We start from the raw sequence: 144,179 nt of genomic DNA, 5'->3' as shown, positions 1-144,179 counted from the left end.
GGGTGGTAACTAAATACTTAAACAGGTTTTCAGCATTTTGTTTGTAATTAGCAAATGAAAGACTTGCCAGGTTCTAGACTCCGCCCACAAGAGGTGTTTACACTAGACAAAGAAATTAGCTTTGTTACTCCATGCTGGATTTCGGACTGATAGGTAATGTAGCTCCTAGGTGAACAGGCCTACTTAGGCCCTGACTAGTATGGAGTGTGCATGGCATGAAAGGTGAGTGTGAGCATGTTATAATGTTTTGTTGAATGGAGGACATAAGAATGAATGATTAGTTGTTGTAAGTGATATGAAAGTTTAAGTGAGAATGAAAGTTTGAATTGATTGGATTGATATGGACAGAGTTATATGGACAGAGTTACATAAATGCATGCCTGGTTGGGATAAATGAAAGCATTTGTGTTTATACATAGTTAATGCTGTGCTGTGACTTGTGGAGTGCTGTACTATACATAGTCTGGATCCTGGTTGGGATAAATGAAAGCATTTGTGTTTGAATTTGGATCGATTTGTTAGGCTTTGGTAATGGAGACGTTTGTGCTATGTGTGAAATATCAGGTGTTAAAATTGGCCAATGGACATTGTGCATTTACTGCTGAATATAGAGCTATTTGTGGTGGATTGGCTAAATACTGCTTGTAATGAGTAATGGGTCTGTACTGAGTTCACATTGTTTAGTAACTGTAATTGTTTAGTAGGCCTTGTGGGCCTACAAGCATGGCAAGTCAGCCATTTTGGATGGTGACTACATTGCATAGAAAGTGATGGATTAGGAAGTGATCAGATTGTGGTTAAGTGATCAGATTGTTAGATATGCATAGAAAGTGCAGGTTATGTTGGTTTATGCATAGAAAGTGTAGTCGTTTGAACTGGTTGAAACCATGTGCTTGAAAATGGCCGCTAGACTTTAAGTGAGGTATGTTTGTGGTCTGTATGGATTCTTCCCCTCCCCTGTCACTACACAATACATACATACACACACACACACCTTTAAACAATAGTTAGTCAAAATACACACAATTACATATATATCATCATCATCATCATTTATTTATATAGCGCCAACATATTCCGTAGCGCTTTACAATTGGGGACAAACGTAATAAACTAATAAACAAACTGGGTAAAACAGACAAAGAGGTGAGAAGGCCCTGCTCGCAAGCTTACAATCTATATCTATATCTTATATCTATATTACAGGCAATAAGTATGATATATATTGCACTAAATCTATATTGTGTGTATAATATTGTTACGCTGTTTATTGTTCTATAATATAATACAACACACTTTAAACAAATCCTATATCTTGTCGTGATTATTCTTGAAACTTGTTGATATAAAGAAATATAAAAATGATATTTCATGGGTTAATTCAGAAATACCTTTTGCGAGGAGTTGTTAACGGTATTAAATGGTCATACATATATTTGCCAGTATATTAAGGAGATTGTAACCCAAAAAGGAGAAAAGGAAAATACTTTTACACCTACATTAGTTAAAAGCAGGGTTGGATTAAGACAATGGAGGCTAAGGGTACTGTGAGCCCCTCCCCCCCCCCCTGATATATATACAGCACTTACCTGGTCCTCATCTCTCACTGCAGCCTGCAGGCTCCTCTTCTTTCCTCTTGTCCTGCTGTCCATGCGGGCGCGGTGGGCAGCGCGCTGCTTAGTGAGGAGATCTCGCTTGACTATGAGTCATAGTCTCATGAGACCTTCTCTCTAGCAGTATGATGTGCACCATGGTTGCACTAACAGTAGAGCAGCTAATAGCATCAGATTTGCTGTTAGCTGCGCCTGCCTAGAATGAGTGGGAGTCCGTCCCTGACCCGATCGCAAATGTATTAAAATAAAAATATTTATTACGTCCCCCCAGCTGCCGGAGGCCCGTGAGCTATAGCCCAGAAAGACCATTAGGTTAATCCAGGTCTGGTTAAAAGTATAAAATACATAGACCATTTTATCACCTGTAGCAAAATGTGTTTAAAATACTTATTTTTTCATGTAATATATATACATCATACCCTACATCTACCAATTTTCATTATGACTGCCTACCTAAAGCTTTTCTGGTATTCAACTTTTCTATTATTTAAAACACCTGACTCTTGCTATTAAGGATAAACCTGCCTACAAGTGACACTAGCAGTGATGGCTTTTGTAGCAGAAGTGTGGGGTAGTACTGAAATCTTCTTTACTATGCTTAATTTCTTAGTATTCTTGCATTTAGACATCAGGAATGTTCATCATTTTGTCTTTTTGGGCTAGTTTTGCCTCTATGTTTTTTGTACTATGCTCTGTTACAACAATGTAAGGTGTTGCCTAATATTGTGGAATCTTAGTTTGAAAAAAAGTAATTAAATAATAATGTAAAGCTCTCATTATTCACCACGTATTAAGTGCAACAGTGCTTAAAACATAGGGTTTGACATTTTCTTTCATTCTTTCATTTTCATAGATGCTGAACAAGAACCCAATGATGCTTGGCCAAGAACACCTAGCCAGGATGTGGTGGAGCCACCACTACTTCTAAGTCCATCATCTCTGCCACAACTTACCTCAACACTTCAACAACTCTTTGATGAACTTCAGACTGACATATTTCTCAGCTTGCTATTCAGAAGTTTTGGTAAAACATACAAAATTACACACTAATATACACATATGTTTTTAGCAATTTTGATTTAATAAAATGTTTGTTAAGCCTAAAAAGGTCTATTTCCATTTTTAAAATAGGTAAACATAGTTGTGATGATTATGTAGTATGTCTAATGACTGATTGTTATTTTCTGTTGAATTCATGTATGACAATGTATATTCTATGTAATCTAGTAATGTAATCTCAACATGTGCTTTGCTAGATGACATGAGTTTGAACTTATGCAAGTGTCATTAATCTGTTGAAAATAGCCAGACCAGGGAGAGATAGGATCTTGGAGGAGTATGAAGCCCAGAAGTTGTAAACCATCTAGCCAAGCATAACGAGCAAAGGTGGGAAATCAGGTCCTGTGAACATTCCGATCTCAGGACATCTCTAGCTCACTTCGAAAGCCCTGTGACATTTGGGAGATCACTCTGTCCTTATTGACAGCTATAGTCCAAAGATGGGGGGTGAAAGCTATCTGGGAAAAGGTTTAAAATCTTCTGACTTAGACAATTACGTGTGCATTTTCATGAGGGGTCTAACAAGACTGAAATGTCCCATTTTTCTCAATTGTGTTCCCTCACACATCAGGCCTTAACTAGTAAGTAGTAACTCTGATTTTAATTCCAATTTTATTTTCTGAAAATCATTTGTGTAACATATTGTATGTCTTGTTTTTTTTGTTTTTTTAATTAAGCATTAGAAACATTTTTCAGATTAAATAAATTTAATCTAGTGTATTGTCCATCATTCTTTGTGAACTTACAAAGCCCAGGGAGGCGCATGCTACATGTGTATGTGATTTAAGTGTGAAACATTAATAAGTGGTTCTGGTGAATGTAAGGACACTATAATAAATCCTTTGTGGTGGCAGAAAAGGTGTATTCATTGTTAAGTGACTAAGGTGACCCCAGTCACGGCCAGCTGTTCAGATGGGGACAGCCTGGCCATTCGTGAAAAACTGGTTGGCAGCTTGGTGGGATTGATAATATTTTTCTTTTTATCATAAGAACTTAAGAGAATTAGTGGTATGTGATTTTAGAAAGAGTCAGCTTCCTAATTGACCAGAGATTACGCTCAAGGCTTACAAAATTTTAAAAGACATACTGCGTAAATAGATTCTTTCTCCCCCATTCTTGTTTTCTTTCTATTTTTTATTTGGTGGAAGTGTGAGGCCCAGGATGGCCCCTGACTATAAATATGAGCTTTTGGCTTTGTGTGTTGAAAGAGGTATTGCTGTTGTCCCCGGCAGTACGCAAGAGCAACTGATTCAAGTGCTTGTGGAGGCTGATCAAAAACTAAGAGCTGGAAGAGACAGTGGTGACTCTCTCTGCTTCAGGAGAGCAGTCAGCACTGCTCATTACCACAAATACTTCTGTTCAATCAAGTGGGAAGTTTACCCTGGACAGTTACCTTTACACTGCTCTCAAACAGCTGAAGGATGCTGACCCTGCAACCTCAATGTGGCTGATCCAGCAACTCCAAGAGGTTGCAGAACACTGTGCAGACAGGGAGGGAGTTATTTTCATTTTTTTTTTTAAACAAGAGCTACATCTGTTCCATCCACTGCCTCTATGACAAGGAGAAAATGAGGAATGTTATAAAATTGCACTTTTATAGGCTGAAAGGAGTTTTCATTCTATGGAAAATTAATAAATTGGTTGATGCGCATCAGCAATGGCTATATGACCTGTTTCAGGACATAACTAACTGCATACTGTGACATTCCTGCTGCCACAGTTACCGTGGTCTGGAATGACCCAGACACATGGAAATGTAACACAGCCAAAAATGTAGTCAGCAGTGGAGTTGCTGTGCGAATGTCTGTTATAGGCTAATCGTCACTGAGTTTCCATGATGACCAGAGGTGGGAGCCTGGGACCGACTTCTATTCTCTTATTCAGGCATTCCAAAGTGGCTGTCACGATCTGCCTCCTGCAGCTCCTGTCTACCAAGAACTATTTTGGACTTTTGTCTTTATAGGTATCCAGCTTGCAGTTCCACCAAAGTGGCCACTGTGGCACTTGGAATGCTCTCCTATCTCCCAGAGCTATGCTTGTTACTCCAGGATGCTTATCACTTGTCCCTGGCCTATAAAAGCCTGCCTGTCCCAGCAGCCTTTGCCAGTTCATTTGTTGCTTTTGTGCTGCTGGTTTTCCTGTGTATGACTCCTGATTGATTTCCTGGTTTTGACCTCTGCTTGGCTCCTCGTTTTGCAACCCATCTTATGACCCAGACCCAGCTTTGTTGTGACTTCTCTTCTGCCCTCTCCTGGTTTCGTGGTGGACCATGTGGCTTTGACCTCTGGCTTGTTTGACCCTCCTGCTTTACTGTGTTTGTATTCCATTGCACCACTAGCAATCCTGCACCTACACTCAGTGGCATATCCAGCTCCTGTGTGTGTATTGCATTGCACCACTAGCAATACAGCACCTACAGTCTGTGGCATATCCAGATCTTGTGTCTGCAGTTGTTACACCTCTGTGTCTGATCCAGTCTCCTGGCTGTCTGCCTACCTGGACCCCCAAGTACTCTGCCCTGCAGACCACTACACTTTCTCGGTTTGCTGATCATATGGCGCCTCGTGCCTCCCGAGTTACTTGGAGCTCTGCTACCTGTGACTCATCTGGTGCCTCATGCCTCCAGAGTCCAAGTAACCTGCAGTCCTGACAACCATGACTCACCCACTGCCTCGTGCTTCCTGAGTAACCTGCTGTCCTGACATCTGTGACTCATCTAGTACCTCGTGCCTCCAGAGTAAACCAGGTATCTTGACACCCATGGTTTCTCCTGCTTCTCAGCACTGCCTCTTTGAATTATGTTACCATTGACCATCCTCGTCATCTGTGGCTTCCTGAGTAATCATTGCTATAACTTCCATACCTGCTGACTTGTATTTAATGCCTTACCATTTATTTCATCTCTAACCCGTGTAACCTGTGTAATAATAAACCACTTTGTTCCACTTACAATTTCTCAGTGGTTTTCATACTGGGAATCCTGACAACGGTTTACATGTGACTTGTAAATGGGCTTCCTGGGTCTAAGTATTTGCTGCTACTGCTGATGCAACTCCCAAATGTAGACAGATTCCTAATAAATAAGTATTTACCTAACAAGGACACAATCAACAGAGGAAGGATGTTATGTGTGAGAATTGTGTGAGACAATTAAAAAAAAAAAAAAAAGACAACATAAAGTTTAATGCAAGAAATTTAAAGACACATTCCATGCTTCTCATTGTTCAGCTAGTCGATAGTATTTGTAAGCAAGTGTATGTAAATAGTATATACATATACGACAACCCTGCAGCATAAAATTATATATGTGGATATGATTAATTAACTTCTGTTTCTAGTGAAGTCAGTCTAGTCAACTTATACAGAAGATTAAAATGATTAATATCACTTTGCTCTCTAATGCTGTAAATGTATCAGCTCTTCTGTAATGAACAACAAATAAACATCTTGCATGACGTATTGAACTTTTTCTCCAAAATGAATCACTGTAAAAAAAATCCTGGCAAATTAAACAAGTGTGATATAAACAAGGAAAAAAAAGGTATAAGAGCGCTGATAATTATATTAGTAACACATTTATTAAATAATAATAGTAAAAGAGAAAGTATAAAAACATTAATCCACGCAGTGTGAAAGATATGCGCCTTAACATGAAGCAAACAGAAGTTCAAATGAAATGTTTACTTATACTCAGCTGTTATGACACAATATCCACAGTTCTCAAGAAAATGTAATGAGTATTTTATCCAATAATTAGCCCCAAGGTACAGTTTAGTACAAGTTAGCATGCAATGTTATACACTCTATAGGGAATGGTTCCAGCGCTATTAAACTGTAGACACAGATATTAAGCACAGTTTTAACGTACCATACATCTGCTCCTCAACAAAAGAGTCCTTGCTGTACCTTACAGTTGTAGTTTCTAGGGTACACATACAGATTGTGGTATTAGTGTACAAATTTTAAATGAGCTATTTGGAAAATGGTGGAAAAAGGAAATCAGGAACTCCAAATGATCTGCAGGCAAAAAAAACTGTGTATTTGTTATGAATCCCAGTGCATTCACGAAGAGCAACGGTAGTGTAAAGCAATGTGTCTTTATTCAGGTAAATACACAAAGACAACTCAGATCCACTGATTAAAACAGGTTCCTAAGGAGACTGTATAGTAAAAATGCCAGGAACAGGTACAAGGCTGTCCAGGAAAGCAGAGTCCAGGGATCAAGCAGAGATCAGACACACAAATCCAAAAAGCCAGGCAGAGATCAAGCAAATAGGCGAGGTCCAGAAGTCAGGCCAAAAGGTCAGGGCAACAGGCAAAACAGCGTGGTCCAAGGTACAGGCAGGGGTCATACACAGAAGTTCAATCTAGAAGGTATATACCAAACAGGAGCAGGTTAGCAGCAGCCAGGAACAAACGGGATGAACTGCACAGAGCACAGCTTGAGGCAGGTATTTGAAGCAGTGTGACAGGTGCAGTTCTAATTAGCATCAGACAAGGAGATTAACTCTTTCAGGCATGTTGCAGAGTTCAGGAGCAGGACAGCAACACCTCTGATGGACTATAGGTACTGCTGCCAGATACAAAACAAATGCAGTCATAACATATCCCCCCCTTTAAGGAACGGATTCCAGACGCTCCATACATGCTCCCTTCAGGTTTTTCTCCTCTTCTTTTTCTTTTTATAAGATCTCCCTGAAGACACAATTGGGCTCTTCTCTAATGGAGTACAGAGAAGACCCAATTCTTCAGAAGCAGAAAAATTGGCAAGTTCGTCCACTAACTCTCTCGTAGCCTCCACAAATTCACTTTCAGAGTCTGAGTCCCAGCTTAGAGTCGGGAAAGGACCTTTTATTTTATCACCAGATGATGATATGCCCAAAAAGCCAGTCACCAAGGTTGGTGTTTGTTGTGACTGAAGTGGCAAAGCAAGGGTTTTTCTATTTTTGTTAACCTTCTCTCTAGGTGACCTAGACTGTCTGATGGAAGACACATTCATAGAGGTCTTATGGACAAGTACAGGAACTGACGCACAGGCTGGAACGGGCACAGAAAAATCGTGATCAGATGACTTGACTGTGGATGGAGTGTATTTCTGACAAACAGCATTAACAAAGTCCATGGTATTATGAATAATGAGGTCATCAGAATTTATTAATGAGAAGGCCCAGGTTTGTGGCTCCCCTCTAAAACACATAATAATTGAACCCATTTGGTTAAATTGGTCCACAAAATAATCCGGACATTCTTGAAACTGTTTAATGGAAAGTTCGAGCACCTTAACAAACTGTTTGATGTCTCCATCAAAGAAGACTGGAGGAGGATCTGATGACTCGGAAGAGGTTTTTGTGCGTTCAGGCTCAATAGCAGACTCTGGAGAGTACCCAGCTTGTGCAGCAGTCTCTGGAGAGTCCTCGGCTGGGACAGCAGAGCAGGAGTCCCTGTCTGGGACGGCAGAGCAGGAGTCCCCGTCTGGGATGGCAGAGCAGGAGTCCCTGGCTGGGACTGCAAGTTGGGCACACCTGACGGGAAGCCCGGACTGGGCACAGCACTCCGACTGGATAGCACTGTGAGTTGCCTCAGAGCAGACAGCACTGTGAGATGCCTCAGAGCAGACAGCACTGTGAGATGCCTCAGAGCAGACAGCACTGTGAGATGCCTCAGAGCAGACAGCACTGTGAGATGCCTCAGAGCAGACAGCACTGTGAGATGCCTCAGAGCAGACAGCACTGTGAGATGCCTCAGAGCAGACAGCACTGTGAGATGCCTCAGAGCAGACAGCACTGTGAGATGCCTCAGAGCAGACAGCACCAAGTGGCATCTCGGGCTGAATTGCTTGGACAGGCAATTCGGGCTGAACCGCATGGACAGGCAACTCGGGAGGGGACTGGAGGGATAGGGCCCTCTCTGGAGCAGACTGTAAGGGCAGCGCCCTCTCTGGAGCAGACTGTAAGGGCAGCACCCCCTCTGGAGCAGAATGTAAGGGCAGCGCTCCCTCTGGAGCAGACTGTAAGGGCATCGCCCTCTCTGGAGCTGAAGACTCGGGAGTAGAGGCAGCGGCTGAAGACTCGGAAGTAGAGGCATCGGCTGAAGACTCGGGAGTAGAGGCAGCGGCTGAAGACTCAGGAGTAGAGGCAGCGGACTCAGGACCGGACACAGCGGCAGGAGACTCAGGACCGGACACAGCGGCAGGAGACTCAGGACCGGACACAGCGGCAGGAGACTCAGTGCTGGCGGTAGCTGGAACTGGCACTGCAGGACAGGCGGCAACTGGAACTGGCACTGCAGGACAGGCGGCAACTGGAACTGGCAGCACAGGACAGGCGGCAACTGGAACTGGAACCGCAGGACAGGTGGCAACTGGAACTGGCAACGCAGGACAGGCGGCAACTGGAACTGGCACCGCAGGACAGGCAACAACTGGAACTGGCAGATTAGGCCCCATCCCAGGGAACGGGTTAGGTTGAAGTAAAGCAACAGTAGGTGACGTGCAGAACAATCCAGGGTCTGGAGAGATGCACACTGAAGGCTGCTCCATAGGATGTTGTGGTCTGAGGAGCGGACAGCCTTGTATGAAATGTTCGCCACTGGCGCAGTAGAGGCATAGTTTACCAATCCATCTGCGCCATCGTTCCTCCTCAGTGAGAGGGGGACACAGGTAGCTTGGTCGTTTAGAATCCCTAATGGTAGGGAACACTGGCATTACCATAGATGCAGCACCAATGTCAGAAAAAGTTCTGGGAGGATTCTCTGCAGTCTGCATGCTTCCATTAGAGGAGTTTGTTGCTTTAAAATCAGAATTAGTGTTGAAACTACTTAACACAGCAGCAAGAAGGGTTGTAAGCAGTTCTTGGAGTAAAGTGGAAACCTGTATGATTTGGTAACGGAGCTGAACAATGTCCATTTGCAGCATTTGTAATTGTGGATTTACTGACATGTCTAATAGCCAAACACAGAGTTCAATGCAAAAGCACTAGGAATTCCAGGACTAAGGCAGAGGGCGTGCAATCAGCAGGCCCAGATTGTATAGCAGTTCATCATGTTATGAATCCCTGTGCATTCACGAAGAGCAACGGAAGTGTAAAGCAATGTGTCTTTATTCAGGTAAATACACAAAGATAACTCAAATCCACTCATCATCATCATCACCATTTATTTATATAGCGCCACTGATTCCGCAGCGCTGTACAGAGAACTCATTCACATCAGTCCCTGCCCCATTGGAGCTTACAATCTAAATTCCCTAACATACACACTCAGACAGACAGAGAGAGAGAGAGAGACTAGGGTCAATTTTGATAGAAGCCAATTAACCTACTAGTATGTTTTTTTGGAGTGTGGGAGGAAACCGGAGCACCCGGAGGAAACCCACGCAAACACAGGGAGAACATACAAACTCCACACAGATAAGGTCATGGTTGGGAATTGAACTCATGACCTCAGCGCTGTGAGGCAGAAGTGCTAACCACTTAGCCACCGTGCTGCCCCACTGATTAGAACAGGTTCCTAAGGAGACTGTATAGTAAAAATGGCAGGAACAGGTATTATAAGTATTATCCCAGTCCAGAAGGTACAAGGCTGTCCAGGAAAGCAGAGTCCAGGGATCAAGCAGAGATCAGACACACAAATCCAAATAGCCAGGCAGAGATCAAGCGAATAGGCGAGGTCCAGAAGTCAGGCCAAAAGGTCAGGGCAACAGGCAAAACAGCATGGTCCAAGGTACAGGCAGGTGTCATACACAGAAGTTCAATCCAGATGGTATATACCATACAGCACAGAAGCAGGTTAGCAGCAGCCAGGAACAAACGGGATGAACTGCACAAAGCACAGCTTGAGGCAGGTATTTGAAACAGTGCGACAGGTGCAGTTCTAATTAGCATCAGACAAGGAGATTGACTCCTTCAGGCATGTTGCAGAGTTCAGGAGCAGGAAAGCAGCACCTCTGATGGATTATAGGTACTGCTGCCAGATACAAAACAAAGGCAGTCATAACAGTATTGAAGAAAAGTGTGACCCTGCATGCCGGCATCAGCAGACACGTTTCTCCACCCCTTCAGTGGGCAGTTCTTCAGAGGTGATATAAACAAGACAGAAATACGTCTTTTTCAGAGTTTGTTCCGAATGGCACAATTGCCAATGTTGTATTATCAATATAACATGTTATTAAAAACAAACACCCCCACACCTGCCATTTAATGGTTAAAAATGCAATAGGAATGTACTAATGCAAATTGATAAAAATAGAAATGTAAAATTAAAAATGCAAATATATGGGCACAACTTGATAAAGCCATGACTAATGCATAAAGTAGTATCAGTTGGAGAGGTGGATCTTCAAACATTCAATCAGAAGCAGATAGCTAGTGATCCTGATGGTTATCATCATCATCATCATCATCATTGCATCAGTCCTCTAGTATCAGCAAGAGACACGCATTTTAAAAGGCTTGTTTTGGGATGCATCGAGATATACTGGAGGCGCAATTACAGGAACACATCTTACTGTACTTGGCCTACAGTTGCCCGCCCATTCTATTACCTGTTTCTCTTCTCAAAGAGTAAGGAATAGTGTAAGATACACAAAATCTGGATACAGATGTATACGTATATGTTTTGGTACACATACGTAGTACAAAAATGCGTATCTTGCATGAAAAAGATGTTGGTCTACCTCTAAACAAGCCCCACTATATCTAAATATTGTATGTTTCTCATAATAAGTATTAAAAGCCTAGAAACTTGTTAATTGTTATTACCACTAGGAGGCTACATTTGTTAATCTAAGGTTTATAATAGAATAAATAGCTAAAAACCAATAACTCTGATATATCTAATATAGTAAAATTATCCCACGTACAATGATACAGTCTACGCATAGAGCATCTCTTAACCATTATAATAAATATAAAAAAAAAACAACTGATACTGTATTATCATGCTTTGTCTAAGACTGTGTTAACTTGTCCTAGCATTGCTTCAAGAGTCAATCTACATTATCTTTCCTTGCCTAAAGAATATATACATTGTTCCAGGATAACTCTTTGTTTTGTTATATTGTTTATTTCAGTGTTACACAATGACTTGTTATGATTTTAAATGATTCTTGTATTTCATTGTGGTAACTACACATCTCAGCATTCCTTCAGTACTTGTGCTTTTCCTGTCTGCTATTGACTTAAAAAAACTACATATTGCAGTCATTCTCAGCCAGGGGTTTGGGTACCCCTAGGGGTACTTAGTGTTCCCTGGGGATTCTTAAAATATCAGTAATGGCGGCACTACTGTCCTTATTGTCAAGCGGATGGATCTACTTGAGATGTGTCTCCTGTCAGGTGATCTATCAAGTTCGGAGGAGTTAGAATGATTAAAATGGCCTTTCATCATCTGTAGAGCTGCAGGTTGCCACAGATTTTCTGTAGCTAGCAAGGTACTTGTAGTTCTACACTATCTGATGATATATATATTAATATAAAAACAAAGAGAGATAATCACCTCTTTCTGGGTAGAATAGACAATGGATCATTGGTTAAACAAGGGAAGTAAAAATATAGGATTAGTATTAAATTACCACCACCACCCTCCCCCAAAACATCTCTATAACCAACAAACAGATAATCTCTGAAAATGCAAGAAAATAAAATATGACAATGATTACATTAAAATTGGTTTTACATATAATGTTCATCAAGAGTAACCAAAACCATAGCATGTTGTTTGTGCTGAAGTGCTTGCGAACAGTAGTCTAAATCCATTACTACTTCACCGCCACACAAAGACAAGCCTGTTTAATTTTTTGAACATAAATTGGATGACCTAAAAAGTAATGTTTGCATTAATTGTGGCAGTTGCCAGCAGGGCCAGATTAAGGGAATGGAGGCCCCTGGGCTAAGGTGGCCTCCATTCCCCTGTGAGGGCCCCCCCGTGATCCGAGGCGCCCCCCCCCCCCCCCAGCACTTACCTCCTTCTCCTCCTTACCCGGCGTGCTGTACGCTCTTTACTGAAGAGATCTCGCGAGAGTGAGACTCACAAGATCTCCTCAGTAAGAAGACTACAGCGCGCCGGGGAAGGACTGCAGTGAAAGTGCTCAGCAGCAGCACTGATCGCTCCGGGGGCGCCCCCGCCCCCGACTGATCAATACTGCTGCTGAGCACTTTCAAGGGCCCCCTGGATGCCCAAGGCCCCTGGGCTGTAGCCCAGTTAGCCCTAGGGTTAATCCGGCCCTGGTTGCCAGCCTTGACAATGTAAATGCACTTAAGGCTTCATATCGAGTGAGTTACCATGTGTCAAAATCTTCTGTAGCCCACACAATTGTAGACAATGCGAAATACTCCATGTGCAAAAGATATTGTCTGTTGCATGTTTTGGGCAAAAGAAGACGTAAAAGTTAATATGGTTTTTTTTTCTAATAATACAGTATCACGACAAATTCATGACATGTCTGATAATGTTTAAGGCACAGTCTTACAAAGAATTAAAAGAGTACATATTACGCATTCCTGGTAGATGAGTGGTGATATTTGTACGATGTATATATGAAGGTTTATAGAAGAAGATATAATATTCTGTCGACCTTTGATTGGACGTACAACAGGTGAAGACATTTTAGCCTGATTACAATGTATTTCGATGAAAAACACCTGGATTGGATTTACTGTGTTGGTATTTGCACGGATGCTGCCAAATCAATGACAGAAGCATATGCTGGGCTCGTTGCTCATATCCAGAAATTGGCAGTGAACATATCTTGGACTCACTTCAGTTTTCACAGACAAGCTCTTGTAGCAAAATGCATACCTGAGGAGTTAAAAGGAGTGCTGGACAAAGCAGTCAAAATTGTTAATTTTATAAAATCACGACCCTCCAGTTCAAGATTATTTACTTGAATTAGTGATAGAATTGGGCAGCCAGCATGTTACTCTGTTGGTGCATACGCTTGTGTTAAATAAAAACATTGCGATTTTGGGAGTAACGTTTAAAAAAAAAATTAGATTGAATACTTCAGTAACCTTCACAATTCTGTAACAGAAAACGATCTACAACACAAACAAGATGTAAAATGTAACACTACTGATCATTTCCAAAAGCTTGTATATCATTCAGGGGATATTTTCCAGCCATATCAGAAGATAATAATTGGATTTGAATAGCTCCTCCATGACAAATTGACTGCAAGGGAGCAAGAAACACCATTTGAAATTGCAGCTGATTTTAATCTTAAAACATCTCTCAAGAGTCAGCCATTGCTCAACTTTTGGGTACAAACTAAAAATGAATATCCTCTGCTTTCTAGAAAAGCTATTATGCATATGCTACCATTACCAACAACCTATTTATGTGCGAAAGTTTTTTCAGCATACGCTTATTTGAAAACTAAATACCGTACCACTCATACTATTAATGTTATTCGAGACTTCAAATCCCTCTGCACATCTAAGAAGCCCCAAAATGCCACTAGCGTCAGGGTCATAAAATGAACTTTTTTACTGTCAAACTGTTTCGTCTCCAGCATGGACCTTTGTTTTTACAGTTTTACTGTAATATATTGTGTGCTGGTGGTTCTTTGTTATTTCACTAATTCAATATAATGTCTGAAGTACAATTTCAAGTTTAGAAGAATAAATGCCAGCCCTCCTGTTTTGGAATTTTACCCTCAGTGTTTTTTCTCCCAGCTTTTGAACCACCCTGCAATCCTTTTTGTGGGATTTTCAACCCTTGCTCTATGCTGTACACCACTCTCTGTCTCTTGGAGGCATTCTGACATATATGTTTATAGGAGCAACCAATGGTAGTTTGAATCCTGAAGGGTCTGGTTGTAGACAGCATGGAACGCCAGCTGAAACTGCAGAATATTGAAGTGCCCAGCTCCATGTCGAGACCCAGTTTACAATGCAGGTTAGTGCCTCCTCTATGCTGGCTCCTCTCTTTTTGTGGCCATGCAGTTAAAAATATAAAGTTAACATTAGCTTCTAATAAAGTAATCAAAGGAATTAATTATTTTCATTGAAAACTGTCTTGTTAATACCCTTGAGGTTAAGTATTTACTGTCTTGTAAATCCAGTGAAGAGCTGCAAAATATTTGGGGGTTCCGAAGGGGAAAAAAAATCTGTAGTGGGTTCACAGTGTAAAAAAGACTGGGAACCACTGCCATATTGTTTGTCACTGCAACACAATCTCGTTACTCCTGTGATTTACCTAACAGGTGAAATAAGTGACTTGTGGAGTTTGAGTAAATGATAACAGATTGAAATAAAAGGATGCAAAATAAATAGAAATTGTCTTTCTTCCTTTGACATCACTCTATCAGACACTGCCATGTCTAGCAGGATATGCAGTTATTATTGGAATTTACTTGTTGTTGGGTCTTGTAAATTCTGAAGGAGATATACAAGACCATCAACAAAGCTGCACCAACATACATCTCCTCTCTTGTCTCAAAATATCTCCAACTCGGCAACTCCGTTCTGCACAAAATCTGCGTCTCTCATCCACCAACATTACATCCTCCCATTCCCGGTTACAGGACTTTTTCGGGCTGCACCCACTCTATGGAATTCTCTCCCTCATATAATAAGACTCTATCCTGGTCTACAAACTTTCAAGCGTTCTCTGAAAACTCACCTCTTCAGACAAGCTTATAATATTCCTCAACCTCACTACATTACCCTATTACCATCCGTAACACAATTTCACACAAGACAACTACCGCTTGACCAACATTGTTGTGTGACAGGATCATTTAGCTTATGAGTCACTTTTACCTTTGCAGTCTGGCTGGACCGAAATGCAAAATGTAGACTTAACCTCATGTATCAAACTCCCATTGTCCCATAGATTGTAAGCTTGTGAGTAGGGCCTTCTCACCTCTTTGTCTGTTTTACCCAGTTTGTTTATTAGTTTACTGTGTTTGTCCCCAATTGTAAAGCACTACGGAAAATGTTGACGCTATATAAATAAATGATGATGATGATGATGATATTGTAGATGGAATATCTTCCTGATTAATGTGTTTCATTGGACTGGTGAACTTCATTTAGTGGGAAATATATATTATATACATGCATTTTTAAATAGTTTTAGATAATTTTTATGGTATTTATATTGATTGTATGTATGCATGCTATACTGTTTTCAAAATATATGAGTCTACTCAGGTATTTTAATTGTACATCAGCATACATTTTCTGTTATTTTTTTAAGCAAGCCAATTAGGACTCCCTCCAGCCCCAACATTAAAATCACATTTGATAGATAGATCTATTTCCCTCCAACCAGCACTGACTATATATTGAATTTTATGGTATAATTTTTTTTACAGAAATCATTACCCTTAGTTTTGTGTAATATTTTGCTTTGCCTAATTCTTTTTATTTCTTCGCAAGAACTAATCAGCTACTGCTACTGAGACAACTACTCCTTTATACTATTTTAAAACAATAGTATACGCAAAATAAAGATACAATTATAATAACACATACCATATGCAAAAGTTAATGAGTCGCAATAGTTTGTCAAAGTTGGAAATTGTATCATGGATTCTGCTTTCTAGAATTTTACAAAACCTATTAAGTAATAATTTTGTGTGTTCCTTTTGAAGTCACAAACATACATTGTGTACTGTAGACACAGAATATTGAAGTCATACTATATTTTCCTATTTCAGGAAGTTAGAACACAGGAAATCTTGTAGTAAGTCTTAACACAATAGGAAGTATTTATTGAAAGTAAACTGTTTGGAAAGTGTTTCCTTTTTCACTAGATCGCAAAACAGATTTCTTGGAAACTGGTTAGCACATAATTAAAAAGTCCAACTGGAGAAGCACAGCACATTTTACTTTATATAAAAACAGAGTGCCTGGGGGTGAGTTGAGCTTATGCTAGTTTGTGTAGAGTAAATTGCGCACATTTGCACTGCGTATCCCCAAAAAGAGAATGATATTCCTCAGCAGCAGCACCGACCTTTGTAGTGTTTAAAACAGGTGCCAGCACCACTGCTCATAATTGGATGGTAACTGCAAAATTGGGGGAATAAACTTCATACAGTTCCCCCCAGAAAGCCACTAGGAGCACTAGGCTATTATAGACTGGCCTGGTAACACTATAACAGGGAAACTTGCAGCATGGGTCCCCCTCTTATAATGTTATCCAGCCCTAGCCTGTAACCACAGGGCTGAATTTCTTAGGGGATTTGGGTCTGCAAAAAATATGTCCCTACTGGCATACAGGGACCACTGGGACCAGTAGTGCATCAGCAAAAAATACAAATTTAACTATTTATACTTTATTACCCCACACCCACCATCACAATGTTGTTTCAGTAGAGCCCTAGGGGTGTATTTACTAAACTGTGGGTTTGAAAAAGTGGAGATGTTGCCTATAGCAACCAATCAGATTCTAGCTGTCATTATGTAGAATGTACTCAATAAATGACAGTTAGACTGTGATTGGTTGCTATAGGCAACATCTCCATGTTTTCAAACCCGCACTTTAGTAAATCTAGCCCCTAGTGTTTACAGGACAGAGCTATTTTCTTCTGGAGTGAGCGCTGGTACTGTCTGCACTTTTGGTGTGTGCATGACATTTTTGTTTTTAGTGTATATATTTTTTTTGTCATAGCGCCTTCAGAACTGCCAGATAAACATTAGTTTAGTAAATTTCCCCCTGTGGTGTGGAGTATGCCAGTCAGGTAATGTAAGTCAATTTTATAAGGCATCAAATATGCAGGCTACTGATGATGGTGAAATAATCATGTGGGAAATGCTTATGGAATATGGTGAGTCCTTATAACCAATATAGCCACGTAATTGCCAACTAAGGGCACTAGTTTGTTTCTAAAACTTAGTCATAAGGCAGTAGTCCTGGAATGATGCTGAACATCAGAGTGTGTGAGTCCACTGACCCTCTCTGTTACCAGATCACAACCCAATTTAGACTTTAAGTAATGAGGTAGAAAGTATATTTAACACTCTGGGGTAAATGTATGATACTCCATTTGCTTTTATAAGCCATCACAGCTTTTACATTTTCACTGCAAAGTCACGGATTTCCAGCGACATGCAGAATTCAGAGGATCATACATTTACCCCTATGAATCCATCGCTAACACCAACTAAATTAAAGTCTGATATAATAAATACGTAAGAAAGGAATAGTAAAGCTATCAATTTGTGGCAGCTGTCAGATTTGTGGCTGAATGATTATATCCAACCACTACAGTTGTGATGTGCGATCCAGTGCAGCTGCTTCAGTTTGCAACAAACCGCACATAATGTAGACAGGTTGTTGAACAAATGCACCGACATAGGGTCAGCAGAGGCATCCAGAGAAAAAAATATCTTATTCATAGCACCGTGGTATTGGCCAGCTATGATCTGGCCACAGTTTATTAAGACAAATCCCATTACATTTTATTTCACTACTGTGATTTTCCAGGATATACTATACCTACAGTATACTGACACTATTTCATGGCTGAGCTGTCACACTGTGACATAATATGATGATTTGATATAATGCTATACATTTTACTGTCCCCTATGTATATGAATGATATTCCAGAAAAACAATCTAGCATTTGCATCAGTTTTCAAATCTAATCTTTGCTGTACAGAACCAAGACAATGTAACACGACTGGCTGTGCTACAATAAAGAATGCTGTGCTGTTGTCTCACGCCAATTACAGCCCCACCAACAAATGAGCTCTAAAATCATAACCTGTCCTTACAAATATTCGTGAAGGGCCCTGAAAGTTCTCTTTTTTTTCTCGCCAGTTGACAACTACTTCTCATTGCATAAAAATAAAAATATGTATCACAAAAACATTTAGAAGGTACCAGATAAAACACAAACACTTAAAATTCTTCAGCTAAAATATAAAAAAAGAAGAAGAAAAGAAAGCCAAACGACTTTGCACATGTGTTTTTCATTTTGACACGTTAAATATAGACATTCAAAGTGCAGAGCACAGAGACACAATTTGGTTGTGTCACTTCTGAGTATTCCCGGCCCACTTTTTTCTGCTGCTCTGCACAGTTTTAACAGCACAGTCAGGAAAATGAAAGTGTCAAGTCAACGTACCCAGTCATGCATCTAACTAGAGATACATTATTAAACACAGTGTATCATTGCAGTGCTGGGTAGGAGCTTTCTTAAGAATATTGATCAATTAGAACATTAGGGGGAAATCTGGCTGGCTGACTAGCTAGGAATTATGGGATATGTAATCAAGCAAAGCATTAGAACACAAGCTCTCCATTTGTAGTACTGTGGAATCTAGCTTTTGTATACATTCTATTTACTGTACCTGGGCAACTTTCTAAAATGTCTATAATCTGCAGAGTTAAGCACAAAAAGATGGGATACATACGCCATATATGCCATGGAGACAATGCTTAATATTTAACGAGCCTTCCGTCAATAACCCTGGAATAGCTTAATGGAAATGTGTTAATCACTCTGGGATTTCTAAATAATTAATATTGCTACCTCCTACTTGTATCTTGCAATATCCACACAGTTAATATCATGTACACAATCCACCAGCAGCAATAAATATTTATATACGGAAATATTTATGTTTAGTGTATTTGTCTAAAAGGGATTTATTTTTCAACTTGAAATCAATGCTTTTGTGTTTTTGCTAAGTGTCATGAAGTTCTTTCATAAAACAGATAATTTGCTTAAGGCTGAGGATGACTCGTAATATGTTCCGGGAAAACTTGGACGGCTGGAAAAGTGAATCAAGGACAACACAAATGCATTTCAACCATACAAGGAGAAAAGATCACATATTAAAAGAGCAGCACAGGCAATAAAACCAACAAAATATTTTAGATAATCTGTGCATTTTCTTATGAGTGGGACTGAAAAATAAACATGTCTTAGAAAGATTTGTGGAACATTCAGGATATCCAAAAATGTACTATTTCAGTTTTATATCATATCTATTAATCGGTGCACCAGTTCATTTGTTTCTTCAATGCAGAAAAGGGCTGGTATTGTCCTATCTGAGCCCACCTCTTCGTCCTCAACATCTGCTCTTGTTTTTGCAGATAAGAGCTGGCACTTAGAGGATTTAAAGGGTTTTCTTTTTATGATTTAATCAGTACATTCTGCAGTGCACATTCACTGCATAGAGCACTTGTGCGGATACGCGGTTATTTACTGGTCTAATGAGCTCATACAAGCAGTAACAGCAGATTTACCAGCAAGGTTTTAGGAAAGGGAAATAGTTACAGCCATTATAATCCAGGAGGAACATGCCTGTTTGTTGTAATCTCTGTATTTATTTCATAATCGTACAAATTGTACAAATGCGGGGTGCTGTTGCTATTCATGAGTCATTTAATTGATTTTGATCCCATACCCAAATTTGTTCTCACATCTTCTCTGTTATGTAATATATTTATGTTCACTGAATTGTTTTAGCATTTCAGTTTTTTCACATATCTTTATATACCAATTATTTTGTGCAGCCCATGAGCCAGGCTCTTCCTTTATGTTCATCATGTTGCTAAAGACACTAAGGAAATAGGTGGTTACCCCACAAACAAATCCTATTCCAGTAAGCAGTGGGGGTTCCCTTCTAGTTTAAACTCTGCATTATCCACATAGCCTCTAGCAGGGACAGACTCGACTGGGGGACAGGAGGCATCTGAACCCCCCTTTCCCTCACACAGGCGCCGGTCCCATAGAGTGCACCTTGGGCTGGGTCACCGGAGTACTTGCATTTTTTTTTATTTAAAAAGTTCCTAATAATAATGCTGAGTATCATCCCTCAGCCTAAAATTTGCCAGCCAGCCCCTGGCCTCTTCTTATCCCCAATTTTGAGGACAAAACTGCAAATCCAAGGGCTGAAAGTAGGAACCCACATAAGCAATCGTAAAATCCCAGATCAGTATTACATTCTTTAAAACTATTAACATCACATTGGTGTGTACATTACACGGTACATTACCAGTTACAATACAAAAAGATGTTTTCACCAGTTGACTGTCCAGCAGATCTTAACACCAAACAGGTTTTGCGCCATTCCAAGTACTTTGTTGGGTGCACAGTGCACAACATCAGTGCAAGTACTTATAATCATTAAAGAACGTCTAATCCTATATTGTTATATAGTTATGGCTTGGCCACACACAACTACATTGCCATAGCAACTGCACTTAGAAGGTCGATGTGGTGAGTAGCAGTTATTAATGTAGGTAGTGGGTGACAAGCTGCGTCGCTGTCTTGGATGACATTGTGTGTGTCTGGTGTTAGCAAATCAGCAAGCTGCAGCACCTTTCCCATTTGTTATGAAACTGACTTGTCAGGGACTGCTGTGTAAACCAAAGATTAACCTTTGTCTGACTGCACCATGCAGGGCTGAGAAAACCTACACTGACAGTGTTGGGAACGCTGTTTAATTACCAAGGGGGAAATTATATTGACTATTATAAAGAAATGTGTCATCTAACAACTAACACTAAAAAGGAGTGAGACTACACAGCTTAATTACCAGTCTCGGTATAGAGTTGGGAATTCAGTTAATCCACTGAAGTGCTCTGAATTATCACTCAGTATATTGTTGTTGTTGGTTTTGCTCATCTTTGCTTAAGGATCTGTGATTAGTAAAATCTGTAATATATTTACCAATCGTAAGGTTGTTAAAAATAGAGCCTGTTTTTTGGATTACTTTCTGTGACGATGTGATGTGGGACCCTCAAATCTTTCATAAACACCATTCACCCAGACTGCTTGCGCATTTTTTTTTAGACAGACACCTTAACAGATTTCTGAAGTTATTGGTGCTAATAATTTCGGTGTAAAAAGGTTAGACAACACAGGAGGAGGCAAATTAACCGGGATCAGAAACCAGATCAGCAGTGACTGTAGAAAATCAGCAGGCAAAGAAAAGAGGCCTGATTCATTAAGGAACTTAAATTAAGAAGTTTCTTATTTAAGTCTCCTGGACAAAACCATGTTACAATGCAAGGGGTGAAAATTAGTTTTCTGTTTTGCACATAAGTTAAATACTGACTGTTTTATCATGTTGCACACAAATATCAACTTTAACTATCAGTGTACAAATAAGCTATCAAGTATTTGTGTGTTACATGAAAAAACAGTCAGTATTTAACGTATGTGCAAAACAGAAAACTGATTTTCACCCCTTGCATTGTAACATGGCTTTGTCCAGGAGACTTAAATAAGAAACTTCTTAATTTAAGTTCCTTAAAGAATCAGGCCCCAGATGAGGAACAGCAAGAGCAGGGAGGCATAGTTTAATTCAGGCCAAAGGTGCGACAAGAAATGCACTTGTGAGTAATTACTTATATTATTGTAAACCGGGGAGGGCTGGCAGATTTTAGCCCAGGGGGCAAAACTCAACTCAGCAGCCTATTAGGAACATTTTAAATGAAAAAAAATGCAGGTGGCCCAGTGACCCAGCCCAAGGTAGCCCACTATGGGACCAGCCCAGGAGTGCAGATGCCCACCTGCCCCCCAGCCCAGTTGTAACTGATGTAAACCTATCTAGTTTGTAAATAAATAGTGGTAGACATCACCATCTATCAAATCATGGACAGCCATGCAGACACAGTACCAGATGAGCTGCATAAATTACAGAAAAACGAGCATGTATATACCAAAACAGTCTATAAGTCCTGCATAGACAGTATAAAAATATTCTTATAGGACTTCACCCAGTGCTAATGAGGTTCCGGAACCACCAGTAAATTAGCTTTAAAAACATATTTATTATACCATATTTAAAAAAAATGTATATTACTGAAAAATGCTTTTCAAACAACACAATAAACTTAGTCATAGCTAATACAGAAGAACACTAATTGTAATAGAACACACACTCCTTGCAATTCATTGGTGCTGCGAATAAGACACATGTGAGAATTAAACAAACCAACAGGAGGGGCTACAAAAAAAAATGAAGCATTTAAAAACCAGGGACCAAATACTATTTATAAATATTTTAACAACACATTTGAGCATGGTCATAACAATTAAGCATGGAAACTAACATCCCAACATCTTGTATGCCTTTGTAATGCATCACAATCAATAAATTTATGTCTAAGATCACCTCCTCACAGGCTAAATGATACTATTTATATACCCTGAAGCAGCAGTTGAAGTGGGTAGGAATACAGTGGCATGCTATACCGCCACTTCTCCTATCACTTCGCCTTCATTGTAAAGCTATCAAATTCCGTTCACTTACATTCCGATTACATTTTTCATATTGCCACTTCTAAATGTCTATTTCGACTACTGCCCTGAAATGTAAAGATGCTAGTTTGCCAACATGTTGTAACACAAGTAAGGCTGTTTGCAGAGCTTGCCATTTAGAACAGTTCATTATTTGCTTTCTCTTTCTAATTGCATTAACTTCCATCAGGGAGCAGGCAAAGATGTAATAGACAAAATCACCTAAGTTTGCTCATAGCCTGCATAAAAAGATAATGTAGTATAGGAACATTAAGCAAAGAAAAGTGTTGAGGTTGGTATCACATTATTAAGCATAGAGAGGGGCATGAGGGAGATTATTCTTCATTTTTTAAAAATCCATCTATTTAACGACATAGTGCACTTTTCTTGAAACTAGAAGCTCCATTCTCTGATGCCAGGCACTTGGAACTCCTCTGGAACACATTGTACTGTGCATAAGCACAAATCACTACAAAGCACTCAATCACATTCTAATTTAAATGGTAGATGCTATTATAATTATTATAATGCAGGAAACAGACAGACACTTCTTGGATTCAGTGGAGGAATTTATTCATACTAAAGATATGCAGTCACTTCAGTAATTGCAAATGAATCACAATTTTAAATGGTCACTTTTGGAAACACACTGTCAACATGACATGACCTAAGAGAAAACTAAACATCCAAACATCGGGTTATGTTGAGCTGATACAAGATGTAAACTATTGTTTTTCATTCTCGCTATTTTCCTACAGAATGCTAAATGCTTTAATAGTCCAAGTAATCAAAATGTACAGTACAATCTCCTATACTCTGCCACCATTAAATATATATATATATATATATATATATATATATATATATATATATATTTATATCTCCATTCGCTTATATTCCCATTACATTTTCCATACTGCAGCTTCTAAATTTCCAGGAATTCAATGATGTTGATAGCAGCTGCTTACCAGTAGTTGGCGCTATTTAGCAAAGAGGAGTGAACCCCCACTGGTATTTACCAGGGAACCCCTTAAGGATGTGTAGGCTTTGCTGTGTGGGATGTACATGCCCCGACACTCAATGCCAGTCACCAGTGAAGCAGCAGGTGAAGATAATGGTCAGACAAGCTGGGTCAGTAACTGGAGGGTGAACAGGAGCAGAATCAGAATCCAGAAGGCTAGTCAGGAATTGCACAGTCAGAGCCAGGGAATCAAATGGAGCCAAATCGTATACAAGCAGAATAGTCAGGAGTAGCGAGGGTCAAACCAGTGTAATCAGAATAGCCAAAATCAGAATCCAAAAGAGTAGTCAGGAACGGCAGCAGGTGTCAAACCAGAAGTCAAATATATATATCACAGGAACAACACTGGAGCAGGAGAAAAGACCCAATATTCTGGCAGCCAAGGACTGGCAGAGTCAGCTATAAATAGGGGAGCTAATTGGCAAACAGACAAGAGAAATCGTGTCCCGTAGCCTAGCAACTGGTGAGCATCCACAGAGGACCACTGCAGAACGGCAAGAAGGAAGCCGGAATTTCACGTTCCATTGCTAGGCAACAGGCATGCCGGGCAGGAAGCAGGCGTCCGTCCCCGAACGGCTGAGTGAAAGTGCGGATGGCACCTGACAATAACATATGGTGGCTGACCAAACTAAACAGTGCATAAAGTGTCCATATATCCAAGTATATCAATATGATGAATCAATTATGTTCTTTTGTCGTCTTATGTAGAAAAAGGGGGATAAAAAAGACTTTCTTGTTCTTTTAGTTCCTAAATAGATGTAGTACCTGAAAACTTTGTTCTTGTTCTGTTGAGGTCCAGATTTCTATTCACTTCTCCAGAATGGTGTGTACAGGTATGAAAGTAAATCTGAGGTACAATAAAAATAACACTTTATCACGTAAAAAAAACACACTAACAGCTTTCCTAGTATTCAATTATACTAATCAGTCTACAGTGTGTAACAAAAGTCCTCCACATCTCAGTTCAGAGAGGCAGTGTGTGCACGCTATCCTTAGTTTGCATTCCAGCTTCAGATGCGCAGTACTTGACTACCTGTGTCCACGCTTAACTTCCGTGATGGTGTAAGTGGGCATGAACCTGACGCGTTTCGTCATATGAGTATGTAACTTCTTCAGCGGAGTGTGGTTGTACTTTATTACTTCTGCTGTAAGAATTTAAATAGCCACTGTGGGAGGGTTTTTTGGGGGGTACTCTGGCATTTCTTCTTGTGACCATGACCATTCTGTACAGCAATAGCATCCTTGATTGTTTCTGACATGAGAATGTTCCACTATTACTAACATTGTCATTATTCCATTGCATTTACTAATGTCAATCATGGTGTGTATATGAATTAACACTGGAAGGTGATTAGTACAAGCACAATACCAGATTCCTTGAATGCTATATACAGTGAAGGATAGTATAAATGAAAGGGAAATACTACTAAAGAAGTCTCTAGATGCAATATGTGGTGATAGGAAATGTTAGAAACATCTTGTGGCACAACAGTATGCACAGAAGATATGTGTACAGATAGTTGAATAGAATCCTACACTTTACAAATTAAGCAGACTACATATACATAGATAGTGAACAATTAGCATGAATTGCTGCAGGTACACATACATATGAATAATTAAAACATGAAGAAATTATGAAGAAAATACATGGTGATAAAAATACTCTATATCTGCTAATTGTCAGGTGTTGTGGAACTGTATCTCCAGATTACCTCAACCATATCTACTAAATTGTTTATGTGTGTGGTATTTGTGACTCAACTGCGTGGGTCATATTGAGAACTAAAGGGTTGGAACTTCTAAGTGGTTACAGTTGGATTAATATTTGAGGTGTTTATGCGGTTCATACCTCCTCTAAAATGGAAGTAGAACATTAACCAGTTATACAAACTAATTATGGTGACACAGATTACATGGTTCTATCAACTACACAAATCCTAGTGTATTTGCCTGGCCCAACTCTTTATCGCTTCCAAGTACGGATGTATTTTGGGCACATTAAGAGTGATGTGGTAGTAGGCATGAAGGACCTTGGATCTGCGTTAAAAGTGTGATAGGTAGTATCTGTTAATGGTATAGTCATATGTCAAAATCAATCATTTAGACCTTTATAAGCTAGGGTTTTTAGCTCATAGATTCATCTACCTTCTATTTTGTTGATCACTTTTATCCTACTCTTATCCTCAGGGGTCTTATGGTACGATCAACATATTGTAGATGACAGGGAAATTAAGTCAAATAAATAACTTTGTGGGTGTTGCTGGTTAATAAATCTTTAATTTTGTATATGGCTCCTGTTGTCTGTGAGGTAAATTCAATTATGGGTTTTGTGTCGGTATGATTAGTGTTACAGTTGATGCAGCGTACACAACAATATAAACAAGTTCTCTTTGAGATTGGTTGGAGTAGTGATTTGTTGCTTTCCCTTGATTTGTAGTGATCCCTAATCAATTTGTTCCTCAAATCTGATACCTGGTTTCTGTGGGAGAACCTTTTTTATCTCTTCATCTTGTAGAAGAATGTTCCAATGTTTGTTGATTATCTTTTTAACGTTATGGGATGAATTGTTATAATCAGTGATGAAGTATGTCTTAGTTACATGGCTAGGGTTTTTTTCCTTGTCTTGTAGGCGAGCAGGTGTTCCCTATTGGATCACTCTACTTTATTCGATATTTTTTAATTTGTTATCAGGTGCGAACTTAAGTCTCTTATTAAGTAGGAGTGTGCCTCCAATAAGGACAATGAGATAAGGTTGAATATGCCTATGGGCTTAGGTGGCTCTTTTGGTGTTGCTTCTGTTTAGTTTTTGTTGGCCTACCCTACAACCTCTTCTATGTCTTCTAATTTTCTTTTTGTCTTTGTTAAGGGTGTGTGTGGAGGTTGTGTTGGCTGTGATCCTAATGTAAGTATGCAAGAAAAATCGCATCTTGTGTCCAGGGCTAAATATAGTCTGGTTGTTTTGATATGTTGGTGTTTTATCTTGTCCTGTTGTACCTCACCAAACAAATGAGAGTCTCTATTCTCATGTATCTCTGTGGTTGATCTATTCATGGTTTGGATGGCTTCAGTGAGAGTATTTAGGGTTGTAAGGTCTAGGCCTATCCACCCTTGGCCAAATGATTCCCTTGCTTTATTGCTGTATGGGCTGTCTTCCTCTAACACATAAATTGAGAACGAGATCTCTGATCCTGTCACTAAATGATATATCTAATGGATGATTGGGCGGTGTCTGTGATCTTTTCTGTAGTTTATGTATTGTTCATTTAGGAATTTTTGTCATGTATTCCTGAAATGTTAAACTGTATTTGAGATAGTGAGGTGTTTGTTTTGCTGCTTCTGGAACCTCTAGTGGGTTTGGTCCTTGGATGTTTGTTTTTGGTACTGGTTTTTTTTGTGTGCTTCTTTGGTTGTTTTGATGCCAAAGTTATCTCTAAGAAGTTTAGATTTTACAGATAATTGACTCTAATGTCTAGTATTCCTTGTGTGCTTTGTACAGTTCCAATTTGCCATCAAGCTCTTTGATTTCTTTGTCTAGTTGTTTTAGTTCCTTCCGTCTTACTAAGGTGAAAAGTGAAAAGTTTCATCAAGCTATATGAACAGTTATCTAGAATTTGCTGCAATTTGAGCATGAATAACTCATTATCATTGTAATGTGAGGGTATCTTCTTTTTCTTGAGGCCTTTTGGGATGCTTTGCTCTTTTATGTATAATTCTTAAGTGTAATTATCACACCATATTTCAGTTTCATTAGGTCGCAGTTTTTCTAATCTGAGCAAGCTGTGACATAATTCTTCCCCATTCTTATTAATGTTGGCTGTTTCATCTAATTGTGTAAAGATATCTGAGGCTCTATCCCCTCTAGTATATATATTTACAATGGCACTTCTAAATTTTGATACCGAAACTATATTTTCACTTCGAACACTGTATATATAGTCAGGTGAGTCCCAGGTCTCCTATGGCTACTAGTGCTTGGAAAAGACTTGACTTCAAAAGCTGTGTGCAGGTAAGCCTTTAGCCCAGATAAAAAAAAACCATAGGATTTGATCATGGTAGGACTGACCAGAATGGGAAGACTTTGGCGTGAGTTGGTCAGTTTAGCATATATTGCAATATGTAAAACTAAGTTTCCCTGTTTTTAATATAGAAAGGTAGTTAGTATAGCATTAATGTGTTTGGAGAGTGCAGAGTATCCTTGTTTTTTGTCTATACAATGTGGACAACCCCCTCTTGCACCCCAGTCTGTACATGGAGAGTGCAGAGGATCTATGTTTTTTTTGTTTATACAATGAAAGTCTCATCTCTCTTGCACCCCATTCTTTACATTAATTAATTCCAACTTGTTTCAGGTGAGTCCCAGGTCTGAAATTATATTTTTGTAAATATATATATATATATTTCATTGAGGACTACAGATCCCATTCCTGCTTCTGGAAAACTAAATTCAAAGAGTACTCCATCAGGCAGAAGTGGAAATTGGCTTTGGATGGTACAAGTATGCCTTCCCCATTATCCAAGGGTAACTGTAGAGGGGGGTCAAGGGGAAGATTCAAAGCCTAAGGACTGTCTTAAAAAAGAACTTAATAAGATTTAGGCCTCCAAAAAATCAGGGAGGTGGGGGGGCTGAGGATGTTTATGCGCCCAAATTCTTGTACTTTGACCTTTCTACGTTTCACACATGATTAAGGAATAGCAAGACAGTCTACCTGCAACATGGAGATGGACAGTAATACCTCACCTGAAATTCTAGAAACAGACATACCGGCAAAATGGCACAGTAAGCAAAACCAACAATTTTGCTAATCCGTAAAATATTTATTACATTTTCCTGATAATTAAATTTACAATCAAACATTCAATGCAAACGCACATACCGTACAAAATATTATTCTGCCAGGACACAGCACCCTTATCATTAAAATATTGCAAATAAGGCTCTCTGTTTATCTTTGCCATGTTACTGAAATTTCTCACCTGGGAAGATTCCAGAGGTGTCAGCCTTACCTCTTCCTCAACGTCTACAGTGCTCTCCATATTGCTAAGTCCACCGCTCTTTTACGCCTAAGAAAGTTGTGTAGGACACAACAAGCCATCACCACCTTGTCTACTTTGTCTAGATTTATGGTGGAATGGTAAATTCTAAATCTGTTGCTCAATATACCAAAAGAATTTTCCACAACTCACCTCGCTCTTGACAATCTATAATAAATGGAGTCTGCTCCAATGCCCTGCCATCTGACACTTTTCCATTTTCCTCAATGTCCACGAATAGGAATTCATAGTTGCCATCCACTATCACCATCAGAATAAGGCTGAAGAATCCTGTATAGTTGTAGTAATAGGATCCACTTTTTGAGGATGGCATAGTCTGACATGTTTGCGATCTATGGTACCGCCACAATTGGGGAAATTCCAAAATGCTTTAAAATCTTGCGCAATAACTTTCCATTCCTCTACCGTCGCAAGAGAAAGTAAGAGAAAGATTGATGTAATGTTAAATCAATACATGCATGTACTGTCATACAAACCAGTCTACCTTCTGTTTTCATTTCTCAGCCAGCTGTTTTATCCGAAGAAGGATTTGTTGCTGTGGAAGAGCAATGTGGGACAATGCCACGTGTCACCCAGCTGACAGAAGACACCCAGAAAAGTACATTTCTACCCACACAATTAACCACAAACTGACCCACACAGGATATTGATAAAGCCACCCAGCCACAAGGGAATCAAAGTGGCAGAAGGGGAAAGAAAGGGGGCAAGTGAGCATGAACAAAACCACACTCTTACGTGAAAATGATAGAGTCTGTGAACCACTTAATGTCAAAGGAACCAAATGAATTTGACCTGCTTTGAGCAACACTAGCGAAAAAAAATTAGAAATGCAAATGGAGCGATGGATAGCTTAGTTTATCTATGGGTCACAGGGAGAGATCTCTCACAAGACACTATATTGACCCAATCTCCCCACACACAGGACCACTGCTGAACGTGGCAAAATCATGGTGTTTTGAGTGAAAAGAGGTTGGGCTTTCAGGCCAGCCCAATCGTATATCTTTCGCCCACTACCACTCCACAAGCAACATCCTTCCTGCCTACAGGACTTCAACATCAATGGGAAGCACAAGTATGCTGCAGTACACAGGGCGTCTGTCACATTAGAAAAGAGTGAACAATTACTTTATGAACAACTGTGACACCTGTGTTTTTTTCTAATAATGGTTTGAAAAAAAGTTGATATGCTTTTTGCGTACCCTGTTTAAGTTAAAATATTTGTTCTGCTTCCCCTTCTTCAGCCCATTTCTGGTCTGCACACCAGAGATGGGTCTGATACCCCTCTAAACCCAAATCAATGTTTGCCCTCAATTCTCAGAAATATTCGTTCTGCTTTCCCATCTTCAACCCCTCTCTGCAAATCTCTTATGTGCAGAGATGTGTCCCATATCCCGAGAGCATATAGACCAAAAGCATTGCTTATACGTATCTACAGGGTTTTGAACTGTATATTTTGTTTCTGTGGTTTTTAGTATCTTAATTAATATGTTTAATTTCAATTTTAAAAAAAAAACTACATTTTTTTTAAAACAGACTATTTCTTTGGATGGGGTACCTAATGCCGACAGTGCAAATGTTGGCACTTAACCCCGGACCTGCCGGCATTGCTCTTTTAATGTTGGCATTGTGATTAGCAACATTGTCAATGTCGTCAATCACACTGTCGACATGTCAGCACAATGAAAGTGTCAGCATTTAGCCTGCCAACATGAATCGGCAGGTTAAATGCCACCATTTACATTGCGGGAATTATGATCCTCACCTATTTCTTTTAACAATCCTTAATATATTATCCACACAGAACTTATACAATAGCCTCACAGGTCTCAGGTATGATCAAACCCAGAGCTTGAGGTGAAATTGCCATGCTGTATTTGAGATCAGCCAGTGTACTTCCGGTGGCCAAAAATCTCAGGGTAGCAACCAGTCTCTGCTCTTTAGATATGGGTCTCCTTAAGTGGGCGTTCTCCTTCTGGATGAGGGGGGTGACAAGCTGGAGCAGCACCTAGAATGTGGGGTCATTCATCCACAGGAAATTCCTGAAGTCATCAGGATTGTTGTCTTGTATATCCTGTAGCAGGGGCATATGAGAAAATGAGTTTCTAATCTAGAACAACTCCTTAGTACAACAAGCATGATTCTTCCTCCTTCTTTCCCCTCTGGGACTGTGTTTGCAGTGTTTTTACCGTAGTGACAAGCAAAAGACCACCAGCTTGCTGTTGATCAACTGTGGCCGTTATTTTAAAATTACACCGTAATCGAACAAACGCACACAAACATGCTATAGAATGAATGGCGATTACGTATTTCCTTTTTCGGAATCTTTGTTTGTGGGAGTTTTTTCGCGCTTAGGTTCAGCCCTTTATTTAAATTTATCAAGTATATTGCTGCTGGGAGGCCATATATTGGTTCAGTGTGTACGGAGTCACAATCTTTTGAGACGATGTTATGACAGACAAAAATCACTGTCCGGCTCTAAGTCCAGCAAAAATCTTTTAAAACGTGTATAGCGTATATGCATGAATCGGCCGACTGAACGGAACTTCAGTCGTTGGCAAAATCGTTGTAGATAACACATTGGTCGCAAATTTCTGTAGTTTGTACCTAGCCTAAGGCAAAGAAATGACCCAGTTAGAATGACATCAGTAGTTGTTTGAGGATGGAAAATAGCTGCACGTTATAACTTAATATTTATAAAAATAAATATTAACAATAAATATAACATTTAAGTTAAAATGAATGTGGCATAAACCATTTTAGATAAAGATGAAAACAAGTGAAAAACATACCTATTGAATGTTTAGTAACACCATAAATCGCAACTGTGCTGATTTCGGCATGACATTTTTAATGCACTGCTGGGCCCGTCAGGAATTTTGTCCCGCCTGCCTAAATGTTGGGAGGTATATCCAGCTTAATAATGCTGTGCATAGCACAGCAGCAGTGAGTGGGCACCACACATACCTCATACTTGCCAACTCTCCCAGAATGTCAGGGAGACATAGGGGGTGAAATAGGGATGATCTCCCTCACTTCCTGAAGTGTCTGGCATTCTCCCTGATGCTGAGCCAGTACAAGACGTGGTTGGCTTCGCCATCTGTGGCATGATGACACAGTTCAGAAATTGTGTTCTATGTCCATGTATTGATGCCCATGGAAGTTGCCATTTTCATGGAGGCCAAGATTTAATCAAAGACTGACAGGTTAGACAACATGACTTCAGTAATGGAGACAGAAATGTAAAAGACACTTCAGTCTCTAGAGATTAATTAGCTGCCTTTCTTTAACACATAGTTGCCTACTCTCCCGGAATGTCCAGGAGACTCCCACATTTCTGGGAGACCTCCCGGGAAAGCAGGGCAACCTCCCAGTTCTCACCCCCGCAATAGATAAGTGTCAGGAGGCTTAATGACGCAAATATTGCATCATCTTAGCTCTGCCCCCTCCTGTAATTGGCCAAAATTGTGACAATCATTTACGGGGCGGGGCCAAAATGATGCGATTCGTCAAGCCCAGCGCCCACACGCCCACCTCACCTGGGATCTCCCTGAAGCCAACAAGGAAAAGTTGGCAAGTATGACATACCTGCCACTAGTGAACATGGCAATGCATGGTGTTTTGAGGGAAAAGAGGTTGGGCTTCAGAAATTGTAGACATGCCCCCAATATAGCGTGCCCACTCCTTTTAGAGGGGACGTGTCTGTGTCCCAATACCCAAACACAGAGTGTTAGGAATTATCAAAACACATTAAAACACATTGACATCTATAAAATAAATATATTTATCATGCCATTCATTAACAGTAACTTGCAAAATGCAAGGGGATATGGGTGAAATAAATCATATGAGTATGTGAAAATGCAACGTTTCTTGCTTAGTTTGTAGGTTATTAGTTTCAAATATGAGAAAGTTTAGTTTGTCATATCAAAAACTTATATGAATGAAACCATTTATATCATATCTAAATGTAAAAATTCAATTATCAAGGCTTCATGCTTCTTAACACAACAAATGTCTCATTTTATGTACACTATATATTGTTTGATACATGGTTTCATCTTATAATGAAAATATCCAGTGTTGATCTGCAAATGAGTAGCAACTGTTGCAACATGCTGGAAAATTGAACTGTGGGAGGACCAGAAGCTAAAAGAGATTAAACAAACTGACCCTAATAAGTAATGAAATTTCTTCAACATGTATTTACTGTGACAAAATGTGCCAGGGTGCGATGTGAAATATTCAATATTCTCTGGAAATATGGTAGCGCTATACAAATAAATTATAAAAATAAATAAAAAAAATGTATTTGAAATTAAGAGAGATAAGTAAGGATAACAAAGTCTTAAACATAATACTACTAATACTGACCAACTGCAAAAGTACCTTTTCTATGGTACCTCTCTCCAACACCTCCTCTCCCCTATCTCTACTGTCGAAGTCAGCAAATTGGATAAAGTCATTTCAATTAAAGTCGAGGAAACTTGGTTTTCTTTGTCTGAAAAGATGCGTACGGTACGCATCTACGTACAAGGGCACGCTACGGCGTCAAAGAACGTACGCATCCACTGCACGTGGCAGCAACAGTAATTGGTCTTTTACCATACATTCGCACAAACACGCATACTTATAAAATAGTACACATTAACGGTAGTTGCAACACTTAGTCAGTTATGTCAAAATATAGTAGTATTTATATGTTATTATTAGAGTTACATGCATATTAGTGAAATACACGGAACAGGTTGAAGGAATCATATCATGAGTGGTTTCATAATAAACCTTTTTACATATCCTACTGTTTGGTTCACCCTGCGAGGGAATCGCAGAGTGCATACACAAGTTATGAATGATAGGGAATTATGAACTACTTAAGACTAAGGAATCTTGGCGGGAAGAGCCGAGCATACCCCCTGGAGAGGTAACCACCTCCTTTGGATTCCTTGGGATGAACTAGCCAATGATTGACAACCCCTTGGACCTTCCTGAGACCTGGACTAATAGATGCAATCTATACCATCTTCATTGTATTACTGTATTTGATTGTGTATATAAGCAGCAGCTTGTGATCCAGTGTGCAGACATCTTGTCCGCAGACTTCAGGATTGAATGACTGCACTGGATCCAGAGCGCCTGCGATAAGTAACGGCTGTATTTACTATTACTTCGCTTGAGCATATTTATTCTACTATTTGCGAATAAATCTTTGTGCTTTGGAAACACAACTCGAGGTTCGACAATCGTTATTGGTTAGCGACAATACGCACATAACAATTTGGGGACTCATGAGCTTTGGAGGTTTCGTTGCCGATGATACGCAAGACCAACGGATTTCGGTTCCGCAACAAAGGGTGGAAATGCGTCATATACGGGTAAGAACGCATTGTGTTCAAAACCTGAATTTTACTCTGTGTTGTGAAACCGAAAGTCCGTTTTGCATTATCTAGGGCACGCTAGCTAGAACCTAGGGACAAAAGAGAAAACTGTTTCTTGTTTCTTTTTACTGTCATTGTGCGTTTTAACTGTATTGCATTGCTTAGCGTATGTGTATTTCCTGCTGTGCGTACGCGAACTTCCGGTAGATTTGCCACGTGGTTAAACAATCATCTTGATAGTTATTATATGTGCATAATATAATTACTTGTGAAAACCTCTGGGACATTATTACTATTGTTGGGAATTCTTTTATTTTCTGCGCAGAAAAGGTGTATGTCGTGTGATTTGTTGACTTTAAATACACTAAGGTTTTATCTACTGCAAAATAGAGTGTCAGTTGCTGTTTGACGAGGCAGGTGCCCAACTGGCGTACGGTATACAAGGCAGGTATACCGGGGGGCGGAAACTGAATAAGTTTTCGCGACGTGCACCCAAGGGTAATCGCATCGCTTACGGATTAGCTTTAAGCGTTGCGATTGCACCGCACGGCAAGGAAAGCCGTGATTGTGACTTGGGAGTAACGGGGAGGAATTACGTTGGTAAGGCTGGTAATTGACTTTACCGGATGCTACCAGTTGTAATAAACTCAACAGATTTTGTTGGAGAGTCAGGGGTGATCAGGAAGCTGATAACCCTTTAGTCCACATTGATATTTCTGTATTAGGGGTCCTTGTTTAATGCAAGAGGAAGCGAGTGGACGCGGCTTGTAGCAAATACACAGTCCACAGGCCGGTAAAATATCTCTAGCGGTAGTGTTGAAAATTAGTGGCTGAATATTGTGTTATTTCTGGAACCCTATTTTGTGGCAGGATATTGTGATATTTCTGGGACCCTATTGTTCAATATGGGTGCTAAGCAAATGCTAGAGAAGGCCAAGGTACTGCCCAAGGAAAGTCCTATTGGTTCAGCGAGATTTCTCATGTGTAAGAAATATGGTGCATACGCAACTGCGTATTGCGACACGTGGGTCAAGATGACCAAAGGTTGTGATAGGCCTTTCCCAACAATAGGGAGTTTTAATGCAGAGGTACTAAATACTGTAAAAGATAAAGTATGGTTGATTACCTCAACGAAAGTGAGGAATAAACATAATGATTGTTTAAAATTGTGGCAAATGGAAGGTAACACGTGGCAGAGCAGCGAATGCAAAGCGGAAGTAGGCGCGGCTAAAAGCGCACGCACAACGGAAGTAACCGTCGAGAACGTTGGCGAACTCAGCGCAAGCGTGCCCCCACCACCTTATGTGGAGGGAGCGGTAAGTACAGCCGGTATTTAAACTGAAAAAAGAAAAATTGCTAAGTTGTATCCTGTTTTAAGCCAGTTTAAATCAAGTGTATCTGAAGATGAACCTGTGATCTCGGCCATTGCCCATGCTGTTAGTGTACTAGAGGCTCAGCGCAAGTATGAGAAAATGGCTGAGATAGGTGAGAGTAGCGTGATCACTAGGAGTGAAAGCGTTCTAAATCTAGAACCAGCAAATCCTGTAGTGTCCCCTGAAGTCAGTGTACCAGAGGGTGCGTACCCAGTCCGCACAATATCAGTTCCCAATGGGAAACCGGATAAGGATGGTGTAGTTACTTTAAGAAATGTTACAATGCATTGTCCCTGGACTAGATCAGAATTACGTTCCATTATGACTGAATTCCCAGATCCTAGAAAGAAGTTGTCACTCACCGGACTGTGAGTGCCATTTCTCAGTGATTACCTTGAAAATACCTATTACTGTGACTGCTATCGATGGATCACGCATTATTAATGGTCTCATCACCCATCACCATACTAACATACAAAAATGTATTGAAGATTGTTTGTTGGAGGAAGATGACACCTTGACTGATGAGATTAACCAAAAGAATATAGAAAGAATTGTCAAACACTTAGCCATACATTTTCCAGTAGTGGTAAATTGGAGTAAGATTTTCACCATAAAACAAAAAGACAGTGAAACTGCAGCAGATTATTTTGGTAGAGCTCTTGCATCAATGATACAGTTTACGGGGGTATCAGATATAAGGGAGAACCCACATCATAGGGAAGTAGCGGTAACAGTACTGATGGATGGTTTAAAGGAAAATCTAAAAATAAGAGTACAAACCTCAACCCCTGGTTGGAGAGGCAGCACAGTAGATTCTCTTAGAGAAGTTGCTGTGGAACATGACAAAAATATCTTTAGGAAAAGGGAAGAAAAGAGTGACAAGTTGATGACGGTGAGTATACAGGCATTAGGGGAAATGCATACACGACCACCAGCATATAACCCACCTAACGGGAAACACAGATTGTTCAGATGTTACAATTGCAAAGAAGAAGGACATATGAGAAAAGATTGTACAAAAGGGAAGGTATAATCCTAATGAAGGGTCACATAGATATCCTCCAAGGAGGGATTCACATAGACTAGAAGACTCACATTTACCCGCGCTTATTACAGCAGCAAACGCTGCGCGGGAAATCAATAGTCAGCGCTAGGGGTCAGGTCATACCTGTAGTCTACAGACAGTGAGGTTAACTGAGAGTCAGAGTGAAGAACCAAAAATGATAGTTGACATAGCTGGTAGAAAACAAACTTTTCTTGTAGATACAGGGGCGGCCCGATCTGTGATAACCTCTCCTTTCAATCTACAGGTGACCGGTAAAACTATTCCAGCTATGGGGGTAACGGGAAAAGTGTTACATTATCCTCTAACTAAACCCGCTGAAGTTACTATCGGGCCTCTGCATACTAAGCATTCGTTTCTCTTAGCTGCAGCGGCTCCTACTAACTTGCTAGGGAGAGACTTGTTATGTAAAATGGGATGTGTCATATACTGTACTTCTGATGGTGTGTTCTTAGATATACCGGAGAAGGTCGCACATGAGGTACAGGATATATTGGACACCCCTCAAAGGTTAATGTTACACTCTCCTGTTATAGAACACAGTCCATCTCAAGTAAAGGGGATGTTGCTGGAAATACCAGGTTCCCTATGGACCAGAGATGGACAGGACACTGGACTGATGGCAAATGTAGCCCCTGTCATGGTCAATCTAAAACGTGGTAGGATAGCTCCAAAAATCCCACAGTATCCATTAAAACCGGAGGTGGAACTAGGGGTATATCCTGTTATTGAGAGGCTGTTACAACAAGGGATTTTAATTCGTACAGCCAGTACAGCAAATAGTCCCATTTTCCCTGTGAAGAAGAATGGGGGGAGGGGCTATAGATTAGTCCAGGACTTAAGGGAATTAATAAAGTTGTTGAGAGACAATTTCCCGTAGTGCCGAATCCAGCTGTCATCCTCATGCAGATTCCACCGTCTGCCAGTCATTTTACTGTCATTGATCTATGTTCTGCTTTCTTCTCAGTCCCTCTTTACCCTGACTGCCAATACCTTTTTGCATTCTCCTACAGGGGAGTGCAATACACATGGACCAGACTACCCCAGGGGTTCATTGACAGCCCCAGTATTTTCTCCCAAGCCATACATGACTGTTTGCAATCCTTTCAACCCCACAATGGGTCTGTTCTAATTCAATATGTGGACTATTTGTTGTTGTGCTCTGATTCTTTTATGTCATGTTTACATGATACTAAATTATTGTTGCTTCATCTTTCACAAAGAGGGCACAAGGTGGCAAAGGATAAATTACAACCATGTCAGACTAAGGTCAAATACTTAGGACACTGCCTCACTAAGGGGTTAAGACACCTGACAACCGACAGAATTGAGGCCATACAACACATGACTCTGCTGCAGAGCCAGAAGCAGATTCGTACTTTTTTGGGGATGTGTGGATACTGTAGATCCTGGATCCCAGGTTTTTCTATTCTGGCATTACCATTGCAGGAGCTAGTCTCTTCCTCAAAACCAGAACGTGTTGTACACACAGAAGAGTCAGAGCAAGCGTCCTTTAATCTTAAAGATAGTCTGACTAGAGCACCTGCATTGGGAATACCTGATTATGAAAAGCCTTTTGAGCTATTCTGTACAGAAGCTGATGGTTGTGCAGCAGGCGTCCTCGCACAGAAACATGGTGACGCTAGCAGACCGGTAGCTTACTACAGTGCACAATTAGACAATATGGCAAGATCACTCCCAACATGTCTCAGAAGTGTAGCAGCAACGGCTCTTCTGGTAAGTAAGAGCGAGGACGTAGTATTAGGACATAATTCAACTATCTATACACCACATGCTGTATCAGCTCTGTTAAATTCAGCCCAAACCAGACATGTTTCTTCAGCTAGATTCACAAAGTGGGAACTAGCCCTGATGGCACCCTCAAACATCACCATCAAGCGATGTAGCACCTTAAATCCAGCTACATACCTTCCGTATGTGTCTCTAGAGACACAAAGGGTGGGAGGTGAGGAGACCCTGGTTGATGATGAGTTAGGCAAGAATATTGACACGCATGACTGTATGGAACACCTGAATCAGACCTTTACTGCAAGGCCCGACATACGGGACACCCCCTTAGAAAATGTAGATTTTACGTTTTATACAGACGAAAGTTGCCATAGACAGACAGAGACAGGAGAGCTATGTACTGGTTACGCTGTTGTAGACGATCAGGATGTGATAGAAGCTGAACCCCTTGGTCCACCTCACTCAGCCCAGGTGGCGGAACTAGTAGCACTAAGGAGAGCGTGTGAATTGGCAGAGGGTAAATCAGCCAATATATATACTGACTCTAGGTACGTCTTCGGGGTAGTGCACGATTTTGGGGCCCTTTGGCATCTTAGAAACTTTACGACAGCAGCAGGTACACCAGTGGCACACTCACAACACATAAAAGGACTTCTGACAGCGATACAGTTACCCAGAACAGTAGCCATCATAAAGTGCAAAGCCCATACCTTTGAAGAAGACCCAGTGTCATTGGGCAACAACAGGGCAGACGAAGCTGCTAAATGGGCAGCAGGGCAACCTATGACTGTATCGTCCGAGACAATGATGGTTTTTCAGACATTAGACATGCAGAAATTAATTGAAATGCAAGATTTGTGTTCCCTGCAGGAAAAGGCGGTCTGGAAGGCGAAGGGATGTGGTCAAGAGTCCTCAGGACTCTGGAGGGATGGACAAGGTAAGCCTGTAGCTCCCCGAACATACTATCCAAGCCTGGCTGAAGCAGCACACGGTCTGACTCACCTGGGTAAAGAAGGCATGTGCAAACTGGTGAGAGGATACTGGTGTGCTCCCGGATTTTCCTCTCAGGCTGGTAAGAAAGCAATATCATGTCTTACTTGTTTGAGGAAAAATGTTGGGAAAACTATTCCAACTGAGCCATCCCACATCCCTCCTACAGACGGACCTTTTCAGTTAATACAAATTGACTATATCCAATTACCACCGTGCAGGAATTTAAAGTATGTGTTAGTGTGTATTGATGTGTTTTCCGGTTGGGTAGAAGCATATCCGGCAGCCACTAATACTGCTGTGTTCACTGCAAAGAAAATTGTACAAGACTTTGTGTGTAGGTTCGGTATCCCTAGAATCATTGAAAGTGATAGGGGTACCCATTTTACTGGTGATATCTTCCAAAATATGTGTAAACTCATGGAAATCGGTAGCAGACTTCACACCCCTTACCGACCACAAGCCAGTGGTAAGGTGGAGAGAGCAAACGGTACTATAAAGAACAAGCTTAGTAAGATAATGGCTGAAACTGGGTTGGCATGGCCTGAGGCTTTGCCATTGGTCCTCCATAGCATTCGAAACACTCCTAGACCTCCTCTTAATCTGTCCCCCTTTGAGATACTGTTCGGACGACAACCTCATTTGATCGTGAGTCCACAAGACAACTTGAAGTGTAATAATGAAGTGACTGTACAATATCTTATAAGAATGAGTAGACAGCTAAAACAACAACAACAAAAACTAAAAATGCTGTCACCTGGTATGCCAGAAACGAACGGTCATGATATTGAACCTGGAGACTATGTTATGATTCGCAATTTCTTACGTTCAGGTTGTTTAACAGACCGTTAGAAAGGCCCGTACCAAGTGCTGCTGACCAGTACTACATCACTGAAGGTTGCAGAGAGAGACACTTGGGTCCATTCCACCCACTGCAGGAGAGTCCATAATCCGGAGAAAGTGCAAGATAAAACTAAGACCGACGACATAGAGCTGTCACTTGTGAGCCTGTTCCGGGAGACCTAAAGCCTGCAGTCGAGACACCTGAACCAGAGACGTTGCCTCAGAACTATCTTTCCAGCGATGGAGTGGCGGTTTTTGCTTTTCTTTTGTTCCAGGATTTTCCTTGTTTTTACTCTTTCTAGGACATTCTATTTTTGTGAAGGAGGATGGAGGACGGAGGAGAGTTCTGGGAGTGATACGGATGAAATGGAGGCCGAAGAAAAGTTAATAGGATACTCAGAGCAGCCCATTATCAAACTTGGTCCAGGGGTTATGAAAAGGTCTGCTAGCTCAGGAACTCAGAGGCAGTGTAAGGGGCTATTGTCTGATGAGTATTGTATCTGCAAGTTCTGCGACTCTCTAGTTGAAGAGAGATGCATCCAACGATGCCAGTCCCCCAGTACTCTGAATATAGGCGGGCATCCTTTGGAGGATTATCACTCCCTGGTGGGTAAGGTGCTAAACCAAACCGAGTGTTGGGTGTGCTCTCACGTGCCGCAAGGGCAGCATAATATAGGACTAGTGCTATTCCCTCTAAACATATCTGAAGTACTCGAATTGAGGGGTGGGAGGCCCATAGACGGGAGGTACAATAACACTAGGTCCCCTAGTCTGACGCTTCGACAATACTCCATAGGCAGATCTTTGCTGTGCCTAAACATATCTCATGCAAAGCGCCTGGAGAATTGGGAGGCTGACCTATCAGATCAGACAATGGCTCGCCACACTCATTTTAGAGGGAGACTCACAAGGTCACTACTAGGCAGGAATGTTGATGGAAGTCACAGATTAGGGTGTATAACCAAACATAAGAAGGTATCCATTGGAAAAGTCTCTACAGATAACTGTAAAAATGTCATTAATGCCGACACGTGTCTAGAACAAATGGTGATATAATTCATGGGCATACTGTTTCTTATGTTCTCCCTGATGATGTGTATTTTGTTTGTGGGAGGAAAGCTTATTCCTGGGTGACCCCGAGTTCCAAGGGCTTGTGTTTCTTAGCTAAACTGGTTCCTGAAATCATGACTATTACTCATGAAGAAATGGTTGGTATTCACAAGACTACATCACCACCATACATACACACACAGTATGAACACCGTGGCAAGAGAAATATGATTCCTGGTGAGGAACCCATAGCTACAAAATTGATTAGTGAAACTGCTGGTTTCCAAGTTATGGTTGCTCTAGAACTCACCAGAACCACTCGGGGAACATAAAACTTGAAATATATACAAGACCTAGCTAAATTAATAGATAATATCACCGAGATGTATGATGACACTTTCAGGTAAACTGGAAGGGAACTACAAGCATACAAGAAGGAGTTGGTGCAACATAGACTGGTACTAAATTATCTCACCTCTATTACTGGTGGGTACTGTGTGACACTGGCCACCCAGTTCGGTGTCAAATGTTGCACGTACATTACTAATAATACGGATGACCCTAAAGAGGTTATAGACCGGAAGGTGGATGAAATTTTGCAGCTGAAATGGGAATTTCGAAAGAGCCATAATTCTTCGTTATATGAGGTCGGGGAAAAGGTGGAGGGTTGGTTCTCGTGGTTGAACCCTGTGAAATGGTTCTCCGGTCTGGGGGAGTGGGTACAGGAAATGGTTGCTAGTGTAGGTAAGCTCCTTCTCCTTATACTGGGTGTCATCTTAGCAATTGGTTTAGTTGTCAAATGTGTTCCTACTGTGTTGAAGTGTGGAAAATGGTCTCATAGGAGTAACACTGAGAAAGAGACTGAAAGGGTGGTACCAGATACCGAGATCATGGTCTGTGAAGAAGTATTGTATAATCCTGAACTTGAAACAGTGATTGGGTGATAGTTTATTACACTATCAAAGGGTGGAGCTGTCGAAGTCAGCAAATTGGATAAAGTCATTTCAATTAAAGTCGAGCAAACTTGGTTGTCTTTGTCTGAAAAGATGCGTACGGTACGCATCGACGTACAATGACACGCTACGGTGTGACAGGGTGTACGCATCCACTACACGTGGCAGCAACAGTAATAGGTTTGTTACCATACATTGGCACAAACACGCATACTTATAAAATAGTACACATTAATGGTAGTTGCAACACTTAGTCAGTTATGTCGAAATATAGTAGTATTTATATGTTATTATTAGAGTTACATGCATATTAGTGAAATACACGGAACAGGTTGAAGGAATCATATCATGAGTGGTATCATAATAAACCTTTTTACATATCCTACTGTTTGGTTCACCCTGCGAGGGAATCGCAGGGTGCATACACAAGTTATGAATGATAGGGAATTATGAACTACTTAAGACTAAGGAATCTTGGCGGGAAGAGCCGAGCATACCCCCTGGAGAGGTGACCACCTCCTTTGGATTCCTTGGGATGAACTAGCCAATGATTGACAACCCCTTGGACCTTCCTGAGACCTGGACCAATAGATGCAAGCTATACCATCTTCATTGTATTACTGTATTTGATTGTGTATATAAGCAGCAGCTTGTGATCCAGTGTGCAGACATCTTGTCCCCAGACTTCAGGATTGAATGACTGCACTGGATCCAGAGCGCCTGCGATAAGTAACGGCTGTATTTACTATTACTTCGCTTGAGCATATTTATTCTACTATTTGCGAATAAATCTTTGTGCTTTGGAAACACAACTCGAGGTTCGACAATCGTTATTGGTTAGCGACAATACGCACATAACACTACATTCTCATCCCCTGAGATGACAGTACCCCATTTTCACCAAACCTTAGAAACGGCCCTTGATCAAGTGGCTCCAGCGACACTACATACTACACGTCGACTTCGATGTCAACCGTGGCACACTAAAGCAACACAAAATCTTCAAAAACTGTCCCGTAAAGCAGAACGTCACAGGCGTAAATCTCGCACCTCTAATGACTTCTTCACATATACTTCTGTCTACCACTCCTATCTAAATGCTCTGGACACGGCAAAACAAACATACTTCCAATCTCTTATCTATGCTCAGGCTTCTAACCCCAAACGCCTTTTCAATACATTTAAATATCTTCTCAATCCTCCCACCCCGAACCCTCCATCTACTATCAGTGCTCAGGATCTTGCTTCCTACTTCAAGGACAAGATTGACAAGATCAGACTAGAAATTGTATCCTCTTCCTTGACAAGCAATCAGCTCAATTCCTTCCCACTACCCTCTGACACCCTCTCTTCATTTGACCCCACAAATGAAGAGGAAATTTCTACGCTCTTCTTATCTTCCTACTCTACCTCCTGTCCTCTTGATCCTATTCCCTCAAAAATTGGTAGATCCCTGTCTTCTGTGCTCATTTCACCTCTAACTCAAATCTGTAATCTCTCGCTCTCTACTGGCATCTTTCCATCACTATACAAGCATGCAGTGATTACTCCTATTCTAAAAAAACAAGATTCCGACCCAAACTCTCTATCAAATTACCGTCCCATCTCTCAGCTGCCGTGCCCCTCCAAGCTTCGAGAGAGACTTGCCTACACTCGCCTCACACGCTTTCTTTCCGCAAACAACCTGTTGGATGCTCTTCAGTCTGGCTTTCGTTCTCAACACTCCACAGAGACTGCGTTGACCAAGGTTGTCAATGATCTGATCACTGCTAAAACTGAACGCCATTACTCTCTCCTAATTCTCCTGGATCTCTCGGCTGCATTTGACACCATTGACCACTCTCTTCTCCTGCAAATGCTGCAATCCCTAGGTCTTCAAGACACTGTTCTATCCTGGTTTTCATCCTACCTTTCTAATCGCTCTTTCACTGTTAATTTCTCTGGATCCACCTCTGCTCCGCTTCCCCTATAAGTTGGAGTACCACAAGGCTCAGTGCTAGATCCTCTGCTGTTCTCTATCTATACCGATTCTCTTGGAAATCTAATAAGTTCCTTTGGCTTTCAGTATCATCTCTATGCGGATGATACCCAAATCTATCTATCCTCTCCTGATCTCTCGACATCTGTGTTGTCCCGTGTAACTGACTGTCTTTCTGCCATATCATCTTGGATGTCCTCTCGCCAACTCAAACTTAATCTTTCTAAAACAGAGTTAATAATATTCCCACCCGCCAACAAGAGCATACCTGACATTTCTATCTCTGTTGATAACATGACCATAAATCCCACCCCACAAGCTCGCTGCCTAGGTGTAATCCTTGACTCACACCTATCCTTTGTTCCCCACATTGACTCTATATCTAAATCCTGCTACATGCATCTAAAGAACATTTCCAGAATTCGCACATATCTCACGCAAGACACTGCAAAAACCTTAATTCATGCACTCATCATCTCCCGCATTGACTATTGCAATTTCCTCCTTACTGGTCTTCCCAAAAACAGACTTAAACCTCTACAATCTATTTTGCACGCTGCGGCAAGACTGATTTTCCTTGCAAATCGTTCTTCCTCTATTGAATCACTCTGTATGTCTCTACACTGGCTGTCTGTTTTGTACCAAATCCAATATAAAATACTTTTACTAACCTACAAGGCCATCAACAAAGCTGCACCAACATACATCTCCTCTCTTGTCTCAAAATATCTCCCAACTCGGCAACTCCATTCTGCACAAGATCTGCGTCTCTCATCAACCCTCATTACATCCTCCCATTCCCGGTTACAGGACTTTTTTCGGGCTGCACCCACTCTATGGAATTCTCTGCCTCGCACAGTAAGACTCTCCTCTGGTCTACAAACTTTCAAGCGTTCTCTGAAAACCTACCTCTTCAGACAAGCTTATAATATTGCTCTGCCACCCTCTTAACCTCGCTACCATTAGCCTGTTACACAGTTTCACGCGGGACGGCTGCCCCCTGACCAACATTGTTGTGTGACGGGTTCATTTAGCTTATGAGTCACTTTTACCTTTGCAGTCTGGCTGGGCCAAAATGCAAAATGTAGACTTAACCTCATGTGTCAATCTCCCATTGTCCCATAGATTGTAAGCTTGCGAGCAGGGCCTTCTCACCTCTTTGTCTGTTTTACCCAGTTTGTTTATTAGTTTATTATGTTTGTCCCCAATTGTAAAGCGCTACGAAATATGTTGGCGCTATATAAATAAATGATGATGATGATGATGATGATGGTATAAGAAATTCTTAATATGTGTTCTGTTTACTGGCAGTGTTGCCTTGATGGAAGGACAAATATATAGGAGGTAATTGAAGAAGAATTCTCAATGTGCAGAAATAAACGCTTTTATTTTGTACCTGTCGGCCTTTAGTTATTGTATCCGTGTGCATGCCCAAAAACCTGAAGAGGCTCACTTTGCAAAAGTCCACATAAAAAAAATGTCACATCATATTTTCAGTCTGCTACCAAATTGCAATCTGGTTGGTTTTCACTGATAGACTGACACCTCCTGGCACGAACGTTGGTATCAACCTATAGGATTGACATATATTGTATGTTTTATATATATATGTTAGCATGCATAAAAACAATTAGCATACATACATATGCCGGTCTGGAACAAAACAGACTTGACTAATGCAACCTCCTGCTATCTGGCAATCCTGACACCCATATATCCACACTTCAATCCATCCTAAATGCTGCTGCAAAACTGATCTTCCTCTCCCGCTGCTCCACATCTGCTGCATCACTTTGCAAATCCCTACACTGGCTCCCTGTGTCCTCCATAATCAAATTCTAATTACTCGCCCTTACCTACAAAGCCCTCAACAACACCCCTGCATACATCTCTAATCTCATATCAAAATACTCTCCCTCCTGCCCTCTTAGATCTACCTCTGACCTGCGCCTTGTCTCGTCTCCAATAACCACATCTCACTCCCGCCTACAAGACGTCTCCCGTGCTGCTCCCCATTTATGGAATTCCCAACCACGCTCAATCAGACTTTCCCACAGCCTTCATATCTTTATTTGCTCTTTGAAAACTCATCTATTTTTGTTGTGACCTAATCCTATTCAGACTGATGTACCCTCACAACTATCCCAATCTCCACTCTGAGCCACACTCGCTCCTCTTGTTTCAGCTTTGCCCTTTCCCTTTGGAATGTAAGCTCTCTAATGAGCAGGGTCCTCCATACCCTTTGTATTCATGTCTCCATTAATTTTGTCTGCTTTGTCGGTTCTTGATTTACATATGTCCTGTCTTCCTACTATACGGCGCTGCGAAGCACTGTGGCGCCTTAGAAATCTATGATACTAATAATAAAACCGATTACATTATAATTCAACTGAGTATTGTTTGCAGCAAAAGTCACTGTCATACAATATGTACCAATTAATACAGTTGCAATATCACCTCTTGTTTTAATCATCTCAATTAAGTTCCAAAACAGGTTCTCTTCAGAATCCAAGTGCAAGATTCTTGCAACACCTAAGTTCACCTCTCAGTGTTTTTGTCTACTGATCCAATACGAATGTTCAATATTGTATAGGATATGGTTGCTTAAAGTTAGTAATTGAATAACTCACCACTTGTTGCCAGTGTCTATATGTTAATAGATGGAACTAGTTTCATTACATCCTGTGTGATAACGGAACATGGCATATTCTAAAGGATGTTAGTATAATTCTTGGAACGCCAGTCCTTTTTGCCCCTTCACAGGTCTAAGGGCCTGTGACTGCTACTGGCTTAATGAGAGAACAGTCCAATGTAATGCAGCCCCACTGTGGCTTCCAGTGTCCTTACCTCCCCAGCTGCTGTCACCTATAGTTGTTGCTACCGATCTTGTGACACCCCTCTCTGTGAGATGATGCGCTGGGGTGCTGCATTTTTTTGCGAGCTATTCAATGGCCTCCAAGTGTTTCATATATCCTTTAGGGCTCCGAGTACTTTTCTAAGGCTTTTGGGAAATGTGAGAAGCTCACATGCTGCTGGAGCTAGTGAGGTCAAAGAAAGGATGTGGCGCCCCAGCGCATCAAACATTATATGATTAGTAGCCAAGATTACAGTTTTATTGTGGCTGGGGGTCGGGTGTGAAAATCATTGTGTGTTGCCTGGGCCGATTCCTTGTTTATTGTTTTTATCTAAAATGTGTATTAAGGGGAAAAATGTACACCTACAGCTAATTATTATGAACTATAAAAAAATTACTCTGTCTCATGTTTTTATATAGTCATGGAATACTTTGGTGGCTGCTACAATCAGTTGCATTAATCTTGATGATAATCTAGCTTGCTCCTGCTTCTTCTGGCAATTTAATTAATCCATGCTCCATTACACATTTTAAATCATCCATCACCCACGCTCTCTCTGATTTCTTTAATAATAATAAATCCAATGATATCAGACCTGTGAGGGTTCATAAAGCAGTCCTTAGAGGACACCTTATTAGCATTATGAATCATGCTAAATAAGAAAGACAGCAAAAGATTCTGCTACACACACAGGCAGCTGGGATGTCACTTCTGGTGCTTCACATCCCAGTCATTACCAGGGTAACTGGGATGCCTTTCATGTTCCGTCCTGGCTGTTGACAGGCAGCCGAGGCATGCACGACTGCAATCACGTGATTGCTTTCACCAATGCTGGTGTGGGGGTTTGCGCTGTGATGGTTACTGGGAAAGCGTAACACTCCACAGCCATTTCATTTTGATTGGGTACCTTATGTCCAGTTTCAATAATTTTCATTTCCTAGCCATTTGAAAGCCCATAATCAGCATTAGCAAGCAGTTTAAATGGTAACCATTAAAAATTAGGTGACAGGAATTATGGTCTTTATATGACATATACTGATCGGTGAATTTCAATGGTAGGAACAGTCTTAGTGATAAAAGGTGTACATTATCTTTAAGTACAACGGTCCATTAAAGAGACAGGGGTCAAGAGCCTGAGAATGTTGACTAAAAGCAACGGGTTAAGAGCCAGAGAGGTAGTCAACTGAAAGCCAGGGGTCAAATACAGGAAGATACAGGATACAGAATGCTGGCAATGTGCTATTCACAGGAAGCTACTTATGTAGATCTGAAACTATGGTAACAAGGCTCTGGTTGCTGGCAACTCATTGCTATCAGAGTTTGCCGGTCAAGTCCAACATTCAAATGTTGCTAATTTTCATAAACTCTGTCATATGCAAACTACTTACAAGTCAAATAAAACAGCAAATGAGATTAAATTCACAATATTAGCTTAGTGTGACTCACAGGAACCCTGTGTCAAACCTTGAGGGGAGACTAAATTATTCTGTTAGCTTTTGATTGTCTCTAAATTTCTGTGCTCTACCTATGATGTATTTATGCTTATGCTTCATGTTCTTAGCTGCAGATGAGAGTATCTGATAACAATTTATGGCAGGGGTCGTAAATGCTAATACTTCTTGGAATATCTTTAAGCTTATATCAATAATATCCAAAAAACAGACCCCTCACATTCTATGATATCCCAGAACATCTCAACTGGGTGACAGGAGGCTGAGCAGCTGAGCTAAGTTTAAAGACAGAAAAATAAGATAGTTATCATCATTGTTTATTTATATAGTACCACCATATTAAGCAGCTCTCTACAAAGAATATTAATGCATTCACATCACTCTATGACTGACTGTGAACTTGCCCAGATATATGGAATTATTGTGAAAGTGTTTAATGGGGGAATAAGTAACAATCAATGGAGGAAAATACACCTAGATTTGAAGACCTCTTAACAGCTACTTGTTGTTAGTGCTTGGGAACAGTGATCCATCCTGGGATGTACATTTATAGGTATATATAGATGACATAGGGTGCTGGTTCTTGTACTTTTTTGGTCTCCTCCTTATCTTCTAGTCCAGCCAATAAAAAAGGATCAATTATGTCCCCCTAGGAAATAATCTTCTCGACACAAATCTTGTTAACGCAAATGAAGTATATGTCTCTGCCAATGTTTAAAGATGCCAATTTATTTATAAACAAACAAACATAATCATACTGCATAATCCTAAACAGAAAACTACTCTGCAATATGCAGAAGCAGTGTTAAATGCATCTCTGTTGAACCGATGTCTCCTATATGTTGTGTGTGGGCACCAGTTGGAGAAACAAATCGAAACTCTGGATCACTGTGATTGACATGTTCATGGCTGAAATTCAATGTCAGCTGAATAGTGCTGTAAGCAGCCCAGGATTCACTGCACACCGTCGAACCTGGGCGCCCCACACGTCGAATAATAGGAAGGAGGGTGTCAGCATTTCCAACAAAGGACAGCTTGATAACTCTCCCCCAATGTTATCTTCAATTGTTCAAACAGGGAGACATAATATTCACTTGATCCATAAAAAGTACTATGATCCAAGGTGCAGTTCAAACCTCTTTGGAGATAGTTGTAGGTTTACCAAGGGTGACTCACAGGTCCAATCCTTCCAGTGGTACTTTGATGGTATGGTTTAGGGTGCTCTGCTTCAAGCAGACAGTAATCCATTGTGAGAAGCTATCTCTCTGTAGTGATATTTTTATTTCAAACACGTTTCGCTGCAGTACTACCTTCCCCAGGGGCTAGAAAACAATTCTAACCACTGTTTTACAATCACAATTTAACAATACACATTATTTGATTAAAAGACTACCAAACACTCATTCACCACTTTATTAAATATATAACATATCCTGTGTCAAAATGGGGGGAAATTTCCTTATAAAAAATGACCCATGTGTACATTACTGACCACTGCAAAATCATAAAAGCAATTAAATACTTGTGATTGTTTGCCAGCAATGGGAAGTAATGGGGAATACCTGCATTGGTCATTTACAAGCAAACAGTACTAGTGTCTCATTTTTATATTGTATTATCTCTTGGTTTTTATCATTAAATACTACAAATCAATAAAGAAGAAAATAGTTAATTTGTATTTAATGAAGTGGTGAATAAGATTTATAAAATAAGCTTCCTTTAAAATTGTGTTTTTAATTTTGGTAAAAATATACTATGAGAATTTTGACACTTTAGGTAACCCAATCTTGCTAATTACCTAGAATTATTCACAACCCACAGGCAGGTGTATTGAGAAGAGGCCTCTGAGCTGTAGACCCACCCATAAAGGAACCTGGCCTGCACTAGCCCCATTCTCGAGGCCATTGTGACGACCCTGCCATACACCCCTTTTTGTGATTTATTTAACCCACACAGAGGTTTCGAGAAGCTAAGGAGCGATGCAGAAGGCTGTCCTACAGGCAGACCAGTTGGCTGGCAGGGCAAACAGGGATAAACATTACCCCGGTATCCTCACAGCCTTCTTTCTTGTAGATGACAACAGCCAAGGCAGTCTATCACTGGTGAAGGTAGATGGTTTGGTGAAGTGTTATGTGTGGTCATGTTTTTCAATTATTCATTTACTGTATTTTAATTAGTGTTGGTCTGTGAACTGGCACTGATATATTGGGCCAGGGCTATCTTAACAACATTATGGGCCCCCGGGCAAAGCAGTGCACCGGGGCCCATAGATATATACAGATATAGATATATAGAGAGATAGATAGATGTACTTGCTCAGTGACCCTTGTAGGTTTTTTTTGCAGGTTTTTTTCTTTTGCAGGATTATTTATTCTCATTAAGAGCAGTGCCTATGGGGCCTCCTTGCCTGTGGGGCCCCCGGGCAGCTGCCCATCGTGCCCAATGGAAAAGATGGCCCTGTATAGGGCTGGTTCCTTACTGCTGCAAGACTAACTTCCACAAGGAACAATGGTAGAGCAATGATGGTGTTCCAGGATAGACTATTGTTGCCCATCACTGCTTTCCAATTCTCCAGTGTGTTATTTCTTTGCCATGTTTTGGTGAGTCTGGAACGTTTTTCTAATTTTCCATCTGGGCAATCTCTGAAATCCAGCAACATATACAAATTGGCAGAATAGATTGGCCCATATCAAGTGACATCATGGCATTAGGTTTCCACATTGTTTAAAACATATAGGACACAGTGGTACACCTTTCTTATAATACTGTCTGTAAAGTGATAGGGGATGGGCATTTATATATACTATAAATACAAATGTTGTGGTCACAGCACATACTGACCTGTGCTTTCCTTTTGATAAATGAAGCCATTGCGTGACTTGTATAAGCTGTGCAAGCTTTACGTCGTATAAGGCATAGGTCAGAGAAATGTGAAAACATCGTATTACTGGTTTTAACACTTCTATTGTATATATAACAAGTGTAATTGTGAAACATAGGTCTGTGTCGTAAACACGTTGAAATGAGGGGTAGCTGTGCAGTGTGCACACCCTGTCAGTCCTGAGTCGGGATAAGCAGCAGTGCCGGTAGCTGTGTGCAGTGTGCAGCGCGGAAGCAGCAGCTCAGCAGGGTGGGGCGCGAGCCGGGCACCTTGCCTGCCTCGTGCGCAGGCGCGCTCTGACACTCCCCTCCCTCCCTTCTCCTCCTCTGAGCCCGGAGCCTGGGAGCGCGACTGCTCTCGCGGTGTCTCGAGGATTACAGCTGGGTGTCGGACAGTCGGGAGGCTCCAGGGTCCCCACCACTACCCTCATCACCAGCAGCAGCTGCATAGAGACCCGGCAGTCACGTGACCGGCAGCGGCTCAACTGCGAGAGATCGTATACAGACAGGGAGCCGCAGAGCGACCGGGGAAAGCATCAGCATGGGTAAGTGGAGGGACCTTGTACTGAGTGACACTCACACAGCGCTGAGTGTGTAGGCAGGTTCAGGCAGTGTGCATACATACATATATATATATATATATATATATATATATATATATATATATATATATTATATCGTGTGCATTGCTCATGACAGAGGGAGCTAGGGTGCAGGATGTGCCTGCGACATCCCTATTTAAGTGTATACTATAGCTGCCCTTTCATAATTCTCATTCATACACATAACACATGAACAGAGGGATGTGACAGGATGCCAGCCGCCTGACCTATTCTCTAATTATCTGTTTTCAGGATGTCAATACATTAATATGGGGCTTGATCGTTGTGTAGGATTAGTCTATTGTAAAAATGTGTGCAGGTCCGTATAAATGTCCGACATTCCGTTTTCACACTGACAGCAATCAGCTACATTTCACGTTGCTATCTCCTTTGCATAAGCAGTCTGTTGAGGAAGTTGGACAGGGCAAAAATCCCCTGCTTAGAGCTTGTGTTTAAAATGCTATGCACTGATATAGGTTTGCCCTATTTTGCAGTAATCTTCATTTTGTTTGGTTAGCTGATAAATTGTGTATACAGATGTGGACAAATTTGTTGGTACCCTTCCACGATTCATCATCAACATTTATTTATATAGTGCCAGCAAATTCCGTAGCGCTTTAAAGAAGAACCCATATTTTTCTCTGAAATAACTTGAAACTAACAAAAGTAATTTACATCCATTATTGTTTATCCCATAGTTAATAGAAATCAGACTTTGCATTTGAATTTTGATTCAACAAAATACTTAAAATAATAATTGCACAACCTTTTAGCAGCAATCAAGCAATTTCTGTAGCTCTCAATGAGACTTCTACGCCTGTCAACACATAGTTTGGCGCACCTGAGCAAATTGCTGCAGCTATCTCAGGTTTGATTGGCGCTTTCTCCAGACTGCTTGTCTCAGCTCTTTCCATAGATGTTCGATAGGATTTGGGTCAAGGCTCATAGAAGGCCACTTCAGAATAGTCCAATGTTTTGTTCTTTTTCCATTCTTGGGTGCTTCTAGCTGTATGTGTATTTGGGTCAATATTCTGTTGGAGGACCCATGACCTGCCACTGAGACAGAGCTTTCTGACACTGGAGAGAATGTCACTCCAGAATTCCTTGATGGTCTTGAGATTTCATTGCGTCCTGCACAGATTAAAGGCACCTCGTGCCAGATGCAGCCCCAAAACAGAATCAAGCTGACTCCATGTTTCACAGTAGGCATGGTGTTCTTTTCTTTGAAAGCTTCATTTTTTTATCTGTGGACATAGATTTGTTGTGACTTGCCAAAAGCTCCAGTTTTGACTCATCTGTTAAAAGGACATTCTCCCAGAAGCATTATGACTTGTCCATATGCATTTTAGCAAATTTCAATTTGGCTTTTTTATGTGGTTCCTTCAAAAGTGGAGTTCTCTTGGGTCTTCTCCCATGAAGCCCATTGTCGCTCAAAAAGCGAATGAATGGTGCAAACAGACATTGATGGATCTTGAAGTTCAGTGTGTATCTCTTTGGAAATTTCTCTTTGCCCTTTTTTGTACCATTCTCACTATCCTGTTTAATCGATCAATTTTCCAGATAGTCACAGGAACATCAAGCTGCTTGGAGATGGTCTTGTAGCCTTTACCTTTAATAAAGATTGTCTATAATGTTCTCTCTGATCTCCTCAGACAACTCTATCCTTTGCTGTCTCTAGTCCATGTTCAGTGTGGTGCATACAATGATACCAAACAGCAGAGTGGCTACTTTCACCAATTTATATAGACTGAATGACTGATTGGAAGATTGAAGACGTGATGCTAACCCAAGAAAGCAATTAGTTTGAAATATCACTATAATCCAATTATTTGTAATCTTTTTTTTTTTAAGGGGTACCAACAAATATGTCCAGCCCATTTTAGACTATCTTTGGAGAATAAGCAATAATTTATCTCCTTTCACTGGTTTTTTGCTTTATTCTATAACCTACCAAAAGACATGTAGGTATACATGAGACAATAGCTTTTAATTTCATGACTTTTCAGGAGGAATGAAGCAATGTTTCTATGATGGTAAGGGTACCAACAAATGTATCAATCTCTGCATAAATAGCTATTGTAGCTTTTCAATGATTAGAAATATACATGAAGTTACATTTTTTGGAGAATGAATGGTATTGGGATGACCAACGTCTTAGGCATCTTCATATTAGAGATGTGTTAAACAATGTTATGTTCGTTCAGTTGGGCATGCCATTTTTATGTTTCTTCTTACATATCTAAATGTACATGTATTGGAAGTGAATGTGTGTAAGGTGCCCAGCTTACAAGTGGCACTTCATTTATTTTAGCTCGTCTCAGGTAACTTCATTAGCAGTGGCAATGTGGAATTGTAGGAGATTATTTTTATGCCATACTTCCGTTCTGACTCTCAGGTTTCACAGCACTGTTTCCCATTAAAGCAAAATGAATTAAAGTTGTGCTTATTTTGAAGCAGACAAGGTATTCTGACATAACTCTGTTGCCATAAAGCACCATCTTCCTCATGGCCTCGGATGATGATGCTGTATAACATTCCCTGCTTGCTAATTCATTTAATTGACCAGTGAGCTTACTATAGTTGTCTTCCTGGGAACAAGTTATAACTTTCATAAATCAGTGGGTATGATTTGACTCCCCCCAGTTGCAAAATGTGGGGAATAGTAACGAAAGAGGACCTGAAGTGTACAACCTCTTTTGATGTATCTTATTTTATACATTTGTTACACTACTTAGATAAGCAGGTTTTTGAAGAATTCATGGTAGAAATAATTACGATTGTGGCATTAACAGCGCACATTGTTGTTGATGTTATGTAAAGTATTTGTACAAGTAAACATATGACAGTGACAACTACAGTAATGTCAACTGCTTTGAAACCATTCAGTTTATGGGGCAGATTCAATTGTCCGTGATGTTCCTCAGAACAACGCCGCCGCACGTTTTTGACCATTACTACAATATAAATGAAAGCTAATTTTTGCTCACACCTCTATGTGGCGCAAGCAAAAAGGAGGGAGATTTCTGTTTAAAAAAAAAATTAAAAATCCGTGCGAGGTGTCTCACTGCCGTCCTGAATGCACCTTGTGCAGACCTTACATGATACTAAACTGAGTCTGTATGTCACTTTATATCTGCGTTTATTAATATGCAATTAACCTATAAATCACTCTGGCTTGGTAAAATTAAATCTCATACACAGACAGTGAATAAACTTATTTAATGGCTAAATTGTCATAAGAAAAGCATTGCTCACACAATGGAAGTTATTCAAAGCATATGGTTTACAGAATAAGTCGCTTTACAGTAAAATGACTCAATTCATAAACATGTCTTGCTCAGATCAACCACAACAGCACTAACATCCTCTGATAAATGCAGGTTCTTTAAAAAAAAAAAAATAGAATTTGCAAGACACCTTTGGCATCAATCGGAGCTTTTGTGATTTATTGCCATTAGTATAAAGCTGTCTGTGATGCGAAACGCCAGTCTCCTAGGGGTATATTTACTAAACTGTGGGTTTGAAAAGGTGGAGATGTTGCCTATAGCAACCAATCAAATTCTAGCTGTCATTTTGTAGAATGAGATAAATAACTAGAATCTGATTGGTTGCTATAGGCAACATCACTTTTTCAAACCTGCAGTTTAGTAAATATACCCCTTAGAATGAACCTGTAGTACCAGGTTACTCCTATAGCAGGCCCGTTTCCCTAAAAGCAGAACGTGCCTGCCGGTACTTGGTTTCCCCCAGGTCTTGCACTAGTAGTCTTATTCTAGGGAGGGATTGGCACTGGCATTTGGGAGACACTTGAGCAGAAGCTAAGGCTATGCACACAGCCACAAGGTCTAATGTCCAGCCGAGGTCATGGCAGGTAGCAATTAGGAATGGTCAGTGTCCAGGCAGAGATCAGGGCAAGCAATCAATAAAATCCAGTCCAATATCCAGGAAGAGGTCAAGGCATTAGAAGGCAGAATGGCAATAATCTTGTAGGGTCCGGTGTATTTAGACCCTAACTTGCCCACAGGTTGCCACATTATTGTTTTGTGGAAGATAACATAGAAAATGAAAGTTGCTCCATCAGTTTCTAAGTTTACAGCAGGTCCTAGAAATGGGAGAGGTTATCGAGAAAATAAACACACATAGGAAATCCCCCAGCACCCCACTGTGATCCAGTAAAAAACAGCTGCTATTCCATTTGTACATAAAATGTGGGCTGCAAAAAATGGTCTTGTGGGTCGAGTGTTGTGCACCACCGAGCTGTCTGTTCTGTTTTGAGTGATTGTTCTAAAGGAAAGCACTCCCTTCATAAATCTGTATCATGGATTGGTAGGGCGAGTACACTACTTATATAGCCAACAAATATTCTACGGTTTTCCAAGACACCACGCAATTTTAATTTGTTGATCTGCCAGTTACCCATAGCATTGCCAAGCATGCACAAACTTTGAGCCTATGTACTAAATACATAGATTTGGAACAAAATCTAAATATTAATCACACAAATATTAAGGTGAAGTGTCCAGCCTTGTATTTAGACAATTTTACTCTGAGCTCTTTAATCTTTCTAGCTGTGGGATTTCACATAGTGTTCTATGGCAGGATAAACACCCCTTTGAACACTAACCTTGTGTAGTAAAATGAAGGGGCATATTACAGACAGGCTCAAATCCTATGCTAGTGCTGTGCAAATTGTAAAGAGGATCAGTGCGCATAGGGCATACTGGGGACCATCAAAAAACCCATTATACTCGACGGTAGTGCATTTGCAAGGGTTTGTATTTGTTTCACATTCCAAATGAACTTAAAGTTCATAAATTTGCATTGATGGGAGAATTGTATTCTCTTCTTTTTCAACTATGCTTTTTTCACCTTCAATTTTTATAATGTACCTTGGGAGCATTAATGCATTGACTTGAGTTGTCTATTAGGCTGTAAAAGAACATCTTAACCCAAACATTTTAAACAAAGGTGGAACCGTTTGGTAAAATATATAGGTCTAATGGCAGAGCAAGCATTTTAGTTGTGCTTGCTGTCCCAAGTGGCAAATTCAATGTGTTTGAATCCACTAATGGATAAAAAGAAATTCTGATATATAAAAGATGGACTAAATACCCATTGGTGTTTTGAAGTTTGCGTTTTAATGGGTTTTTAATGAAAATGAAATAAAAATATATTGCTGTGATATATTTACATGTATTTAACTTGGGATGCAGTGCGTTATTTTGAATGCTATTTGTTCTGTTTCAGTGTGTTTGATGTGTTTTCAATGCAGTTAAAAACTATAAATTCATCTCTAAAACGCACGGTAAACTTTATATGCATTTTAACATGCGTTAACAAAGATTCTGCCTCAAACACCTGTACATTGCTTATAACTGCTGCACCTCTCCAGTGTCTTGCAACATTGCGAAACTCCAATCTTTTAAGACCTGTCAGTAAAATATGAACCCTTCCATAAACCTTGATATATACTTATGCTCAATAGCAAATTTATTTTCAAAATATTTAGAAACATGCTTTTATAAAAAATAAAATTATCAATCCTATTTAAAACCTTGCGTAAACTTTTTCTTTGCCAGGGACCTCTAAAACATCTAAAGCATACTAACACAAAATAGCTAGCATTTTATATTACCCACTCTCCTGTGAGTGTCGGTGCATAAACTCCCTCAGCCAAATCACTGAACGCATCACTGCTCCTGGGTAGGGTAGACTACTTGAGAGAGCTGCATATTTGGGATATGCATATACATAGATTTCCCACAGGGCATGATCTGTGATCTTGCCAATCACAATTCATGCATTGCTCCTAAACAATATCACTTGTTCTGTGAATTGTTATCAATTATAGACTATGCAATTTGTCTAGAAGGCTGTCTTACCCTATAAATAATCTATATTTGAATAAACCTCTACTAGAGAGTGTTCCCTAAAATCAGTGTTTGCAGTCTTCTGCCTATACATTGCCCTCACTGTCATGTCATATAGCCACTGGTTTAAATTTACAATATCTCTTTTCTTCTCGTTAAAAAAAATATGAAATAAATAAAATCCTCTACTAAGATTAAACATGGGACTGGTCGATTTGTTGGAATTTTTGTTGTTATTATGTGGTGGTTATAAACATCATACATGAAATTTCCTTTCTAGTAATTCCAAATTGGTGTGTGTGAAACTTAGAAATACATTCCTTATACATCCACCAGTTGGTACAGGTATAAAAGTAATCAAATCCTGGAGGTTTAGCTGTCTTTCCCAGAATGTATTCAGCAATTCAAGAAACATGCACCACAATGTTTCAAGGTAATTGGCCCTTTCGTCAAGTACAAGTTGGCATTTATGCATTTACGGCAGGCCCATTAACCCACGCCATGCTTTAAAATCATAAACTCTGCTGAATAATGATGGTAAATCATATCTGCATACCATCCTCTCCAGTTTTACTTTATTATGCATATATTACCATCAGTGTTTCTATGTTCTCTATTAAGGACTCTGTACTTCCTGCTGATTGTCCAATCATGTCAGCCATCCCTCTGTATTGGAGCTGATGACTAAAAACATAACCTAATTCCTAACTCTCATCCTCTTTGAAATCATCTGTGAAGGATATAGGGCATCTACTAGAGATGGTAAAGAAATAGTATCTAAAGTGTTTATACAGTCAATATACAGCATACATAAAGTACTTGTCCAGTTTTCTTACTTCACGTTTATCTTATGTAATCTAGTAAAAATACAGTTACAGTGCATGATCAACGTGGGACAAATGTTGGATATTTTGTAAAATAACAACACAAACTTTTCAATGGGTTTGAATCTGATTAATACAAAATATTCTATAGGTAAGGGTTGGACTATGGATCAATGTAGCCATCTATATTTGGTTGTGTTATATTGTATTTTTTTGTTATTTAAATTAAATCAGACTTGTCATAGAAATCTGTCAAGCTTTGTACATATAGTTATGAAATTCTTTGAAAATTGGCATATATTTTTTTACAAATCCTTTTCAAACCTGTTATCTTGGCGTATGCACATTTGTAACACATTAGTGCTGTAGAGGAGCACAGAGGCTAGCCTAGAATCCCAAATTATAAATGGTGTTTTGTTGTTTACAAATCTTGATACCGTATGATCGGTGTGCTCTATATTTTTTTTTTTTTTAAAGTTTTATTGTGCAGGAAGGACGATATCCATTGAATTATGTTTTTTCCAAACCATACACATGTAATATTTTCCCTCACCATATGTTCTATTACAATCAGTACATTATAAATACTATTCCTGAAAGTCAATTATTTATTTAGTTTCAAACATATTTGCAATGAATCACCAGAGGCAGAGTATCATGTAGATGATATGGTACAAATATATGAATACAGAGGAAATTCTCAAAGTTTCTTCTGTAAAATGGATACGTTTGTTTTCCAGAAGAGGTATGGTATGCACTGGAAGGAAAAACATTACGTACACCACAAACCTAATATCTATTTCATTTTATCCCTAATTTTTGTACTGCTTCCAAATGCATTACTAAAGTCATTGAAGATAATTGGTACATTCTGAAAGATGGACCTGCGTTGCAGAAATATTTATTAGATGTTCCAAGGAGAGCCACAACTTTGGCAGACAGTATACAGCACACTAACCATTATAGGAGACACAATTTGACATTTTGAGATAGCTATCCATGTTAAATTGTTCCTAAAACTCTATATTTTACACCATCTTACAGGGAAAAATATATATACAATGTAATTTCATGTGCAATCATTACTTATATTACTTAGGGGAGAGATCTATCTTATCATTCATCATCATCATCATTAATTTATATAGCGCCAACATATTCCGTAGCACTTTACTATACAGCTCTGTACATAGATTATGTAATCATTGACATTAGCCCCCTGCCCAATTGGAATGTAGTCTAAATTCCCTACCACATATAAACACACTAGTGTCCGTTTTGTCAGCAGCTAGTTAACCAACCAGTATGTTTTGGAGTGTGGGAGGAAACCGAGCACGGGTAGAAAGACAAACACTGGGAGAACATACAACCCCCTCACAAATGGTGCCCAGGTTTCCCTTTTTTTATATGTAATTGTATTGAGACGGAAGACATTATACTTGATGTAGAATTTGTGCTGATGAGAATGAGCTTTCGATAGATACTCCATACATCTGTGCGTTTGCCTTTCTTGGAATATTGGAAACTTGGAGCACTGGCTGGGGTGAGTTCTCCCAAACTGCAGGGGTCTGTGGCATTGAAATCTAAGTACACAAGGGAAGTTTAAGCCACTTGTCCAACTTCTTGGTTTTATTCCTATAGACAGATGAGGCACCAATACACTAAGGATTTTTTTGATCCATATGAGAGAAAGTGCAGCCCTTGCACATCATTGAACCCTGGACCGGTATAGATGCGAAAGGAGGAACCCTTATGTGTGTCCTCTATCTACCTGAGGAAACAGAGAATGCAGCAGTATCACTGCACAGATGAGATGATTATATTGACGAAATTACCTTTTGTTATACAAATATTATTAGTAGCTCCATTTAAATATAATGAAGGTACTCTCCTAAACAACTGCATCTAACAAAGAGGGTTATCTGGAGACATTCAACTATATTTTTAACAAATTGAATAGATTTTTTTTAAATTACAGTAAGTGGCTCTTGGCCAACAGCCGTTTCATCAGGAACTGGCGCTTTCTCAAGGCATGTTTCTAATTTTTAATGTATTTTTTTATTACATCTTGTACTCAAAGCATTATAATATGACACAAGATTTAACAACTAGTGCATGTGCCAAATCAGGTCTTCATTAAAGCATGTTCTGAGGAAGCTCCAGCTGTGAAGCACTACACTATCCCGAGTCATTAGCTAGGTAGTTCTTTTTAGATGTTGTGTTTTTCATACTGGTTTGCAAAAAGTAACCTGCATTTATTTGTTCTTGTTTCATATCGTACCTATTGTATAAATGTCTGTTCACATTTTTGTGGGACAGTAAAATTTGCCATAGGACATGGTTCTGTGTGGGGAGCTATGGGGAACTACGCCTCCCTTTTTTTTTTTTTTTTTTTTTTTTATATATAACACAAGTCATTTCATACTAGATGTTAGTGCTTTTTGTGCGCCATTGGTTGGAGCTCGGGGGAATTGCTAAGCCTTAACTAGGCCTCTGAGTGTTGAGCATCGTTCTCTGGGTTGCTTTTGCCATGGCTTTTATACTCTTCTATTTCCCTCATTGCTAACTTTATACCATGTTTGTTTATTATAGACGTATCGGTGAGCCTGGCTGTAGGACTGAGGCTGTGTCTTTTGAGAACCTACTCTAGTACCATCTATGTTGTTGTGGTTTCATAATTTTGCATAAAGCTTCCAAGTGTAGGACTGTCTTAGTAGTGACTGCAAGCATGGCATGCTTCATAACCTGTTTATACACACAGGTGTAATCCTGGGTATCCAGATCATATTTTGATCTCAGAGCAGATATAGTTGTGTCAAATTATTGTGAATGATGTTATCTGTTGTTCTGTTAGGGGGCTGGGGGAGGGTAATTGTTGTTTTTAAAATAGTCACTCTCTGTGTTTGCAGTATTAGTTAGTAATCCTGGTCATACGCTGTGATATCAGCAATGTTGATAAATTGACCCAAATATTGCAGTGAGTGGTCTCAAAATGACATCTTATAATTTGGTAAAAATGTATGATCATTACTGGATATGTTGGTAAATGTCAGAATGTCACCACAGATGCCTAGTGTGTGTGTGTGTGTGTGATCATCTTCCTCCAGAAGAGATCCAGCACCAAACTTGTCTAATTTGGCCACTTATGTGTATGGCCAAATTGAGCTGACCTTGTTGCTCTGGCTACAGGTGATTGCAGAGGGGAAATTGTGTGTGAACAGATGCCATGGAAATCGCATGACAGTCAGCAAACTGTAGATGGTTAATAGCAGCTTGACTCACAACTGAAATGAAAAATGGACAAAACTTTCTGCCTTGTTGCAAATAAATAATTTATGTTAAGCAACAACTAACAAACACAATGGTTTTGTCTAATATACACTCATCATAATCATAATCTATTTATATAGCACCACTAATTCCGCAGCGCTGTACCAGAGAACTCTCATCAGTCTCTGCTCCATTGGAGCTTACAGTCTAGTAAATTCCCTAACACACACACAGACCGAGACAGACTAAGGAAAATTTAATAGCAGCCAATTAACCTACTAGTATGTTTTTGGAGTGTGGGAGGAAACCGGAGCATCATGGGAAAACATACAAATGCCACACAGATAAGGCCATAGTCGGGAATCGAACCCCAGTGCTGTCAGGCAGAAGTGGTAACCACTAAGCCACGGTGCTGCTCACATACTCATGCTTTTTTGCTAGTAGATTAAAGCTAATTTCCTTAAAAGTAAAATCTGCATGTCTAAATGAATGAATGTTAAAGGATTATTCAGTATTTACCATTACCTGGATTTCACAGGTTAAATTAGTAAGCTGATTATATAGGGGTAAATGTTGGGCATCCTTCTCTTGTAGTGTACTTTAGATTGTGTATAACTTGGGACCTGCAGGCCAATATTAAACTGATTAAAAATACAAATGCAAAAAATAAACCTCTCCCCTGCAATGCAGTGTGCATGCTATTTTTTTCTCTAGTGTGTGGCAATAGGGATTTCCTCAGGTATCTGGGTTTCTACCAGTGTTCCACCTTCTTTTTGAAATGCTGGGGGGAAAATGCAGCGAAAAGCCTTATTAAATGGAGTGACAGGACAGGCTCCAGTAAGAAGAAATGAAATAAAAACTGCAAAAAAACCCCAAAGTAATGTAAATACAAATAATTTTTTTTATTTGGGAGTGTATGTAATTTTAGTGTGTGTGTGTGCATATATATATATATATATATTTATTTATTTATTTAGAAGATGTAATGGACAAAATAACCTAGCAGCATCCAAGGCCTATACTTTCACATTAGCGTAAAGGTGTCCTGCAAATTGTATAGTCCAGGATGGGAAGATTTATAATATTAATCTAATAAGGATTTTACCTTAAAATTGTAATTCAATAAGGACTTCACCCCGCATGCATAATTCAGTTTGGTTTAATTTTTTAAAACTGACATTTCTAAATCACTTCTTTTAGAGAGAAGGGATTAGAGTATATATTCCATTGAAAATATATAATAATGAAACATTTAATACAAAGATACTAAAAGCAGCTTAGTGTTCACTATTTTTTGTGACTGTTATTTCAGACACTATGAAAGTATGTTTTTTTTTGTGTGTTACTACTACTTACTAGAGCTTTGTACATTCCTGATTATTTTTGTACAATATGTACCGTGCAGTAAAGCCTGTTTCCAGCTGTGATTATAGTGTTTTTTTTTTCTTTTAAGTCTTAAAAGCAACTAAAGATCAGTCTAGCTTCGTAAAATAGAACAGTGTTAGAGCTTTATACTCCAGATTTTTTTTTTTATGTCGGCAGCATTCTCATGCCATTAAGTAAAGTATTCATATTCTGATGTCAATTGAAAGCCAGCTTTCCAACCACAGGAGTATACTTATTTTTGATGGTTACTGTCTAATTGTATAAAAATGTAAGGAACAGGGAATGTGGGATGAGTTAACCCCGGGGAATCGATTTTCATGCTTCTAGCCTTGAGTTACCGGTAATTAAAAATTGTAATGGGGGAAAAACTCAATTTCAAAGCCAATTTAAAATGTATATATGTATGTATATATATTGTGGCAGAAACACTGGGCAAGTGGTTAATGGCAGTGGTTTATGTCCCAGGCTGTCGTGTATGCTTTTAAAACCCCACAGAGATTGTTTTTGTGTGGTATGGAGGTTCCTAAAGAGTGTGTTCGACTACAGGATAAGCTGGTTCTTGGGATATGAATGGAGATAGAAGGGTGAGCTCCATTCATAAGGCCCATTCCAGGTATTTCAATTTACCAGAGTATTTAGTAGTTCACTCTGCGAGTAATCAGGAGTTGCACCTGTGTGGTGCTGATGAAAGGCTGCAAGGGAGCTCAATCGGTCTCTCAGACCTGGGGAGGAGGTTGGATGCCTCCTGAGAGACACTGCAAATGGGGTCCAGTGAGTTCTGTATCTTGCAGGTGTGTGGGATACAAGGTCCCTCACAGGAGAGTGGGTGTTCCTGTGTGTTAAGTTAGAAGCTAGACAAGCTAGGACTTTTGTTTCTGTTTTATTGTTATGCCTGGAGAATAAATCTAGCTGAGGCTAGTTGAAACAAAGACTGTTGTGATTTATCTGGCTGAAGTGTGTGAAGTGCAGTTGTCTAACCCCAGGAGACTGTACCCCTAATCATATCTTGTGTGTGTGTGTGTATAATATATTGTGGCAAAAAGGATTATTAGTCATACCTCTCATTTAGGGAAATAGTAAAAAAAAAAAAACTAGTCTGGGTTAAATTTTCCCTGGGCTCTTCTTTCAGCACACACACAGGTGTTCCACATGGGTGTAATTGATTTGTTGTTTGCTATGGTTGATTTGTAGTGCTGGGGTGGATGATAAATACACTGTATTTGTGGACAGGGAAACCGACCGGCTGTATTTGTGGCCAGCTGGTAGTGAGCGAACTACTGTATATCCCGACGTAGGGTCTCGGGGGAAATTGTGATGAATTGCTGTATGCGCTATCCTGACACTTCCAAAATAAACAGCAAGATTGTTCAAACAGTGCACTGTTGATCGTACTTATCACAAAATATAAAGCGCTACGGAATTTGCTGGCGCTATATAAATAAATGTTGATGATGAAATATATATATATATTTATATGTGTTAAGTAAATCAGGCAAAATCTGTACAGATACGCTTCCTAATTGTTGAAATATGCCAAATAAGTGCTTGAGTTTCCAGCCCTTAAAGTGTTGGCCTCACATTTGAATGATCAGATTACACTGATCCTGGCAACTGCATTTGCAACCTGTTCTAATGGAAATTACATCCAATTGGGTAGAGTGATCTTTTCTTTTGGGGTAGGGGGGCATTAGAAATACCATGTCTTTGACCTCTATATGCCAAGGAGATGTTGAAGAGTGTTGTCTTCAGGAATGGGATGTCTATTTCAGTAGAGGCAGCAGAAAACTTGCACGTTTCAACAATAACTATAACTTTTTTTTTTTTTAAGGGCTGTGTATCTTTTCTTTCTACATAAAAATTGTATTTGCTTTACTAAAAACATAATGGACTTTTAGAACTCAGCTGCTCGCAACTGCAGTCGTTCTGAGTGATACAAGTACTGTTGATGGCTGTGTGGGTTTACCGAGGTACCTAAACAAATAGGATCCATGATTGTTCATATGGTCACTGGCTATATCTCGTTCTGGTAGAATGTTCCCTATAATTGCTCTCAGCTCACTCTCTTGTGGACATTGTATTTCAGAGAGGTTAGAAATGTTCCCCCTCTCTGACATTTGCAGGCTCCCGATTGTCATCATACACCACCCAAACTGATGTCCGACCTGCCTATAGCCGGTAATCTGTGCCGCCAATGCTGTACTATGAGAAGCTTATCAAAAATAAGGATGACAGGAGGGCTGTGAGAGGAAATTAGGGGATTATTTCTGTCTTGTTTACTTCACTTTGATACGCTAACTCTTATGTGAATGTTTTCTCTTGCTTTATTTGCAAGTACTTTCTCAATCTTTTAATTAAATGCCCTGTGGATTTAATTTGCTTAACAAGTTCCCAAGGGATAGCCATGTTAAACCTAAGCAGCCCTGGCTTGTCAAGATAGAAGTGTCAAATTTTAGTGCTATAGGAAATGGCCTAAAAAATTGTGTTCCAATTTACAACATACCCACAGATAAATATAGTAATTTGATTATTACAAAACCTGGATTACATGTGTAGCCTTAAAGTATACACATATCAACCACAACATTAAAACTACATTCCTAATATTGTGTAGGTCTCCCATGTGCCTCCAAAATAACTCTGACCCGTCAAGGCATGTACTCCACAAGACCTCTGAAGGTGTCCTGTGGTATCTGGCACCAAAGCGTTAGCAGCAGATCCTTTAATTCCTGTAAGTTGTGAGTTGGGGCCTCCATGGCTCAAACTTGTTTTTCCAGCACATCCCACAGATGCCCGATCGAATTGATATCTAGGAAATTTGGAGGCCAAGTCAACACCTTGTACTCTTTGCCATATTCTTCAATCCATTCCTGAACAATTTTTGCAGTGGGGCAGGGCGCATTATCCTACTGAAAGATGCCACTGCCATCAGGTAATACCGTTGCCATTAAGGTGTGTACTTCGTCTGTAACCATGTTTAGTTAGTTGGTACGTGTCAAAGTAACATCCACATGAATGCTAGGACCCAAGGTTTCCCAGCAGAAGGTTGCCCAGAGCATCACACTGACTCGGTAGGCTTGTCTTCATTCCATTCAATTTTAGTGCCATCTCTTCCTCCGGTAAATGATGCACATGCACCCAGATGTCCACATAATGTAAAAGAAAATTTGATTCATCAGACCAGGCCTCCTTCCATTGCTCCATGGTCCAGTTCTGGCGTTCATGTGCCCATTGTAGGCGCTTTTAGCAGTGGACAGGGGTCAACATGGTCACTCTGACTGGTCTGCAGCAAGCTACGATGCACTGTGTGTTCTGACACTTTCTATCATAGCCAGCATTAACTTTTTCAACAATTTGTGCTACAGTAGCTCTTCTGTGGGATTGGACCAGATGGGCTAACCTTTGCTCCCCACGCATATCAATAAGCCTTTGGTATATCCCACCCCTTGTGAGGTGCAATTGTAACGAGATGATCAATGTTATTCACTTTACCATGTCAGTGGTTTTAGTGTTGTGACTGATCCGTGTATATGATGAACAAACTGTAAGAGTAAGTTCTAAAATTGCAATACAGTAACAAAGCAGTCCCTGCCTTGAAGTGCTCACAAACTTAATATGTATTGAGACACAAATAAGTAAGTGCTAGAACTCTTTTCTTGACCATAGGTGAAAGTTCATAAAGTTCAGTCCTGATTGGACTATGAAATAATGCTAGCGAACCTTTAGTAGTAATTGGGAGCACTAATCAAGAAAAAATACATTGCCAGAGATGAGTCGAGAACACATCTAATTCATTTTCTTATAATGGTAATTGAGATCAAGGTCACCAGCATTTTAAATATGCGGAAGCACACAAATGAGTAAGATTCATCAGTATGGGCTTTATGAATCAGTATTTTAAAATGTTCCAACATAGGTATGTGGTTTCCATTGGAATAAATTGCAGCACTTTTAAAATGAGAATGTGAAGTCTTTATAAATCATAAGCATAATGTCTGCTTTAGATTTTGAAAATATTATTTTTCTTGCTTAATTGGACGTTGCCACTCTCACATTTAACTGGTAAACAGGGAAGGCTCATTTTGTAAGGCAATTTCAACATGCTGGTACTGATATATTGCTGTCGTATTTACTAGTCGATTGGACAGCAGTTTCTGACAGTATAAATAAGAAATACTCGTGCATGCCTTTTTTATGACTGTGTAATAGATTATCATAAAGATCAGTTTGGTTACTCACTTTAAATAATTGGGGATCTTATCTCCCCAGAGACAGGAATCTATTTTTTATTTTTTTTTCAATTAATATTTACATCCGCTGCAAAATACTGTTTGTTTATTTAATAAGATTTTTTTTTATATTTTTTTTTTAATTGTTTAACCAAGCTTGTGTATACATTGAAGAGTGTACTGCTTTTTTTATTAAAATGTATTTGTTTTTAATCCCTAAATCTAAGTAAAATATGGTTATTATTTTTTAAAAAATAACACACGGACTCCGTTTCCTTAACAGCAAAGGGATCCTAGATCATCTCGCAATTGTGGCTTAATCTCCAAAGCACATATCCATGGTAGTTTGCCATATCAAAACTCCCTGGAAATTTTGAGACTAGGCATTGCATTATCTCATACAGCCAATTCTTATGATGATTCTGTCTATCATGCAAAATAGAGAAAGAGCACAGGTACTGGAATGGCTGAGCATGGCCTACTCATCGTCCAACAACAGCCACCTTTTACTAGGGGGAGTGGGATGTATAGTGTTAAACAAAAAACAACTATTAAATGAGCACCAAGTGACAGTGACTTGATGTGTTCTGAAAACGAACATTCAAGCCAACAGATCTTCAATACGCATTTACAGGCATGCCCATTCCAATTTACTTCAGATGGATAATTGCTGACATTGCAGTCTTTTGAACTGGACACACAGCATTATCGGATCCAATATGCAGATATAAATCGGTGATCTTGGCATGTGTGTGGCCACCTTAAGTTTTGCAAGCCAGTAAGGCCACTAGTTGTAACAGGTAAACTGGGAAAAGCCATTGTAGTGATTTCAGAGGGATGGAGTATGTGACTGGGTCATTTATGGTATAAATTTATTGAAAGGAAATAATGCAGAGTGCTTAATTATATAATTGTAAATGCACTTTTTTGATATTGTGTATATTTTGGTAAGGGAAATCTTTATTTCTGAGACCAGGGAAGAAACTCGTTTATTTTAACCTTGCTAGAGGAAATGCATGATTTCTGAGGTATATATCTGATACAGTAAGCATTTGTGGATGAAGTCTTTTGTGTATTGTGATGTGGGGAAATCACTTGTTTGGGGTTTTGTGACTTTATTATTCTGCAGCTGTCTGAAGAAAGGACCCATGTTAATCTCATGTTAATTAGACCTTTTGATGTGTGAGGGGCCAGCACCTGAAGGCACAGTTAGGTTTAATTAAGACTTGCCACTAGGTTTCCTGTGTCTAAAAACAAGATGCAGGAAATCACAACAAGTTTTAGAATATCACAGATAAGTGTAAATATTTTTAGCTTTGCATTGCAAGTAAATCCATGTTTGGGCAAACAAATTGCATCCTGATTCCAAAAATAGCACAGACCTCAAAGGGGCTGGCTTACTCTGTGAAACTGTGTCCAAATCTGTGTAAAAAGCACTGACTTGTATTGAAAATGGTTCTTCTCGCTCCATCTAACCTGCTCCCCGGTACCTTCAACCAGGGTGAGTAAATAACATCACTTGCTTCAAAGACCTGCTTGGAAACTTCTCTATTCCTGTGATGACAGATTAGACCCGAAATCTAATCTGTTCCCGGCTGTTTCTGAGGTTTGGCACCAGCACCGCTCTGCCCGCTACCCAGCAGCTCTGGTTGGTGTGATAGGCCAGGGGGGATCCATCCACGATCCATAGGAAGAGGTCAGGAGTACCAGCCCAGGTACACCAGTAACGGGGTACACATGCAGCATCGGTTATCCAGAAGAAACCCGTTCTGGATGCCGGTAAAGAAGTCCAGTGGTGGCAGCATTTGTAAGCCCCTCCTACTGCAGTGAGAGGGCGCATTTGGGATAGCGAAAGGGAATGGTGTCAAAAGTAAGCCCAGCAACAACAGACAGGGTGGCATAGGCGGTGGTCCATCTTGTCACAGAGTGGTTTTCAGGAATGGATGATTTCCATCAGATAATCTAGCACAGTGCTGGGATTAATATTATAGTATTTGAAGCCAGCAGGGTCTTTTAAGAAGCCAGGGAACATGTGTATGCATTGACATTAGTAAAAATTGTTCCCTAAAGTTAGACACCAGCAGTCATTTTTAAAGGTTCATTGGCTGCCTGGGTCCTCAGATATGTTTAGCTCTAGCCTAGTTGATTTGAAAAATTAGGAAGGTTGCACACAAAAGATGAACTCTGTTCCAATACATTTTAACACCTACTCTTTAGAAGATGTCTGTGTATGACAGAGTGTACTTTACCATGTTGATAAAGTATTTTTTGAGTTTTCTGCACAATAATAATATTAGAAAAAACACTTTAACTCTCATTTAAATGTTATAGTGTCACTATCCAACGACATACTGTATCAGAGAAATTAATTCAGTTTTCATTGTGGTTTCTTATTATTATTCTTTTAAATTGCCTCTTCTCCAGTCCAGGGAGTCCCAGCATGAAGATAATGGGCTTTACATTTACACTGTGCAAATTCCATTACCTGCAGGAACTGTGTCTGCCTTTATTGCCATCATATAGCTTATATGCACAAAATAACAGCCTGACACCTCCCAGTGGCTGGTCAATTACTTTCATTTTCAGGGCGAACCTTTTACTGCTTGCCAGGAATGTCCACACACAGAACAAAAATGAAATCCCCCCCTTACCTCACCTTGTAATTCATTTTCTCACACCCCTCCACCCCCCCCCCCCCCCACACACACACACACACATTTTCTCATTTCCAAGCAACAGGTTTTGTGCTATCACACACCATGCTGCTGCTTGATGTCGCGGGTTGGCCGTGAGTAGGATACTCTGGTGACGTCATCACCCCATTGTGAGTTTAGTCTGACAATGACCCAGAGCAGCAACATGGTGTGTGATACTAGAGCAAATCTTGTGATAACTCATGTCATGCTGTATATTGCCATATAGTTATCTGTGCCACAAAATATCTTCCCTCTTAGCTTGTGGTCTCAAGTCCTTTCAATGTTAGGCCTGTTTTGTTGCCTCTCTAGTAAGAAAAATAAAACACTCTATCCTTCCTCAGAATTTATATGTTACAGAAGTGATGAGGCGCTTTTAAGAGAGGAGCTGCAGCAATGACCAATGCAGTGGGATAGAAGGTGAACTCTGCATTAGCAGCCTATATTAGTGATGGGGTCAATAGTCAATCAATGTTTCAAAGTAGACCTGTTCCTACACACATTTTCTAGGCTGTACAAATATTCCTGAGACTTTTATCTATTTACTAGGAACCAGTACGACATGAAAATGTTGGATCTCATGAATATTATTTGAGCAGTGTCTCAGTAATTTTGCTGAGTCTAACAAACGTATGCTTCATGCTGGTTTAGCCCATAGGATAAGTGTTTCCATTGTGTGTGGTAGGTCCCCTTTAAAGCTTTGATTTACTACTGACTCTATCACTATTCTAGGCTGGTGATGCAGAGTCCTACTGTTCAAGTGTATTGGTAATTGGTGCTTTAATCCCTTCAGCTATAAACTGCACATCTATGTGTGTATGCCTTGCTTGTAGAATGCAAGGAGGTCATTCATCTGGCTGTGGGGTTTCCTTGATTATCTGATGTGCAACATATTTTGTTTAAGACTCCCTCTTTTGGGGTTCCAAAACAATGGCACACTGACACTTGGGGCCCCAGATGAATAAAGGCTGACACCAATGATCTATTCTATAGTTGTGTTGCACCTCCCTAAATACAAGATATCTATGTAATGATTGCTAGTTTTTATTTGCATATTTATGTTTTAAGTCAAGCCTGTATAAAGCAAATGTATACCTGGTTATGAAATAATTTCCAAAGGTTGTTTGTTTTTTCCTTGTTCCTTACATTCGACCTATTCCACTGTACAGGCCCATATACAATCCAAAATGTCTACTAGCTGCTAATTGGCAAGTATGCTGTGTACTTGTTCTGTGACTGTCTCAGATTTTTGGACATATTGATTGCTTCTACTGTACAGTACTGCAGAAGTTGTTGGCACTCTATAAAGAAAAGAATAATGAAAAGCCGGTTATCTGCATTAAGACTCTGCACTTTAGCGTCTGCTTTAAAATGTGCTGTTTTCATCCCTTGTAATAAACCGTGGGATAAATGTATCAAGTTGCGATATTTATTTTCAGCTATTTCAAATCACTGCAAATAGCTCGATCACTCGCAATTTTAACATTACAAGATCCAATCTCAAGCGATGTGTGTCTATTTTACAACACATATACCGCCAGTGGTTTAGTCAAACTCACTGGAGATTCAACAGAAACAGAACTCGCCCGAGATTTAGCAGGGCGAAAAAAGCATGTTGTTAGAGCTATCTGGCCAATGTTAACATAACAGGAGACATTCTGCCACTTGTAGTGCCACAAGTATGTACTTTAAATGGTGTCCCCATTTAGAAATATTAAGTGTTGCCACATCGGAAACAAACATGATTTCCCTATTGGTAATGAAATAGTATGCCACTATAATAAATGTACAAAATCCCTTACGTATAATCATTAATGAGATTTGGCCCCTAATTTATTCATAAAATAATTTTGGCCCTCATAACATAGTAATAATTTTTGCCCCTCTAAACAAGAAATCAGGATTGCCATCATAATTAAAACTTGAATTGTGTCTCCTGTTATGTTTACATTGGCCAGCAGAAAAGGTGATGTGTTTGCTAATCTCGCCTATCCAAAGCAGCGTGTATAATGTGGCGATTTTCACAGCACACTCGTGCGAGTTTGCAAAGGTGCAGCTTCATACATATGGCGTCTTGTATTGCTAGAGTGGCAAAATGTTGGAACTGTGATTTGTAGCGAATTGGAAAAACATCACTTTACTGTCAGCTCACACTTTAATACATTGGCGAGTTTAAACTCACATGAGAAAATTGCAGAAAATCCCAAATTGCCCTTTGATACATTTACCCCCATGTGTCTCATAAAACAAATTACATGTGAAATTGTTTATTATATGTGTAAATCTATAGTTTCACCAGCAATGTGCAATTAAACCTGTAGCACATCAGGTTTCATTCAATGCATCCCATGGTGAAATGACTTATTGATGTGTATGACATATACACTGCATTGCACTGCATTGTACATTGTTTGAACACAATAAAAAATTGTACTTACTGTAGACCTGACTGCCTGCCAAGTTTTGACATAGTGTAAAAGAGGATTATGTGTGATTCAAGACTATATTTTTAAAATAAGTTTAAATGGGGACAACATGGTATACAGTTTGTGTAGCAGAAAAAAATGAAGGAATTGTACATTTGTTATAGGTTAGAAGCTACAATTATTCTATCGATGTCTAAGTATTTTCATATTTCATATTGATGATGTATATGACATTCATATAAAATTAATGGATCATTCTCAGAATTAATGAGAAAGTCTTGCCTGACTGCAAAGTGCACCTCCCATGCACACACTATACATAGCAATTTTCATGCCGGCATATCGCTAATATTGCTTGCCTACTATTTATGCTACCGCTGAACAGTGCCCGGTGGAGCATTGAGCTGCTGTGAACATGTGCTGTTATACTTGTGATATGTCTGCTTTTCATTCACTTTGCCTAATGTCAGCCCTGTGCTGTCATAGCCCCTGAAGTACACCACGATGGATCATTGATCATCCCTCACTGTCTAATTCTGGAATAGACTAAAGCATTACTAGTATATAAGTAGTATAGTATAGGATCATGTTGCAGTCAGCAATGGACAGGCCGTGATCTGCCGTAGTGGAAATGCAGTCAAATTTAGAGTGCCGAAAGGATTATTTTCCCAGATTAACATCTTGCTGCATTTTGTTTAGACAGGCTAGAAAATCTGGTCATCTGATAAATACTATCAGAATGCAGTTCAGTTGTTTTGTTCACATATAGATGTTCTGTTTGGCCATCTTATAATTCGTGTAGGAGTGACTTTTTCTAAGCAAGGCAAGATCACATGAGAAACACATTGTGCTGGAGGCCTCGCTTTTCTTAGACAGTCTATGGACCAGCATATTAATTAGATGGAAAGAGCCAACAAAGAAACAGGATTACCTTATCAATTCTCTGTTATTCAGTAAGTAAAGCAGCACAACATAGGTGCTGTTAACGTTCTGTTACATTATTTTAGAAGCTGGGTGTATATTCTAATCAAGCCACCTTTTGGTGTCAACAGAATGCAGTTGTGCACAAAACCATATACAAATACAAATAAATAATTCTCTATGGATATCTTGACTTTTTTTTTTTTTTTTTTTTATTGAATCCATTCAGCACTAATTTAGAGCGGTTGTTCTTAAGCATTTGATGGAAGCATATGCAGTAAAATAAATAGTAATTCCAAAGAATGGATAGGGTTTGTTGGTTTGGTCAGTATAAAGAACCTCATTATAATGGTCTATGTCGGCGCGGTTCCCAAACTTTGCACCGTTGCTCCCTGCGGTGTTGCTGTGATCTCACAAGGATGCTGCGGCCGCCATCCCCTGCTTGTCCACTGGCCAGGCCCAAAAAATTAAAAATACCAATATGGTGGCAGCGCCTGGAACCTTCCTCCCTCCACCCTTCGCACTGATTGTCGGGCGTGACGTCATAGCATCCGACATTGTCAGTGAGGAGCAGTGCAGAGAGGAAACAGAGCTTGAAGAAAGAAAAGAGAGGAAAGAAGGCCAAGTTAAAGGAAACTAAAGGAGCAAAGGGGCATTGTGATAAAGGCACAGTGTAATAAAAGGGAAACTGGTGAAGGGGCCCAGTGTGAGGGTGAAGGGGCACACATCCCATTAATAAGCTTGGTATTTTTATAAAAAAAAAATAATAATCGAGCACAGTTTTGTACATTTAGTGGTTTTATTTTGTTTGATGTTATTCCTGTTAATGAGTGCTGTAAATTGTTCTTTGAAATAAATATATTTTTTTAATAATTTTATAAATAAAAATATTCCTTTCCCCCAGATATATGTATATTACTTTTGCAAACAACTTAATAAGTATTTCTATCCTAACCTAAATACTTACTGTATTATATTGACCCAACTACTTAAAAAAGAGGGACTACTCCATAATAATTTTGGCTTAGGAGTGCCTTGAACTGAGAAAGTTTGGGAACCACTGGTCTATGTACAGCACATGCAGACCTATTCTGGTAACCCATATACTATGCACAGTGCTCTATCTAATGGCCATCATACTATGTATCTGTTTTGGTGGCCAGTATACCATGTACAGCACCATATTCTGGTGTCCAGTATAGAGTGTTCCAAGCCCCATTCTAGTGATTAATATACAGTGCACATCATTTTATTCACATGACCAATATACAGTGCACAGGGGTCCGTTGTGATGGCCAGTATTTTATTATGTGCCACATGGCAAAGTTCTCACTCTTTTCTATCAGGACAGGCTGGATTTGTACATAAATAATGCACAGGGATGCTGGACAATTCTGATGACTGATATACAGTGCTCAGAACCTCAGCATGCACTCTCACATAGGTGGTCTTCCTACTAGTTTAACTGCCAGTGTTTACTTTTTAGTTCAGTTTGTTTTGTTTTCAGTAAAACAATTAGTCCTTTTATTTGTATCAAACCTGCAGACCTCTATACAGAAATATGTGTGTAATGGTACTTTTGGTAAGTGAACACAAGCCTTCTGAATATTGGGACACTCCTATTGATGCAATGTATCTTGACACCAATATTATACTATATTATTATAAATAAAATGATAATCATTAATGCAAATCTTAGCTGAATCTCTTAAAAGCTTCAATTAAAAGTTATTTTTATTGTTTTTATCATACCTATGGCATATTTCAACTTCTATCAAGACCCATCTCCCAGAACGTGCGAACGTGTAGTAAGGTGCTTCCTGATAATAAATTGTAATATAAATATGAATAAAATATACATAAAACTGAGAGAACCAAGTGAGTACATGAATTGCTAATAAAGACCATGTATGCATAGTGTAAAAAAAAAAAAAGTACATTAAAATGTAAATTTATGTGTATCATTATTAAACAAAATTGAGTGTCAAATATCAGATAAAATGTGAGAGGTTTCACAAACACTAGTAGTAATAGGGATAAATACTATTTAGAGTATCATAATATAAGAAAATATTATACAATATGTAGTGTATAGATAATATACATTGTTCATTATATATAGTAATAGATCAGTGAAATTATTAGAAATATATATATATATATATCATAGTAGATATCTTTGTAAGGGGAAAACAACACCCAAATCCAGAAGTGAAGTCCATGAAGGGATAAAACTCAAAGTCTAGAATTAAGCTCAATAAGAGGGAGAGATCTAATCTAACTGGAATGCTTCTCTTGAATAGTGTGGCTGTTTGCAACACACAGTGCAGCTCCTGCAGCACCGATCTGCGCAAGTGGTTTAATAATTTGGGCTCCTTTTTTCTTTACAATCTCATGCAATTAACGTTTGCCATATAGAAAATCATACTAATTGAGACCTGCCATAAAGTCAGGTGCCAAATGCAGACTGTTGATTCAGAGCCAAGAGAGGAATTGACATCCTTGTGGAAGTACTCTGAAAAGGTGGTGACTGTGACAGAAAATGCAATTCAGAATATGCAATAACTTTACCAAAGCCCTAATAGAAATGCATAGGTCTCTATAGAAGTTATATAACACTGTATTACATATCTTTTAAAAGACCTGCTCAATACCAATTACCGAAAGAGAACTAAGATCTTTTGACAGTTTGTTAAAGAAGTTTCTCAACACACTGCAAATGATATTTGCAGATATGATGATATGCAAATTCTGAAGTGGATTTTCCATCACGAGCCAAAACCTCTTCAGAGTTCTTCCACGGAGACAATGTTTTCTCACTCTAGGCTGAGTGCAATGTGCGTTTGTTTTGAAACGCATGTAAATTGGGTATCGTACGCCAGAATTCAACAAGGAGCGGATGTGAAGATAAACATAGTGATGAATACGAGTTTCAGTCTGCTCTGCTCTACTAAACAGGACACTGCTGGTTCTGTCCAACATATATGTGAAATATAAAGTCACAAAAGAACAAACCGAAAATGAAAAAAATTATTCATTAATTAATCAATTAATGTACTATGTTAATAAGATGAATCTGACGCTGCTGCGTGCGGTCGAGATTGGCATGCACTGTACATTGACTACGGGCAAACGCCCCTTCTCCGGCCCTTTCTATCCCTGAAATCGTTTGCTGTTGTAAGTGTCCTTTGTGTCTGAAGATTAATTGGGGCATATTCAATTAGGATTCTTGGGCGCACGGGTCCCGGTACCGCAACATCGTGGATTTCTGTGTGCACCTCATACGGGGGAAATCCACAATCTTGAGGTACCGTAATAGCACTTTTCAAGCGCAGCCGCAAATTCTAATTGAATAACCACCATTGAATATTGCTGCATTCTGTGGTGTATGAGCCAGTTCTGGGCATGCGCAGAGTAATTTTGTGGATTGTACGCACAAAATCAGCATTTACGTCCCCTGTCTCTATGTCAGCGGTCTGCATTTCGAGCTTCACTATATGATACTTCTCCGCTCATGCTAGTAGCTCCTTGTTATAATGTAAGCCTCCATTTCTATGATTTTATATATTCTTTTTAAATAAAAGATTATTGCACTAGACTGCAATCCTGGTCTTTTTTTTTTTTTCCTTATGACATATCTCACCCAAATCCTTATGACATATCCAGCCTGTTTTGAGAATTGGTGCTGGAAAATGGGATTATTTATTGAAAGCGAAACTTCTCCAGTAGCTGCAGTTACATAAAGCACCGCCTTTAAACTGAACCTTACCTAAAAAAAAAAACTATGCACATGTTAATTATATAAATGGTAAAGTCCTATTATATTTAGTCATACAGGTCATATAACAATCATGTTTTCACAATTTCTCCCCACTAGGTTGCAATATGATTATTTACATAAACACAATGAATATAAAACAGAAGCAATGTACAGAAAGAGTAAAAGCAAAGGCTATATTTCTTCCAGCACTACACTACAATTACCGTTTCCTGCAGACAGGTTGATGTCTCATAGAGGTGCTTAAGTAAGAAGTTGGCATAACAATTGGACATTAAATAGCTCTCCAATGGACCAATATGAGTTCACTTTTCTTCATAATTGTAGTTCTCTGTGCAGAGGTGGTGTTAGGCCACAGATAGATAATCTATAGCTTCATAACGCTACATAACAATAACAGAAATTCTTGCCAGTTAACTCCAGATAGAGTAGTTGAACTTATCTATTTTTTTTTTTTTTTTTAAATTCTTTATTTTGGTTGGTCATATAAGCAAATACAGGGAATAAGAGTGTTATTATTGAACAGACGTACAAAAACAGTCAGAACAATTGAATCAACATGTACGTAGAAGCTTATAATGAGACAACCATTTTTACAATTTTATATGCGGTATCAAATTGTATATAACTGTAGTGAAAGTGTGAAATGTGGGAGTGGGGGGAAGGGAATCAGAAAGGAAGGGGGGGGGGGAAGACCACAAAGCAGGTATATGAAAGAGCTCAGGGGGTGGAGAGTGTGTAGACGACTCAAGAAGATAAGGGGGCAAAGCGTATAAGGGAGCTGGACTTACCCCACATGGGTCCTTATCACGGGGCTAATTGTTAGGGGGACGCGAGCTTTCCACAAACTGCCAAGGAGCCCAAACCTGGTTAAAAACATGGCCTCTATCATGGAGGTAATAGGTAATCTGTTCCATGGCTGCGACATGCCAGATTTGTTTTTTGAGGGCTGTTAGAGAGGGGGGGGACGTTTTTTTCCAGTTTAGCGCGATAAGGGATTTAGCCGCTGTCAGTATATGTGAGGCTAGTTTTTTGGAAAATTTGTCAAGTTCTGGAGGAGGATAGCATAGTAGAAAGACCCAGGGGTCCTTTGCGACGGGAGCCTCAAATAGAGAGTTTAGAATGCCACAAACCACATCCCAGAAGGAGGAGATAGTTGGGCAGGTCCACCATATATGGAGCATAGTTCCCCTGTGGCCACAACCCCTCCAACAGTAAGGTGAAGAAGAGGGAAACATGCTGTGGAGTCGAGTAGGGGTATAATACCAACGGTAATAGATTTTATAAGAGGTTTCTTTAAGTTTGGTGGATATGGAGCTTTTGGCTATCTCCAGTCTCATGTCGTCCCATGCCTCATCGTCCGGAGGGGGGCCTAGATCCTTTTCCCAATCAGCCTCATGTGCCCTCGGAGTAGGAAGGACAGCAGCAATAAATATACCATAAAGTTGGGATATCAAGCCTCTGTCCCTAGGGTGATTTTTACAAAGATCTTCAAAGGGGGTTAAATCTCGCAAAACATAGGTAGGTGGGAGGGATCGCAAAAAATGACTAATTTGGAAAAACTCAAACGGACTAAGTATGCGGGATGGGGAGTGACGTTGGAGTTCTGCCAGTGGGAGCCAGTGGTTTGCTTTAGAGAAGTCTATCGGGAATTTAAGGCCAGCTTTATTCCAAAGACGAGCTCTCGCGGCGGAGAGTCCAGGAGGGAATACAGGGTTGTGCCAAATGGGGGTTAAGGGGGATAATTGTGTGGTAAGCTTCAGTTTAAAGGAGTAAAAATCCCATAACTTGATGTCAAACTTGATAGTAGGGAGCATTTTAGATGCAGGAGGGCGATGTGCAGGGGAGAGACCCCATAAGGGTGTAAGATAGGGCAAGGTAGTATAAGCCGATTCTATATCGAGCCAGGAAGTGGAGCCTGGGGGGGCATATGAGGTAACAATTTGTGAAAAGTGGGAGGCCAGGTAATATAGTTTAATGTCGGGGAGACCTCTGCCGCCAGAAGAGATTGGTCGTTTGAGAATGCTGGCTGAGATCCGTGGGGGTCTGTGATTCCAAACAAAACGGATGAGGGATTTTTGTATGTTAGAAAGGAAGGAGGCAGGGACTGCGACCGGGAGTGTTTGGAAGAGGTATAACCATTTTGGTATAATAGACATTTTGATTGCTATGATCCTGCCCAGCCAGGAGATAATGAGGCGTTTCCAGGAGGTCAGGTCAGAGAGCATCTTAGCGAAAAGGGGAGGGAAGTTTTCAGGAAAGAGGAGGTCATAGCGTGAGGTGAGGAAAACTCCCAAATATTTGATCTTTCTTTTTTGCCACTTAAAATTGAAGGTTGTCTGGAGGAGATCCGTTTCCCGAGGGGAGACATGCAGCAGCATGGCCTCTGATTTTGCATAGTTTATTTTATAACCAGAGGTGATCCCATAGGCTTGGAGAATTTCATAGAGATTGGGGAGGGAGATCGCTGGTTGGGATAGAGAGAGGAGGACGTCATCCGCAAAAAGAGAAATTTTGGAGTTGATGCTACCCACCTGCACCCCCTGAATGTTGGGATTGGATCTAATTTGGGAAGCCAAGGGTTCGATCACCAGAGCGAATATAAGGGGTGATAGGGGGCAACCTTGCCTTGTGCCGTTTTGGATCAAGATCGGGTCTGAGGGTATACCATTAATCAAAACTTTGGCACGGGGAGTCGTATATAATGCCAGGACGCCAGTGAGGAAGCTGCCAGCAAATCCAAAGGCCTCAAGGGTGGCCCTCATAAAGTCCCAGGAGATCCTATCAAATGCTTTTTCAGCATCGAGAGAGAGCATAATAGTTGGGGAGCTCCTTGAGTTGACAACGTGGATAATGTCAATGGCTCTTCTGGTATTATCTCTCGCCTGGCGTCCCGGGATAAACCCCACCTGATCATAATGGATAAGGGAAGGGAGGATTTGGTTTAAACGATTCGCCAGAATTTTGGCATATATTTTCAAGTCAAGGTTAAGAAGGGAGATTGGTCTGTAACTTGCACAGTGGAGGGGGTCCTTCCCTTCTTTGGGGATTACTACAATTCTAGCTTCGAGCATTTCAGGGGGGAAGGAGTCTCCCTGAAGAACATTGTTGTAAAGGGAGCGCAGGTGGGGAGCAAGCAAGCCCGAAAACTTCTTATAATAAGCGGCCGTGAAGCCATCGGGGCCTGGGGCTTTGCCTTTTTTTTGCCCTTTAATGGTTTGCTGGATTTCCTCTATCGAGATCTCCTCATTGAGATGTTCAAGAGCTTGGTGGGGTAATTTCGGAAGTTTGGAGTTGGCTAGAAATTCTGAGATTAGAGTGGCATTGGATTGTTGTGTTGGGGAGGTGGGGGAGGGTGGGAGGTTATACAATTCTGTGTAATATTGTTGGAAGGATTTTCTGATGGCCGCAGGATCGTAGAGAAGCTGGTTGTGGGAGTTACGGATCGAGACAATATTATTATTCGTCCTAGCGGTGCGGAGACGAGATGCCAGAATTTTATCTGCTTTGTCTCCTTTCTCATAGAAAGTTTGGCGAAGCCATTTGAGTCGCTTGGCAACTTGTTTGGAGAGAAGGAGATCCAGTTGAGCTTTTGTTTTATGTAAGGCCACTAACGTGGCAGGGTCAAAGGTCATCTTATGTTGGATTTCTAAATCATGGAGTTGGAGTGAGAGTTTATTGATATTGGAGAGGGTTTCTTTTTTATTCCTGGAGGCCATGCTGAGCAGATGTCCCCTCATGACCGCTTTATGCGCCAGCCAGAGAGTAGACTTAGAGATCTCCTGTGAGTCATTTAATTCGAAGTAGGTCTCTAGGTGTGATCTAAGCTGGGATACTATGTCTACATTGTGGAGGAGAGATTCGTTAAGGCGCCATGTCATGGGGCGTGGACGAGGTGTGAGGCCAGAAAGATCAATGGAAATGGGGGAGTGGTCAGACCAAATCAGGGGATGGATCCGGGCCTCCTGGAGGTTTAAGGCAAGGTCATGGCTGAGCAGGATCATATCTATGCGGGAATAAGATTGGTGAGGTGAGGAGTAAAACGTGTAGTCTCGAGCTGTTGGGTCTTTTACTCTCCAGGAATCATAAAGAAGCTGGGACTTCATGAGACTGAGGAGAGATTTAGAGGAGAGTGGGTCTGAAATGGGTAGGGCTGCAGCCACAGGGGAAGAGCGGTCGAGAGAGCTATTTAGGACGGTGTTGAAGTCTCCCGCTACTATAAGGTCCCCCTGACGGAGTCGTGTCAACAAAGTATCCAGTTTTGAGAAAAAACGATGTTGGTTTTGGTTAGGGGCATAGATGTTAACCAGGGTACAGAGTTTATTGTTAAGTTTACCTACCAAGATGAGGAACCGACCCTCTTTATCAGCGAGTGAGTCAATGAGTTCAAATGTAAGGTGGCGCGAAAACATAATGGCCACTCCGCGTTTCTTGGCTGAGTGATCGCATGCATGATGGGTGTTAGGGTAAATTTTTGAGCGTAACTCAGGGTGGCAGTTGTGTAGAAAGTGCGTTTCTTGTAGGAAAATTAGATCGCCTGTATGAAGTTTGAGAGTAGCAAAGAGTTTACCGCGCTTCTGGGGGGTGTTAAGGCCCTTTACATTAAAGGAGAGAACTCTAAGACCCATGTGAGGTAAGAAGGAAAAAGATAGAGATAGAGCCCAATGTGTAGGGGGCCGTGGGAAGTCTCAAAAAAGTGACAGGAGGGCACTTGGGGGGTTGTGCAGTACACGGGGGGGTAGATGAGAAAGTCATATCTGAATGTTTCATGTGGTCGGTTTGAAAAAGGGGAAGGTTGGTGGTGGGAAAAGGAGGGGAAAGGGTAGGAAGTAAGTCACACGGCAAAGTAGGCCGGGACCAGTGGTGCCGACATCTGGAGGGGATACTATGTACTGGGGGAGTACATAGGTCAGCATAGGAGCTAACAGCTCCGGAGGAGCGTGGCGAGGCATCCAGCAGACGCATCGCGCTGGCCAAAGAGAACGGGTCAGAGGGGTGTATCCCTCTGGGTTACCTGAAATAGAGGCTTTGGTAGTGGATTAAATGTGGGTGTTGGGCGAAGCAACCTGGGAGGGGGGTGGGGATAATGAATTTATGCAATATTGTAAGGGGTGGGAGTTGAGGTGAAGTATAGGAGGGGGACGGTAGGGAGTGTAAGAGGAAGAGGGCAAAGGTATAGCGAGGAGTAGAAGTATGGAAGGTATAGCGAAGAGTAGAAATATGGAGCAAGACATATCAGTGTAACCAAACATTTTGAAATTAAACAGAGTAGAATAGCACTAAGTGGTATTGTAGTGAAATACTGGAACCATATAACCATATATTTAACAATTACTCATGGAAAAGAGGTATCAGTTGCTAGTGCAGTAAAACAAAGATTGATAACTGATCGGGTGATCTCATGTAACAGCCCTCATTCAAAACAGGTTAGGTGGATAAATAAAGCGGGAAGATTAGGCAGATGACAGCCTGGGCCATCAAGAGGCACCTGTAGTGAGGGTATGCGACACAAGAGCACCCAGCAAAGATGCTAATAAACAGTACTACTAGCGAGTATAATGCAGCACAGTACAGTGGAAAAAAGGTTAAAGATCTACCAGGAGCTAGGGTCCCCCAGACAATATTAAACAAGATGAACCTAACCATGTAATAATATAGCAAGTGGCATACAAAAACATAACGGGGTTTTAACATGTGAGACGTTACGGAATAAAGTAGTGTTCCTTTGCGAGCCCCTCAAAGTGAGGGGAGACCTCACTAGAGGTGTGGGCCCATTGGTAAGAGAAGAACACAAATTACAGGAAAAACAAAACCTGAGAATGGTAATCAAGTCACGGAAGCTTCATCAGGTGGTGGCGATGATGTCGGCACAGTGGTCCATTCAGCACTGGGAGCTTGACGTGACGGGGGTCTTGCTGTTTTCTGAGGGAGAACGGATGACTCAGAAGGGGTTGGAAGACCGGTAGTAATTCCAAGTTTCGGGAGTAGGGAGTGGGCTTCAGATAGAGTTCTGGCCATTAGCATTGAGCCCTGATGCCAAATCAGGATGCGAAAGGGGAATCCCCAACGGTATTTAATTTGTCGCTGTTGAAGAAGTGTGGTGATAGGCTTAAAGTCTCTCCTTTTGGCTAGGGTGATTGGGGAAAGATCCTGGAAAATTTGAAGGGTAACATTGTCGAAGGTGATGGATTGAAGGCGGCGGACTTCTCTCATGATTTCTTCCTTCGCTGTGAAGTAGTGCATTCTGAGTATGACGTCCCTGGGTTGGGACGGGTCCTGGGAGCGGGGTCTCAGCGCCCTGTGGGCTCTGTCCAGGAGAAGATGTTCCTCAGGAGTAGAAGGGGAGAGCTGAGAGAAAAGTTTCTTGAGGTAAAGGTCCAAGTGAGCTGGCTCGATCTGTTCCGGTATTCCGCGGATTCTCAGATTGTTGCGTCGCGCTCGATTGTCTTGGTCTTCTTGTCCTTCTTGCAGTTGGGTAATGTCTTGGCGAATTTGGTGAAGGTCTGTTTCGTATGATTGTTGATAGGTTACCACTTCTTCCACTCTGTGTTCCAGATGATCGGTTCTACCGCCTATTTCAGCAATATCTGCTTTAAGTGAGTGGAGGGCTTGGACCGATGTTTTGACTTCCTTCAGTTCTTTGAGGAGAGATAGAAAGTCTCGGCGAGTCAAAGGAGAACAGTCCTCACTTTCAGGATCTGAGTCAGAGTGATCACTAGATCTGGCCGGAGTTTTCTGTTTGGAGAGATAAGGAAGGAGATCTCCTCCTGGAGGTTTCTTTCCTCCTCTGGGCATCGTAGTAGAGTGGGAAGAAAACCCGTTGAGGAAGTGGTGAGGGAGGAGGATCGGTTGCTTCGCTATAAGTGGTTCAGGGCCGAGGGGGATAGAGAGACATGATTAGCATCTAGACATCTGTTGATCGTCTGGTGGGAAGTGTGGGAGCCCCCACATTATAAGGAATTTGTCGGTCAAGGCCCTTCTCAATAAATGGAATTGTATAAGCACTGAAAAGACCTATGGATATATAGGTATTATTTCTTAGAAAGTTATAGAGCGCAGTGCCCGGTATTGGCCACTGGATGGCAGCACTGGTGTTGAAGTGCAGATAGGAACAAGCAATTTCTATTGTATAGATCTGGTTGACCCAGGTGGGTTAATAACAATGAAGATTTATGTTCCTCCGAACTCCTATTCCCAGTAGGGGATCTTAGAAATTTGTGTGGCAGCCAGCCTCAAGGCAGAAGGAGGGTATTGTGACTCACCGCTTGGGAGAAGACAGGAGCAGGTCAGTGCAGCGTCAGCAGCTCCCAGGATGGACATGGGCTCCCAAGCCACACAGCGCAGCCAGCAGACTCCAGGGGGAGAGAGGCCAGATGAGATGGAGCTGCCCTGCAACTGGAGGTCCTGTGAGGAGAAGCGCCTTCGCGGCAAGATGGCGGCCGCGGGGTCAAAATCGAGGCCCCGGCTTTCCGGCGCGGGCTAGGCCTCACTACCGTCGGGAGGTCCAGGAGCACGGCGGAGATCCCGGGGGCGATCTGAAGTGCAGCAGAGACCTCCGGTAAGTCGCGGAAGCGCTATAGGCAGGGTCTTGACTATTTGGGGGCAGTGTGGAGTCCTTATTGATAGTGGACTTCCACGGAGCTCAGAGACAGCGCGACCGTCCGTTATGGCTGACAGGCCACGGCCCCGAACTTATCTATTTTTATATTCAAATATCAGATTGTTAATTTAAATTAATTCAATGGACATAAATTCACCTTTATGGCAGTCTGCATGGTGAGGTTTATTGTTTGTGAATCCATGTTGCAACATTATAAAGAGCGCTGAGGTTATGACTTGGTATATGAAACAAAGATAGATGCTGAAGACATAGAGCAAGAAAAACTGGCGCATTGGGGATTGTTGGCTACAGACTCTCTAAACAAGTTAACCATGCAGTGCTCTATATTATGGAGCCTTCTATAGCAATTTCATATCGTTTTTAGGAGAGAGATTAACATTTTCTTGAATCTGAGGTCCTAAAATTAAGATCCATGGTAAAATGAAATGAAGCCTGTGATGTCACACAGATAAGTAAAATGAACACTATCAAGTCTTTCTGTACTTTTAAATAAATATTAAGCAATGCTCTGTGATCAGTGGTGCAAAAATAAAATGTCTGGCTTAATGAATAAAATGGTGCTGTAACCCATAGTAATGAATGAGGTGTTTTGTTTTCACATTAAAAACAGCACTAGGAAATAGCTCAAATTTGGTCGATATGGGTTAGCTCATTTGTGCACATTGCACCATCTGTGTATTATTGATTTGTGTCTTTAGTGTCTCTACAAGAGCTTAGTGCAACAGCTTGGTCTCGTGGTGATATCTATTGCTCATTTGAAGCTCAACAAGTTTTGGGCTAATTACACTGAACCTTTCTGCACTATAAAAAGGTTATAAAAAAATTAGCAGCTGCTTCCAACAATAAGAAAGTTAAAATGTACACTTCCTTCTTTTTTTTTTTTGCAAAGCTTCATTTGTGAAAGACTAGTAAGACCAGTGTTTAAATATAAGTTTTTCACAGTTTATGTTACTGTCTCTTTAAACAGATGGTCCTTGTTGGATTTAGCTGTCCTTAATCTTCTAACCTATAATAACTGACTTGAAGAGCTGATCTTCTTGATATGAGCCTATTGTTTTGGTCAGTTAATGTACACAAGCTAATTCCGACCATTTTCCAATTGCATTTTTGCTGTACCTGACTATGATCAGATTGGTCTCGTTGATTTCATTATAATGCATTAATTTCTGTTGACCAGTACAGTATGTTACTGTGTTAGGCAGAATCCAATTTTGAAGACTATAACAAATATATATAACATGTATGTGATACCTTTTTAATTGCTAACTAATTCCATTGATATTACAAACATTGGTGACACACAGCCCCGTTCTGCATGGAATGTTTACAATCATGACCTGAAAAGGGTCATTCATTAAGCTACATACTAAAAAATGTATCCCACAGATTATATGCTATTTGTGATATTATACACCTAATGTTGTGTGCGACAACATATTTATAGGCACAATTTTACCCTTGTATTGTAAAATAGAAATTGTCACACATTAAATGAAGTTTCAATCTCCCTTTACTGCCATGACTGTATTTTATGGAAAAACATGATAGTAGGCAGGACAGGTGAGTGTCATTTTTTTTTTTTACTATGCACAGTCCCCCAAATGGTCATGCAGAGCACCTACATGATGGCGTTTCCCAAAAGCAGAAAGTGGATGAAAGTCTATGTATGTGTAGGACAGTCAAATGGGATAAACCGTTACAGTGCAAAATGAAAACAACAATTAGGAAAGGTAGTGATTGTAAGGGCAGTGAGATATGGGGTCTGGGTTAGATTAGTTTGCACTGAGATGAACCTTACAAAACACCTCCCTTTTCTCCATCCTTTTGATCAATTCCCTTATATGGTTATACTGTTTGGTAGCTATAGCACATCCTCTTGAGCCTTTTGAGACTGAATTCAGGCTGTGTGGTGCAGGTATATTTGCTTTGGTTGTCCACCAGTATAATACAAACCACATTGTGTCAATCCGTCCCTTTAACTGTAAATCTCCTATCATGCTGAATGATGATCAAATGGTGCATGATCCTTGAAAAGTTCTATTTGGTTCATACTTAGTGAGATTTGGTTATAATCTATTAATATGTCAGTGGTATTGATCTGTATATTTTGCTTGCTAGCTTTCTTTATTGGGCTAGTATTGCATTGCAGATGCTTGTTCTGTATCAAAAAAATCGTTAAGAACAGCATGCATGGATAGCCTGTTTATGGAGAATGTGTTGGTAAGTAAATATGCCAGCTTTGCATCAAGGAAACCTTCCAAGTGATTGTCCCAGCTCCCAGAACACATTTTATGTACTGGCTGAATAGTTAAATACAACGAGCATATAAGTCTTATTAAAGTTGCTTCTTGCTAGCTTTTGGGAATATTCCCATATTCCTTTTTCATCAGCTTGTGGAAAGACCTGAAGCTTCTGAAACAGTGTTGTTTCTCCGAGAAAGTAATATGAACTAACGAAATAAAAAAAATTACCGGAGAAAGACAAAATCACTGATCTTACAATATTGCATGTTCATTGAGATTTTTGTTAATTTTGTGTTTCTGCAGTGAATTAGTATTCACGCTGACGTTATTTTTTTCCTTCTCCTTTCTGCCTTTACCACACCATGCATGTTTTCCACCAGGTATTTTCCTGGCACAAAAGGTATTAAAATGTCACTCAAGAGCTGTAATTAGACATTTCAGTGGTCACGGCAAAAGAGGACACTGGCTCCCCCAGCATTGTGGAAGTAGATGTTGCCTCTCATGGGGACATGTGCCTAGCCCTCTACAAGCGCAAGTCCGTTCTTCAACCCTGTGCTGCTCCTTTATATTTGTTCTTGCAGCTTTAACTACATGGTGCTGATGCTGGTGTTTTAAGTTCACCTGCTGCTTGCCCAGATCCTGGGATGTTGGGGCCTCGTTTGGAAAAAAAAAGGTAATTACTATGCACCTCCTGGAAAGGCCGTGTAATGAGTGAACAATCTAGGCCTCCTTTCCCCCTTAATCTGCCAGACATTAAATAAGTAACTTTATTTATTCAATAAACAGGCCTCCTACCACCCAATCCACCCAATAACTTAATAGCATTCACATTTAATAAATATGCCTGTCGGGGATAGCCACATTTTGCCGGCTTCCTGATTTAATATCTTCTCAAACAGTCAAACAATATATCACCCTCTATTTTGTCATGAAACCGCTCCTGAACACCTTAACTTGTCACAAACCACACTTTATGCACTCGTGACTTGAAAGAGTTTACTGAATGGGGTTACACACAATTCCAGCACTCAAGCTTTCTCTTTCCTATCACACAGGTTGGCACTGCACACACCAGCAATCTAAGGGTTAACACCTCCAGACTCGGTTACACATATGTACATGCAGGCACACACTTAAACTTGTTAGTCAAAGTTATTAACAATTCACAAACCAGCATTCAAAGGGTTAGCATGGTCATTGTGACGAAACAAGTTTGATAACACTTTAACCAGCCTGTCCCTCGTTTCTCACATAATGTGGATTATAGCAAGTACTTTTTATAGCCCTTGCTTTTTTTACCCCAGCTCAACAGGGTACAACTGCAGTGTCTAATTACATGTGGATAAGGGGACATTGTAACTAATTGTAAATATGTGTATTGTTTATTGTATATTGTTGATGTGGCAGTGAGGTTGTTGTTCATTGTCCTTAAAGTGAAGCCAGGGGGGCTATGGGTAGGAACCAGGTTGCAAGATACTGGTGAGGGGAAGGCTGTTAAGTATCCATTGTTATCACAATACTACTCCAGATGTTTGGTCTACAATCTGGCAGGGGGGGAGGTTCTGTGGAAGTACAGCTCATCTCCACGCCCCTCTCCAACCCCACTAGTCCAGGACTCACCAATGTTTAACAAGGAGAGGCCCAAGGGATTACCCAGAGAGAGGAAAGGACTGTGGAAATGTGACCCTAGATATAAGGAGCCACTCTGGGGGGGAGGGGAGATTCATTCTGGGATTTCATTCATGGAAGGAGCAGTGTAGCTGATTTTAAATTTTCGTTCTCTTCCAATAGAGTACAGCTGCAGCTAAGAGAAGAACATCATGAGTTTAAGTCAGAACTGTAGATCCTTAAGCTAGTGGGGTAAGACATATGATGTGGTAAACCTGCCTGGCATTTATTTATGGTGTACAAAATAATCTAGTGATTTGTTTTTATTACAATAGATGTATTGCTTTATTTTCTAACTGCATTTAGCTGAGTGACTAATAAGAACCTTAGAAGCTACTGGGTAGGCTTCCCTAGTCTAGGAAGGCACCCGTGAGTGGCCAGCCAGAGTGAAGTGGGGAGAATTTCGCCAGTTAACCCAGTAACTTCACAACTCTTCATAAAAGGCTAATGAATTTGCTTAGAGCAATAAGGACAGCACTTAATAAATGTTAGATTTAATATACAAAAGAGTACAATGCTTACAGGTTATAAAACCATAAAAATGACAAAATATATGGCAAAACAGTTAAAATAACAAGGACAAAGTTTCATAGTATAAACTTGCATAAGAGTTTTTTAATCTGCGCCAAGGGAAATTGGCTTGGAAGATGGACAAAAGTCCATCTTCTTGATTGCCCAAAAGTCTGACAATTTCTTGTATGTGGTATCATCTTTTTAAAGAAACTTTGTCACATTTCCTCTCCTCCAGGAGTTGTGGTCTCCAGGGGAGGGCCTGTGACATTTTGCAACCATAATTACATTCCCTGTTTAATACCCAATGCTAAAATGTAGCATAACTTTCCTGAATAAGGTCACACAGACCCAATTTTATTATCAATAAATCCAATACAAATTTACCAATTTATAAATACCAAATATAGATAGGTCCAGGGAATTAATTGAGCTGATACTCATTTTCACATCTTCCCTGCATGACAGACAGCTTTATTTGACGTATGGGCTGCCCTTCATCATGCCATTTATGAATATGTGGTTGATCACTAATTTGATTTAAGTGGCATTTTAGAAACTGAATTAGATTTGCCTCTATAAAATATAGCAAGCCATCCTGTGGTCTCCTGCAAGGAGTGGCTCCCAAGCGTCTCTCTAGGTGTCAAAATAAACTCCTGTGCCAGGATGTAGATCACCCCAGGGGGCCTTTAAAGCTGCTTAGCTTCCCCTAAACGTGACACTGTTATCTTGTAATAGGCGTGTGGAGAGCCACAGCATAAACAGATACTGGCCTCACATTTTACACCTTAGTTTACAGAGAAGCTCAAATTATTAATTCATTTGATATACACTATTTTCAATACAGTTGTGATTATGCTTTGTTCCCCACAATTATGTTATTTGTTAAACCGTATAACTGTAATTAATCCCTGTTCATTACAATGCCTATCCCCCCCCCCCTACAGCAACATTAAATTAATAGCACCCAGTTTAATAATTAGGCCTTATTCACCCTTTCCAGCCCTGACATTAAATGAACAGTAGTCCAATTTAATAAAAAGGCTTATATCCCCCACCAACCCCAAAATCAAATATATTGATTACAAATTTCCCCCAGATATAATAGATATTGGACAAATAACAGATGGCCGTTGCTCCCCCTCTGACTTCCCACCCTGTTACGGACCTGATTAATACTATATAAATACATCTATGTGAAAGAGAGGGGATGCTTCATAGTTTAGAACTTTCTATTGTAAATCAGCCTTTAAAAGCAAGAATTGCGCACCGGTGGTAGATTAAAACTTTCTTTTCAGAGAAGCCTTGTCCAGACAGTGTGGCACAGTTTTTTCAGAATACAGCTACAGAAGTCTGAGATCTAAGTAAAGCTCAACTGTTGGTCTTTGGTTAGAGTTGAATGGGGCTACTAAAGAGAAAGTTTCCCCAGTGCTGAGGGGGGATCCTGATCATCAGGTTTCACCCGTCCATTACTTTACATTAGTGTATAAAAAGTCAAATAAAATACATCTTTATAATGAATAATACATGTTCATTTTGATCTCCCCTGGCACCTTGTCCCCTCTGCCATGAGATACTGTCCCCTGACACCTTCCCTCCTGGCACTTTATCCCTCCCCTGAGATCGTGTACTCAGCACCTTCTCTCTCTCCTGGCACCCTGTCCACTCTCACCAGATATTGTCGCTTAAAACTCCCCTGTTTAAAATTAAAAGTGTATAAAACCAAATTATATTATAGGAGTCTTTTCATGGTGCAGTATATTTATTTATGAACACTAAAAAACTGGAATACTAAGTCAAGTTCATCAAGAAATATATAAAACTGAAAACCCTAAATAGCTTTATGTTGTTCTAGCCCTACGCATATCCTGCTTGCCTGTGTGTGAAGAATTAATACAACAGATGTACAACGCACCTAAAATGCATCCTTAATATGCAAATTAAAATTATATATGTCTCTATAAAGGATGTTATGTTTTGAACATGCATTAAAAATAGCAATAAACTTGATATGTAAAAATAGAAATAAATTACACCGCAATACAAGCAAATGAAAGTACCATAAGTACAGTATCAACGTCAATATGGAACACTTATAAGCAGAGTAAATATCTAAGTCGTATATTGGACTTCTAAGAGACGGGTGATGGTTGTACTTTCTAATATATGATTTTCAATGTCTGTTCTCTTCAGATCCATCTCCCTCCTCCCTACTTTTCCCGTCCTCTCTGTCAGAAGTAAATTAATTACCTTATTATCTTCTTTTTTCTTTTGCTCACTTCTCTGCTTCTACTTTCTTCTTAGCATTCTTCCTAGCTCCTCTTCAGCTTGGGTAAATTGCGTGCTGGTATTGCACCCCCCTCGAACTTGTGTCCTGGGTGATCGCACCGCCCTTGTTACGGCCCTGTGCGTTGGGCTGCCATTGTAAACACAACCGTACAGTAGTAGATGCTTTTCTTAAACTGGTATATCAGTTGCATAATGTGGTTAAATGGAAAGATTGATGGGAAAAGTAAAGGGGATTGCCTGACTGTGTAAATAGTGATTATTAGCCTAGGTAGAATTATTACTGATTTGTCCAAGTACTGTTGAATATTTTGTCTACACACTAATGAATTGATACTAATGTCTAATAATATCTAATTGGGGTTTGGATTGGCACTAATGGTTAGTGGTATGGGCAAGCGATGACTGCAGAAAACTCATGTTTATGCTATCTACTTTCACAAAGAAAAATATCATTGCAGGGCAATCCGGACCACTATAATCCTATTTTAGCAATCTGATTTGCCAGGAAGAGACTGATCACCTTAAACACAACTGTTATGTTTGTAGAATGTGCAGAGTGGAAGAGGTTGAACTGATTTGAACAACTAAAAGACATGCTTTTGTGTACAGATGAAAACTTTTCAACCAGGATGGTCTGTCTAATTTCTGATTGATTTGATTATCTACCTTTTGATTGTATGTGGTCTTTTAGTGCCAGGGTAAAACCATTTGTGTAAGTGAACATACTGCGGTACAGAAAATGCATGGCAGGGAAGTAATCTAAGGGCTAGATTTACTAAGCTGCGGGTCTGAATAAGTGGGGATGTTGCCTATAGCAACCAATCAGATTCTAGCTTTAATTTATTTAGTACTTTTTACAAAATGATAGCTAGAATCTGATTGGTTGCTATAGGCAACATCCCCACTTTTTCAAACCCGCAGCTTAGTAAATCTAGCCCTAAGTGTGCATGGTTTGATTTGTAGGCTGGTCTCGTGTAATAATGTAGAACATATTCAGTTTAAATAGCATTAGCTTATAAACCAGAATTGTTAATATATAGTAATGTCACATATACCCAAGATGAATAGCACTATGCATTTTTGCAATACACAAAGGGGGGTATTCAATTGTTCGTCCGGACCTCAGGAAAAACTTGCGCTCTAAAACTATTACCGTTAATACGGTAATTACTCGCTGAATTTCAGCAAGTAAATTACTGTATGAACGGTATTTACACGCAATATTACCGTATTAACGGTAATAGTTTTAGAGAGCGAGTTTTTATGAGGTCCGGACGAACGATTGAATACCCCCCCAAAGAATAAGAATTAGGGCAAGTCGAGCAAAATATAGCTTCTTTGCTTACTTTAATGATTCACTCTGGCAACAAAAGAGTACCAGAACTTTGTCCTAAATCTCCTCTGCCACTGATTACATGAACAAATTGATGCACCTTTCATTAGCTTGAGATGGAGTCCTGATGTGAGGAACTGATATTTCCTCTGTCCAGCACTTCAACATGGTGAGAGATAGGGCGAATGTCATAGCATAGTCCATGCTAGCTGATAATTTTGTTTGTTGTGGCAAACTTGACTTGCTGTCAGACCCTGATGGATCCTGATCACACACCTGTATTTGAGGTAAAAATACATCCATTCTTTTTATTTCAGTATTTTGTATTGGATGAGACTTCATGTATTCAGTTAATAAGGAAGTATGATTATTCAAACTTAATGGATTTAAGCATTTTTTTAACACTTGTATTGCAGATAACTTAAGTGACACTTTGGAGAAATTGAAGATAACTGGATCTGACTGTGCATCTGACAAGTTAGATGGATGTTTGGATTGTCTGCTTCAGGCACTTGGTCAAAACAGTAAGTTCCCATTTTCCCACTTATTACATGGTAACAAATGTGTTGTACGTATATCCTTGACAGACACCTAGTATGTGCAGTTTGCAGGAGAGATAGAAGAGTTGTGTGTGATGGAAATCTCTAGAGAAGATATACTGTATGGTACATTCGTAGATCATATCTTGGTAGCAAAATCTGATCTGGTACAAAGCAGCCATTTGCATTAAGCCTGCTAGGTCAGTGGCATCTCCAGTGTTCAATTGAAACCACTTAAATGTTTAACTTTGCCCCTGTGCTGAACTTGTGGGCTCTGAAAGAATTTAATAGTGATCTATTTTCACTTGCTTATGGGTAGCAAATTGTTAAAGAAATACCTATTGTTTTAGGGCTGGAACAGTGTTCCATAGAAATTTGAATTCATTGGGGCATATTCAATTCTTGCCGTTTTCTGCGGCGTTAAAACTACTACCGTTATTACGGTAATAGTAAGCTGGATTTCAGCTCGCGGCTCAGGGAGCTGCGAGCTGAAATCCAGCGAGAAAACTACCGTAATAACTGTTTTTACGCGCACTATTATCGTAATAGCGGTAATAGTGCACGTGCCACGAGATTTTTGCCGACAATTGAATATGCCCCTAAATAGGCAGATGATCAAATGGAGCCACATGGATATAAGCTGAAATTGGCTCTGTAGCACGTTAACAAAAGGGGCATATTCAATTAGCTTTTCGGTCCACGTTTACACGCGGCTGCACAAGTCCCGATATCGCAACATTGCGGATTTCCGTGCGCTCCCCATAAGGTTGCGAAGGGTAATCCGCGATGTTGCGGTACCCTATTGTCACTTTACATGTGCAGCCGCAGACCGAAAAGCTAATAGAAAATGCCCCTTTAAATCAATTGCACCCAACGAACTACATATATATTATGTTTAGTTATTTGTTCCAGAGAACAGAGTAATTTCAAAAATAAGAATGTCCAATTACTGGTTTTGTGTCGTAGCCACTTCCTACCACTGTGCCATGCCCCGAGCAATTGTATTGTGTTAGGATTACCACACATCAATAATGCTGGCCACACACACAGCAAGATTTGGCAGTAGGCTGATATTACACATTATATGGCAACAAAATGCCTCCATGTCTTACACTAATCCAATTGAAAACGATTAGTTATTTGACATATACATATTTCCATTTCGTACATACAAAGGGAGGGGTAAAAATAGAATATAACGACTTCAATTTTTACTGTAAAATCCAATATGCTAAAATACCAGAAACAGAATTCAAAACACTAATTATATGTCTGTGTGTCAACCATATGAAAATGATTTCAAAAGCTAGAAGTCATTGTCAAATGTTAGGATCTCGAAAATTTGCAAAATAAAATGTGTGTTGTGTAAAGGAAAACAAATAGTGGTTAATTCTGTGTACTGTGTATACACACAAGATTGTAAGCTGTGCCATATATACGCACACAAGTTACGACCCCGTAACTTACATGTCCACAGAAGGTATACCCTAGTATCTTCCCTGTCTGCCACTGTGACGTGCCTGTGAACCAAACTATAAACCTAAACAATGCAGCTTCGAGCAGTATGCCCCACAGTATATGCAGTATAAGTAACATTGACCTTAGCACTGAGTGGCTGGGGGCCTTTTACAACTTGTTCATGCATTCCTTGCACAACGTTCTACAGTGTTGGGCTATTACAGTGGCAGGAGTTATACTTCAACACCCAAACTCCAGTTATGACATCACTGGCAGGGGCAAACAGGATTTTTAGAAGGGGGTTCCAAATGGTTGATTTCCGAATGAGGACGGACCTGTTTCTTACCTCACCTCCAAGTACAAGTACATTACAGTTTACTTTTCATTAAATCTTGGGATATAGCAGGAAACCTTTTGAAAAAATAAGGGTTGGCACATTGCATCACAAGCCTGGGAACAATAACTCTGTGTGAAGCTAGAATGCATTTTCATCTTTGACAGGCTGCTTTTGTCTACAGCAGGCCTGGCCAACCTGTGGCTCTCCAGGTATTGTGAAACCACAAGGTACAGCATACCCTGCCTGCAATTGGCTGGTTTTCAGCTGGCAAAGCATGCTGGGAGTGTAGTTTCACAACACATGGAGAGCCACATGTTGGTCAGGCTTGGTCTATAGCATACTGTTTTAACTTGTCCAAATAAAGACATGGGGTAAATTTATCAAGCGGAGGGTTTTAAAAAAAAATTTAGTTGTTATTTTGTAGAATGTACTAAATAAATGATAACTAGAATCTGATTGCTATAGGCAACAGCTCCACTTTTTCAAACCTGCAGCTTGATAAATTTACCTCATGATCTTTTAAAGAAAATGTATATGGAAGCAAAGTCAATATAGATTTATTTTATCTATATGATATAAGTGTTCAACAGGACTGAGATGTTCAAATAATCTTCAGCCGCATTATGTATTTGTAGCTTTTTTTAAATCTTGGGTTTACAGAAGTATTCTTCCCAATATGGATGTTAAACCAGACACCTTACACATCACAACACACAGCAGAGACTATAGCCTGGCAACCCGCAAATAATTTGACAGTGGAGGAGATTTATCAAGAGTTTGATTTTGACCAATTTAGTGATTTTAAATGGTGGTTTGCAATTCACCTTAACTACTAAATCTCCACTGTTTTCAACCCTCCAATTTATTTCAAAATCACAGAAATGATTGTAGAGCAGGGGAAATGTATTAAAGGATTATTTGCAAAATAACCATGGAAATCTCCAAAACGAATCGCTCTGGTTTCATTGGACAATACATTTCTATGGGTGCAGAAAGCCCATAGAAATACATTGCTGATTAAAACACATGGAAAATCCCTCCATTAAGTAAGTAAATAAACATGTTTCCTTTAAAAAAAGAAAAGATTAAATTGTGGGAACGTTTCAGAACCCTATTGTTTTCAATTGAGGGAAGATCAGTACCAGCTTTACCAATCGCAAGCAGCCAACATGTAAATATTGATTTCCCCATTCATTTGTATGCCCATTAAAATGCATTGCCTATTCAAGTGAATCGATTAAATTGAATATAAATTGATGTTTAATTGATTGGCGCATTTGAGGGATGAATTAACAATTTATTTCTGGCGATTTCAGGCAACTTTAACTTGTGAACAAAATCGAAATTTGATAAATTTTCTCTGCATTTGTTTGACCTCTCCAAAAGATCTGAGGTATTTTAACTGTATTATACATTGTCCCTTTCTGCTGTATATTATGTAATTAAATGCTCTGTTCTGTTATCTATCAATATATAAACACAGCCCCTTCTGATGTATAGTATAAAATCTATAGCCTCCCTCGTATGTCTATTTTAAAACAGCCCCACATTATTCAGTGCACAGCCCCTCACAGGTGTGAATTATCCATTCATTTATTTAAGGTGAGACTCTTTTAATCCGCTCCTCTAATATTGACTGTGTTTAATCTTATCATGGTTGTCCTCTCTCCCAACCTAGCTATACTGTAGAACCTTCAGCTGTTCTACTGTATTATCTTCATATATGATTGGCCTTACACAGGGCTGTCTGGAGAAAAGGATTTCCCTGTATGTCCTCAACCTATTGCTATATGTGGCAGATGTTGAACCACCCCCACCCCCCGGTTATTTTGTATGCTCCTCAGTGGCCGGAAGAGGAGTCCAGGATAAAGCTAATTGGCACTTCCCCCCCCTGCCTAGTTCCTTCTGGCGGAAATGAAACCTGATTTGAGCTCTGGGTGACGTGTGTGTGGGGGGGGGGTTCTTGGAAACTGGAGATTGCCCTTAAGTGCGCTTTTGACTGGGATTCCTGTGAGTGTAGTATTACAACTAGGTTGCTGCAATAGAAAAGCAATACCAGGAGTGGGGAATCTTGTGGTAGGGCATTGAGGACATGGTTCATTCACAATTATTAGGTGCAGTGGGGACCTGGCAATCCTGGGATTTGCCCAGCCCTGTTATTTGTCTGAACACCGAGTATGGGCAGAATAAAGACCTTCTCCACAAGAATTTAGCCTAACATACAGGATGTCCTGTACATCTTCGTTTCATGCCAGACCACTGAAACAGAGTGATTTGACAGACTGTCTAGCTTTCTAGACATTTTTTGTATAAGCCTGTCTGAGTTACTCTTTCACACATGTATCTGCTTATACAATGATAAAAACCAGATACCCCTGCACTTTTTTTTATTTTTATTATGATAGATTAATGAAAGGAAAAAGTAATACTTGTTTAGTTGAAATTGTGCCAAGTTCTATTTTTAACCATCGATATGTCCTTAGTTGACTCTGACAAAATTAATTTGCAAATTGAGCCATTAGTAAGCAGCTTATTGTGTATCCAGTTTATGCACAGCTAAATGATGTCAAGTTTATAGATAGAAATTTGAGGTGTGGACATCAATATACTTATCACTGTTTCATGACAAAAGATCAATCCGTACAGTTTTCAATAAAATTAATGGGTAAATTACTTCCCCTTTTTGTAAAGACAAATTGTTAAAAAAATAAAAAGCAGCTACTGTTTACAGATGTTACTTTTGTAAATATTTTGCTTTGTTTCAGGTTAGGTTGAATAAATTGATATCATTGTGTTGGAATGACTCAAGTTTCTTTTATGAGATCATGTCCTATTTAGGTGGTAGTGCTATTGGTGAAATATTGCCTCTGAGCTGCTAATCGGGGGATCAGTGGTTACAAATAAACGTTGTTATATGACCCTTCCTATATAAAGTTCTGATTTTTGTTTCCTAAAAAAGAAAAAAAGATGATTATTACTTTAGTACATTATTATGTAATGCACTTTTTTTTTTTCTTTAGCTAGGGCCCGCCTTCAAGCCCCATTAATGAATAGACTGCAAGTAAACACAGATGTAGATAGTCCCATGAAATATTGCTAGGACAGAGTTTACTCCTATGAAAGCTAAATAAGAAAACTATAGAATATTGTTTAATGTATTTGAATGTCTTTGACTGTTGCCAGCAGTATAATACAGACTCAATCTTTCAAAAACAGAATTAATAATATTCCCATCCAACAATAGAAGCTTCCTGCCTGACATTTCTATTTCTGTTGACAACATGAACATAAATCTCACCCCGCAAGCCCACTGCCTAGGTAATCCTTGACTCGCAACTATCCTTTGTTCCCCTCATCAACTCTATATTTACATAATGCTACATCTAAAATACATTTCCAGAATACGTACATATCTCACACAAGACACTGCAAAAACTTTAATTCATGCACTCCTCATCTCCCACATCGACTTTTGCACTTCCCTCCTTACTGGTCTTCCCAACATCAGACTCAAGCCCCTACAATCTATTTTTCACGCAGCGGCTAGATTGATTTTCCTTGCAAATTGTTTTTGGTCTGCTGAGCCCGCTCTGTCAGTCTCTACATTGGTTGCCTGTTTTTCAATGAATCTGAAATAAAAGTCTTCTACTAACATACAAGGCCGTCAACAAAATTCCACCAACATACATTTTCTCACTTGTCTCAAAATATCTCCCAACTTGACACCTCTGTTTTGCACAAGATCTGTGTCTCTCTTCCATCACTTCCTCCCATTCTCGGTAACAGGACTTTTTTTTGGGCTGCACGCACTTTATGGAATTCACTCCCTTGCACCACAAGACTTTCTTCTAGTCTTCAAACTTTCAAGTGTTCTCTGAAAACCCAACTCTTCAGACAAGCTTATAATATTCCTCTACCACCCTCATAATCTCCCTAGGTTACCCTATTACCATCCTCTACAGAGCTAACACAATACAACAACCCTCTGACCAATATAGTTGTGTGCCTGAGCATACAGCCCACTAAATACTTTGTAACTTTTGCATTCTAGCTGGACAAATATTCAATATGATGTAGCACTTACTCTTATGTATCAAACCATTGTCCCATAGATTGTAAGCTTGCGAGCAGGGCCTTCTTACCTGTCTCTATGTATGTATTACCCAGTATTGTTATATTACGGTTTGTTCCCAATTGTAAAGTTCTATGGAATCTGCTGGCACTATATAAATAGATGATGTGTTCCTGTAAATAATTTTGCATTTTATTGTAATATTATCCCTAACAGTCCCCTTATTTTTAGGCTAATTTATATGAATTTTCGTACAGTAGGATACAAATCTCAGCGTATATACTTACTGTATATGGAACAGCTTATGGCTTAGATGAGTAACAGAAACAATCAGGAGCATGAGTCTACAAATGTGAATGTTTCTGCGTATTTAAAGATTGATGTTTCCTTTCAGATATAGAGAGCAGTGAAAAAATCCAACAGAGCGGGATCCTTCAAGTCTTTGCAAGTCTTTTGAATACACAATCCTCCTGCGCAGCAAAAATAGCTCACATCATAGCAGAAATAGCAAAAAATGGTGAGGTTTTCCAAGAGAACTTTTACTGATGGAACATCTTCAGTTATTCACCTCATTTGTCAGTATGTTTTAATTCATTTTCATTTCATTTTCTTATGTAGCACTAGTTTATCATTTCATTTTAGTTTCCTTTTCTAGTTTAATTTTGTGCTTATTGCCTTTTTGATATACATTTATTTTTGTTTGTTGTTTAGCTATCCTAGTAAATTACTTTAAACATGAAAAACAGTATATTTATCTTAATGTGTAATCTGGCATTATACTACATTGTATAACTATATATACACACATATTAATCTTCTAGTTGCTGAAACCCATTTTATCTTATCAGTTTGGGAGGTTTATCTTGTACTCTACCTAGTCAGATTTTAATGTAAATAGCACAACTCTAAAAGCAATGGTAAACACATAATGGACAGAGTTTTGGCCTGCAAGCTAAATCCCCACTTATTTGTCAGTTTATCAGGCCTGCAGTATCTACTAATTTATAGCCTGAAAACAATTCATGTACATTTTCTTTTGGTACATCAACTTCAGAGGGATTATACTAGACATTTTAATCCTAATATTTATTTATTTTCAGTAGCTGCTTGGCAGGGGTGGGAACCTTTCATAAAATAACATTTGTGTGTTCACTAGCTATATAACGTGGCTATTGCAGGCACATTATATGTGCTTTATAGTATTTATTATTTGAGTAATTACATCATGATAGATTTTTTTTACATGGCTAAAGCTTTTTCACACAGGTGTAATATGTGTGTGGGATATATTAATGTCTAATGCGTTATAACCAAAATACATTTTACGCTTGTCGAACAGCCAATAAGCTGTTTGCACCTGCTGACAATGTATTTCTTTCCATGTTATATTGCCTAAAGTTATAAAAATATGCTTGAAGTCTAGAATTTTTTTTAAAATATATAATGATTAGAGAAGTATAAATTAAAAAATTCTCCTTTAGTGGGATGTATCTGTTCCTTTGTTTTTCCACAGATGGAGTAACTCTCCATTTTTAAGAGCATTGGCTTGATCTATCTGTTTTTTCATATGTCCTCCATGTAGAACATAACTTGGCTAAAAAGTGTTTCATGGTGGAAATTAAATTCGGAAAAATTAGAACAAAAAGTACCTAAATAAGTGAACCATCGCATATAAACAAGTTGTCTGTGCATTCTGTAAATACTTGGACCCTACATGAAAACATCATTAAAGGGTTTATCCACTTTTTGCCAATGTCTCCCTTTCTAGCCTTCCCTTTACCTGTAGCAAATACAACTTGTCTCGTTACCTGTAGCAAACAGCCATATCATACTGTGGGCTCAATCTGTTCACTCCTTTGCAATAAATGGGAGTGTTTCTGGGAAGCTCTATTGAGTATGATTGGATGGATTAAGAATTCCCGGCTGCACGTTACCAGAGACATCCTGGGAGAGGGGCTCCTTCTACTTTCTACATGTGGGGGGGCATAAAGGAAAAGTGTCCATGAGTGGATACTATATTTTATTATGTTGGCATTTAGTACTTGTTAGCATCTCCAATAGAACAAGTTCCCATCTAAACACGAATTTGGCAACAGAACCATGTAATACATAACTGACTTCACATCTGTCATTTCAGAGCAAATGCGCATCCCATGTGTGGACTCGGGTCTGATTCCACCTCTGGTGCAGCTTCTAAATTGTAAAGATCAGGAGGTGTTGCTACAAACAGGACGTGCTCTTGGGAATATTTGCTATGATAGCCGTAAGTACTGTATGATTGAGTTGTGTAGTCATTTTTTTTTGTCTCTTTAGTCTTTTATGCAGCAAATCCAAATACATATTTGAACGCCAAACGTTTTGTCATTCAGTTGTGACCTCATTATTTTGCACTGTTGCACCTGGGTTTGTCAAACGTTTTATAACATGTTCTAATGATTACTTGATAATTCTTTGCTTAATGAGATATTGGCAATTATAATATGTTAACTAATATTTATGTACAGCATTAAAAAGGTAAAATGGTTCCCTTTCATTTAAAGCTGAAAAACTTATGACTGTTTAACGGTTTATGATTTAACACACTTTAATAACCATTGCATGGAATCTAATCTTCTGTTTCTCTTCACACGTTTGCCTCCAAATCTTTCTCCTTTACACAGCTGAATCTCTGCTGATGAATCTCCATTCGTCTACATAGACCTGGACTCCACCACTTCTAATTTCTCTCTTCTTTTCCCTGCTGAGACAAATCCGTTAATTCACGTAGTTGGGTGTTCATCAGTTTCTTAGCTACAAAGCTGAAACAATGCGCTGTCAGACCGAAATGTGCTATTTTACCCTGCAGGGTACAGTCACTGTAAATGTTTCTTTGTTTAAAACGGAGCTCAGAGGCAGGTGTACAACACCCACTAAGCCGCATACTAATGTGACTATTTTTCTCTTATGCACGATTATTTTTGTTACCGTATTTACGGTTGTCTCTCTGTCACTTGCCAGTTCTTCCTTGCACCTTCTTTTGTATATTTAAAGCGATGTTTACCAAATAATTCACCCAGAGGCTGAAGCTTTCACCAGCATTTTAAATTCCTTTAACATCCCCTACTTACATATATACAGGGGATAACGTATATTTTCAGTACTCTGATTATCGTTCGTTTTGTACATCATGTGGTTTAGTCATTATTTTTTAAGTGCCTGGATAACACAACTCTGTGTTGCACAGTGTAGTTTTCAATTTTCTTTAAATGCCACTAAAAATACAGATTATTTCATTTAAAATGGCTAATGTGTTAACAGACAAGGTAATAAGATAAGGATGTGTGTGTGGAGAACACATTTCTCTCCATGCACACCTGATTTTCTGTTCGTATAATGGAGGATAGTGCAGCGAGCATTTCAGAACCTGTCATTATAAAGTGCACAAAACACTAGCTGCTTGTTAGGCTGGGTACACACTACAGAAAATCTATCCCGATGCAATATTGTTAAAGATTTAGCGACTGCATATTTCAAGGTTTGTGAGGGTGTAAAAATAATTGCATCTTCATATTTTATCAACTTATGTTTAGGTTTAGTGGCAGCATTGCAAACAAATAAGAAGAAAGCAAATTAGTATTTTAAACATTCCTTTATTTTACTGCCAACTGATAGTACACAAGAGTACACTATTGGATATGTAAATGGATGACTAGACAAGTCTGTGTATTAAACTGTATTGCAGGCCTGGCCAACCTGTGGCTCTCCAGGTGTTGTGAAACTACAAGTCTAAACATACCTTGCCAGCTATTGGCTGTTTATCTACAGGCAAAGCATGCTGGGACTTGTAGTTCCAAAACACCTGGAGAGCCACAGGTTGGCCAGACTTGCTGTATTGTGTGCAATCTATGCTTGGAGTCTATGCCGCTAGTGCTTGGCTGCCCCTTCATCCTATAGCAGCCCTTGAAAGATGACCCTTTTTCCTATACAAATTATTGTTCACAGAGAAAAGCGCAAAAGTGTAAATAATATATAATGTATGAAACTGTTATTTGTTTTACCACTGCTTATTTCTCTTAAACCAGCTGAAACTACATGCAAGATCATCTCTTATTTTTGGCATTACTTGAACACTGAAAGTTCCAAGCATGTGGATTGAAGTATATAGGTGACTCAAGATCAGAACACCCTCTGTCTATTAGATACCTGGCTTTCACTAAGGTAGTTAGTGGAAGGCCTCAAGATTGAGGGTTCGCTGCATTGAGTACTAGCATTTGCTATTTTCTTGTGATCTAGAATCCACTGCTAGACGTCGGTTGATTGTACCTGTGAGAATTGCTCCAGGATCAAGAATTCCACTTATTGACTTCCAGCCACAAGTAAACTGCTTAAAATTGGTCCTGATTTGCCCTACATACTCAGAGCAGCTGTCAGCAGACAAGGGATTTTCTGATGTAATCCTTAGTAGTCAATTGAAATCTCTTAAGAAAGGCATTCTTTACAGCATGGTAACTTTTTATCCAGTCATGGTTAGACACGCTTGCTGGTGCTCTGCTATGTAAATAGGAAGACTATTAATTGAGACCAGAGTATCTACAAGATTAACGCTACTGAAATCAGAGTATACCACTCCTTGATCTGTATGTCCTTCTGCAGTGCTGGTGCTTTAATCAGAGTCTGTAGCATGATTCTCAACACTAACCTTTCTGAAGGTTATAATCAGTATTTCTCTGCTCGTTTGAAAAGTTTTATGCCTCTCTATTGGCACAGTCTCTCAAAACTTTTCTTGGCACGACTTTAATAAGTGGCCCTATACACAAAATAAAGATTTAGCAAGTATTAAATTAATAATTAACACAACATGACTTAATTCATACAGCATGGATTGTCTCTTTAAGAAATTATCATCAGTTGTGTTTCCCAAAGAGTAATATTGAAATTCCCTGCAGTACATTTTTCTGCCGTTGGATAGCTCTATAACAGAATCGTACTGATTATTTCCATGCTTAAATTAGCATCTGTGATCTGTCCATTATTCCAGAAGAGTAAAAATATATCACATGCACAACTTTAATTGATTAAACACTCCTAAAAACCTTTGTTCACCACTGTATTAAATATAACATGAATTCTTCTTTCTTGATGCGATATAGTCCTATCAGGGGAAAAACTGGAAAAAGCTTTGTAAAAAGTGACCAATCTGCTCAACAGATGCAAAATGACTATGAAAGAGTGTACCATGACTATTCTTCACTACCAGAAGATTAGTAACCGTTTCCTATGATGGCTGTTTGTTACTGTATTAAGGGAAGGGAGTAGTTTATTAATGTAGTACAAATCAGGTAAAAAAAAAAAAAAAACAGGAAAAATTCCAATAAAGTGGAAGCAAAGGGATTGGGAATTTGTTTATTCATTTAAATTTTATTTTAAATTTGTGTGTTAGTTTTACTTGTTATAATAGATGGGTGTCTTACAGAGCCCTGTCTGTTATACTGGGACCACTTGGGTGCCAAAGTTGCCTTTCCAGGGGTCTTGATCGTGTTAATTACCATAGCCACCACAGCCTGTAGGGGGGTCGGGATGAACCAAACACTCTTCAGTTCGGGACTGGTAGCCTATAGGAGGGGGTCCATTTTGTTTTTTGCAACCTCTCTCTATCCATAGAGGCCAGCACTGTGTTGACCAGCCTGTGGTTGGCTTTCACTCTAGCAGAGAGATCCCATGCACATGGTTTCCCAATTACAGTAAAAAATGGCCCAGGTGTCTAAAACTGAGCTGGGTTTTTGGAGGGATATGCTGCCTATTTTTTTTTTATTACACAGTGCAGTGGGCTGAGTGGGGAGAAGTGTCAGTCACTTGCAGTTTTCAGCCATGTGTCTTTTTATTTTTTCCTGCAGGTGACTGACCGTTACCTTTGCTCAGACTGCCAATGCTGCCAAGTCATTAAAATTTAGTGTGTTTTAATTGTTTATTATCGCCAGCAAGTTATTCACATTGCGGTTCTGCAGACTTATATATTTACAGTGATTCAACAACAAACCATGCAGTTGCTTGTAAAATTTACCAATTGGTGCTTAATGTTAAAATTGTGCATGAACAAATCATTCTGCATGGGCTACATGATAGCAGCAGAAACGCCCAGTGTTAAGAAAGTTTGTAGAATAAAATGATTACAATATTGACTTCTAGCAAACATAAACAAATGGAGGAATTATAAACTTTCTAAATAAAACCAGCAGTTAAGCTTAATGTGAGATGGGCAGGAAAATGAATCTCGCAGCAGATCTTCTCTTCTATGATGAGAGTTAAGTAAAGAATCATTTTGGACCAGGCTTTATGGGAGAAATTAATTTGTAGTGCAGACGAACCACCTCCTGGTTTTAGGCACAGCGGGTAAATGCTTTCTGAGCAGTTAGCAGTTAATTGCTTTGCTGGTGCTGTTAACAAGTGTTCAGGTCTTTACTAATGTAGTGCAACCACATGATCTGTTATATCTCCTGGAGACTGACCAGTGGCTGTTCCTCATTGGTTCTTGCTACCTATGTCAGTGAGTAATTGCCGGTTATAATGTTTGCGCACTAGCTTTTCCGTGCTCCTGATGCTGTGCTGTGCTGTGTTGTGTCTACCTGTATGTTTCTTCAGTTTTCTGACTCATAACTCACACTACACTGAATCACTGCCTGGACGAAATCTTTTCCTGTGTACCTGATTGCCTTGTTTGCTGTCTGGATTGAGTCACCCCGATGATTCTGTACTGCTGCCTGGACTTTAGTCTGCTTGTGTACCGGTTACTCTGCTTGCTGCTTGTACATTGTCTATGTCTGCAACATGACTCTGTCAGTTGGAATGTCCAATGATCCTATCGCCCCTACAGTGCATATAACTGTGTGCCCTGTATTGCAATATCGTTATAGCTATACTGCACTTACACTTCGTTGTATATCACTGCTTCTGCTCCACATCGGTGATCTGCCAGCATAGAATCCGCTCTATACTACCACTACTGGTACTGCACTTGTGGAAGTGCACTGTCATTACTACTTGGTGAAGACTACTAGTGCTCTCTATTGCCAAAGGTTCCTTGGTGGACCTGGGGTACAACATCCTGCTGCTGTGGACTTGGGGTGACTGTCTTGTGGTCCTCTCACATCCTGCATTCCTTTTTGCCTTGGTAACCTATGGAGTGTTTTATGTCACACTGAGCTATCATGTGTTGTGCCTAACATTTCTCTGTTAAGTAACCACTATTAGAGAGTAAGTAAATAGGGACAACAAAGTACCAGCACATATATCTAGTTCTATGGGAAGTGGAGTTGCTTTAGGCAAAGCTCTCGTCAACACTGCTTCTGGTAACATAACAATTAAGGTGATTTATGACACTTAGATGTGAAAACATTTTTTCAGGAAGTTGTTTTTCAGAAGCTCAGCCTGACAAGATATATTATAACTGATATAATGATTTATTTATTTTTTGCAGTCGGCAATTAAAGAGCTTATTCAATGTTAGTGGTATGTCTTCATAATATAACCAATACTGTCATAGAAATTAACAAAAAGGAGGATAACCATAAGAGAAACAAAGATTGAATAAGAAGGGGATAAATGGTAGGTTGTGACTGCAATAAAGGGGATGGTGAAATGTTATGTTTGCAGGTTGCAGTCTGTGTAGTTGTAGGGTCTTTACATGTTCAGGATAGAAATCTTAACCTCAGTGAAGATTACTACGCATAAATAGTGAATTCTGTGTTTATCGCTGCCGTTATTATGACAGGTGGTTGGAGGATAGATTCATTGGGAGTTCCAAATAAGCTTTATATCTTGCTGTCCCCTTAAATTCTATAATTGTAACCAGGTGGAGACAAAACTCGGCATGTCGATCCATGTCGGCTAATGCGATATAGTCCATTACCAAGTAAAAATCAATTCTTCTAAACCACACTTGAATGGATGGTGGGGGGATGGGAGACTTCCATTATACCAGAGTAACTATGTTGGCTGCATTATTATTATTATTATTTTATCTAAAGATGGGGATGTTTGTTTGAATAGAAAGTTAGTCATAACCCACTATCTCTGATCTTACATGGATGACAAACCGCCAGAATAAAGACAACTTTGAGAATGACTGATCTGGTGCGACCTGGAGTGATCAGTGTTTCAGGTAGTGTGGAGAAATTCCTGTAGGGAAACTTGTTTTAACAGTAGTGATTGTACTGGTGACACGTGAGAAGAAATGGGTTTTAATACTATATGCTTTTAGCAGCTGTGCAGAGTAGGACTAATCATGGTAATCCAGTTACATTTGCCGGTATATAAAGGAAGCTTTCTTCACTTCCAACCCACCACTTTGCTTCACTCGATTGGGTCTACTCCATTGCTCTGCTAAGTATATCTGCATTGTAGTGGCTTCTGTATAGTATATTATGTCTAAATTGCAGTCTTCCCTCCCCAAACATAGTCTCTGACATATATCTGAAGCTCTGTTGAATGTGGGATCTGGATGGGATGTGTATCTGTATAGTTTGGAGTAAATGTAGTATTTTATGATTAAGAGTGATAGAATTGATATTATCAATTTTAAAATTGGAGAGTTGTCCAAATTTTGGAAATTCTGCAGTCAGGTTGGGGAGAGAAGCCACTGGGTGGGTTACTATAGCAAACAGGTGGTCAGCGAATAATTCTACTTTGTGCTTTCTATTCCCAATCCGAATTCCAGATATATGTGGATTAGCTCTAGATACGTCCTCCAAACACAGCACAAATATCAGAGGTGGTAGTAAGAATCCATGTCTGATCTTGTTTGATGTGGCAAGGACCCATTTATTCTAATCCTGGCAGTGGGATTTCTGTGTGAAAGAATTCTTTGGAGGCATAAGTGGTCCAATCCCAAGTGCTTCAGTAACAGTGACACGTAAAAGATGCTAATATTTGGTAGATATTAGAAATATGTATCTCTCAAGTAGTGTGGGGAAGAAATTAAAATATAGCATTTATCTAGTTATTACCCTTATCTGAGTCTTTCAGGTTTCTGTCTTGTTAGAACCCAAATTTGTTTTAAGCCTGTGCCTACTTCATCGGGCTGTCAGTCTTTCTTTTCTCTCATTGTGGGCATGTTGGTAGATCTAGTTGATAAAGGCAAGTTGCCATTCAGTTCAGGTCTTTGTATCCTGGTTCCTAAATCACCTTCTGTAATTCATGTTATCCATTTTGGAGATTGTGTATGAGCGGATTCAGAAATCTGTGTTGCTGAAGGGTGTGCCATTATGTCTTTATGTATGTCATTACCCATTGCTCATTGAAAGCTATGCCAACAAGTCATCCTTTAACTGTGCCTACATATTATCTGGGTTATCTGTTTGTGGGACTCAAGGGCGAAGAGGTGTGTGTGACCAGTCAAATAAAATATGGGTGTCTGGGTCTTGTTTCAGAATTATGTTAAACATTTTGATTCATGACTGTGATTCCTTGTGGAGGGCTTTTCTCTAGCATCTCACTTTCTACAAAATTATTACAACACCCCCATGGTTTTCTAGGCATTTTTTCATGACTTTTAGTTCTAAGGCTTGTTGGCTCGTAGTTTCTTGTAGCTTTACGTTCTCTGAGCATCGTGAGTGTAGTTGCTATGTGAGATATGTTAGCTTGTAGTGTTGACACCTGAACTCTGACCTCTTGAATTGTTCCAAGGTTTAAATCTTGTTTAGTAGGACAGGATCACCTTTTTCAGCTATTGCCGGACAAAACTATGTCCCCATTGAGAGTGTCTGTACGGTTGCTTGGTTTGATCTGTTTCGGCAAGTTAGCTACGCAAACATTGCTCTGCTTCCATGAAGACCTATTGCCAGCCACATCCCCCTATTTTTGTATTACTTTGTCATTAGAGCTGGCAGGCAGGCAATGCCACAGTTAATCTAATCTAACAATTCAAGGGTTTTGATTGTTAGATTAGAAGTAGGGTGACCGTTATATAGCAAAGAGGCTGAGTAGCGTAGCGTACTTCAGCACCTTAGATTTATAAGATGTTGACAGGTCAACAGGAAAACATGTTTCTTCATTTTCATGATTTTATGACTTTGAAGGCTGATGGTAGTAAATGTGCCGCATGAATCTTGGTAACTTTAGGTTGGAACCATTGGCCACGTTGTCGACAGATGTAGTGGTAGGCCCCAAAGCCTGTATTTTGACAATCAACTATGGCAGTTTTTCCTTTCATATATCTGTTTGAGCTGGTAACAGTTGTGCCAACCACAGGCAATATGTGTACTGGATCAGGCTGCGGGCCAAATGAGGCCTTTCAGATGAGGCCACAGGTTGTAGGAGAATATGGGTTCTGAGGGGTGATGACTTGATAGGCAGATGAGCTTTCCATGGATGGTGGTTGCCCTTGGTGTTTGCAGCGGGTATAGAGCAGGAGCAATGGTTTGCTACCCTGTCATTGAAGGGAGTGAGAGTTCAATTTAGGTAGATTTGATGTTGGTGTGGTAAATTCTTGGGGATAATGGGGTTCACCAAATCTCTGTAATGGCTGTAAGGTCTAGTGTTGGGAGAATTTGGCTTGTTGTTGAAAATGGTGGCCTGGATTTGGAGGCTGCTTGTGGGCACCAGAATCGAGTAAATTCCTGATATGCGATTTCATGGTTGCCAGATGGTTAGACATTTCCTTTGTGGCACAATTGTTCAGGTGGTGTAACCAGAAAATACAATTTATTAGATTAGACACAGATTAGACATATATGATTTAATAGATTAGATTCAGATTTGACAAATACAAAACTAACTGATATCACTTTTAACTGATATTTGTTATAGTAATATTTCTCATACCATTGAATGCAGGAGGTTAGGAGGATTGGAATGGCACAAAACATTTAGAAGCCATGATGGGGTAAGTTTGTAACCAGAACCATTTAGCTGAGGTTAACTGATCTGATAATATTTCCAACACTTCCAATCACATATTTGTCATTTATATATTGAAACTCCTCATAAAAACTCTGTGCTGTATGAGATCAATCTGCAGAATTTATAATAGATAACCGTGAAATGTTCTTGGTGATCATCCAATATCTTTGAAAAAACAAGGCACATATTTGAAGTCTTTAACATCACTACCACAACATATATTTGCCCCAGTTATGACTGTCATAGTACTTTTATTAACCATTTAAGTGGACCATTATTTAGTCATTTTTAGAAAATTATTATAATTTTTGTTATTTAAAATGTTGCAGGTACCGTTTTCTCTGTGCAGTCCATCTTACAGTCTATTTGTAGTGCATGGGACAGAGGTAGACAAAGTGAGTTGTCCAAGGTCACAACCTTATTAACATAAGGTTTTCTTGGAATAAACATAAGGATGTAACTTTGAAGGTTAAGTGATCGGCTATGTCATAATGCTTCCTCACCAAGTAACTGGAATTGAGTAATCACAAGGAAAATGTCCTAGTGTATTCAATGAGTGCAGGGTTTACTTATACTATTGGCAAGAACCACAAAGTGAGGCAAGATAAAATGTATGTGGCAACTTGTAAGGATTACTTCTACTGTATTAATAAAAGGTGCTTACTGACACTTACCGGTTGGTGGGGTCCCTTTCACTTTCCTGGACAAATCTGTTCCCCAGTCCACAGCCTAACAATCCCCTCATTCTGGGACTTTCCTATGTCATAAAATCCTCCACAGTGCAATGAAATGGAGATACTCCACCAAACTGCAAAGGGATTGATGGCTATTATTTTTTTATTAAAAGACGTTCTAAACAGTGAAATTATAATATCAGTACAGAGCAACAAAATAATATATAGATATTTATCACTTTTACTTGTTGCATGAAATACTTACATAAGTTTTATTTTTATACTAGTGCCAGGTGTTACTTTTATGTTAAGCACAAATAGAGATATGTGTCTTCTCTGAATAACTAGATGGCAAACGAGTGAATTTTTTTTTTTTGTTTTTAAATGGAAGTCTCAAGGAGAGTATTTTTTAAATAGTAAATAAGTAACATTTAAATGTCCCTCTGTTAAATGTTTTTTGCCAATTTAAATACATATATATATATATATATATATATATATATATATATATATATATATATGTAAATATATATATGTAAATTATCTGTTTAAATTAAAAACAACAATTATTGGCAATTTTTTTTTTTTTTTTACATACTTTTTTATTTTTCCCAAGACAAAAAAGTAAGAGAAAAAGCAGGACACTATTTCGTTCAGAAAGTGCTTTACGTATTTTCCCACATATAATGTGCCCTTTTTGTGTACTACTGTGGTTTTTTTAAAAAACGTATTAATTATTACTATACATTTTAACATGCCAATAATACTGATTAATGGCAATTTTGTAATAAAGTAATAATTTTTTTATTGGATTTTTTTCTGCCTACATTTAAGTTTATGAAATAGTAAAGAGATAGTGGTTTTCTGTCTGGAGACAGACAGTAGTTTATTATCCTCCTATAATATTGTATAATATGTGATATTAAGTGAGGGTGCTAATGGAATTCCTGCAATTATTTTAATGTGCCTTTTTGTTTGTTTCCAGATGAGGGCAGGCATGCAGTTGACCAAGCGGGTGGTGCACAAATTGTAGTTGACCATTTACGGTCAATATGCACTTTAACAGATCCAGCAAATGAGAAGCTCATGACTGTCTTTTGTGGCATGCTGATGAACTATAGCAATGAGAATGGTAAACGAACTGCTTTATCCAGATCACACACAATAAAGGCAGCTCAGCCAATGAGATCCTGTAGAAAATCTCTCTCTATTACATACGTAGATCGTTACTTCAATATAGATTACACTGCATTACCCTGGTGAATTGGGTTTACAGAATAAATATAATTGGTTCTTCAAAACATGTTTTTATTTCATTTCAAGGTCTTAAAATGGTGTCAAATATCTAGAAGAAATGTGAAGTGTTAACTGCAAAATAAATTCCCTTTTTACTATGCTTTTAATTCAAGTCTGAAAATTGTTCTAGCAGATGGATGTGCACTAAATCTCAGAAGCAATCTGTTCCGTGCCCTGCTGTTCTGTAGGGAATTTCATGTGGTTATTCAAATATATTTTTCCTCCAATTGTTCACTCACCCAATAACATACCATCATTGTTTTCCTGTAGGTGGAGTAAGTGTGCAATTAGACTGTGTGCATAGTAGGACTTCAGACGTATGATGTTTGTATTGTTCCAGTATATGTCGGATAAAGTGAAATAAAAAGTTCTGCTCTTTGTTGAAATGGCAATAAAAATGACTGATAGGTTACTGTACTAGAGTAAAGCACATAACCTTGATTGCTTGCTTAGTTGAATGCTATACATATAGTTATAACTTCTGCATCCCATTGATGCTTCAATGGCTTGTTACTTCTTGCTGACCTTCATCATAATGCAGATTCCAAAGCTTACTTACTATCTTAATACAATGCAAATGCAATATGTTATCTAAAAAGTTTTGGGAAATTAAAGGGGATAAAATTCTCAATCCAGTAAAGTGTCCTGTCTAGATGCTGCAATTTCACAGTGCAATGTTTTTTTTTTCCATGTTTTCCTAGTTTAACTTTTTTTTTTTTGGAAGTCTATTAAATGGTAAAATATATATAATTTTGTATTGATCTGTATATAGGGACATGTACTCATATGAAGACCGAAAAGCAGGCCTGCATATCAACATAGGTGTGCTGATCAGTTTCTGTGTTGGATACAAGTTGCATGACGTTATACATAATTGTACATGCAGACTTAGGACACAATACAAAGAAATTATATATATATATATACTAGCAAACAATACTTGCTGGTTCAGTGAAGGAAAAAAAGAAGAGAGAGTGAGGTGCACGTCTAAGGCAAGCTTATTACCTATAATGGTGCACCTGCTTATTACCTCGTCATGGTGTACCTAGTTAAGCAGGACCCTGTGTGTCTGAGATGTTATCATGTGTAATATGGGGTGTGTTTGTGTATAGTATAGCAGATGGTATATAGAGTTGTGTATGTGTCTGATTGAAAAAAGATGCAAAGCATAATCCAGTGTCCAATGGTGATCGCTATATATAATACAATTTGAAACAAAGTGCAGACTAAAGCAAAGATATATCAAAACGCATCACGTAGAAAATCTGTTTAGATAATCAAGTAAATATTAGTTAGTGGGCTGTTAACAGTGAAGACTGCTATTAGTTGTAAAGTATGTCCTAGTAAATCCTGAATATGAGTGAAATAACCAGGTAATATTGCTGTGAAAAGCAGGTTCACCACCTGGGCAGTACATTTTGCCTACCAGTGTGGATGTGGCTTTGTCAGGGGTGGTGGTACATATATAGGAAGTCTTTTGTGTGAGAGCAATGTGTTAAGTGACCGTGTGGACCGATACTTGCTATGCTGCAGCCAGACTTAAATTGCCTTCATCTGCTGCCTCTTCACTCCAACATCAGATGCCACATTAGATGGCAGCTGCAAATTCTACTTTTGTAACCTCTTAATGGCCCTAATGAGTATTAAAGACCATGAGATGGTCAAATGGCATCACTGTGCCTCCCATAATAAGATAACACAAGTAACTGAGAGAGAGAGACAGAACATAGCTCAACAGTTCAAGCCCAAGTAACCATTTTGGCAAGCCTTAGATAATGATCAAGAGTAGCAGGTCTCGAGGCGTGTTAATTTGCTGCTCGTATTCACTTCTGGTGACTTCTAGTAGTGTTCTTATTTCCAGTATTTCTTATAACTAGCAAATTTAAAACAAGTAATATGGTGGTCCTAATATTTAGATGTGCTTTACCTTTAATGACACATTCCACCATCAAACACTGTTAAGAGTTAGATTTGCTAAAACAGAAAAGGGGAAGTTTTGCATTTTGCAATCAGTCAGAGTTTAGCTCTCATTTATATAGTGCATTCTAGGAATTAGCTAGAATCTGATTGGTTGCTGTGGGCAATACCTCTTTTTTAAAGAAGTTTTAGTAAATCTACATCCTAAATGTTAAACATCACTTGCTTTGATGCAAACTACAAATGGACTTGCCTCCATGATCATGTCAATACTGAAAAGGGCTAATTTTACATATTTTTGGGAAATCCCTATCTGTAGTTCCAATGTCAATACGCGTATATGCTTGATAGTACTACAGGACCTGGCCTCTGGAACACAGCAGTACTGGATCATCACTGCGACAGGAACTGCCCAGGAACCTCTCAGCAGGGAAAAGATTGAGAATGGACACAGACAACATATAATGGACCTAAAATGATATATGATTACCGAGCAAGAGTAATGAGAATCAAATGTTTATTTTTCAGGATTATCAAAATATTTAGTGTCTCTTGTTTTTATGTTTAGATGGAATCCCTTATTTAACTTGTAAAGAATATGTATTCTACCAGCAGTTACATGAATGTTTCCTCTTCTGTACACTTTAATCTTCTTTTCTTCTATTGAACATCACTGGGAAAACATTACGTTATTTTTTTATTGGTTTATGTAGATTTTAAATATTAGAGGCACTTGGGAAATGTAAACATTTTAGGCAAATTTTATATTCTTCAGGTAATGTTACTAATGAATAGATATGATACATTCACATGAATATTACTTCAGCCCACAATATGGATTCCTCCACTAAAGGTGACAGGTCCTCTTTAAGTTACCAGAAAAGTACAACGATCTAAAAGTACTCTCAAAAATACATAACTTTGCATTAATCAAAATGAATAAAGTAAAACCTCAAATAAGTAATGACAATATGTAGTAGGTATAATAGGTGAACTGTATTGTAACTTCTGTCATCATTTTCCCTTTTCAAATCAACATTCTTGTGACGCATTCTTCTTCAGGAATCTCCGCTCTTGTTAGAACAATATTGTTAGCTCTATGGATGCAGAGATATAATATCCGCTGCAGAATCGTACACTAAAGTTCCCTCATTCCTTTGTTCATAACTGACCTTCTTAATTTATTTTTCTTCTAATTTTTAAGATTGATCACTGAATTGAAATGTCTTCTCAGTTTTAGCAATGTGCAGTGTTGATATTACATATATTATTGCTTGAATAATTGAATTTAAATTAATCAAATGTATATTAAGGCTGTTCTTGATTTACTATTGTAATCTGTGGGTGAATAGTTTATATTTTAGGCTTTTGGGGTACTTTAATATAGTATGTAGTGTGCAGCTGGATGCAAGTGACATGCTCTATAGAAAAGAATGTAAACCGTGACAATGTCCTAATTTATTTACCCTTTTGTTTTTACTGTTTGTTATTAACATTTATTTATATAGCACCGGGATATTCCATAGCGCTTTGTTATGGACTTGTTTTAATTTGGTTGGTTGCTGCTGGGTCTTGAGACCTTTAATTCCAAAGATCTTATCCCAATGTTTTTTTTACGTATGGGTTAGAGCTCAAAACCTAAATCTCTGTGTGATTTAGAGAGGTGTCCAACTCCCTCTCTTTGGAAACCTATTGTGTACTAGACATACTATCTGTATGCAGGTGGAAATGCCCAGTGATCATGTTTATGTGTATGAAATTATCACAGGGAATTCTAAATTATTTACCTTTTACCTTTCTGGTTTTGAGAAACTTATGTATATTATGTTTCCAGATCAGAGCTGTACCTTCTGTGCAGACAACATTAGTAGAAAGTGTTTCTTAATTTCTGAACCATGTTTCTTCATGCTGATACGCAGACATTGTTTAGGTCCCAAATAAGTTAAGAGCCTTGTATTGCCTCTTTATTATATACCTTCATTATCCTTTCCTGTCTATTGTATTATATATTAATATTTTGTCCTTTTCAAAAAACGGTTAACCTTGTTTACATTTGCCTTTTTGGTGCTCATTTGGTGAATGTTTATTGAACTGCTATGTTAATCAATGTTAAATTACCATATACAATCAATGCATTTGGGCAATCTTAAACAATTCATCACACTTTGTGGAGTCTAATATGCCATTGTTTGCTTAGGATATAATAATCAATTTTAAACCATTTATCTGTTTGTTTTTATAGTTGCTAAATCAATAACAATAGTTACCTGCTTGGAATTTTATCCTTTTCCATCTATTATATAAATGTATTTTCAGCTCTTTGAAAACAAGTACTATAAGTCAGACTGTCTGGTTTTCTTTCTGTGTCTAGATTCTCTGCAAGCTCAGCTCATAAACATTGGAGTTATTCCTACATTAGTGAAGCTCCTTGGCGTTCATTCTCAGAACACTGCTTTGACAGAGATGTGCCTTGTTGCGTTTGGTAATTTAGCAGAACTTGGTAAGTATGCTAAACTCTAAATTAAAATAAAAATCTTTCTTAGATGAGTAATTTATTTTAGACCACCACTTCCTTCTCATCCTAACTAAAATAATAGGACAAGCCACCTCCTGCAATTTTGCAGCATTGTGTCACTGTTGGACTAGATGTAATTTCCATTCAGCTTCCATGTAATGCCATCTATTCATGTATGTGAAAGTTGGGGCTAACCGGAATAGTGCAGTGTGCAGTTTATATCCTCTGGCTTTCTTAGTGAGCAGAACTCACTATATCTTGTATACAATTTCTAATTTATCCGTGTTTCCTTTTATAATTGAAATATATGTGCAGTTCTGCACAAGATGAAGAGATATGGCCATTCGGCACGCAGACCTTGTGGGTCCGATTTTGTGCCGTCAACCGATGACATCACACTAGCAAAACTCAGATATTCCGGTAGTCCTGATTGACAACTAACCAATCAGAGGTTGCTCAGGAATACTGATCATTTTGTGTCCATGTAATGCCAGTTTGGTCACTTTCAAGTTTTATTGATTTTAGTTTTGAATAATAATACAAAAACTGGAGAAAAAAAAGAATTATGGAAAACAGAATGTGAGAATTAGGATCCTGCTACCTCACCTGTAAATCACCTGTTTATAACTATTTATAGATCTAAAACTATTCTATAAGTATACAATTCTTATTTATCATATGGGTTTCAATGTGTGTCTTTATTATAAAGCCCAGTGAATGCAATTTTAGGTGGACACATTTTATTTTGAAACAGTACACTGAGTTTTTTTGTGTTCTTTTTTTTTTTTGTTTTTTTTCTTGTATTTGTATATATTTAGAATCCAGTAAAGAACAGTTTGCTTCCACAAATGTTGCGGATGAACTTGTAAAACTTTTTAAAAAGCAAAAGGAGCATGAAAAGAGAGAGATGATTTTTGAGGTTCTGGCTCCTTTGGCAGAAAATGGTAAGACTAATTGATTTTAAATGATTGCTTGTAGGTAACTGTTTTAATAATACTGTGTGTGGTTGATCACTTTCATGACCGAGACGGTTTTTAAGGTTTGAGGGCCATCCGTTTCATTGGGAATAACTTTATTTTGTTTAGTTTAGATAGTAATGGTACATTTTATATTAATATGGTCTTAATTAACATATAGCATGTTATACGCCAAGGATTCCCTGCAAAATAACAAATGCATTACAAAGAATAAAACTACAGAATAAATAGAAGGAGCATTTTTCTATATTTAAAGACCTTACAATTTGCTTGTGATATATTAGAGGGGCTGTAGAATACAATTACAGACTTTAGGAGATACATGGGATAAATTAACCAACATTAGGGGCAAGTTGGTAAACATTTGTCATTATAAGGCCGCACCTGACAGAGAAATGTTGAGAAGTTATGGTTCAAATAATATATTTTCTGCATCATCCTGCTTTACTTGATAAATGATCAATACTGACAATCTCTTAAATATACTTGTACCGATATAACTTTGATAATTAATTAATTTTAAACAAGTTGGTAAAATATGAGTGAACATTTAGGTGAACATATTTCCTGTTTTATTTTCCTTACAGCGCACTACCTATTCAGTGCAATTACTTGTAACACATAATAAATAACATGGTACCAACTACTGTGTTGTGACTTGTCTGAAAAGCCAAACTGACCTTTCTGTAGGAAGCAAAGTGCTGTGTTCCTGCTGACACCTCTCCAACTGTGACAGTATCTGACAGAGGCTGTTAACACAATAACAGAAATGCAATTTGCAACCAAGCAAACTATGATGTGTTAAGCATTAAAACCCCTGTCTATCCTTCATCTGCCCGCATTTCTATGATGTTGGCTACAAATTAAATTCATAGATGTATGTGTTATATAATATCATACATGACTGGGAGTGACTTTATCCTGGATATGCTATTATCCTTTTAAATAACTGTTGGAGCAGTATTGATATGTTTTTGAAGAACCTGGTGGTTCATTTGGACAATCCCTATTGCTACAAAAATGATGTGAAGTTAACTCTGACATTGCTGATTCCAAGACACACAGTGAGGTGCGGGTTTTGAATACCGAGGTGAAGCGATGACCTGTGCGTTATACCACAGCTAACAGTCGTGTTATGCATGAGAGAGCCTGCTGCTCCAAGCTGATGGTCATGGTCCTCAGATCTGGCCATAATACAGGAAACTTGTGATGTTCAATAAGATTCACAAAGTATTCTAAACTGATGGAGTCTTAGACAAGTACTAAAGATGTTACTACCATATTAAAGATGAAGAAGTTAGTCATTGATTAACGATTGGGGAAAATTCTATGGGTTCCTATCACATGGAAACTCTGGTGGTTCTGGGTAAAAAAAGGTCTTTTGATAAATCTTTGCCTCATCCCAACTCTCCATGATGAGCAAAAGGTCAAAGATGCTATTAACACAGTGTTCAAAACTCAGGGTTATTCAAAGTAAGGCATTATTATTATTATCATTTATTTGTTAGGCGCCACAAGGTTTCCGCAGCGCTGTACACAGTACAAACAGTAGACCATACAGGGTGACATAGTATAGAACAATAAACACAAAGTACCAATACTTCAGAAACTCCGGGCAGACATATGGGTAAAGACGGAGCAGAAGAACGGGTATGGAGACAGGAGGGGAGAGGGGCCCTGCTCATACGAGCCACATCCTAAGGGAGGGTGAACAAACAGGCACAAAATGGAGCCATATAGTAAGGGAGAGAAAGGCGGGGCGAGGGGAGAGCGAGAGAAGGAGGTTAGCGAAGGAGCAAGAAGGTTAGGGGTTAAGTGGATGATTGGTAGGCTTTGAGGAACAGATGAGTTTTAAGTGCCCGTTTGAAGGAGCACAGACTGGGTGAGAGACGGATGGAGCCAGGGAGTTTGTTCCATGTGCAGGGGAGCAGCCCGGGAGAAGTCTTGGATTCTGGAGTGGGAAGAGGTAATCAGAGTGGAGGAGAGGCGACTGTCATTGGCCGAGCGCAGGGAGCGGGCAGGGGTGTGAATGGTGAGGAGGTTAGGGATATAGGGGGCAGTAGACTGGGAGAGAGCTTTGTAATTGGTGATAATGAGTTTTTAAAGTATCCTGTAGGGGAAGGGGAGCCGGTGTAAGGCATGGCAGAGAGGTGAGGCAGAGGAGGCATATTTCCAGATGAAAATATTTTTGTGAATAAGAGTCTAAGGAACAAAACCAATGCGATGCAGCTTTTCTCTCATAATGACTTGTTAACCGCCCAATACTAATGTAAAATAGTAACTAAACTCAACGCATTAACTCTTGTACATCTATAGAATTTCAATTATTCCCATTGTGGATAACTGACACTTTGCGAAAGGAAATGACTGTAAAATTACAAATTATGCATAGGGAAGTTGTTTTTTTTATATAGGTCATTCTGTTTATGCTAATTACATTTCCGAGTTACCATGGCTACTGAAAGTCGAATACTTTTCCTACCTCTGATTGCTGAAAAATGCATGAACGTTTCAGTATGATAGCAGGTTGTGCTGTTTAAATTGAGTCAATCATACAGAAATGAGTTGGGAAAGTGTTTACACAGAGCACATCTATAACCATTGTAACGGCAATAAAAATGTGGTAAAGAATCGTAATATATGCAATTAAATGTATTACTACAACAGAATAATACAAAAAATGCCAAAGTATAATAAAGTAACTTGAAGTACTACAGCCTATTTTATTAGGGCAAATGCAGAAAATTCCTTTGTAAGATCATAGAGGGCCATCATTACTTGGCATATAATATATTTTATACAAAATACAAAAAAAATGGTGGACTAAAATGGAAACACCAGGATAATGATGGACACCAGGCATTGGATGCTTAGGGCAGCCAAACAGGCGTGACTCATGTTAATTATACAAATAGTCTCATTCCTGTTCTCGTTTGCTCCTGTTCTCGTTTGCTGCTGACCCATATCCTCGTCCTAACATATATACTATTTACTTGAATATACACTAAGTAAAAAAAACTTTGTTTATTCACTTAAATGTAAAAATTGTTCTGGGCATGATGGTAAATGAAGGAGGTTCAGCTATTTTTTCCCCTTTAACTCCACCTTCTCTCTACTCAACTTCATGCCACAAAATGTACTTTGAAGATATGTTTTTTTCATATTTTCCTTAATTAACTCCATCAATTATGCTTTACTTTTGACTGTAGATTTCTTCTAAATCTATCCTCTGCTATCATAGTACAATGCTTGTTGTTAAAATGAGCTAACAATGTGTACCTCAAATTGAAGGGTCATTTATCAAATGTGCACCTCTTTCATTGAAAATGAGAACATTTGATGGCTTGAAGTGTTTATGAATATTATCATTATAAATAAATAAGGCTTTTCTGCAGGGAGTTACGTCTGAAATTCCTGAGGCACATTTGGCATCAGACGGGAGAATTGTGTGCATGTCAGCTGTTCCATTTTGGAAAAGCTTAGCAATTTAATATGCACTTAAAGCAACATCTGTTACACAAAATAATCATCCTGACAAGTGACTGCCGCTGGAAGGTTTCTATTTATTTAAGGCAGCGTGTGGGTGTTGCATTGAAATGCATATTGGTAATCTAAATAATATTAACATTTGATGCTATGTTGTATGTAGAGACTTGGCATTCATTATCAGTGTATAATCTAGTATAAAACTTGTATTAATAAAAATATTTAGTCCAATTAAGTAAGCAGCCAAGATAAAGTACAAGTGAACATGACACCTAAGTAGTAAAGATATAACTCATTGTACACTAGATCAGAGAGCACTGGAATGCTTTGTGAGCAGGTTTGTATCTTTTTCACGTATGACATAAATGGTAATTGCGTCATGTAGTAATTGCTGTCCACAATAGTGCTGCCCCTGTGTGGGCCTCATGGGTTCTCATTTAATCCAATTTCTGGTCGAAATTGTTGCATCATTTTAAAATCTGGTGCAATAGTAACCGAAACTGAGAAACTAGATTATAATGAAAATAGAATAAAATACAAAGTAAAATGCATTCATGACAGGGGACAAGCAAGTGTCATGATGCTCTCTCATAAAGTGTGTAGATCATTGCTGACTGGGAGCAAATATACTTTCATTGTAGAACTTTGATATCTTATTTGTAACAAACTAAACTACCAACAAGATAGGCTATAAAATGATCAAGCCAGAGGGGCAGATTCAGTTAGCTGTGAGATGCCGTCGGACATGGGCGCACATATGCACTTTGCTGGCTAATATGCTACAGACATCTCCGCCTGTGTTCCTACTTATCTCTATGGGATGCGAGGGAATATGAACTGAGTTTTCTGTAAAAACTCTGACGCAGTGTCTCTGTGGACTGTTCAGGAGACACGTTGCGTCTCCTCACACCAAATTGAATCTGCCCCAGAGAGTTCAGTTGGATGGACCCTTCCAGAAACTAAACTATTAATATAGAACTGGCTTCTTAAAAAAATAAAGGGATTAAAAAGTAAAAGTTGAGTACACCACTGAAATGTGAAATCATGAATTGCTTCATTATTGGTAGAAATGTAAACAATTACGTTGTATGTTTTCCCTGTTAATATCCATAGCTGTTTGTCCCTGCCTCCCCACTGCATTATCCTTCTATATCAATCCATGAGTCAGAGTGTCAGGGCGTTATCTGTAACTGGAAACATGCTGATTAGTTCCCTGTGGGTCGCATCTATAGCTTAATTGCTTGGTGAAAGACTGGATCGTGAAATATGGAGTTTTAATTTGAAACCTTGAAGTATAACTGAATATATCTTCTAGATGTGTGCTTCAACATTTGTTATAAAGCCTATACAATCGTATGTAGGGATTTGCAATTGTTTTTGCATTGAAGCAAGATGTATTCATGAATATTTGCATAGACTACTTGTTTACCATTTTTCACATGCTGTGTTTAATGGCACCAAAGTGTTGTGTTGTGCAGAAGCAGTGAGTGCATAGGCTTATTACACTGCTGAATAAATATGGAATTGTGAATTGTACGGAGTTCTGTATTTCTGATCAAATAATCATGGGAACAGCCAGTAGGGAAAAATGTTTCCTCTCACCAAATACTTGTTTTCGCTCACAACTGTACAAGGACAGACAAATCCAGCGCAGATTATGTCTCCAAAAAAAAAATAGAACCAACCGGCATGTAGAAATATATAGAACAATTTAATTAAAAGGATATATGAAAATATCACACATTGGCATATTAATATTCACATATAAAATAACTATATAATCATTATAGATAATATAGGTAATTTATAGAAACATAAGTTAATCTTGAAGGAACAATTGATCAAACATGTAAGATGCAGAACTTCCAATGTAATGGTTATGTATATAGATGGAACAAAATCCCTATTAATAAAACACATGGGAAGATATTCACCCAGGTAATAGAGTACTCAATGCAATAAGCCACATATAAAGGCTAAGAGTAGCTGGATCCAATGGTCGGAAGATAGTGTTAATAATCCCTAAGGCATATATATCATCAAAAGCTGTTATATGTACGAGGAATTCCGTCACACTATAAAATGAACTTGTTGTATATAGCGCAACATGAAAAACAAATTTCACATCGGAGAAATTCCGCAATGTCCTTGATCACAATTGAACATTTGCACTGCTGGGTACAAGTCCATGGAATAAACTTGAAATACAGTAACAGGTATATAAAATAACTGAAAAGTCTGAGAGTCTTATTTATCCAACGGAATAGTCTACTGCCAAATAGTAATATTAGCAGTTGTACCCTACAATGGAAAAAAACATTAGATAGGGTTCCTTGTAAGCATGAGTATCTTTTGATGTCGGTGTCTTGTGGAATAATGGTGTGTGTTGGTGGGCTGTGTTTTGTAGATGCTATTAAACTCCAGCTAGTAGAGGCTGGCCTGGTGGAATGCTTACTCGACATAGTCCATTTAACTGTGAACAGTGAAAAGGATGATGATGTTGCAGAACTGAAAACTGCCTCTGATCTCATGGTGCTTCTACTTTTAGGAGGTAAGTATTATCTGATCATTTTTATTTTTTGGGTCACACCAATGTGATATTCTTTACATGACTATCCTTCAATTACTGGGTTTTTAGCAGGACACAGACTTGCACAGAACATACCCAAGACCTGTGTTGGCGTTCTTGGGCCTCCTCAGTGAAGGGCAGGTTGTAGAGCTACGGAATAATTTGTACCTGACTGTCCCATACATCACTGATCACTAGTAAATGAAAGGAAATATATTTATTGGTGCAGAGTAACGTTTAACAACGAAGCCTACTTTACAAAGGTCTATGTCACCTTTGTTTGTGATGATTCTTAGTAATAACGTTTACTAACAAAATCTCTAGCAGAAATCCGGACGAATTGTGTTCAGGAATAATATTTGGTTTGGCCATAAATTTAAATTTTTCATAAATGCAATTATAGTGCGTGTTTATTATATAACATGTTTTTTCTTTGATTATTTAAAGTTGAGTTTTAATAAAACACAGTTTGTGATGTCAGTTTAAGGTTTGTTTTTGTTTCTTTACACAGATGAGTCCATGCAGAAGCTGTTTGAAGGTGGAAAAGGCAGCGTCTTTCAGAGGGTCCTGTCCTGGCTTCCGTCTCACAACCACCAACTACAACTAGCTGGTGCCCTGGCGATTGCCAACTTTGCTAGAAATGGTAATGGGTAGCTGAGTTGCTGCTGATAACTTTTAGTGACTCAACTTCAAATAATGTCAAGTATTTGACATTATTATGTAGCAGTGCATGTGTATCACTGAGCCGAATACTTATCATCAAATAACTGCAGTGTTACACTAAACATGCCCACTGTGTCACTCCTCTGCAGCAGATTGCCATGTTAGGAGGGAGCTGGCAGGCAGTGAAATACATTGTGTGGCTGGGTGATTTTATACAGGACCTGTGGGCTTCATCGTTCTCCGCTGTGTCACCTCTCTCAGGCTTCAGACTCTGATCACACACTGTCCTAAAGGTTTCTTAGGAACCTCAGCTGTCTGTTGTAGTGTGTAGTGTAGGGGGGTCATTCATAACTTTTATAGAGCTGTAGTCTGTTGTCGGAATAATGCTGAGCAATATTTTACCTTTATGGTTTGTATCTGAAAATCAACATTTTAAAGTCTAGTGGTTCTTTAAATAGATATGATACCTTATTGTTGGGATGACTAGGTTTTAAGGTCTAGGATGCGCTCAGTTTGAGAGAACTGGGTCATACATGCTGCTATGAACACAGTGATGTTATAGGCACATTAGTTCAGCAGGACTACAAAGCCCATATCTCAGCTTGTCATCGGTGCTACTTGGACTGTATTTACCATTTAGGCATTGAAAGGCAGCGAGTTGAGCAACAGAGTTATTGCTTTGTTTTGTTTTCCTGTTACTTGTTGAGGTATGTGTAGATCTTATGTGTCACAGTTTCTCCCACAAAATCCTGTTTTTGCCACAGGAAATCTTTAATACCATTTAATTTGGAATAAGAATTTGGCCCCTGCTTAACCTAGATTGTCAGGATTATTGGGACACTTCTTCAAAATCATATTTCACAATTGTGGTGGTAAGTTTAGACTCCTGCGTCTCCCGATGATGATAACGCAGATGGCCAGGCAGGGGGGAGAGCCCTACAGTAGATGGGATTTTCATGTTCCGTTTTCATCTCATGTGGAGAATTACTTTGGTAAGGGGATATTTTCCTGCAAGTACGGAGTGTAAGAGTTTTGAATCGGACTATGTCCTAAAATGTAGACCAATCCTGTCCCAGTGTATGTTCCCTGCCAGGGTTAACTGTATTCTATTACATTTAGATGGAAATTGCATTCATATGGTAGACAATGGCATTGTGCAGAAGCTCATAGATCTTCTAGACAGACATGTGGAAGATGGCAACGTGACTGTGCAGCATGCAGCTCTCAGCGCCCTGAGAAACCTGGCAATTCCTGGTAAGTAGTGCATGTGACTGTTGCGGGATTCATGCCCTTTGGTTGGTGGCCATTTAAGATACTGTAATATCAGCTCAGTAAAATGATGTCCTAACTGCTTGTCACATTTCTATCCGTTGTAATAATGTGACCTCAGGAAGCACCTATTGGCCTAGCACTGGGAAGATTAAATCAAAGTTCCATGTACTGTGCAGGGAGTAACAATTTTCCTCTGCACACTTAACTACATAAGCACTTTCTGAACCAGAGGTTTATTATAAGATATAGCGGGTGGTACGGAGATTAACGTAGTACTTGTACAACTGAAGGTAAAATAAGCCAGAATTCTGAAATATAATTATGAATGTTCTTTGCAACAAAAAGAACCAGTGCATATGTATTCACAAAAGAATATTTTGTGTTATGGTATTCTTTCTATCCTTTCATAGTCGTGAATAAAGCAAAAATGCTGTCAGCTGGAGTAGCAGAAGAAGTGCTGAAGTTTCTGAAGTCTGAAATGCCTCCAGTACAGTTTAAGCTATTGGGAACACTCCGGATGTTAATAGATGCTCAAGGTAACAGCATGTTGGTAGGGAAAAGGTATTAAATACTACAACTCTTATTGGTGCTGTTGTGTCCAGTATAGCTTGTTACTGTATGACTGAGGGCATGACTGTAATGGGTGTACATGAAGTGTCCGTTCCAATTCCTGATACCTTTCTAGCTGCTTCTTGGTGCCTGAGTGGAAGATAATCCAAAGTGTGTGACTGTGCCTAGTATGATCATGTTGGCTGGGATTATATAGATGATGATACTGGATTTTTCATTATTGTATAAAGAGGAAAAGATCTGTGTTCTTAACAGAGTCGCACTAAACCTTAGTTAAAAAAAATTCACTTCTTATTTATCTGTCTCTCTTTATGCACTATTATCTCACCAAGGTGTCAAGATTTTGCATACTTACTGCTTTTTCAACAGTAGAAAAGACCTGTTCACATTTCATAGTTGATTTTATTTTGCACACATGCTTGTACTGTGTAACATTTTGTATTTTGCATCTTACTGTAGCTGAAGCCGCTGAACAATTGGGGAAGAATGTAAAACTAGTTGAGCGCCTTGTAGAGTGGTGTGAAGCCAAAGACCATGCTGGAGTTATGGGCGAATCAAACAGGCTGCTCTCAGCTCTCATACGACACAGCAAATCAAAGGTCAGCTAACATTTCATACAGTATGGGGAGATTTCTCAAAGTGAGGGAAACTGTCACCATCCTTATCTCTACTACTCGCTTATCCTCAAGCATCCACCGAAGGATGACCCATTATTTTCAGCCTTCACCTTAGGAATACATCAAGATTAACACCATATTACATTTTTTTTTTTCTTTCATGTTTTCTTTTAATTTTGGAGAACTATTCTCTTATATTTTAAAATTAATTTCAGTTTACATCTCTGTCTGTCACAATTTTGCAGCCCCCAAAAGCCTTGGGCCCTAGGCTGCAATCTAGCCAGCCTATTGGATAATCAGGCCCTGACATCAGTGCACACGTTTCCTGAAATATTGTGCTGGTGTGACCATTTTCATTTAATGATTGAAGTTGTTCTACTTCCACCCACTTCACAACTGATTTCACACATGTGCAGGAGAAGGATGTGCGCCGTAGATGCTGTGACCATATTGACACATTATAGTAACAGTGACATTCCATAGTCATGACCGTGGAGTTCTCGTACTACAGATTCTCTTTACCCCACCTTTATTAAGCCCACAATGTAACTATATGTAATTATATTATTAACTTGTTTAACGCTAACTAGACATTCTAAGTGTAGGAAACAAAAGTCCGATGTACCTCTATGGACTGCATTGTGTACCCGAGCCGCACTCTATTGTAGCTCTATTCTGCAATATCACCTGAGGGATTAGAGAGAGTAACACAATGACCAACCTTAGTTCAAGGTGCTGGTCAGAGCTCTGATAGATGTAAATAAGAAAATTCTTTTAATTCAGAGACATTTGTATAGGACATGTTGTACTGCTTATGAAAGGTATAGCAATTTCATGCAAATCTGCCCTTTTTCATTGCTTGATTTCTCTTTGCCATAGGATGTAATTAGAACCATTGTGGAAAGTGGCGGCATCAAGCACTTAGTGACCATGGCAACCAGCGAGCATGTAATAATGCAAAATGAAGCACTTGTTGCCCTTGGATTAATAGCAGCATTAGAGTTACGTGAGTATTTTAAAGGCTATATTCCACTTGTGTTATTGACTTACCAATGCTGCCTTTTGTTTTATGTTACCGATTTCTTTAGGTCCAACTATAAATTATGTCTATAAATAAGTTGCTCTCATACAATTGCTATGCTGAAAAAAGTTCTTAGGTTGTGCTTATGGAACATATTTTTATTTCTATATTAAAAATACATATTTATACATTTAGAACACATGGCTCTCAGTGTACGTACATGATTTTAGAGATGATTAAACTGTGATCTGTAGTCTTGAAAGAAAATGTAAACCTCTAGTATAAGCAGGAACTTGTAAGATATTTGAGAAAAACCTTGTCCAATGTATTCCATTTGTCCTTGCACACCAGACTTCCTGTGTGGAGACTACTGAAGAAAGCTTTAGAACCATCTGTTTGTTCCATTGATGAATGTAAAAGATAATGGCTCAGCTGCTTAATTAAATTACAAATATTGTGAGATAGTAAATTCTGTCAACAAATGGCAACTTCTACATACAAATTTCTATGTTATAAGTGTATACATATATTTATTTATATATTGAAAGGATTGAGTTTTTCAGAAGGCAAATAATAATTTTGTGTTCATTTTCTGTACCCTCGTTTTTTTGTTGTGCGTCTCCCATCAAAACCACGTAGCATAGCCGTTGGTTTGAGCTGGTTTACTTACTCATTTAAAGTGCACTGTATTTATATAAAGGCCTAAGCCTGGAGAAATTAAACCTATAGTCCTGAATTAATAAGCCATTTCATGTATACAACACTAATATTTATATTTCCATGGAAATGTACTAGATTTAGGAAAGTTCTGTATTTGTTTCAACTCTCAACACATGTAGTGTGCAAAACAAAAATACATTTACTTCCACACATGTGCCATAAACACTTTTGACCTAAAGTAATTCATTGTTAAATACATCTTCCTAAACAAGATCCAACCACACGGCCCAAGAAACTGAATTTAACTCCCAATTTGGCCTCACACAGGCCAAATTCAGAATATGTGGGTGCCAGTTTGTTTAGTGAAATGGTGATTTCTTATACTGTCAGATCGCAGCCATTGTCTGACCACCTGTTCTAGGCAGTCCTGAACAACATCTGATAGCTGCGATAGACGCACTGACTTCCAGCCAATTTTGTTTAAAGCTGCATTATAGCCAACGATATCAGCCTTATATGGCAAAGTGTGTACTCCCAAAACTAATGTGCAGGGGAATGATGAATACAAGATGCACAAATCGGATTACTCTCTACCATGATTGATAATGCAATCAGAAGATGGCCACTATTGGCATGTGTGTATGTGGTCCTCTTCCAACAGATCCCAGTGAAAGTGATCCAGTCGTTCTTCGCTCAGACGAAGTGTCAGGATTGCTTTTGTGTGTCCATCTTAAAACAATCATATTGATGGTCTGAATTGTTGCATGAATGGCTTATGTATAAAGGGCAAATCTATCTGCAACCTGTCTTTTAACCAACTCTCATTTTGTATTTTTTGTTCTAGAATCAGCAGCATGTGATCTAGAAAGTGCCAAGTTAGTCCAAGTTCTGCATAGACTGTTATCGGATGAAAAAAGTGCTCCAGAGATAAAATACAATTCTATGGTTTTGATCTGCTCCGTTATGGGTTCAGGCAAGTAATATCAATCGCAATAAATAATAAGAAAATAAAATTGCAATATGATATGTAAATTGTGTATTACAGTAAATATTGATAGTTAATATATTTAAAGGGAATCCAGTATAACAATTAGAAATATTGTTATAATTCTCGCATCTCTGTATCACTATTGGGCTATCTCAAGAGTCTTAATAACCCTGTTGAAGTACAAACTGCTGTATGCTTATATAATATGGAGGTGCTCCATGGTAAATAACTAGAAATCCTCTAATAAGAATAAGCAGAGAAAAGGCACCAAAACAATAACTAAAATGAGTAAATGTTCGTTATAAATTACAGAGGAAAACCAGATCCCATAGGGAATAAGATAGTAAGTTAGGTTATTTTGGGGGGCCAAACACCATACAAACATGGAGATGTATACACCAGGATAGAACAGTTTATAGATCCTTAAACGTCTAAAGGTAAATAAACCATGTTAATTTCACAGTAAATCTTAAAAAAAAAAAAATATCCTATTGAGGGGTGTAGAAAGAAAAGGAAATAAATATTTCAATAATACAAACAAATGATATCAATGCAAAACTGTACAGCAGGAATTCATATATGGCATTGCTTAAAACTATAAAAGTGAGAGTACATATCAGTATGTTACAATATTTATAATATACCAAATAGTATAAAACAATGACACAAGTATATCCACGTACCCTGTTGAGACATGGTGGCTCCTAGTAAGGCTGGGTACACACTACAGAATTGTCAGACCAATGTTTTACATACAATGATTGTACCAACAACTGAGAAGAAAAAGTCCTGATCAGCAGCCAATTCATGCATACACATTATACATGTTTTAAAAAATCTACCCTCAGATCTGTGCTCTTCATCTGTTATAGCAGTCAGCTGAAAAGATCATGACTCTGTAAACTCTATGGAGATACTGATCTTGAGTGCATACACACTGCAGCACTGGAACGTCATTGGCACATGAATGTTCTGCTGAACAATCAAATGAAACGACGTTCGGTATTTTGGAACGACTATCGTTTAAGTATACACACTAATGCGATAGTGGCCCGAATGGTCATTTATCGCTTGATTGACCCAATAGTCGGCTGAAAAACCTGTAGTGTGTACCCAGTCTAAATAGAAGTAAATTAGCACAACCCGGAATCCCTCCCCTTGTCCCAAGTCCTGCCATTGCCACATTTTTCTATATTTGGAATTCCAACAATGCAGACATTCACTCTCTTTATGGGCTGCATTATTATTCGAGGCTGATAATGCTGCTTTCTAACAATACACTTTCCCCACCAGCATCTACAGGTGTTACCCCCACACTGTAAGCTCATTTGGGCAGAGCCGTCTTTACCGCTTGTTATGTCATTGCATGTAAGATCTTTGTGCCATGTTCCCCGCTATGTGCAGCGCTGCGTAATATGTCAGCACTTTATAAAGGATGAGAATAATAGATCACGACATCTGCACTTAACCTAATAACATAACATTTCATACAATTTTTCATTTTCTTATTATCTTCGTTAGTTAAGATACTATTGTCCTAAAACATTGGGTAGGGAAAAAGCAAAGCCTTGTTAAGTTATATGAGGAGTGCGAGGGGTCATATTTGTTGTCAAGGATAAGCTCTACCCACTAGGTTTCTTGCCTAGGAACTTAAGAGAATTGATATTTCTGTGAGGTATGGATTAACTATTTCACATACCTAGGGGGGGTATTCAATTGTTAGCGAGACGGGTGAAAATCCAGCGCTCTAAAAATATTACCGTTAATACGGTAATTTGCGCATAAATACCGTTAATACGGTAATTTGCTCGCAGCTCGGGGAGCTGCGAGATGAAATTCAGTGAGTAATTACCGTATTAACTGTAATATATTTTTAGAGCGCGGGATTTTCACCCGTCTCGCTAACAATTGAATACCCCTCTAGAATGTTCATAGATTTTGTTTTATTCTGCAAATTAATAAAAGTTAATTTTAAGCATTGTCATGTGACATGGGAAATATTTTTTAAGAATAAATAAAGCAAAGTAGTTTGTACATTCACCATTGCTAGTGGATGCCACTTCTGCATGCTGTGGTTTGTCAAATACATTTGAACCTACTACTTACATTAATCAAAATAATCTTAATTGCAACATAAAATGTACTTTATTTAGTGGCATATAATTAAATCCTCAGAGCAATATTTTTGGATTATATTATTCCAAATTGTAAAATGCATTCAAAATACACGTTGACTGGATTCTACGAGAGATGTGAGGTGGTGTTTGCAGTGTTAGTGTTACGGGAGTACTAAATGGGGGAAAAAGTGTAAAACCCTAATAGTAATATTCACAGCTGCTAATAGAAGTTTCAGGAGTTTAGAACGGAAGATCTGCTTTACCTCCAACCTTATAGTATTGCATGTTAGCACGTTTAAACCCAAAAAAATTTTTTATTTTAGTTTATTAAACTTTATTCATTTATTTTTTAAACACATAAACAAACATTTTACACATCCATTTTATTATGGCCCAAAGTCTACACCAAACATTAAATAAAAGAAGCATATTTGGTATCCCTGTAATTTACGAATCAAGAATAAAATAAGGTGCTTACGTTGTAGGTTGAATTAATTTTGTTAAAGTAGCTAAGACCAGAATCGTTCCCATTTTTCCTCTATAATTAACTTATTTATTCTTGACCAAAAGAAAGCTCAACCTGTCCTCACTAAACATTATAAAATGTACTCATTTTGAATAAAAAATAAAAAGTGATGTAGGTCAAAAATAGAACAAACTGGTGGGGTGAGGGGTAAGTTGGGCATGGGACATTCTTGAGCATTTACACCTGCCTAGGAGATGGCTAAAAGGGTGTACATAGAAGAAACTATATGACCTAGCACACAGTAAGTGTAATTGGTTTATTTTTTAGTTATTTAACATGTAGTTGTGTGTAGGGGAGGTGTACACTTTGTACACTTGCAAATAAAACTGCAGTATGCAATGCTTCAAAAAATAAACATTATTGGTATTGAAAAGTTCCTGTTTCATTTCAACACAACACAATTTAAAATAAAATAAAACCTTTCCATATTTTACTTTTATAAAAAAATTCTTCTATATAGCATTTATCGTCCACGATAAATTCAAACTGTGTTCTAGATCCATGTTGCATGTTACTGTTCTTTTCTTCTTTTTGTAACACTTATTTCCTGGTCTTTTACAGAGCCTCTGTACAAGGAAGTTCAAAGCCTGGCATTCCTTGACGTTGTATCTAAATTACGAAGCCATGAGAACAAAACTGTTGCCCAGCAGGCCTCGCTAACAGAGCAGAGACTGACTGTACAAAGCTGAAATTTGTTTGCACAAATTGTCCATCCCGCTGATTCCATTGTCTCCTGTGCTCTACCCTGGCCATGTCCCCCACCAACTGTATCACGTGTGCATGTGTGTTATGTTGCCACAGAAACAGATGAACTGCTGTAGCTACCTGTACAATCGTAGGCACAGAGAGATGAAATGTAAGCCAGCGTATCCTCATTACTGTCTCCCTTGTATCCTTGTTGCTTACCTTCAAGGGAAATATGTGCATGTTGTAGTCCTCTAATGTAAAGTGATACTCGAGGCCCCCTATAACAACCCTGAACTGTGTAATAGAGTATTGCTAGAGTATGGACAACACAGGAAACAGCCAGTTCTTTTTGGAACTGGATAATCATTCGTAGTCACAACAGCTCCATTTTGGGTGCTTTGGATGCAGACTAGGAAGGGAATGTATTGCCCCTCATTCATACACTAATCATGCCTGTTGCTGTCAAACGTGGTACAATGCCCAGAATCAACTAATAAAACTACCAGTGCCCTCTTATTTTGTTGTTGTGTTTCATTGCTTGTTTATTTATAATGTATAGTTTAGAAGATATTACTTTTCCGTTTCCTACTTAAAACTGTGAATGTAACCTTCATTTTGGAGCATTGCTTTAGTAGCCTTTTTTTAATGCTTAAACTAGAAAACAGCTGCATATGATTGGTAATTCTTTGCTCTCAATGTAAATGACAATGTAATAACATTATAGATGCTTTATTGTATAGAACTGGCTAAAGTCATTGCAGGAGTGAGGTGGTTTGCAGAGATCAGGATCTTAGGTTATTAGACTGTGCTAATAACAGTGGTTAAAGAGTGGATTTGGGAAGATGTGTTGATGGGGGTGATGAGAAATTAAGATTATTGACAAATAATTTACAGATTTATTACGTTATAGCAATATTCTCCACTCGTATACATACATACATATATGTACTGTATGTGCATGATTTAAAATGATTCCAAGACAGGAGTTTGACAGTAGATGGCACCAAAAACTAATTATTGTTATTTTGGAAGGTAGAAACATGTTTTTGAAGTAAACTGGCACAATTTTAGTTAGAATCCAACAAATTTGATCACACAACAATTTTGATCTATTCTTCTTTATAAGCTGCTGAACAGAGTCCCTGACAGAGGTTAATTCTTCTCAGAACATTGGGCTGAAACGCCTATAAGACACTGTTAAATGCATTTAAAGGCAGATTGGTTAGATCTACATTTTCAAATAAGCCATTTTTGTCCTATGTGTGGAACAAATAGTTGTGTCCACAGCCAGGGGCAGATTGTCCTATTGCGGCATAGGGGCAGTCCCTCTCCTCTCTGTAATTATTTGAGTCACTATTAATGTTCTCATCCGTCTCCCCAGCCAGTGGATCTTCTGAGAGTGTGATCTCTGCTCGCCCTGTCCTGTAAGTTTGTGTGACATTGTTCCAGAAATGCATGACTGAGCAGACTGGTTCAATCAGTGTGGTGCCAGCTAGTGGATGTGATGTTACTGAACTGAGCAGCCGCACTGTGATGCAATAAAACCATCAAACGGTTGTAAAGAAGCTGCCTCAGAGGGAGAGACATTCTGTATCTCATCCTGATCTAAAGTGAAGAACTTAAGATCCTAGTCTGAAGGACACAGTAGGTTTGAACATTCATAAATCTTTTAATGGAAGTGATATATTGCAGATGAAAAAGGTGCAGGCTGTACGTCTTTAAAAGTGGAGGCAGAGGTCATCGGATGCAACATACAAGAAAGGTGGCTCCATGCTGCCCCAAACATCAGTTTGATATGTATGTGGTAAGGTGTCCTGGATATTCAGGATGCTGTAGATTATTCACACATCATGGTGTGGTAACTGCTGATTTTTGCATGAAAGCTTTGAAGAGTGATTATATCATGTGGGTGGAATCCTAAATCGTGTTACTGAAATAGTTATCAAACTGCTGTTTAAATTACACATGTTTTTTTAAAATGATCCTCAAAGCTTTTGTGCGACTGTGGACATTTTTAGTTATATTCTTTGTATCCGCTGGGTGTTTTACATGCAAAATGGTATAGCTGCCAATGACTACATTAGTTTAACTTGAATCTATAACTTATGTTGGCCAGAAGGTGTATGCTGACATGTGGACTGTAGCTTATTTAATCAAGCTAAATAAAAAATGTTATCCGTATTTACATATGTCCATAAAGTTATTTGTAAAGACATTACCAAAGGCACTGAATAGAGTGCTGATACTTGAATACTTGCTTAGTATCCATACAAGTAAAGTGCATACCAGCACCCCTTAAATTTATAATCTAATCAGAGCACCATTGTTCACGGTTTACTTTGCATTATCATCATTGTGATTGATAGCTTTGACTCTGCTTATAAATTGGTAAGTGTCCCAGTCGGTACTGCTTTGTCGTACAAGTAATGTATAGCAACATTAGCTACTCACTCAGCATTGGGGATGGACTGATACTGTAGGTCTTGATGTCTGGGTACTTTTTTTTAATATGTATACAGCATAGAACACTGCAAATTTCAAGTCACTTGAAATACACAAATTTCAAATATGTTTGGATTCATGGATTGAAGAGGCTACTATACTAGATACCACTGTATTCTCTACAGCATTATTTAATTTGGGGTAATTTACACACTGAAAAATACATGGACATTAATTATTTTGGTGTAAATGTACCAATGTGACCCTGCGTTGATATGACCCCCATTCTGCATTTTGGATCCAAGCAGATGCTGTGCATGGATTGTGATTTGTGATGGCTAAATCACTTTTTCTGCCTTTGGACCATCCCCTTACAATGTTTTTAAAAGGGGTTTGATGTTGCAAAATTCAAAGTATTGGGTGATGGTCATTGGCACCAGCTTACAGGAGTAAAAGGGCTCTGTAGTCTCCAGCTCAAGTGGGGAACACCTCCTAGATTGTCAATCTCCACCCCCCTGAAGCTCATTTAAATATCTCACCCCTCAACATAAGATCTCATCTTTGAATTAAGGTGCAGCACTAGCTTGCATTAAGCCAGGGTTGTCCAATCCGCGGGCCGCATGCGGCCCAGCACGCCTGTAAATGTGGCCCAGCAGGAGTTTTGGTTGTGGCAAGGAGGCAGCACTGTTAATGGAAAAAAAAATCCTGCAAAATAAAAAAAAATAAAAATGAAAATACTTACCTTGCGGTCACGTCAGCTGGTACTCCGACTCCCTCCCTTGTCTCCTCCTCTGTGCAGCTCTCGCAGTGAATGTTGGGCGTGTCATCACGCCCAACATCTCTGCAGCACAGAGGAGTCACCCGCGCGAGAAGAACAATCAGCAGCAGAGAATTGGAGAAGAGAAGAGGACAGGAGAACAGGCTGATTAAAAGGTAAGTTAAGGGGATTTTTCTTTTTTATTATTTCAAGGGACGCTGACCAGTGAATAAAAGTCACCTGGTCCTGGAGCATCATGGACCTTATCTCCCTGCTACATACTTCTACTTGTAATACTAATGGAGCATTATATATTATTCTCTTTGGCCCATTATAAGTTATCCCTTAACTAACATAGTGGTGTAATTAGCAAAGCAGGTGACAATTTGGGGTCACAGTGGTGTATAGGTCAGTACCGCAGGCCTGGTCAGGGCACCCTGATATACAATGCCTGGCTTAAATGCACTTTATTGATATTGCACCGAAACAATACAAAAAGTGATTATAGTATAATAACTAGAGAGGATTTCTTGAACAGGGCGATTGAAAGGTAAGTATAGGGGGGGGATTTGAAAAAAAAGTTATGTGTGTGTGTGTTTTCTATGGTTTCTTGGATGATCAGCTATCATTATTGTTAGTGTATCTTATGCGCGGCCCAAACCAACTCGTCGTCTTCCAATGTGGCCCAGGGAAGCTAAAAGGTTGGACACCCCTGCATTAAGCTAAGGAACACTGTAATCTGCCCACTCGTTAATCCTCATCACCATTTATTTATACAGCGCTGTACAGAGAACATTCTTATCAGTCCCTGCCCCATTGGAGCTTACAGTCTAAGTTCCTTAACACACACACACACACACACTAGGGTTAGTTTTGTCAGCAGCCAATTAACCTACTAGTATGTTTTTGGAGTGTGGGAGGAAACCGGAGCACCCAGAGGAAGCCCATGCAATAATGGGGAGAACATACAAACTCCACAAAGGTCAACTCATGACCCCAGAGCTGCGAGGCAGAAGTCCTAACCACTGAGCCATAAGTACCACTGCAAATGGGAACGCATGATGCCACAAGAGAAAATCACTGTGTGGCTGCATTTTTACCCAATGTTTGTATTTATTCAAGTGTCATTTTATATCATTTTAATTATCTGTAGATCATGTGGGATACATTACCTATATATACATCATTCTTTTTAGAGGACTGGAGGGGTTGAGTACGGATTTCCGTTGACGAGAATTCCGACATCCTTCATACCTACAAATAAAAAAACGATTGCATAAAAAAACGAAGGCAATAAAAACAGACTTACCTGAAATCCGAAGATCCAGATGTCCGATGGCACCGGCAAACAATTAGCCTCCGGGGTCCAGACATTGCCGCTTTAAATTAACATTCATCTAAGTCGCGCAGACTGAAGTGCCGGAGCGATGTCCATTCGGAATCGCTTACTGTCAGTCTGCCGATGCCATCGGACATCTGGATCTTCGGATTTCAGGTAAGTCTGTTATAATTAATTAATTCTTTTTTTATGCAATCGGGTTTTTTTGTAGGTATGAAGGATGTCGGAATTGTGGTAATGGTTAATACTATTACCACCGGACTGGAGAATTTTAAATATTTGTATTTTATTATTTTAAATGAGGATTCCCATTGCTGACAAACATCATTTGTAAGTTGTTTTGCAGTGTAACATTTTATACTGTAGAAAATGTGATTTTGATTTAAATCTAGTAATAGGTCTGTTTCTGGGCTTCCATTTGCCCCAAGCTAGACACTGTTCCAAAATATTAATCGGCCCAATTTTATGCTGATCAATATGACCATTGAAACCACATATACTTATTGTAAAGTGTAGTGTGTAGTAGACAAAAATGTTGTAACCTATGAATTAAGACACAAAAATGGGTCTTGAGTCATGTATTCTCATTGCCCTTAGATATGACACAGCTGTCTTCTGGATACAACTACAGAGATGTGTCATATCCAAAGGCAACAAAATGAAACAACTTGATATTATGTAGAGAGCTTGCTGAACACAAAGGTGAGCTTGAAATATAGAGTAATATTTTCAGTAGATGTTGCCGAAGGGTTTGCTCAAGGCAGTAAAAGTAAACACGTTTTTTAAACTTATGCTGTTGAGTGTCTAGAATTTATAATAAAGCGTATTTGAGAATGTACTGAAGTATATGACCTTTGGTATATAAAAGGAAATGCAAATTAACCGTTTTATACAGAAATTAAATTCATACACCACTCAGTGGGTGGAGAAGTACTTTACAATAGTGGACAGATCTGAAAATATTGATTGAGTCATTATATATTTCACAATATTATATTAAAAAAACTACGGTTTGTACTAAGAATGTAGAAATTTATGTACGAAGAGTGTTGAGGATCACTATAAAGCACAACAATTATTTGAAGAATTTTTACAGAGTGCTGGTTTAGCCTCTGAAATACATAAACATGACTGCATAAAGTGGTTTGCTATAAAAGTGTTGTTTTATCGTTTCACTGACTGAGCCACACCTACTTTTCACTCCGCATAAAAGAAGGCGAAAGTACAATATTGTATAAAGTAGGACAATTGTTAAGGGACATTTTTCTCCATTTCTACAGAATATCCCACTATGAATATACTAAATAAAATAAAATAAAAATTAATTGCTTTAATTCACACTGTATACAAATAAGTCTACAATATGTTTACTTTTGCCACTCATTACTATGAGAATAGCAAGAACAAGTGTATACACATATAAATATCACAATGAATAATTTTACTCCCAACATCACATGATTAATGAAACTCATTCATAATAATAATAATAATAATTTAATCCACTACTGCAAAGCATTATATTGTAGTCAACACAATAAATTGCATATATCAAGAATTGCATCCAACATGTAGAATAAGAAAAGTAATATTGCACAATAGGTGGATAGACTACTTTACAGATTGACTATTTTAGTTTTCCAGCAGTAGGTGGCAGAGTACACCATAGTTAGCTTGCTATAGATACGTATAGTATACTGTACATATTTAAAGTGCCTTTTATGTGTTAGCAATGCTCAGGGACTCCGTATTTGAGATTGCAGCTATATAATATCATATTCCAGCTATAGTGGCTTTTGAAAGCACTACCAAATCCAGGTAATTTATCTAATGTGAGCCACACAGGAAAGGCCACAGATAATCACAAAACTTAATTATACCACACAAGTGTAGGGGTTTGCAAAACATACATTAGAGCCTATTGAATTAACCAACCATTATGGAGTGATTAGGAAACCTTTGTAGTATAGCAGCATAAACACTAACTGCTCTGGCAGACGACTGTAAGTATTTGGAGTCAATACAACTTAGCCATTTCTAAATATAGCAACTGGACCTGTGTTGAACGCTGCAGACACTCTCCCTGACCATGCTCCACTTTGGTGAACAGGGTAACATAATAAAGACCCCACATGTGTCAAATAAAGTAACATTCCACTTTACTATGTGCATAAGTTGGTACAACTTCATAAATAAAATTAAAATTAGAGATACCTGAACTTTGCTGATCCGAGTACCAAGCTGAGCCGGCTGGGCACTTTTGCGTGCTCTTGGAAGTGAAAATGAAGCAAAATGTCATTGTTGCGTCGTCAGATCTCGCGAGTTTTGGATTCTATAAGTACCACCCTCCACGAAAATCCGGAGCCATTACACAGAGAGACACAGTAGGGGTAGCACGGTTCATGGCGGTCTCTACTGCAGTTGGGCAGCGTCATTTCTAAAACAGAAAGAGGAGGGGTGGCAGTTTTCTTAAAAGTCTCCAGTGATATTCTACTGAGTTATAGCTCACACAGAAACAGGAGTGGTCCCAGTGTTATCAGTGTACAGTCTCCATTCCTAATTGACATTGCTGAAATAGAAATAATAGGGCTGTCAGTGTTCTTCAAAATCTGCAGTCACATTGTACTGTTATTATAGCTCATACAGAAACAGAAGATGTGCCAGTGTTCTTGCCAGTCTACAGCAGGGCCGCATTTGCCGCTAGGCAACCTAGGCACCTGCCTAGGGCTTAGCGGCTCTCGGGGGGCCCAGCTGGGGGGTGGGGGGACAGGAGCAATTTAAAAAATAAAAATGAAAAAAAATTCGGCCCTGCGATTTGTGGGGGGGAGTCTGGTGCTCCACGATCAAAAGCATTGGTGGTCAGTGGTTAGCAACAGGCAGCCAATCGCTAGCCTGCCTGTTGCTGTGCAGCAGACAGGAAGCAGGATGTCTTCACTTCCTGTCTGCTGATCTGAGGAGCGACGCTGGCACAACTACAGGTAAGTGAAGGGGGGAAACTGCCCTGCATATCTATATGGAGGGGGGAAACTGCCCTGCATATCTATAGGGAGGGGGGGGAAACTGCCCTGCATATCTATAGGTGGGGGGGAAACTGCCCTGCATATCTATAGGGAGGGCGGGGGAAACTGCCCTGCATATCTATAGGTATGGGGGGGGAACTGCCCTGCATATCTATATGGAGGGGGGAAACTGCCCTGCATATCTATAGGGAGGGGGGGGAAACTGCCCTGCATATCTATAGGGAGGGGGGGAAACTGCCCTGCATACCTATAGGGAGGGGCAGAAACTGCCCTGCATATCTATAGGGAGGGGGGGGGGGGAAACTGCCCTGTGTATCTATAGGGAGGCAGAGGGGGGACTGTCATACAAATCTATAGAGTGGGAGGGGGGCTGCCATAAAAATCTATAGGGAGGAAGAGAGGTTGATATGTGTGAAGGAGGGCAGAGGAGGGGGGCTGATATATGTGACAAAATGTAAAAAAAAAAAAAGCTTATACCTTTTAAAAGAAAATAACACCTCTCTAATAAAGGTGAAAGTTTACTGTAGAAAAACATAAAATTGTCAACATGCCATTCTACACAAAATATTAACAAACATACTAGCATTAGCTGGCTCCCTTCTCTCAGCTAGATCCAAGCACCTTTAATTTACACTGTCATCATCCTCACCCTCATCAGTGTGTTCATCCTCATACAATACTAATTTATCACCACTGGAATGCACCATTATAGAAGTCTCTGTACTTGATGTAATTGCTGGCCTATCTCATGGAATTTGTAGTTCATTTTCCAACAGAGCTGTCACGATTTTTCAGCAATTATTTTAGACCAGACCAAGGGGTAAATTTACAAGGCAGCGCCGCTTTAAATTTTAGCTGTCATCTCGCCGAACTCGCGGGAGTTGAAGAAACCGGAGTATCATACATTTACCCCCAAAAGTCCAAATGTGTGCTGACTCAACTGCATCACCACTGGGTGTCCTGGGAGAGCTAAGTTTTTTTCTAGCTGAAGTTGCCAAAGAAACTGAGGGAGGATGAGTCATTGTGTCATATACCACTTGAGCTGTCAGCTTGCTGACTAGGAGCTCATTGCATCTCCTTAAATCTGGGTCAGCTGGAAAGAAACGGAAGATATAGCTCTTAAACCTAGGATCATGCACAGTTGCCAAAATGTAGTGATCTGATTTCAAGATGTTAACTCTCGAATCCTGGTGAAGCGAATAAAATACTTGATCTACAAGTCCTACATAGTTAGCTGAATTGCTTAGTTTCATCTCCTCCAGGTTGTCAGCAGTATACCTCTTAGTGTAGTCGGTGATACACAAATGTAGGATATCACTTTGTATTTGCCACAGGATGAGGGTGATATTTGTGTAGCTGACGACAATCCTAATGAGGATGTTGTTTGTGTAAGTCCTGCCGTGGCGACTATGCTAGTATTAGATTTGCGTCCAATATCACAAGTAATGCAGCTGGTTATAGACAGTTAATTGAGGTCCTGTGTCCCCGTTACCAAATTCTATCACAACACCATTTTACTAGAAAAGCAAATCCTCACCTCTACCAGAAGCTTCCATAAAATGTAACTATTGGGCTACAAAATGCCATTCTACCCACTGTACACTTAACCACAAATATGTGGACAAGCGGAACTGGGCACGCTGAAGATTATATGACGGTGAAAGCCCACTGGGTTGATGAATTGCCTTCACAAGCAGGAACAGCAGTAGCATGTACCCAACAATTCCAGATTATACCGAGGCAGGCTACGCTGTGTATCAGCGACTTTATTAAGAGGCATACCAATGAAAACCTGTTTGAAAAATTAAGGGATGTCATTGCAACATGGCTTATCCCGCTTGGAATAATAAGCCATCCACGCTTACTCCACAAGCCATGACATTGCAAAAAGGAGGGGGTATGTATTTTAGTCCAACGCAGTGAAGAGTACTTTCTGTGTTGTGCAAGGTGCTGAAACGATTCCAAGTAGTCACCTGTGAACTGAGTTCAGACACTGATAGCTTGAGCAAAGTGATTTCCATAATTAGAGTTTTTGAAAAGCACCTTGAAAAATTGGAGGAGGAGATGAAGCAAAGAATTTATGCTAAGTATGTCGGACTTGTAGATGAAGTACTTTAATCGTTTTGCCGGGTTCGAAGAGTTATCAATTTCTGGAAATTGAATCCCTACATTTTGGCGACTATGCTTGATCCTAGGTTTAAGAGCTATATCTTCTCTTTATTTTCCACTGTCCCAGATCACAAAAAATGCAATGAGCTCCTGGTGAGCAAGTTGACAGCTGAAGTGGTACCTGACACGACTGTCCCCTACTTCAGTTTTTCAGGCTACTGTTGCTAGGAAAAAAGCTAAGCTTTTCTAAGAGATCCAAGGATGATGTAAATGATTCAGCAGAACATTTTGACATTTGGTCTGGTCTAAAAGAATTGCCCAGCACTGTCGTAAAATGAACTACAAATTCCATGAGGAAGGCCTTTACTGGCATTTAGAGCTAAGTACAGAGACTTTTGTAATGGTGGATTCCAGCCAGGATTAATTAATATTGAGTGATGACACACTGAAGAGGGTGAGGATGATGACAAAGTAGATTGCAGGTGCTGGGATGTCGCTGATGATGGAATGCTTATTAATATTTGGGTAAAATGACATGTTGGCAATTTTATGTTTTTTATGTTTTTCTACAGTAAAGTTTCACCTTTATTAAAGATGTGTTTTTTCTTTAAAAAGGTAAATGCTTTTTTTATATTTTTTTTTTTGACATTTATGCTACAGAGACTTCTGTAATGGTGGTTTCCTGTGGGGTTGAATTAATATTGTGTTAGGATAATGTACACACTGATGAGGGTGAGGATGAGGCTGAAGATCATGACAACATCTTGCTACTGTAGAGGTCATTGGCAGCACTGTTACCTTAACTGCCTTAAGCCCATTGTTACGTTGTTTTGTGGGGTGCCCAAACAAAGCAAACACTTCAGCCACAAAAGTGGCACTCCCTGTCACTGAAGTGCTTGGTTTGTTAAAGTGTGCATGTGCCTTCTAAGATCCATTATGAAGGTGGGTGGGTGGGACGGTCCCAAGAACAATTCCATCTTGCACCACTTTTTCTTTCAGCTACCATTGTGTGCCAATGTTACCTACATGTGCTATAAGTGCTGAAGTTTGTTTTCAATCATCCGTTCAATTGCTTCTCTCTGGTAAGTGTGATCACATACTTTGTTTTTCACTGGGTGAGTGCTCTGGGTGATGGCGATTTTCTCAGGTCTCTTCGCTGTTCTTTAAACTGGACATATTTATCATCCTGCCTCAGGGCCTCCTCTGTATTATTCTTCTGAAGCGCAGTGTATCTTTCATGTATCAGTTCTCTTAAATCTGGGATCTCATCTGGTGGGTCACGTTTTAATTTAAGTACGGTCTCCTCAACTCCATCTCTATATTGATTTAAATCTCTGCTCAATGCAGCGTATCCCAAGATGACAGATTCCATGCTACCCACATGTCCATGTCACAGTCTGTCTGAAGCAGAATCATGAGCAGACATGGTTTAATAATGTAGCTGTTGCCTTGAGCCCAACAGTTCTGTTCATTGACAGCACTGTTGGGCTTAAGGCAGC

The 144,179-nt window shown here is 39.3% G+C and overlaps 1 protein-coding gene across 3 annotated transcripts; it reads left to right on the top strand.

Moving 5' to 3' along the window:
• The first annotated feature begins 51,821 nt into the window (after positions 1-51,821).
• Positions 51,822-133,529, top strand: RAP1GDS1 (Rap1 GTPase-GDP dissociation stimulator 1). 3 transcript variants are annotated; one of them, XM_075201479.1, is made up of 15 exons: positions 51,822-52,062; positions 93,594-93,701; positions 99,978-100,100; positions 101,721-101,846; positions 112,118-112,264; positions 116,717-116,845; positions 117,679-117,804; positions 123,731-123,874; positions 124,404-124,535; positions 125,675-125,809; positions 126,238-126,363; positions 126,857-126,996; positions 127,894-128,020; positions 129,540-129,668; positions 132,888-133,529. In XM_075201479.1, the coding sequence occupies exons 1-15, from the start codon at positions 52,059-52,061 to the stop codon at positions 133,013-133,015; spliced, it is 1,824 nt and encodes a 607-aa protein (XP_075057580.1). In that variant the 5' UTR covers positions 51,822-52,058; the 3' UTR covers positions 133,016-133,529. The 3 variants fall into 3 exon arrangements, with proteins under 3 accessions (XP_075057580.1, XP_075057587.1, XP_075057597.1); XM_075201486.1 differs by lacking the exon at positions 112,118-112,264 and having other exon boundaries at positions 51,823-52,062; XM_075201496.1 differs by lacking the exons at positions 51,822-52,062; positions 93,594-93,701; positions 99,978-100,100 and adding an exon at positions 100,114-100,162.
• The last annotated feature ends 10,650 nt before the right edge of the window (positions 133,530-144,179 follow it).

Source organism: Mixophyes fleayi, chromosome 1, assembly GCF_038048845.1.
Source record: "Mixophyes fleayi isolate aMixFle1 chromosome 1, aMixFle1.hap1, whole genome shotgun sequence".
In the NCBI taxonomy this organism is placed as follows: domain Eukaryota; kingdom Metazoa; phylum Chordata; class Amphibia; order Anura; family Limnodynastidae; genus Mixophyes; species Mixophyes fleayi.
The sequence above is the reverse complement of the archived record's forward strand: the minus strand, read 5'-3'. Positions and strand labels throughout refer to the sequence as shown.

Bases quoted from the DNA above. Each gene is read 5' to 3' on its own strand.
- RAP1GDS1 (XM_075201479.1), top strand. The intron at 93,702-99,977 runs GTAAGTTCCCAT...GTTTCCTTTCAG, and splicing joins TCAGGCACTTGGTCAAAACA to ATATAGAGAGCAGTGAAAAA. The intron at 124,536-125,674 runs GTAATGGGTAGC...TATTACATTTAG, and splicing joins TGCCAACTTTGCTAGAAATG to ATGGAAATTGCATTCATATG.